General features: G+C 38.1%; 13 protein-coding genes across 28 annotated transcripts; 10 read left to right on the top strand and 3 right to left on the bottom strand.

Moving 5' to 3' along the window:
• Window positions 1-24,153: 24,153 nt before the first annotated feature.
• On the bottom strand, window positions 24,154-28,466 carry LOC122829397 (zinc finger protein 354A-like). Its single transcript, XM_044113924.1, has 4 exons — window positions 27,468-28,466; window positions 27,250-27,383; window positions 26,451-26,559; window positions 24,154-26,070 (listed from the first exon to the last, which is right to left on the bottom strand). The coding sequence occupies exons 1-4, from the start codon at window positions 27,751-27,753 to the stop codon at window positions 24,881-24,883; spliced, it is 1,719 nt and encodes a 572-aa protein (XP_043969859.1). The 5' UTR covers window positions 27,754-28,466; the 3' UTR covers window positions 24,154-24,880.
• Window positions 28,467-30,656: 2,190 nt separating this feature from the next.
• Window positions 30,657-36,837, bottom strand: si:ch73-109d9.2 (uncharacterized protein LOC565042 homolog). 2 transcript variants are annotated; one of them, XM_044114712.1, is made up of 5 exons: window positions 36,653-36,808; window positions 36,085-36,328; window positions 35,223-35,344; window positions 32,273-32,381; window positions 30,657-32,077 (listed from the first exon to the last, which is right to left on the bottom strand). In XM_044114712.1, the coding sequence occupies exons 1-5, from the start codon at window positions 36,659-36,661 to the stop codon at window positions 30,960-30,962; spliced, it is 1,602 nt and encodes a 533-aa protein (XP_043970647.1). In that variant the 5' UTR covers window positions 36,662-36,808; the 3' UTR covers window positions 30,657-30,959. The 2 variants fall into 2 exon arrangements, with proteins under 2 accessions (XP_043970647.1, XP_043970646.1); XM_044114711.1 differs by having other exon boundaries at window positions 36,085-36,837.
• Window positions 36,838-38,337: 1,500 nt separating this feature from the next.
• LOC122830084 lies at window positions 38,338-47,434 on the top strand. Its single transcript, XM_044115138.1, has 6 exons — window positions 38,338-38,447; window positions 38,660-38,977; window positions 41,695-41,873; window positions 41,978-42,020; window positions 42,130-44,219; window positions 44,304-47,434. Exons 2-6 carry the CDS (start codon window positions 38,707-38,709, stop codon window positions 46,113-46,115), a joined length of 4,395 nt encoding a protein of 1,464 aa, XP_043971073.1. The 5' UTR covers window positions 38,338-38,447; window positions 38,660-38,706; the 3' UTR covers window positions 46,116-47,434.
• Window positions 47,435-48,290: 856 nt separating this feature from the next.
• Window positions 48,291-140,812, bottom strand: vwa11 (von Willebrand factor A domain containing 11). 3 transcript variants are annotated; one of them, XM_044115139.1, is made up of 19 exons: window positions 140,675-140,812; window positions 57,101-57,290; window positions 55,488-55,624; window positions 55,255-55,399; window positions 54,872-54,965; window positions 54,472-54,600; window positions 53,846-54,029; window positions 53,134-53,303; window positions 52,934-53,046; window positions 52,291-52,407; window positions 52,019-52,192; window positions 51,806-51,935; window positions 51,549-51,701; window positions 51,340-51,432; window positions 50,882-51,153; window positions 50,552-50,685; window positions 50,037-50,196; window positions 48,633-48,998; window positions 48,291-48,464 (listed from the first exon to the last, which is right to left on the bottom strand). In XM_044115139.1, the coding sequence occupies exons 2-19, from the start codon at window positions 57,281-57,283 to the stop codon at window positions 48,453-48,455; spliced, it is 2,766 nt and encodes a 921-aa protein (XP_043971074.1). In that variant the 5' UTR covers window positions 57,284-57,290; window positions 140,675-140,812; the 3' UTR covers window positions 48,291-48,452. The 3 variants fall into 3 exon arrangements, with proteins under 3 accessions (XP_043971074.1, XP_043971075.1, XP_043971076.1); XM_044115140.1 differs by lacking the exon at window positions 140,675-140,812 and adding exons at window positions 58,419-58,452; window positions 58,745-58,821 and having other exon boundaries at window positions 48,291-48,998; XM_044115141.1 differs by lacking the exon at window positions 140,675-140,812 and adding an exon at window positions 58,745-58,821 and having other exon boundaries at window positions 48,291-48,998.
• On the top strand, window positions 58,746-62,194 carry LOC122830092 (prostaglandin D2 receptor 2-like). Its single transcript, XM_044115155.1, has 3 exons — window positions 58,746-58,845; window positions 59,121-59,170; window positions 60,670-62,194. Exons 2-3 carry the CDS (start codon window positions 59,160-59,162, stop codon window positions 61,961-61,963), a joined length of 1,305 nt encoding a protein of 434 aa, XP_043971090.1. The 5' UTR covers window positions 58,746-58,845; window positions 59,121-59,159; the 3' UTR covers window positions 61,964-62,194.
• Window positions 67,553-71,406, top strand: LOC122830093 (prostaglandin D2 receptor 2-like). 2 transcript variants are annotated; one of them, XM_044115157.1, is made up of 2 exons: window positions 67,553-67,660; window positions 69,884-71,406. In XM_044115157.1, exon 2 carries the CDS (start codon window positions 69,891-69,893, stop codon window positions 71,175-71,177), a length of 1,287 nt encoding a protein of 428 aa, XP_043971092.1. In that variant the 5' UTR covers window positions 67,553-67,660; window positions 69,884-69,890; the 3' UTR covers window positions 71,178-71,406. The 2 variants fall into 2 exon arrangements, with proteins under 2 accessions (XP_043971092.1, XP_043971091.1); XM_044115156.1 differs by lacking the exon at window positions 67,553-67,660 and adding an exon at window positions 67,902-67,983.
• Window positions 76,559-79,762, top strand: LOC122830090 (prostaglandin D2 receptor 2-like). Its single transcript, XM_044115154.1, has 2 exons — window positions 76,559-76,569; window positions 78,242-79,762. Exon 2 carries the CDS (start codon window positions 78,249-78,251, stop codon window positions 79,614-79,616), a length of 1,368 nt encoding a protein of 455 aa, XP_043971089.1. The 5' UTR covers window positions 76,559-76,569; window positions 78,242-78,248; the 3' UTR covers window positions 79,617-79,762.
• Window positions 88,938-92,555, top strand: LOC122830087 (prostaglandin D2 receptor 2-like). 3 transcript variants are annotated; one of them, XM_044115144.1, is made up of 3 exons: window positions 89,321-89,367; window positions 89,437-89,574; window positions 91,035-92,555. In XM_044115144.1, exon 3 carries the CDS (start codon window positions 91,042-91,044, stop codon window positions 92,407-92,409), a length of 1,368 nt encoding a protein of 455 aa, XP_043971079.1. In that variant the 5' UTR covers window positions 89,321-89,367; window positions 89,437-89,574; window positions 91,035-91,041; the 3' UTR covers window positions 92,410-92,555. The 3 variants fall into 3 exon arrangements, with proteins under 3 accessions (XP_043971078.1, XP_043971077.1, XP_043971079.1); XM_044115143.1 differs by lacking the exons at window positions 89,321-89,367; window positions 89,437-89,574 and adding an exon at window positions 88,938-89,047; XM_044115142.1 differs by lacking the exon at window positions 89,437-89,574 and having other exon boundaries at window positions 89,272-89,367.
• Window positions 98,009-101,267, top strand: LOC122830097. Its single transcript, XM_044115165.1, has 2 exons — window positions 98,009-98,024; window positions 98,578-101,267. Exon 2 carries the CDS (start codon window positions 98,941-98,943, stop codon window positions 99,868-99,870), a length of 930 nt encoding a protein of 309 aa, XP_043971100.1. The 5' UTR covers window positions 98,009-98,024; window positions 98,578-98,940; the 3' UTR covers window positions 99,871-101,267.
• LOC122830094 (prostaglandin D2 receptor 2-like) lies at window positions 108,158-128,481 on the top strand. 2 transcript variants are annotated; one of them, XM_044115160.1, is made up of 4 exons: window positions 108,158-108,299; window positions 108,569-108,618; window positions 110,113-111,416; window positions 128,421-128,481. In XM_044115160.1, exons 2-3 carry the CDS (start codon window positions 108,608-108,610, stop codon window positions 111,404-111,406), a joined length of 1,305 nt encoding a protein of 434 aa, XP_043971095.1. In that variant the 5' UTR covers window positions 108,158-108,299; window positions 108,569-108,607; the 3' UTR covers window positions 111,407-111,416; window positions 128,421-128,481. The 2 variants fall into 2 exon arrangements, with proteins under 2 accessions (XP_043971095.1, XP_043971093.1); XM_044115158.1 differs by lacking the exon at window positions 128,421-128,481 and having other exon boundaries at window positions 108,160-108,299; window positions 110,113-111,637.
• On the top strand, window positions 115,728-120,667 carry LOC122830088 (prostaglandin D2 receptor 2-like). 4 transcript variants are annotated; one of them, XM_044115149.1, is made up of 3 exons: window positions 116,086-116,166; window positions 116,236-116,373; window positions 119,143-120,667. In XM_044115149.1, exon 3 carries the CDS (start codon window positions 119,150-119,152, stop codon window positions 120,515-120,517), a length of 1,368 nt encoding a protein of 455 aa, XP_043971084.1. In that variant the 5' UTR covers window positions 116,086-116,166; window positions 116,236-116,373; window positions 119,143-119,149; the 3' UTR covers window positions 120,518-120,667. The 4 variants fall into 4 exon arrangements, with proteins under 4 accessions (XP_043971082.1, XP_043971081.1, XP_043971084.1 ...); XM_044115147.1 differs by lacking the exons at window positions 116,086-116,166; window positions 116,236-116,373 and adding an exon at window positions 115,728-115,842; XM_044115146.1 differs by lacking the exon at window positions 116,236-116,373 and having other exon boundaries at window positions 116,064-116,166.
• Window positions 124,870-128,631, top strand: LOC122830089 (prostaglandin D2 receptor 2-like). Of its 4 annotated transcripts, none has more exons than XM_044115152.1 (3): window positions 124,870-124,988; window positions 125,381-125,518; window positions 127,126-128,631. In XM_044115152.1, the coding sequence occupies exon 3, from the start codon at window positions 127,133-127,135 to the stop codon at window positions 128,489-128,491; it is 1,359 nt and encodes a 452-aa protein (XP_043971087.1). In that variant the 5' UTR covers window positions 124,870-124,988; window positions 125,381-125,518; window positions 127,126-127,132; the 3' UTR covers window positions 128,492-128,631. The 4 variants fall into 4 exon arrangements, with proteins under 4 accessions (XP_043971087.1, XP_043971086.1, XP_043971085.1 ...); XM_044115153.1 differs by lacking the exon at window positions 124,870-124,988 and adding an exon at window positions 125,224-125,311; XM_044115151.1 differs by lacking the exon at window positions 125,381-125,518 and having other exon boundaries at window positions 124,872-124,988.
• On the top strand, window positions 133,255-136,870 carry LOC122830095 (prostaglandin D2 receptor 2-like). 3 transcript variants are annotated; one of them, XM_044115163.1, is made up of 4 exons: window positions 133,255-133,360; window positions 133,635-133,684; window positions 133,754-133,891; window positions 135,349-136,870. In XM_044115163.1, exon 4 carries the CDS (start codon window positions 135,356-135,358, stop codon window positions 136,637-136,639), a length of 1,284 nt encoding a protein of 427 aa, XP_043971098.1. In that variant the 5' UTR covers window positions 133,255-133,360; window positions 133,635-133,684; window positions 133,754-133,891; window positions 135,349-135,355; the 3' UTR covers window positions 136,640-136,870. The 3 variants fall into 3 exon arrangements, with proteins under 3 accessions (XP_043971098.1, XP_043971096.1, XP_043971097.1); XM_044115161.1 differs by lacking the exon at window positions 133,754-133,891; XM_044115162.1 differs by lacking the exons at window positions 133,635-133,684; window positions 133,754-133,891.
• Window positions 140,813-142,823: the final 2,011 nt, after the last annotated feature.

The raw sequence follows: 142,823 nt of genomic DNA, 5'->3' as shown, positions 1-142,823 counted from the left end.
TCATTTTTTGTTTGTTAAAAAGGAAAAAAAAACATTTAATAGTAAGAGCATCAACACCCAAATTAAACAGTTTTTGGCAAGCAGGTGAGGTTGAACTGTCTGAAAAGCTGATCTAAAATCTGCTATAGAAGCCGTGCATAAGTTGTAGAGTTCTCCAAGTTCATGTTTATGAAGTGGGTTACACTGATATCAGCATCCTCTGTGCTTCGGTCATGACTGAAGGCAAACTGTAATGGGTCAAGAAGGTGTGTTATGTTTGCCTAAAGCCTGTTAACAGGAATTCTTTCAAAACATATGACAACCGAGTTTAGGGCCACTGATCTGAAGTCTTTGTTAAGCAAAGGACAAGACATTTTGGGAGCAGGAATAATAATATTCTTCTTTCCAAAGAGCAGGCACAATATGACTGTAGTAGGATTCTGATGGATAGGATACTAGGAAGACAACACACTTTTAAGTCTGAATCTGATACCTAAAAAAAATTCAAACATTTGTTCAACTGCGACTGAGGTCGGGTGGGGTCAGTTCCCCTCACACACTTGCAGCCTCCAGTCTTCATCCCATTTCCCTGTAACAGATTTTTGTGACAACTCTTCCTGTCAAGAGGCCACAATTAGTGAAAACTGATGCAGACGTTCCCCTTCTGGGAACTGGGTGAAATGGACAAAGATTATTCAGTGTGGCCACAGCTTTAGAGACACCAGATCCTGTAATATACTTTGAACTCTGACTTAATTTAAAAGCGAACAATGCACAACTCTGTTAATAATATCAATGTTAGACGTGCTGTGCCACATTATAGCTTTAAGCTAATTCACATCTGCAGCTCCTTTTACCACTGCTATCTAATTCATCCAGGTGCTGCTCATATGTTACAGCCTTACCCCGTTATTCACTACGGTATTGGTGAGCAGGTGCTCCATCTGCACCAATGTAGATTCATTCACCTCGGCAGGCAAAATGGTTGAAGTGGTCCAACCTTTTTGCTTTCTTTCTTTTTTTGATAAATCTGCTAGTAATAATGGGTTTACAGAAAACTCATTCATGCACACACCAAATAGCTTAGATAACAATCACACAAGTCGTGCCATCCTAGGAAGACCATCCTACGATCCCACCTTCACACTCATCCAAGAACGACTGAATTCATAAAAGGCACACACAGGCCATTAGGGCACAAATGCATTAGGGCATAGATGTAAGGTACTTGCTGATATTGATTTTTGTTTACTAGTAGAAAATAGAACATCTCCCCAGTGTAGACGCATAGACAAACCATCATGCCTACTTTTATTGAACAGTATCCAAAAGAAACATACACACACACACATGCAAACACTCGAACTAACTCTTGCTCTTACCGGAGATGAAGAATTCAAAGGTCCAGGGATCAATCTTGTAACAAGCAGAATACAAAAGCAAGTGGGGGGAAGGGAAAATAGAGGAAAAAGGTTTGATCGAGGAGCACAAAGGCACTTAAGCTGTACAATCATTCTGTCCATCGTTGATGATTAAGAGGAGAGGACAGTGAATGGGGCTAGTTCTGTGTTTTTTTCTGCCAAAGTGAAAAGAGAGCAGCACCAAACAGGAGCAAAGAGGGGAATAGTCCAAACATAAATCTACTTATTTATTTTTTGTGTCTGCCACTAACTTGCCAAACAAAGATTCTTGTCAAAGCAATGAGATTAAGCTTTTTTTGCCTGATGTGGGTAGTTGAATCACATTTTGAGCTCAGCGATGAAAATAAGTGGGTCCAGGGAAAGTTAGAGCCAAACTGTCTGTATTAGGTGATGGACAAAAACAGCTTGTGCTTTTCAGCTTGTTGTATGTCATATGTTGACTATTTTTGATCAGTTCAAAGAGCAGATGACTGGCAGGTGGTTGAAGTTTCTGAATATCTATAGTAATGTTTATTTATCCATAAATAAACATTTATGGATAAATGTCTCTTCAGGAAGCATAATAATTTTTTCTTTAATTTCTTTCACTGGTATTGTGATGTGGGCAGGCGGCTAAATGTAAAGTAAAAGCCTGCTACTTTTACATTTTTTGTTTATTTAGCAGCAGACAGCATTTAAAGAAGCTGCCTGATATTAAATAAATTAAAATCTATCTGATTTTCTTTTTTTTATGCTTTTTCCACTTCCAGTTTTGACACAGAGGTATCTTTGATGCTAGCGATTTGTGTTATAATGCCTAAATTTAAAAAGAACTCTTTCTTCTCAAATATTTTTGCATAAATGAAAAAAAACACATGATGAAATGGTGTGTGCATATTATGGCACTTGGCACTTGAAACCATTCAAGCTCTGTTGGTTGAATGGGGACCAGCTATGAACAGCTCAAATATGATTTTGACAGGGTCACGCCACAACATCCGCCAAATAAAAAAAGGCATCTGGCTAACTGTTAGCTGTTAGCAATTAGACTGTGCTTGCCTATTAAAACATTTCATTTTCAACAGATAATTAAAATATAAGAGAAATTACACTGTTTTAAACTTAAGCAATAAGCATATTAGTTTAACCGTAGTTTAATTAATAATCATTCAACTGACAGCAGCAGTGGACATGATTATTCTGGACTTGAATATTCTGCACTGATTACAGTTTTTCTTTTTACAGAGTAAAAACATCAACAACTGTTGATGTCCGACACCTTTACTCTGTAAAAACAAAAATTGTTATTATTTGTATATAATCAGCATTGTAAATACTGTAGATAACATGACATCGTTTTGTCATATTGTCACAGACCAAATGTTACCTGTCGTCTCATCTTATGAGTTGAATGTAACGTTAAACATATGTGAATAACATCTTGTTTAAAACGGGGCTGCACAGTGGCACAGTTGGTTCTGTTGCCTTGCAGCAAGAAGGTCCTGGGTTCGATTCCCGGCCTGGGGTCTTTCTGCATGGAGTTTGCATGTTCTCCCTGTGCATGCGTGGGTTCTCTCCGGGTTCTCCGGTTTCCTCCCACAGTCCAAAAACATGACTGTCAGGATAATTGGTCTCTCTAAATTCTCCCTAGGTGTGAGTGTGTGTGTGTGAATGGTTATGTGTTCTGTATGTCTCTGTGTTGCCCTGCGACAGACTGGCGACCTGTCCAGGGTGAACCCCGCCTCTCGCCCAGAACGTAGCTGGAGATAAACACCAGCAACCCTCCCAACTCCATTAGGGACAAGGGTGAACAGAAAATGTATGGATGGATGGATCTCATTTAAAACATGATGTTGAATTTTTATTAACTATTGTGGATGGTGAGATGCCGACTGTCTTCTCAAACAGAGTATCACAGAAAAAATATACATAGTACATATTTTTGTTTGTTTAAATTCAATGGTGTAAAATAGAATGGATCACAAAATGATTGAATACAAAAAAAATAAATAAAATCAGTAATATATTGACGACAGTTTGCCAAGACTGTCAGGGTTTTTATTTGAAATTCAGAAGCTACAGGCTTTAGACTTTCTGTTCCTGGAGAACAAATTGAGTGTTTAACGTGTCCATGAAGCTAATTTTGTTCATGCTTTTCTTAAATGAATTTCACTGAAACCCATTGCATGATATTCTGGTTTTACCATGAACTCTTGTCAGGGGAATTTGGTTGAAAATCATGTTTTGTATGGCTGCGAGCTATGAGAGAGCAAAATTTAAATATAATTGCATGTTCATGTACTATGTGTTAGATCAAACACTTACAAGACACATTTCTTGGAGGTTGAATCGAAGCGCACCAATTGGAGAGTATTTTGAATTTGTTCACTTTTAAAAGGTGCTCTGTTAAAATGTTCAAATGACCATTAAAATGTAGGTTAAAATGTATGTAAAAGTACTGCTCTTTAAATTGTTAATGGACATATAATAGATGTGAGTGATATTAGTCTTGTTGTACAAATTGCGATATTTGGAAGCAGCTAAATAATTGTGTATCCTTTCTAAGCAATTTTGTCTATGATTTCTCATAATCTGACAATCTGCTTGTGCTTGCAGAAAAAGACAGCTTTGTCTTTGAATGCAAACTCAAGAAACAATTACTTTTTGGAACTGATCCAACAACTAACTCAATATTCATTTGCAGTTTCTTTGTTGTGTCCAGTACAAAAATGTCTCTCCCCCATCAATCAGATTCTCACTGTGCTTCTTTCTTTCTCCCCTATTATATATAGTTTTTGCATAGTTAATTTGTTACTGATTTGCCAGTTTTTAGTGAATAAGTATGAATGTGAAAAGAAAGCAATGTGCCCAAAAGGAAACTTTCAAAGCATGCAAATCTGTCAAAAATATCTTAAGAAATTAATAAATTAAATACTTTTTATTTTTGTTTCTTTGGTTATTTGGTGTTAGCACACATATTTGTATGTGAGACTGTTTTACATATGATGCAGAGCTTGCATTTGAGCAGCATTACCATGGCTGAGAGGGCAAGACTGGTATCGGTGAAACAAGGACGCTCTCAAACACCGCTAAGTAAACGGTGTTGGGAACCACTGGTTTAGGACACTACCAAAAACTGTATTGACACACTGATACCATTTTGAATGTTCTTGTAGAAAAGAGTTAGGGGAGCGGGGAAAGTTTATCTGGCATTTCTTTCAAAGAAATTCGGCAGGCTAAAATATCTAATGGGCACTCTGATCAAAATGAGCCCCACTTTTATCTTTGCTTTTATGCCACCTCTGGCATAAAAGCAGCAGGTACCACATGACTGTATATCATCAGGGTATCGCGTGTACTGTACCCCACAGAGAGCTTGTGTTTTCGCAGTGAAGTCAGTTTGTTAGCGGACCCCCTTTCGTGTTCGGGTCACTGTGTTCCATTACTGCGCAGTATGCATGAAGCCAAAACAAACATAACACTGACAGACTACCCAAACAGTGGCTTGGCTCTCTGCTGCCATTTAAGGCACAGTATGGGGTCCAGACTGTGTTTTCCAGAGTGTGTAAGTCTAGGATAATCAAGGGGTTGCAGGATAATTTTTCCAATAACAGGATGAAGCTTACCAAATGGGACTGCATTGGTGTGTATTACAGCTGAGAGAGATTTCCTTTCTGAGAAAGATCTTTGTAAATATTATTTGTCATGCCAGGCATGCATTTCTGTGCATATTTGTGTGTGTGCTAGTTAAAAAGTGACCTTTTCAAGTGATTCAATGTCCTTCTCTCTTCGACTACATCAGACTCAGTCAGCCTGCTTCATTCTGTCCTCATAACACCCTTGTCTTGCGCTGATAATTATCTGCAAGACTGCACTTTGCTCTCCTCATATTTGAATGGGAATGACAAAGAGCACATTTGTAAAACAGCCCAGAAACTTTGTTAGCAAGCAAATTATGGGGGAAAGAGAACAAGTGGAAGGGGTGGGAAGCTTCAGGGGAAGGGGCAGGTGGTGTAGGCGAAGACGAAAGGAGAAATGATAATGATGAGTGTAGAGAGATGGGTAGAATTTAATCTTTTAATCTCCCAAAGTGGGAAGAAAGCGACCAGAGGCATTTGTGATTGGATTTCCTTTAGGTCCACAAATAGGTCAATATAACTACCACTGCTCATTAGCCAAGAGGGGGTAGAGTAAGGGAAAAGTTTTGTGTCGATATTGTCGGCATCATTCAGTTGCCCTTTCTTCAGCAAAAGAGGAGGGGAAAATAGATGGTGCAGAGAGAGTGGTTTTGGATGTGTGTCTATGAGACTTTGGTTGTCTGAACAGAGTAATACAGGCAATGTAATAAAGCACTGCAGTGGACACAAACACCTCAGATTTGACCTTTAATCTACAAGAACTGCTTCCCTTTCTGGACTTTAGATCTAAACAAAATAAGCTTCTCTTCCATACACCTGGGATCCTAATGTCTACAAAGTACAAGAAATGTAAGATGTAATATTATTGTGATATTGTGCAATCAACCAAATCAGAGGGAAGACTGATCAACCTGTTAAGGCCTGGTGCAATATGTCTGTTTGCACGTGTTTCCACTAGACCACCTCTAACCGGTATGATCCTGGTCCGCCCCAGCCAGATTTATTTTCCATCAGCAAATTTGGCTGGCTGTTCTCAGATTTTTAGTCCCTGCTTCAGGGGTAGAACTAGCCGGACCAAGTGAGGGTTGCTTTTGTGTACTGTTAAGTTGATAAAATTTTATGCAAACAGTTTTTGCTTTGCTTGTCGTCTATTATACAGTGGTAAACCCAGACACCTACAGATGTCCACCCAGTTTTACCACATTGGTACCACATTGGTAAAACTGATGAATTTAGTACCGAGTAAGATGCTTTTTATGGTTCTATTATGGTGGCTCTGTAGAATCAAGGTTTGCTCTATATCTTGGTCATCTACAATTTTTTGGCATTTAATACATAAAATAAGGTAAAAAGAAAGCAAAACTTTTTAGACTTTTGCAAGCACCTCAAATTTCTGCTAATTGATTTATTTTTATTTACTTTAAAACTGCAGTTTACAACTTTTATAAATAATTTGTTTTTAACGTATTTTTTAAAGCCATCACTATGTTATGTCAGTATAACATGAGACAGACATTTGGTGAAAAAAATCGAAATCCTCTGCTTTCTCCTACTGGTATCTAAAGAAATACAGAAATCAGAAACAACCAATCAGAAACAGGACAAAGGCCTTAATGCTGTCAGTCATACTCAGTTGCTCATATTGCTCATGCTCAGCCTCTCAATGTGCTAACGGCACTTCTCCCCTTCATCTCCTTCCTGCAATAAATCCTTACACTTATATTTTTGTGGCGTGGTCCTTCCTAGTGAAAATAACCATAATATATATGGTTGTATTATGAAACCATATATTATAGTTTCATATTATGGTTTGAGACAATGGCTTGACAGAAACTACTCTGTCAAGTCATTGTCTGAAAATGAGAAAACAATGATCATATGTCTGAACTGAACTTGGAATGGTAGTCCTGTGTGCAGTACAGTAAGACAAAGGTGCTCAAGTCCAATCCTCTATGGCTACCATCCTGCAACCTTTAGGAACTTCTGCTCCAACACAGCTAAATCAATTAGCCATTCAGCTCTGCAGAGGCCTGGTAATAAACCATTCATTTGACTCAGGTGTGCTAAAAAAAGAGAAGCATTTAAAAGTTGCAGGATGGTAGCTCTCAAGGGCTGGACTTGGGCCCCCTTGCTGTAGGATGTGCTGTGATCAACAGCAATCCTAGTTTGACCAGTCTATATAATGCACTTTTCACACTTAATCTAAAGTGGTCAAAATGCTTAAGCCACCTTTGACAAGATATCACTTTGAGCTGTGAGCTTTACAGGTAATTTAAAAACCACTGACTGCTAAATCCAGACAAAAAGCTGTCTTAAAATGTTTAGAGCGGAACAAGACGGTATTATTTTTCAAAGACTTGTTAAAAAATAAGGTAAAACAGCAACACATGCACACAGTCAATCGTTTTACTTTTTATCTGCACGCTCATGTGCATGTAATGCAAAAAGGGGCTGATGCTGATGAAGCAGTGGCAGCCTTTGGGCTGAGACAGATGATGGATGGAAGGAGGTAGATGACTGTGTTGGGTGGCTGCTCGCTCCTTTTCGGTTTCCCCTCTCAGCCATTCTCATACAACATTCCTCTCTTTGTCTTTTTTTCCTATTACTTTTTCTTACTCTCTCCATTCTGCTTTCACACCCACCCGAGTCTCCCTCACTTTCTCACCAGATGAGTGATGGAGGGATGATCTCCTTCTGTCCTGCTGCTAAGGGTGTCAACATCTCCTACATCCCCTGCTCTTTGGCCTTGTACATTTTACAATTACAGTTGGACAGAGATGGCTGGAGGAGGACAAGACAAGGAAAACAAGCAGGCATCCAGTTAGATGGATAAAAAGGTAAAAATATATGACGCATTGTGGTGGGACAGACTAAGAATGAAGGAGAAAAAAAAAACAGTTTTCATTATGAGCATTAACCCAATCCCGGCCAAACTGAACACTTCATGTCAAACCGGAGCAACTCTGCGGTCAGAAAGTAACAACCGATTACACTGAATGAGATGGTTATTAGGATTTGCAAAGAGTGATTAAATATTAATGATATAATGAATAATGAGTTTCCACTCTGTCTCATTAACAAATAGTTAATACCCATATAGAGAGAGCCACTATCAGCTGAAACGTGGAGGACAGAAAGGAGGGAGATTTGAAAAAAATAAATTTCTCATTTAAAAAAAAAAATGGAAGACACAGTCACAAGGGGCGTAATGCTACTTAATTGTGATTTTAAGATTAGTTCCCAAGATGGACATTTTAATCCAAAGTAAAACAGACTTGCCTCTGCACTTCATGACACTTTGCATGGAGCCTCAAAGCAGACTGTAGATCTTTGCAGCTGTTCGCAGAGCGCAAAACCTCTCCCATTTCCTCAAAAATGCCCAGAAATCGGAGACAGCACTGATAACAAAAGCAGTCTTCTCAAAAACAGGATTTTAATAAAGGGTTAGATCCTGTTTCTTACAAGCGCATACTTTTTTTTTCTTTGTGAATAACCTATTTATTTAATTTTTTTTTTTCTTTTTTTTTTTTCTCCATTTAGCAGCCCAGAGGACGTGGTTCATTTGGTGTAACAAGAGCGCCCCCATGAGTCAGGAAGCCATACCTATTGGCTGTCCAGAGGGATGAGCATCACTTCAGGGACCAGGCTGCAGCACGCCGGAGTAGATTAAGGAGGGAAATTATTTATAAATTCCCCCTCAATTATTTATCAAGCAATTCCTCCCAGTGTTTACTCAGGGGTTATTAAATATTATGCTGCAAAAGCAGCTCAAAAGACAGAATTGTCAGAGGACATGCTGGGATACTTTTAATTCCTGCACTCACAGAACTCGCAGCTCTTGGAACCAGCATTAAACAAGCAATTAAAGAAGAGGAGGCTAAATCAAACTTCACTTAAATATCTGCACATCTCTTTCCATCCCCTTCTTTCATTGCTCTTTAGGAAGAAAAACTTACAGCCTCAAGCTTAACACTAAGAAGGAATGTGTGTGTGCGTGTACTTTGAAACTTGTGTATGTGTGAGTAAAGGGGGGGTAATGGAATAACTGCACCCTGGATAATCCGATATTTCTCTCCTTCTCCATCTCAGGCCACGTCTTCCTCTCCAACACACAAGCCCAGTGCACAGAGTGGCAAACCTCTGTCTGTTGGCTCAGAGACCGCCAATAGTTTATCCATATAGTGGCAGCCAGCTTAGCCAGAAAGAGGAAATGTAACCTTGAGCCTTTTCTCCCCCGTTTTTTAGAGCACAAACTAACCTGACAGTGAGTGAATATTAATCTGCTGAAGCACGATCAAGATAAAGGATACACAGTTTAAAAGCGGTGTTACAAAGGTAAAACTGAAAAGTGTGACATGCTTTTGTATTCAGAATGAATACTTTTGAAAACCTTCTTTGGCTGTTCTTTTGGATGACACTACCTGAAATACATTTATATTTACAGTTACATTTTCTTTCATATTTTTGCTGTGTCCTTTACATGACTGTCTTCTTTCCACTCCATTTTTGACCCTCAACAAACTAACCTGACAGCAAATTAATATTACACCGCTGAAGCAAGCTCAATTATCCTGGCAGGCGCTGATAATTCATATGGAAATACAAACACGGAGGGGGTGGGGGGGGGGAGATCCCCACAAAAAAGGCTACAGTTTCATCCAATGGAGATATTCGTGTCAGACTTCTACAGTCTTTCTCCCAACTTGTTGCCCTTTCTCAGGATTCTCTCCATCTGTTCTGCTCCCCCCTGTGAGAAAAGAAGAAGAGAGCGGCGCGTGTCTTTGTGTGTGTTCGTTTGATCTGGTTCAAAGAGAGTAAAAGGGGTAGAAACACAAACCATGGCTATCACCCCTTGCCAGTCTCTTCCACACTCACAGTCTGTCTTCTTTGCTCTCTTCTGCCATGGAGAGCTTGTGTCTGACAGTGTGTGCAACAGGGACAACAATTCACCAAGCAGAAAAAGACCAGTAAGCTTGTCAAGAGAAAACAAGAAAAGACATCAAGACAAGAGTGAGGCAGAATATGCCATTTGCAGCACAGATGAAGAAATGTTCATAGGATGGCACATATGCATACATGTGCACAGCTTCTTACCACGTGATGGGTAAGGCAGGTGGTCTTACATGCTTCCATGGAGCAACACTGACCCCTACAGCCAGAACCTCTTGCATCAGATGCAATGTGATGCTCCAAATCACAGAGTTTCATACTTCGCCCCAGAACATCATGACTCACATACTCAGAAGACGGATTTAAAGAACAAAGTGATGCCAGAAATAGCAAAGTAATGAAGTGTAACAGCCAGGTTGGCCTTTGAAAAATAGGTGTAACGTCCATAAATCAGTCATTTGAGGGGAAATTTGGGAGAGTTTTTAATTTTCTGTAAGAACAAAGCACATTAGCGACACTTGCATATGCATCAAAATGATTTGCCTGCAACAATTAGGCCAGGTTAAAATGAAAAGCTCTGAATGCGAAGCGCTCTGAGGGATATGCTTTATTTTTCTTCACTTGCTCTTTTAAAGTTGACATTCATCATGCTTGACTTCTGAGGTATAAACTTTTAATCACCTCAATCTCAGCTTTCTTCAAAAGTAATGATTGTTCTGGAGGATGAGCCAATATTTCTCTCACGCTGCTTTCAAGGAGGTCTGACGACATTTTCAAATGGTAGTTTGGGGATCCAGCAGCAATCTCTCGGCTGATTGAACCACTATTGTCAGTCTGCTTTTGTCTGCCAAGTGAACACAAGTTTCAAATCTGACAGGAAGACGGGTTTGCTAAAATACCAACAAAGCCGATGCGTGAACAGAGCCAGCTTTACATAGCATCCCTTTTGAATCAATTAATCTTCTTGATTCCACTAATGCTGATTTTATATTCTACTGAAGGAAAGTTTTATGAGTAACTGAAAGCATAAGTAAAATTATAATTTTTTGCTCAAATTAAAGAAGAGCGAGTTTGTTCGGCTTCTTCTGAGTCACACAGGTTATCTCCTCAGGCTGCACAAAGCTCCAAGGATGAGTTAAAATATGAATTAAAATAACAGAGTTGTTGCTGTTTGTTGTATTGAATGTGCCGAGCAGATTGTAATATCCTAATTACTTAAGGTGGGTGACTTGGATATACTATTAATTTCTTTTCTCTTCTTCCCATGATGCGCTTACAGAAGAAAATGTCTGATAGGTAAATTACAATGCAAATTGAGTTTGTTCAAAAAGGCTATTTGTATCTGAAAAATGAATGAGGAAACAAAACGGAAAAAATAAAATAAAAATAAAGGATGAATTTCTTTCAACGTCCTGCGTCCCCTCAAAGCCATCCCACACACCACACAATATATTCACTGGTAACTAGCTCAATGATAAATCTATTGTTTAGCGTAACAGAAGCAATTTATAGAATAACACTGCTAAAAGCAAAAAAAAAACTAAGTCTGATGAAATATTATTGAAACAATAACTAAAGACACAAAACACAGTTTCTATAAAACTCTTGTTTCAGGAGTTGAGGATAATAAAATGGGGTTGACTGAGAGGTGAAGGAAGAGGAAGAGATTATTTTTTTTGGAAGGAGAAACACCTTCCATTATGACTTCATCCATTTTGCACAAGACTCATCATCCAACACAATGCAGCCAATTCTCACAGCACCGGTACCCTTCACATCACAGCCTTACAAGTTCTGACAGCATTTCTGCCACATCTCTAGCCTTACAATTTAGAAGAAATTGGACTATAGACACTTGAATACACCTGTGCTTCAAAATGTTTGAAAAAGTTCCTTAGCTTTATTTTCATTATTTCGGAACTCTGAGTGAAACAAAGGCTTTGTTCAGATTTTCTCTTTTCTCTACATAGCGTAGACCTTTTTGATGGCTCTGGAAGGTGACGACTGAACCTACACCATCACCAGGTTTGTTGTTAACAATGTGGCTTTCACAGGTAAAGCAGAGAAAACAACACAGAAGACATAGCCGACATGCAGCAGCAACACTTGCATTGCATTGACAAATCCAGGGCAAATCTGTCAAGAACAATAGCACATTTTTGAGATATAATGAATTGTAGGATGTGCAGTTGTCCTGTATATTCACCTGTTAAGAAAAAGTTATGTTTCAGACATTCCAACACCATTCGGGTTTGGGAAAAGTCTCCTATTCAGATTTCAGATTCTGTAAATTTGTATTTAAATTCATTTTTAAAGGTTCCACTGTATCTGTGTTACTTCCTTTAAGTGCGTGTGACTTTTTCACACCATCACATGCACAGAGTCTTTGTTCTGTGACACATCTCAAAACTGCCATCAATGGATAATGTTGAAGGCACAGGCAGAGTCATGATCGTGGGAAGTATAATAAAGCAAAACCAAAAGACTAGCAAAAAGCAACGGAGCAGAAACAAGCAAACAACAAACCTCAGGTGGAGCAGTAACAGAAGAAGTGACGACGCAATAATGGAAAAAAAAAAACAGAGAAGAAGGATGGCACAGCATGTGAATGAGAAAATTTAGAATAAACTATTTACAAAAAAGTAATGTTTTTGGTCTGTGGAAAGAAGCCGAACTATCAGCCGAGTAAGCATCCACAAACCCATGCCGAAAGGATTCAAACCCACAAACCTTTCACTGGTAACTACATTACCAACCTTTCTATCATGCAGCCAGTGAAAATACTCTGCATAAATAAAAGATTAAATAACAGAACACGACAAAACACTAAAGCAACCTGGAATGTGAAACATAAGAATTTTTAGAATGGCAAATAACACAAGACAACATAAAAGTAAGCACTGAAGTGACTCACTTCTCTTAAAATCCTTTAAACACGCAGTAGAAATTTCTGAGGAAATCATGGACTTGGATTAAACACTTGAGCAAACACACCTCAAAGGTCCCTGCCTCTTACTCTGCTGTGCTACAGTCCTCCATCCACAGCTCCTCCCCCACACGGATGCTCTCTGAGAAACCTCTGAGCACTTCACACAACTTCTAAAAGTAGTGTGAAGAGGTTGTTTTCATTTTAGTAAGTAATACCCATCATAATAAACCTGTTGCCAGGTTTCCCACACTGTTGAAATTATCTTCCTGTCAATTTGGGACAAGTATTACATCACAGAAACGTAACTATGTAAATAACAACACACGACTGCCAATTTAATCTTTATTTTATGGGGACACAGAAAGGGAATAGACTGCATAATAAAACTGCTGCACTGACTGAAGACAGTGGCAACCAGTATTTTCAGTGTGGGTGGGCATTTGCCTACAGCTAAGCAAGGAGAACTGACAAGTCAAAATGCGACTGTTAAATGTCGTGCGTCGTCTGCAACCAGTAGATGTTATTTCTGCCATCGCAACAATGCCTTGCCTGGCTGTGGGTGAAGGAACATGTGGAGGGGTGATGAGAGAGGAGGCGGGAGGTCGAGATGGGAAAATGAGGACAGTGGGAGGACTTCACTAATCACATGCTGGGAGAAAAAGATAGCCATGTAGCCTCTGAGTCTGAAAAGTGTAACCAGCGGGCAAGTTGCTTATTTTTTTATTGCCAGCAGGGGATTACTTTGACCTTGACTTTTTCCCAAAGTAAAAAATTCTCTTTCAGGTTTATGGACTCTAGATAACTAGTTTAAAGCCTGTACAAGTCTGCATAATTCATCAAAATGTGTTTCTAATTGGGTTCATTTTACAATAAAGTAGAATATGGCTTCGGGCTCAGTCGCTAAGTCACTAGAACCATTGCATGAGCAAGAAGACGGATCCACATTTCACTCATCGTGTCTGTTGTCAAAAATAATATAAAAATATAAAACATGCACAATCTGATGAACAAAAGTCAAAACGAAACTGCATTTCGCTGGAACACCTATCATTATGAGGGTATGAACAGACGCATTTTAGGCAGAGTTTTGATAAGAACTGGCAATCCCTGTCTGGACATGATGTCTTTGAGAAGCAACACAAGAAAAATGATGCAGCCGTGCAAAACAATAAACAATCAATGCTCATATTTCCAGGGAAGGATCTGTGAAATTGCAGAATCTTTTTTTTTTTTTTTGTCAGATGCCTAAAATGTGCAAATACAGTGTCCATGGCGACATGAAAGAATACACCTGGGCTAAACAACATAATGGCTAAAAAAGCAGACAAACTGAACAGAAATCAAATATATATATATATATATATATATATATATATATATATATATATATATATATATATATATATATTCTAGTGAGGTGACAGTTACGATTATATGTAGGATACAATGTCATCCACACAGATAAAATATATATGCAAGCCTTACCTCTGTATGGAAACCATAAGAAACTAAGTTTTTAACATTCTCTGACAACAAAATAACAGCTACGCTCTGTCACTATTAGTAGCAGCAGCAGGTACACCAGCCATCTACAGCAATATTCCACCCCATCAGGTCAAGCGTAGGCTAGCTTTGCAAGGTTCTTATCAGATGATAATGATGTAGCATGATGTGATTCCATTTTAGATTCTTGATGATTGTATTTTGTTATTCAGCTTAGTACTCCAAGTTGTGTTAAGGTGTTTTAAAATCTTGTTCCACTTGCCCCTTTTTAAATTTGAGGGCCCACCCCTCTAAGGTCTCTGCATGGACTTGGTTTTCACACAGACAGTTTTGAAGAGAGCTAAGCAGAGTTTGTACTTCCTGTAGCAACTAAAGAACCACAATCCTCCACAGGAGTCACTGGTCATCTTCTAAATGACTGTGTGGTTTAGCTCAGCCACAAAACAAAACAGATCAAGTTGCAATGAACAATCGGGTCTACAGGAAGGATCATGAGCGCGGACCTTCCCTCCATCCAGGACTTGTACAGGTCTAGTCAGAAAAATCTAACATATCTGCAGATCTCACACATCCTGGACACAAACTATTTAGACTTTCGCCGTCAGGTTGGCACGACGAAGAGGTTTTTTTTTGTTTGTTTGTTGCAAAAACTAGCCAACACAAAGACCTTAACATCTCCCATTGTGATGAACACAAAGAAACACTTTACACTTTACAGCCTGAGTAGTCAGTTAAGTTGATGATATACAGAATTATTGTTTCTTTATCTTTTCTTTCATTTCACCTCCAAAATGTATAAATTTACCTAATGTTTGTACACTGTGAGTGTGTGAAACTAAGTCAAGTTCCTTCCTTTTGCACCCTATCTTAGCCAATAAGTCCGATTCCGCTTTTAAGTGTGATGCTATCTGATAAAAACAACAAACCATTATAACTTAAAGCTTGCCTGTGGTGCCTCGGGTGTGTGCTTGTGTGTTTTTCTTCTTTTTGGGATGATTCACAGTCAAAACATGACTCTCTCCACTATTTTATTTGTACTGCTGGCAAATGTGTCAAACCGAGCCCATTCAACCTCCTTCACACCCACTCTACCTCCGAGTACACCCTCCACCTCATCTCTAACGCCCAGCCCACACAATCACATTCCATACGGATTCTTGCTACCAGGTGAGATAATGTGACCGCTTTTGTTTTCACCTTTTCAGTACCTGTGAGTGATGTCCCATGAATGCAGTAATGGATACTTTGGCAGGTGTTTATATGCTTCTATATAAGTGTGAACAGGTTTTCTGAACACATTTTTGTGAAGAGAAATAAAAAAAAAAAGCACCAATCACTTTCCAGCTTCTCTGTACCCTTAAACACAAAGAGAGACAGACATGAAAAGTCAATCCAAGCAAAATGCAATATGCAATTAAATTATCTTGTTCTTTAGACGATTTAAATCAGTTGACATTGCTTACTAAATTAGTAAGTAAATTTGAATATGTGTAAATAGTCATATTGATTGAATATATTTCTGCACAAAAAAATTATCTATTTGAACTGTAAAGTGTCTTGAGATTTACTTTTAATTTATTATATAAACTGAATTAAACATCGTAGAAGGGGTTGTAAAATATACAATAGCTTTCATAGTCACTGCTACATGCCATGTAAAAATTTTGGTTGCTGTAATCACTCGAAACAAATTTGTGAGGTCCAGTGCAGTCTTTTATCAATATTTACATACCCATTGAAAAAAAAACTATATTTCTAAAACATGTATTTATTTCAGCAACTCAATTCCAGTCCATCTCCACATGGCTTAAAAAAAACACAAAGATGTTTTGAAGTGGCCAAATTAAATCCGGATTAAAATTCAATTGAGATGCTAACCATGACTAATAGGTAATTTATGCTTGAATAACTCTCTAATGTGGTTTGATTAAAGCAACCATTTAAAGACCAAGGAGCCAGAATTCCCCCAAAGTTATGTTAAAGACTTGCCAATTATCATAAATGACTGGAAGCAGTTTTTGGGTGATACAACCAGTTGTTAGGCTGAGGGGACAATTTTTTGTAGAGTGAGCCAGATTGATTAATAAATTGAATCATCATTGCCCAGTTGGTTATTAAAATTTGTTTGATTTTAATTTAACTGATGAGAAGTGAAAACAGATCTTTGGAGGGAGAAATACTTTCTCCAAGGCCTCTAGTACCAGTAGGTCCTGTATGTTGCAGACACTGACAGTGAAGGTCTGTAGAACATGTTGGGCTTTTTTTGCCTGAAACTAAAAGACCTGTTTCAACATTTCAGTTTTTCATTGCTTGTAAGCAGAACTAACCTCTGTTCTGAACGAGTTTATGAAATCTCTTATGACTAATACGACAGTCAGATAAATGTGTAGCTCAATTTTGTGTTAATAATGATCCAAGGCTTGCTGTACTTGTAAATAAAGTTCCAGAATTGCCTCCCTGTACAATACTTTTCAATTTAGACTAAATTTATTTTTAAATTCTACTGGAGCTGCTATGTGACATGTATACAAAAGCAGCTTTCTAACTGCATTTAGAAAGCTGGTACACAAATGTAATTGCAAAGACCCAGTAATAGTACTAATACAACACTACGTAAACACTTTGTCTGCACTGATGAAAATGTTATCACTGGATACTGACACTGAAATTGATGATTAGCCTTACTTTTTAGACCCTTTGAGGGCACATTTAGTCACATAAGCCTTTTTTTTAAATAAAAATGAAAAACATGAGACAGAGACATCACAGCAAAAGTAATGTATCCTGTCCTGGTGCAGCAGTTGTGTGGAACAAACTAGCTCTAGTGCTTAAATAAGAAAGGCATTAGTTGAATCAACATGTTTCTTTCTTTCTCTATAGTTTATGAGACTGCTAATGTACCATATTCAAGGGACAAAAGAGACCAGGATATTAGTCAGACAAAACCTCCCTCTGCTCCTGTATTCATCTTAATGAGCATGTTACAAAGGATCTTGTTAATGAGAAGATCTGTCTCAGCTGTCGGTACAGTACTGGTAAGAAGTTTGCATATCTTTATAATTGGCCATGAATCTCTGACTCCTTTTGGGATTTTAATAATGCACTTAAGCTATTTTTTGGAGTGGAATTTTAATAAAAGGATTTGGATGCACAAAGTTGTTTTTCGTGTGAATATTTTTCTTCTACTGTATAAATATATATATATAGTTTGTCTATTTATCTGTCAGTTTGTCTATAAAGTAGACAAACTGACAGATTGTCTACTGTCAATCTGTAGATAGATAGATAGATAGATAGACAGAGAGAAAATGTTTGATGTATCATCATTTTACTCTGAAAGAGAGAAAAAAACAAAACGATTCCACTGAATTGTGTATGTATACTTTGGCAAAACAGAAAACAAAAATGATCACAAATAAAAATGCATTTCATTTGTTGTCCATTTATAAGTTCAAACAGTTCTTTTCATAAATTCTAAAGTACTCTGCAATAAGTGGATACACACACAGCAAGTCAACTTTTCTGACTGCAGAAGCTTCTACCCGCTTCAAGGACAAACATGTACCTAACTGTGAGACTGGCACAGGAACAAGGCCTTCAAAGATATTTTTAAATTTCACACATAGTGATGAAAGACAGTGACAGTGTGAGCCCCAATGACATGCATGACTCTCCCCCTTTGTAACAGAAAAAAAATTTAAAAACCAATTTCATAAGCAATTAACGCCCAGTGCCAGACTTTTTACAATAGGTATAGAAAAGGGCTTACTTGTAACCACATACAGCTCTGAAAAGGTGTTTTATCAAAACAAAAGAAGTTCTTAATTCTTCAAGCTACTGAAAGGTTTAAACAATTTTCATCAAATTGAAGGGGAAAAAAGTTCTGTGCATGACATTATGGAGATTATGAGGATGGGCATGATAAAACTATCTACAAAATTAACTTTATGACTTCTTTTCAACTAACGAACCAAAAGACTCCAGAGCTTAGAAAAACTGAGCCGGTGATTGTAATAGAAAGAAGTTTTTTTTCGTACATGGAAGGATTAATGGCATGATTGTGTTATTCCTCATCTACTGTAATGTTTTAGTTTTTAACTAAATAAACGACTCAAAAGCAAATACCTTAGAAACATTTTTGCTCAAGTGTCAGAAGCTAGAAACTTAGTTTCCTGGAGAGAGAGGAGAGACATTGTTTTTGCCAATTGTGTTAAACGTAATTGAAAAATATTATAATAATTTTTTTTTTTTTAAACATATTGTAATTGTGTCTGGTACAGCTATTAGACAGTTATATTTGCAACAGGACTGACAACTGCTTCAAATTCAAATTTAAATGGATGTCGAATGTGATTACATTATCTTGAAGAACAGATGAATGTCCTTTCATCAAACAACAATTACTATTCATTATAGATGGCATTGGAGGAGAAGTCTCCAAAGTCAACAGCATTACTCAGCTATGCAGCTAAAATTCCTGCACAAATGCTTTGCTCTATTCATTCTTGCTTAATCCTTGCAGTGTCATGGAGTGTTGAGATATTGGTGGACTCAATGGACTTTTGGTGATAGGTGCAGGATTCTCTTGACAAGTATAAACACCTTGTTTTAAAAAATGTTAAAACGAACCAATTATCTATCTAATTGGTTATTTAACATACTAACATGAGGCTTATTTAACTTTATCTAAACAACACAAATGACCACAGGGAATAATCATTTACCTTGCTTTAATCACAACTGAAGCAACCAAGCTAATTTATGTAAGCCATTTATTCCTTTTAATTAGATGTTCAGCTCTAATGAGTCATGAATATCTCTATTATAAATTTCTTAGAACCAACCAAACACTAATCATCAGGTCCTTCAGCGTCAATCAACAATTAATAATTTGTTGGTTTTTTGCCATTTGTTCCTTTCTGGTTCCTGAAAAGGCAAAATTATGGTGCATGTTTTTTTTATATGTATATAATTTTAAATTTGTCTTATTTGATGTACCAATACAATATGCATCAATATGATAAAGTGGGGAAAAAAAACAATTAAAATAAAGTGTTTTTGGTCTATGGTTACACATCTCTATGTGGCACCCTCCCTTTACTATTATCATTTTAATTTATTGATATACTACTGTTTTTCCCACTGTGGTTTTTACATGGTTAAATAGTAAAAAAAATTATTAAGGTTTATAGTTGTAATGGTTTAACAACTGCTCCCTGTTGTAAACAATGACAAAAGGGGTTATAAAAGGCAAGAAAAAGACAGATTTCCAAGTTGTAGAGGCATTTTAAGGCATTTCATAATTTTCCTTTACTGCTATTCTGCTTTGTAACTTGCATTAATTATGTTTATTTCCTGCAGACCACAAGTAAGAAAAGGTGTGAAAAAAAATTGCACAAGGGAGGCAAGAACACAGCCAGATAATTGTAAAATAGCAATAGCATGAAGCATGAATGTATTCTATAACACAATGCACACTAACATGAAAGTAGTGATATCAAACTTTCCACCTCAAATGTTCAAGGGACTATTTTATACTGCAATTTCAGAGATGTGAAGGAGGTCAGAAAATATGCTGTCTAAGAGCAGAAGCTCAGCGCTCCAACAGGTCAACATCCTAACCATTCAGTAGTACTCTGTGTCAAAACATTTCTGCCTGTAATTTGGAAGAATGACAAAAGTCCCTTTTGACAAAAAAAATAAATAAATAAATTTTGATTTTCAAATTCCTGCACCATTCAGGCAGACAGTATAATTTTTGCTCCAATTCTAGCCAGTTTTTACTCAGATATGCACAGGTGTTCACAAGTGAACCCATTTTTCTAAACAACTGTATCATCAAAATACAAGATATGGAGGAGTTGTGTGTAATAGAAGAAGTAAATAGAAGTAAATGTTAAATGTTATTTCAGAGAGATAACCTCTCACATCACTCAAACTCTGTAATAATTAGCCGCTACTGCTGCTTATCACCATTCTAAACCTGCAGAAGATAAATTTGAAGACAGCAATTATTGATTTAATTTGTTAATGCAATATGATAACCCCTGCCCTGCCAGGATATAGATGATTGATGAGGTGAATCCATCCAGGATGTTAACCCCAGCAGACGTTAAATGTCTCATATTTTACGTGATATGGGACACGTAAAATATAAAAGCTGTCATAAATATACACATCTTCTGACCTGAGATAGTTTTTGCTCACAGTGGGCTCAATAGACTGAATGCTAACTGCTTTGTTTAAGCTACGTGTCCATACCATGGCATGTGCTTGCCATAATTCCCTGAATTTTATAATATCACAATCACACCCACTGTTCTGTATCCAAAGTAAATGTAAAGTATACACTACAAATACACTACAGTATACACATACTGTTGTATGTTTCTCACATTTAAAATTTTTGATTTTATGAACCATAGCTCCCCATTACCATTATTAGCACTGTTTTTTTGGTAATTCACACCTGATGGGATGCCATGTGTCAATGTTAGCAGCAGGAATTATAGAAAAATATTTTTTACTTATTTCTTCCCAGGTAAAGCAAACTCTGAATTTCATTTTGGTTGGTGTGACAGAGAAGACTGTATGATAATGACAATGATAACTGTAGTCAGAGGTGCAGATTTATCTTTCTGGTGGTGGGTGGTCACGGTGTTTGCATGACTTGTTGATATTTTGAGGTGCACACATTATATCAACGAGCACACACAGCGCACACAGACTAGAGGAGTTGATGTCAATGCACCTAATGCAAACAACTCAGATGAAGACAAAGGAAAAGCAAAATCCACAATACAACATCACAGTGTAGATTGAATCTTATACGGTGACCGTATGGATCTACAAGTGTGACTGAAACTGTCCACTGTGCTGAATGTCAGTATCGGTGAAAATTAACATAACCCACCAACTCATCAGCAAGGCTATTTCATTACTTAGTCTCAACCTGATATTAAAGAGCACCACTGCAATGGCTTTTAATAAAGCAAGGTTCAATCAAAGGTTTTACTAACAAAGCAGGAAAGAATAACTATCAAAAATATAGCAAAAAGGCTCAAATAAAAGTAAATTGTGGACCAAATACAAATTCAAAAACATTCAGATACATTCTTTAAAACAATATCATAGTTGGCATCATCATAATAAATATTGAATTGTTTGTCACTCACCATTCTTGTTAATTCTTGATGAGGAGTGTGTTGCCTCTGGAAGCCTTGCGATTTTTTCCAAGTTTCTATTCATTGGCAATGTTTTGTGATTGTTCAGTATTACAACGTGGTTCAGTCTTGCTTGACACATTGTGGATTACAGAGAGCCAAAGGCCAGAAAATGACCTCTCTGAAATGCATGATGTAGCAGGGACAGTCAGGTCAAGTTTCACTAGTTTTGTGACCTCTGGCAACAGTGTTCTCAAATATCCTCCCTCATCCCCTTTGAGAAAGTTCACAAAATCCAAAAAAGCAACCAAGCAATCTCCTCGTTGTTTTGTTATTTCCATCCATACATCACAATGCAGTGTTTCATGAGTGCAACATGAGCATGTAAATTAAGTAACTGAGTCAGGAAAGATGGACTGAGGACAGAAAAGTCAACAAAGCAGTTCTTGCGTCTGACATCTGCTGATGTTTATGGCTGTTCATATTAATGCACCAACATTAACATTTTCAGTAGTAGCATTGATGCTAACTGCAGCTGCGTGAAGATTTTACATTTTATGAGTTTGAACTCTCTTCAGTGCTTTGGCCCAGCTGGTAAAAATATCCCGCACAAAAGCTCTCCATGACTCTTGGTCATGTCCTGAAGATAGTTGTCTTTGGCCGCGGTGCAGACCTCACATAATATCTTGGTTATTCCCGGCGTTGTAGTCTATAAATTGGCACTACCCTTTCCAGCTAGCTAGAAAAGTCCGCCCTTTTTTACGCCTCACATCTGTACTGTTACTTCCCGCAGTCGCTGATAGGGTAGAATTCTTCTTCCTCCTTTTATATCACGAATTTGACAATTTTGCTTATTTGTATTTTTTGCTTGTTTGTTTGTTTAAATAAACCATTATGCTAATCTTTCAGCAAGTTGTTGTCCAGTGTTTATAAATGGCTTATCTGACGTCACAACGTAATGCTTTGCTAGAGCAGGACTGGTCAGTAGCCAATCAATGACAAGTGTCGGCTGCTTGGCACAGGTGGGTGTTAATAACCTGAACTACCCAAGGAATCGCGGTCCATGATTGTCATCTGTTTTCAGAACTGCTTGGTTAGTTTTAATGCTGTTCAGTTAGATGTCTACTTATAAATCTTCAAACAGCAATGTAAGCTGGTGTGAGATGTATGTACGCACTGCCAGACTAGAACAATTTCACACAATTCTATACGTGCTATTTGAAACAGGTTAAATTGGCAAGACAATATATTTTTTATACTTGGTTCACTGTGTTCATTTAGCTGTGAGCAGACCGGAAAGAAGTTCTGCTGTTGCACAGCAAACATTCTTTCTCTGCAGACTGCTGATTCAGCTAAGTAGCTATTTCTCAATTCTTTACAGATAACTTCTCTTGTTATTGAGTTCCAACTTGAAAAGGGGAAGATAACATCCAGAACAGAAGCCCAGCTTTAATTCATTCTGCCCGCCCTCCCCCTTCAAACACGCCCACGCACTGAAAGAGTTTAGCCTCCGCTAGCTTTTTCCACATCTTGAAAACAAGATTAAAATGTTATCGTTTGTACCACCTGCACAGAGCTGATCCGACTCCCGCCACAGATAAACCATCAGGCTTAATCCTGAGCTCGAGCAATACACACTAGATCAGGCACAAAGATTGGCTAAAACAGCACCAAGAGATGCTTGTTACCACAATTTCTTTTCTTTGGTGGATTGTTTTTCTTTTTTTTTTTTCTTTTAATAGAGGCTCTGTATGAAGTTATACAAAGAGATAAGCGATCATCTGAAAAGCTCCATTAAGCGTTGTTGGGTGAAAGAAGCGGAAAGGGTGACATCTAGTGTCCAAAAAAGTACCGTGCAGTACAGCTATCGTCTTTTTTTAATACGTCTCACATTTGTGAATTCAACAAACAAATTTGTTTCATTTTGGCACAGAAAGCTGAAATTTTAACAGGGTATATATACTTTTGGGTGCCACTGCATAAATTTCCCTTCTTGAACTGATTAATGCAATAAACTAACTTTTGAATACTACTCTAAGTAATTGAACTGCACCTGCAAACCCAACTTAAAAGCATCTTTAGCATTGATACAACAGTGTGTCAAGCTCAGAAGTTCAAATCTCTGCAATACGTTTTGACTAACATGGCAAGCAGACTGCTCCTTGCACGTCAGCTGTTGAATTGATAAGAAATATTGTTAATATTGCGAGACCTGGTGCCTGGAACTCTTGTTTAAACACTAAATTGTACATATAACACATGCAGATATCTTTCATGTAAATTAGTGAAGAAACAATTGTTCTATGTTTATAATTTAATAAAATATTAAAAATATTACATATATGACTATATATATATATCAGAAGACAATTTTACATCATATAACAATGCTGGAATTTCAATTTAGGATTAAAACAAAGTTTTGAGCTAATAAAATTATCAATCAATGGTGATCATTCAGAATAACTTGTGTAAGAAACTCTGCTGTAGCTCATGAGTGCTATTGTTATTAATTCTATAGGAACTAATTTTAAATAGATGTTTTTAGGCCAACTCATTTTTCCTTACAGAAAAAAATTAAGTTGGAACCCTTTCTTTTTTTTCACTTTGATAAAAACAGGCCCCTTAGCAGTATGTTGAAATGCATCCGCTTTTCCTTTCTAGACACACTTTAATGTTTGAAATTAAACAAATGGAATACCAGACAACCATAACCAGAGAAAACACAAAAGGCAGCTTTCAAATTATGATTTTATGCATATAGAGAACAACGTAAAAGGCTGTGTCTTTGGGCATGTATGCTGCAGTATTTCAACCACATTTAAGTCTGAACTTTGACCTGAAGTTCCTGACAGCAAAGTTCAGACCTTGGGACCTTGATTGTTGATGTCTATCACTTATCAAAAACATAGCTAATTCCTAAGTTGGGACTATTCAATCAAATCAATCCAGGATAAGGTTGCTTTCGATTGGTTTTAGTCTGGTGTTAAAGTTGATTTGAAACATGAAACTGCTGCAGCATAGCAAAAAAATCTTTAAGGGGGCAAACACTTTTTCATGACACTGTACATTTATAAATAACGTGCAATCCACGTAAGAAATACCTCAAAACATTGAACTTCTGGTATGACTATTAGCTGGTTCTTGTAACAATATGAAACACACGCCATACACAGTGTTTGTCATCCTACAGTGAGTCCAGCACACCTGTAGAAGGTAGCAGGTGAGCTTCACAGGAATGCACAGAACTAATCAAATCTAGAAACGTAGTCTCGAGATGCAGCCCACCAACTGTGCTGCACCGCAACATGAGCCCTGACTGTCTTCACCTAAAACCCAAACACTCGTGAATTTTCTTTCTCCTTCAGATCTCTGAGGTCAAACGTCCAGATGGATCCTCTGGTGGCGTTTCAGGTTGCATTTCTGGGTGAAGCGTTTGCCACATGCCAAGCAGCAGTAAGGTCTCTCGCCCGTGTGGACGCGCCGGTGGGCTTTGAGGTTGCTGAGCTTGGTGAAGCTGCGGCCGCAGAGCGGGCAGCAAAAAGGCCGTTCGCCTGTGTGAATCTGCATGTGGGCTTTCAGGTTGCTGGGATGTGGAAAGCTCTTGTCACACTCCTCGCAGCGCAGGAAGGGCCTGTAAAGCGGAGAGTCAGGAAGGGAGACGGGGTTGCGGGGCGACTGATGGCAGTTTGCAGGGTGATTGTGGGATTTGATGTTGACCCACGAGGCACTGGCGCGGTGCAGAGCTACGGCCTGTTTGTCACCCAGGTGAACGCGCTGCTGCGGCTGCAAAGACGAAGCGGCTTTGGATGTGGGGGAAACCCTGTTAGGGTTATTTAAAGGTGCAACCTGAGAGCGAGGGTCGGAGAGTGCTGCTGCCGTTATGTTTGACAGTCTCTGTGGAGGCTTCTTCAGTGGTCGGTGGAGGTGTTGTATGGCTGCCTGTAGCCTGAGTCCTGAACCCCTGTGAGACTGGAGCTTCACTCCCTCCTGTGCTGAGGATCTGTGGTAAAAGTGGTTTGGTTTATGTGCAGAGTTCACCCTTTGTTCCTGTAACGAACCGGTGAATGATCGTGTCCCAGCTTTCTTTTCTGTACTGGCCCTTTCTGTAAACCCATCAGAATCGATAAGGACTTCTTCTTTAACAATCACGCTTGGCGTGTTGTTGGCTTGCAGTCTGGCTTTGGGAGATTCCGAACAGGAAACCTGATCTCTGACTGAGGTAAACTGAACATCTGCTCTGGCAGAGCCAGAAAGCTCATGCTCCAGATAATTCACTGAACCTTTAGGTGGGCCTGGAAACTCAGGTTCTGTGCCAAGCTTGTGATTCTGCTGGAGTCCAGCTGCTGTGGCCGCCAAGTCAGCCCACTTGGAATTAAGTTCAAAAGCCAGAACATCGGTCTGGTCCGCCGCAACTTCTGTTTCATCCTGGGTCTCGGGATACACACAATCAGTGGACATGTGTGGGTCTCTCTTAATGACGTTTCTCTGCAGCTCTTCACTGTATGTTTGGGCTGGTGTCGGCTGTGCCTCAACCAAGTCACCTGCATTCTCTGGTTCAGCTTCACCTGGAAGAATTTAAACAGATTTATAATAAACTGAACAACCAAAACTTTAAAATATTTTATTTGACTATTATGTGATAAACTGACATAAATTAGGGCATAATAGTGAGATGGATGGAAAATTCTATCTGAATGTTTTTCAAAAATTATTTCAAAAATCTGGAAAAAGTGTAGTGTCCTTGCTCAGGTGAGAGAATTTGTCGACATGACAAGTATGAGCTACGTACTCATAAATCTTTTTGTTACGATTCATATCTACGGTGGTGACAGCATTATTCTGTGGAGATATTTTTCTTGACCAGAATTAGAGAAGGTAGCCACAGTTCACCTGTAAAGAATTTATTTTTTTAAAATACTGTTCATTTTTTTAACCGGATACTTACGATCAGAAGTACTGCTCCACTCTCTCAAATGCAGAGAACAAGAGGCCAGTTTGTTTAGTTCTTCCTCTTTCATTTCCATAGATGCCATGATTTCTTTTTCTCCTGCGACCTGAACAAAGATTATTATGTGTGATGGAAACCAAGACACAGTACAAAATCATCTTAGTTAACGTTTTACGATCTGTACATTCTTCTCAAATTTATTCTGACTGAAACAAGTTTCGTAAATAATGGGTGCCAAACAAGTTCAACGTTCCACTACAGAAGTAAACACCAACCAAAAACAAATGTGCAGTGCTGCCTATATTTCAAGATGCCAGTTTTAGAGGCTATTCTGCTTCAACACAGCCGTACCAATATCGGCCAACACTGATATGGAGGCCAAGATATTTCATGTTAAAAATATGATCCACATAAGACCTGTGCTACTGCATAAAGCAAGTCCAGATTAAAATACCTGACTAATCTCATTTAACTTTTTGATTAATTGATTGATTACCAAATAAATATTAGCTGTAGCTTTGGAATGTGATGGTGTCCTTAATTTGTCTCTGTTGGAAGCAAGTTGAAAATCAAATTGGACGATTTTCAGCAGCACTGCTTTGCTGACCTCTATACAAGTCAGTAATTTCTTTGGTATCCACTGAAAGGGTTTTACGCTGTAGAAACTGTATGAGTGAATATTTTAGGAGTTCTATAGATGCTTTTCTTTAAAAAGGCTTCATATCTTTTTTTATTTTTATTTTTTAAGAAAAGCTGCCAACCTCCAGTCGGGCCAAGCGACAGTCATGTGACTCACCTTAGACTCTCTTCCCGGGCTCTGGATAGGTTCTGGATTGTCTGCTGACCCTATCTTGGATTCTTCCCTTCCATTTGACAACCAATGTTCTTCTGCATCATCTGGATTCTTCAACTCACAGTCACTCATTGTGTCTGCAATAAAAGAGAAACGTAATACATTAATGTAACACAGAGTAACCCATAACCTGCTTTGAAACTCTTCCTGTATGTTTTTACCATGCTCCTCTGCTTTTGCTTTTACCAGGACAGGACTCTGATCTGCTTCATTGTTCTCCAACTCAACAGACCCGTCGGTCCTTTCTGCCTCCCCGCCGTGTTTGCTCCCGGTCCACTGCAGCTGCAGCCTCAGAGAGTCCACCTCCAGTTTGCTGCGCCTCACCTCCATCATGAAGACATCCTCCACCAGCCTGGTCACCTCAAACATGGCTGTCTTCACTACAGCCTCCATCACATCGGAGAGCTGTCTCTGAAAGGTCACGATGAGGGTGTCCAGGTCCGACATGGTCCACTGTGTCCTGACACCCTGCGAGTCTGTCCTTTAGTGTCCACTTTCAAAACTGTTTGGGGAAAATCTTTAAGATTTTCTTTGCTTTTGGTTTGGATCAGCCAGACATCTATTTGTCGGTATCGGATTCCCTGGTTGGCAGGTGATAGCGTGACGTGATTTAACGCTAAATATTATTACTGATTACTGCTGACATCAGATATTCACCTCGTGATACTAGCATGACGCTAGCGTCCCGTAAGCTAAATCTCGTTAGTAAAATAAGCGAGAAGCAACAAACCATGGAGCGCATGCGCTACAACGCAAGCGATCCGAACGTTCCGCCGTGGATTTTTAATTTGGATAATCTCTAATTAGGAACAGATGTTAGAATGAAGAAGGCAATCAATACCCACTTTGTGAACCTTGTTTTTGCTAATGACATCACAGCTGACGCAGTACGGTGGCCTGAGGCTAGAAAATGATTGCGAAACGTTTTCGGAAATCTCTAGATACAATAAATTAAATTTAAAATACTCTTCAGGAGCTTAAACAAAAACTATGGTCCAGTTTATTTCTAGATCACCGTGGGGGTTTTGCTAAATAGGATGTGTATTGCCAAAAGCATTCATATGCCTTTAAACATATTGTCAAATTTTGATAAAATAAATTGAAAACTGAAAACGAGTAAAAATAAAAATAGTACGAATACATAGAATAAAAAAAATATTCTACATATTTCCACTGATTAGCAGTCTTATTACAGGAGGGATGAAGTTGCTTTTTCTTAATTTGAAGCTGCTGAATCTTTTGGCAGAGGTCAGCAAGGAGAACAAACAATGTTGAGGGCTGAAGGGGTCTCGCTGGTGAGGCAGTGACTGCGAGCTGTCAAAGATGGAAACCAGTCCTACTTATTCTCTCAGCTGTCCTCACCACTCTCTCTACATAATGCCAATCAGAAGCATCACACGTCCCAACCCAGATAGAGATGCTGTTGTCATGTTCTCTGTAGTGCCTGGGTAGAAAGTGGTGAGAATGGGAAGGGAGGGGTTTGCTCTTCTCATCCCAAATGTGCAGAAGTAGCTGTGCTCTCGTCACCTGACCAAAGGTATGGAGGGATTAGGTCAAAGTGTCTGTGATCCGTATCCCCAGGAATATAATCCTGCTGACCCGCTTGACAGCATTGATGAGGAGGGGGGAGTGACCTGGTTGATTTTTTTTCCAGAAATCGACAATTTCTTTTGTTTTGTTGACATTCAGGATTAGACTGTTTGCATCAAACTAGTCCATCTGGTGTCTCACCTCCTCTGAGTAAGCCAGTTCATTTTTGTCCTGGCATAGCAGTCATGGTTAATCAGGGTGAAGAGCAGTGGGCTCAGTACATAGAAGGAGTCAGTGCTGAGAGAGATGACCCGTGAGGTATTTTTGCCAACCCCCACAGACTGGGGTCTGTCTGTGAGGGAATCAGACAGCCAGTTACACAAAGGGGGGTGTTGAGTCCAAGGGGAGCTAGACCATGTCCTAGATCAGGGGTAGGCAACTGTAGGCCTCGAGGGCCGGTGTCCTGCAAACTTTAGATGTATCTCTACTTCAACACACCTGAGTCAAATAATGAGGTCATTAGCAGGACTCTGGAGAACTTAGGAGGTGATTCAGCCGTCGGATTCAAGTGTGTTGGACCAGGGAGACATCTAAGAGTTGCAGGACACCGGCGGCCCTTGAGGACCAAGATTGCCCACCCCTGTCCTAGATACTATGGACGTATCTATGCTGACACATAGATCCAGACCCTCACCTACTTCTAAATGGGGTTTCCTCTAGTAAGTACGGGCTTACATGCAGGAAATAAAATTACAGAATGATGGTCTGATAAACCAAGGCAAGGGCTGTCATGAAAGCTGCTTTGATATTTGTGAAGACTCTATCTAATGTTTTGTTGGTTTATATATAATCATATTTGTGTAGCAGAATGGCCTTCTCATACCTCAAATGACTTGCAGCAGTTAGTCCACCAAAATATATTTCTAGAATAATCAGGGAGGCTGAATTCAAATGCAACCTACAGTTTGGTATTTGGAAAATGTCTTGAAAACCAGATGTTCTTTCTTTCTTCTTCACAATAATGTGCAACTTTGTTCTGTTATATTCTATCCACCACAATAGAAGTTTGTGGTTCTAATGTGACAAAATGTAAAAATCTTCACTGTAAATGCAATGTAATTGTACAGAGCATTGTTTGACAGAATCAAGTAAAATCACGGTAATAGCATCAAAATGAAAAGAATTCCACAAATAAAAGATGTTGATCAGCATGTCAGAGTCAATTTCCTTCTTTAAGAAAATCAACTTACTATAAAGACAAATGAAAAACAAGTTGTGGAATACAAAACAACTAATCTTAAATGCACCAATAAATCTGTGATATATCAATTAGACAAAATACATAAACAGAATGAGATCTACTCATGCCTTAGTGATACTTTATGATCCATGATAGTGATTGATCTGCTCAATTTGAAATGCCTTGTTGCTGAAATGTGCTATACAAATAAAATTTTATTGATTGATTGACTTTACAAGCCACTTAAAAAAAAGATTGTTTATTCTGAGTCAAAAAAAGCTTAATTTATAAATACTTGATTAAAGCAGTTTTGTTTGCTACGGTTACTTAACCGTGGTCACTTTCTGCTGGATATGTTAAAAACCTCAGGTTCACGATACACAACACACCTAGCTGACGAAACAAGTTGAATTACGAAAACATTTGCCATAAGCTTCTCTTGAACTGGGAAGAAAGCATTCAGTTCAACTCAAAAATACTTTAATAATCCCAGAGGGAAATTAAATAAAATTCCATGACTGCCTGCCATATATCAGGTTGATTATTCTATTTGGGAAGCAAGAAGAAAATAACCAAGTAATGACATACAAAGCCAGTTTTATTTTTTTATGCGGTTGAGAATTCACATTGAGTACATTCGAATCAAATACAGTGAATTGAATATACAAAGTGTGCAGGTGTTAAGTTGAAGACATCAGTTTAAACATGAAAAATATTACATTTTGTTATTTATTTTCACAATAAAACATATTTAAATAATTGCATTAAATAAATGCAACCGACAGCTAAAGAGTTTGAAACTTAGCGGTGCAAACATTCATTTGTAGATTACCAGATTGAAAGAAAGAGAGCACCATTAAACCCAAACTCGCTCGCTTTAGTCCTATAGGTCTGTCACATGTTTGCGTTGATGTGACTTGAGGTGGTCCAGGCGTTTGAAGCTGTGGCCGCAGATGGCGCAGCAGTATGGTCTTTCCCCCGTGTGGGTCCGCTGGTGCACTTTCAGGATGTCTGCCCTAGTGAAGCTCTTATCACACATGGTGCACTGGTGAGGTTTTTCCTGCGTGTGAATCCTTTGGTGCAGCTTCAGGTTCCAAAGGCGGCTAAACTTGTTCCCACAAACAGCGCAGCAATAAGGTTTGTTGCCCGTTTGGCCACATTTGTGAGTTTTTAAGTTGGCAAAGGATGGGAATCCTTTTCCACAGTGGCTGCACAGATGGAGGCCCTGCCCTAAGTGGATCCTCTGGTGGACTTTCAGATTACAGGCTTGAGTGAAGGTCTTTCCACACTGGTTGCAGAAGTATGAGGATCCCTGTCCTGTACCTTTATGGGACTGTTTGTGGGACTTAAAAGAAACTGAACTAGGTAACGTAGTAAAACAATGGTTGTGGGTGCTGCTCCTTGCTTCATTTTCTGAATTTTGATGATGTAACCTTTGTTGCAAGTTTAAAGTGTCATTGTATGAAGCCGAGGATTCAAATGATGCAGTGGGGAACTGAACTTCCTGTCCTCGGAAGCTCATTCTGCTGCCCAAATCACCAGATATCTGATCGGAGTATCTGATATTTGGCTCCTGCAGATATCCTTCCTCATCAATAAGCAAGCCGCTGAATTCCCCGCTCACATCACTGTTAGTCCTAACAGGGGAGCTCTCCTCTGTTCCTCTATTCTGTGGAGACCCTGCTGTGTAACACTGGTGCTCTGCTCCCTCAGGATTTTTCCTGTTCTCGTTAAATTGATCCACATAACTAAGGCCGTCAGGTAGATGGGTAGGAGAACCCTGTAGTCCATCATAGTCATTTATCTCTCCATATCCAGGTTTGCCAAAGCTACCCAAGTCATTCAAGACGTATCTGTTCTGGAAATTTGATTCAGAGAGGACCTCCGATTGTCTGTCTTGGCTCAACTCCGGTCTCTGGTCAAAGCCAGGTTCCCAGTTCACATGGCAAGCTGGGTTATTCTGCTCACTGAAATGCTTACTTGGTCCTGGTAGACTGGTCTCTGAAGTAATATAAACAAACTGTCAAGCTGGTCACAATAACACACCTAGCATATGAATAATGCAGTTCGCTTCCAATGTGGATCACGTTAAATTTTCTAACACAAAGATTACAAGGCATGTTTTTTTTCCTCTGTACTTTGTAGTCTTTTCATAAATTAACACTGTTTTCATCACCAACTTGCATAGAAACTCACCTTCTTTGCTGACACTCCACCTGTGGGATCCCTCGTCTTCTGGCTGAATGCTCTGAGTGGTTTCTTCTTTGAGTTGTCTCCCACATGTATCCTGTTGTACACTTGCACCCTGGAAGATAAGCAAGAATACAAAAGTTGCATTTGGGGAATTTCAATTTATTTTGTTATCAGTGGCTGGAGTCTTAAAGGATATCTCTACTTGGGTTATTTGCCGAGTGAGATTCAGAAATTTGCCATTGCTTCAAAATGGTTCGACATCAACTCTTTTACTGATGTAATAAAATTTGTGTATTTTAATAAATAATAATTAATATTGTTTTTTTATTTATTTACGACTTTGATTATGACAGAAACAACTCAGTAAATCAGTCTGTTTTTGTTTTGCGATGCCCCCAACAGCTGTCCAGGTCAAGAGAGCACTTGTGTGCCCACATCCATATATTCACTGCAATTTACAAAAACAAAATCTCTCTAAATAATCATTCCTTTATGATTGTTATCATCATTGCAAGTCTAAAACCATTTTTGAGTTCTTCTGCTGCTCTGAATCAGCCTTAAAAGAAGAAGTTCATAATATCATATTTTGTGGGTCCTGAATCCAACGACTCTTCTGACAGCAAGACTCTGAATAAACAGCTACTGGAATGAGACTCAATTGTCCAGTAAATTAATTTATTTCTCAAATCATAATGCAAATCTGACTGATCTCTTTGACTGCGATAGGTAGATGTACCAAACCTGCTCCCCAATACACAAGCATGAATCCCCAAACCAAATGTACACATCACACCCATAATGACATTTCAGGTGCATTCATAAATAATATTGGAATCTGAATGCTGCATATGTAGATTGTTATGAGTGATAATAGGGATTAAGCAGTGGGAAGCAACATTTCAATAAAGAATGTGACTAAGACATTTACCTAAAAAGTAGCTACAATTAATGTTTTATATCCTTCTAATTCTAAAGCAGGATCTGATGCAATTTAGTTTCTTCTTGACTAATTTGAGTATAAAACACAACAGCCTTTTTTGGGAATTAGAAGTCTTACAATGAAGGCTGACTCCCAGTTGAGCTACAGCATATCTGTTGTACGCGCCCAAGAAAGTGTGTGACATAATTTTTAGGCTAACATTTGGTAGGACAAACTACATTAAAGACATCAAGTGTCTTGTGCATTATTAATCTTATGGTGTGATATTGTCACTTTAAAATCTGCCTAAAGTTTTTTGTTTTATCAATGATAAAGTAGCATCAGGTTGTAAACTATCTAAAATGCAGCTAGGCTGCGAAGGTTATTTATAGATGTCCATCTATTTGAATTCTGATTCTTTTAACAGTTTGATTTTGTGGGTTCCATTAAGTGATTTTGTACCTCATAGGATGATGTAATCAAATGGGGTGACCCTTATGAACGCCAGCAATAATCAGATCTAATATGAACACCTGAAAAATAACTACTGTCAGCAAGATTTAATGTTTTATTCCACTGGCTAATGCAGCAAGGTCATTTTGTTTGCGTTTTAATTGTAGCATGAGTCCATTCTAACTTATGTAGATACATTTGTATGTTTTCATAGCGATCCAGAAGATCCATTGTATCTGTGGTGATGGGAGATGTTGAAATAAACAAACTTTAAATCACCCGTCAAGGCTATGCTAAGCTTGGTCCAAGAGCTGGACAGCTGCTGAAAATTAGCTGTGGGTATATAAATAACTGTTTCCAGTTGTGTGAATTACCAACACCTATTGTTCATACTCTAGGATTAGCTACTATGTACACAGGGAACATGAGCTGCGATTATTACTGCTCCCAAAGCTACATTACTAAGCAAGTTTGTTGCGTTCAGAAAAGTATGAAATGGCATACAACAAACACAAACCAGTCATACAAGCCTAAGCATAACAAAAACTATCTTTGAAAAAATATCTTCAGTTGTGTTTTAAAAGTTTCCAGTCGTCTTTACAGATGAAGACGGTGCATTCCAGCCTGGATGCTACTGTTTGGAAACAGCAGTCTCCAAGTGGCTGTAAGGGAAAATTAAACAGCTCTGACTGTACAACAACAGACTGTAATAGAAGGTTCAAGCCTGAATCACATTAGCAATTCAAGAAGAAGGTAGTCCATGGAAAGAACTGAAGGATAAAACCGAAGAATATACAATAAATTCTGAAATTAAACGGTAGCTAAAGCTCTATTTGATCATGTCGGGAGTCTCCGTGTAGAGTCCTGGACTACCTGAAGACTAGTAAGGACCAGTTAACATCTGAAACCAGCAGTGCTAAGTGTGATCACCATGTGAAGATAAGTCAACTCAAAGGGGGACAAAGCAATGTCTAGCAGACTGGCATGAGGATTCCAACCTGAACTGTAACATCCACATAAAAACAAAAGGATTGTGGACATTTACTATTGTGCAAATGAGGGTTTTAGAATTTACATAAGTAGTTCAACTTTGGGAAGCTTTGAAAGACATTAACTCATCTCTCACTCAGAGAAGTTTTTTTCTACTGCGTAAAAACATAACTTGCGCCTGTAGCAAAGAGCAACTTATCTGCTGAACTGAATGCATTTAGATCAGCTGCTTTAACTCCACAATTAGTGAAGTACTTTGAATAAAATTTTGTTCTTTAACACCTGGGATGGTTTTAAATAACAAAGTCCCGACCCAGTGCAGTTTGCCTCTTGCCTAATTGGCACTAAGGAAGACGGCTCTACCTTGGGGGAAAAAAACAAATCTCTTTAAATTAGCTATTTAAGTTTTTATGTAAGCATCCTGAAAGCCCATTTACGACTATTCATGCTTGAATTAGGATCATTAATATTTCTCAAAGAGCAGCTCAGCATACTGTAATAAGTTTGATTAATGCCAAATTTATCAACTCACAAGCACAGATAAACTTTGCAGAGACAGCACACCAGTGTGAGTTCTTAAAAAAAACCCACCTGTGCCTCACTGCTCCTCTCTTGTGCCGTCTTTTCAGCGTTCTTACTTGGTCTCTTTCCAATAGTGCCTTGGTAACTCTGTGCCTCTTCTTGTGTCACTCTCTCCTGTTTCAGGCTTTTGTCTGTGTAGAAGACAGAAAAAATACACATCACTCAATGCGCAAAGGGTCAAATAGTTTTGATTATTAATTTTAGAATGATCTAATGATCTTAAAACACCTTTAAAACAATTATGAAGTTAGAAAGTTGTTTAATATTAAATAGGAAGAGATGCATATTTTTTACATACAGAACTGAATCTTTATGATTCTTTAGGTCCAATTCAGTTTCATTTGAATTGGACCTTGTCCACTTAAATTTAGCTTAGTTAAATTTAAGTGGACGAGGTGAAATGTTTAGTTTCGTGTGTCACATAGTTGCCAAAGTTCCTGCCAACGATGCAGTGCCATGTCGGATTGTATTTCTTTATTTTTTATTTTCTCCGAAGAGTTTTTGCGGCGCTAGTGGCTCGTATTTTTGCGACAGTAGGCAGACAGGAAAGAGAGTGAGGAGAGGGAGGAAGACATGCGGCAAAGGTCGCCGGGACCGGGAGTCGAACCCGCGACATCCGCGTCGAGGACTAAGGCCTCCAAACGTGATTCCCATGTTTGAATGAAAGGCAATGAAGGAGCAGCCAATTTAGCACATCCTATAATCACTTATTTTAAAGATTTTGGAGCATCTATGAAAATCTGTGAACGTTTCTACTTTTTGAGAAACTACAGCGGGGTGATTGGTTGGGTTTATTTACCATGATGCATCTGACCAAGTGATAAAATAACTAAGATGATGTAGTGTTAGAGGGACATGAGGCATCACCCACCTGTCAGACTTTTGTCTTCTCCAGTCGTTCTGGCTCTCCCGCAGTCAACACACATCTCCTTCCCGTTGTCTTGCCTATCTTTCCGGCGGCTCTCTGCCGACTTCAGCCTCTTCTCCAGGGATTCCACCTGCTCCCTACACCGCAGCACTTCCTCTACAAAGCTCTCCTCCACCAGCCGTGTGATCTCATAGATGGCAGCCTTGAACACCGTTTCCATCACTCCCGAAAGCTGGGACTGAAAAGACTGAATAGTCTCTGTCATTATGGCGACTGTGTGCTAAAATTTATAGTGGTTCTAACGCTGAACGAGAGGAAAATGTCCAAATTAAACTTCAAAACTCACTGTCAAAAATTGCTGATACCCAAGTAAAAAAAAGGGCGGAAACTACTACAAATTAGTTTATTAAGCCACACAAAAAGGCCGTATAGGTTTAATGTTCAGCTGCTTTCCATGTCAGTAAAGCACAGCTAAACAAATTATCAGGGTAAATATGAATTGTTAGCCACCTAGCTTTTTACACTAACTTTAGTTTACCGCAAACCCACCATTATCTGAAACATCTCTTACCCTTTTCATTCTTTATGCAGTCTACGTTCAACCAATACAGTGGTGGAAAGGGTTACCTAACAACTTAACAGCTAGCTTATCCCTTGATAGAAACTGTTTATAATCGCAATTGTTGTATTTCCCAGCAAAACAGCCTGACTTCCTGATTTAAAAAAAAAAAAATACGACTTCTTCTTCTATTTTATGGCGACTGGCAAACAACTTAATGTCCAATACCGCCACCTTCCAGATGGGAGTAAGGATCAGATTTTCTATTACTACTACACATGTACAAATTTACTACACTCTTTATTTTTACTTTTGTTTTACATTCAAATCAATAGTATTCTTTTTTGCAGCACTTTTAGCTAAATTGTCAGCCAACAAATTACGATTCCAACATGGGAAGTGATCCATCCTAATTTGAAAACTCAGTGAGTTACATCCAATATATTGCCTTGAGTACTTAATGTGGTACTTGAATCTGAGCAAATCGTAACCGTCTTTTCTCTAACTACTCCAATCCACTGGAAAATTAAATTGCCATTAATTTGTCTGTTATTATTTTATTTTTCATAATATTTAAATCTGAAATTACAAAACACATACCTAGTTTATTATTTATCATTTTAGAGGCACCAGTATAGATCTGTATTCTCTGAATATTTCCTTCCTACTTATATTTCCAGCCATTTCTTACTAATTATCTCCTTCGTTTCATTAAACCAATCAACTACAACCTGTCCAAGTATCCATGAAGGGACAATGGTAATACCGCAGGACTAATTTGAAAGTTACCTATTACTACATTTATTACTTTATTCGGAATTAGCTATCCATCCAAAACCAATAACTCGTTTTATTTCTCTTTTCCTCGACAAGGTTGGAGAGTAATATGTCGACGATGATGTTGACTATATCTAATACTAGCCCAGTAAGTTATGGCTTGTTGTGCTTAAAAATACGATTGTCGAATTGAGACCAATTTCAGTCTCTCTATCTAGAAGATGAAATAAATGCGAGCATTACCGCCCCCAACTGGTTGAGTGTGAATTAGATAGACTTCTAATTTTCATTCTATCCTTGAAATGAAATATATTTCCTATTCTTTGCTTTCCTTACATGTTATTATAACGGAAGATATAGATAAGATAGATGTTATTCCCCCTGGGTGATATGCAGGGTAAAAAAAATACGAAAAACCTTTTTAGCATGAAAGATGTCCTGCGGTTACGTCTTAAATTACTTCCTGGTGAATGCGTTGTAAATTAATGTGGTCATGTTCACACTTTTTAAACAGAAAAGTCCAATAAGTTATTGTGATCAACATGAAACTCTTCAAGACTAGATTTTTGGGGCAAGTTAAACAGTTTCACAAACGTCTTTGGTTTACAATTCTCTTGATAGTAATCAATGTTTTTTCTAAGGGTTGTTTCAAGTTTGACAATGATACATAAATAGATAAACAAACAAACAAGCAAATAAATAAATAAATAAATACTTATCTGACGTTTATTTTAATATTTATTTATCACTTTTGTCAACAAAATATGTTTTTATTGAAACTTTGTAATTTCCGGGCGTTTGTATTAATAGGCTTGATTGAAAAGAAAAAGAAAAAGAAAAGAAAATCTCGTTATTCTGATGTTTTTCACGGTCCCACACTAGTGTCCACTAGATGGCAAAAGACGCGATTATTTTAATTCACCGAAGAAGAAGGAAGAGGCGGAAGTAGACATGTTTTAGCCACATTGTGGCATTGTGTGTGTCACGGAATGGCGCGTCTGTAGTTTCGGAGGTTTATGTAAACTCAAAGGTAATTGGCTGCTAATATTGGTTTTAATTTATTCTGGTGTTTTAGATCATTTTAAATCACAAATTAGGATAAGAGTTCGTGACCGGATATTAGCTCAACTCCAACCGTCATTTGATGTGCGTCACACAAAGCAGAGTCCGCGTCCTGTGCGTGTGAAGGAGCCATATTGGGTCAGCCGTTAATACCCTGTTTTTAATGCTTTCGTTCCACAGCTGAACTCGTCTGGGCATTAACTGAGGGGCCTCTAGATTTTATCAAGATGTCGGCGGATGATTTTCAGTCGAAGTATGCCTCCGTCATGGAGAGTATGTTGAAGAGCGCCATCGCGGAGACGACGAAACTTTTTGAAAACATGGTGGATGAGCTGAAGGAAGAAATTTCCAAGATCAAGAAGGAGAACGAGGACCTGAAAACGAGATGTTACCAATATGAGACTGCCAAAAGCCAACCGGTTTCTCACACAGGAGAAAGTCACTCTGTTACAGAACCAGGCGATGCCTCTGAGAAATGCGACACCGCTATACAGTGTGGTGAGTAGTTATCTTTGTTACATTAAGCATAGCGCAGTACTACTATTATTGACTTTGTTTTGTCGTTTAGATTTTTATAATAAGGCTCGGCAGAATTTCCACGTTATTTTGCTGGGTAACCTAAGCTCACGGCCGTTACGTAATCGCGGCGTAATGCCAGTCTTATCCGGAGGGTGGGATACATAAAAGGAGGGAAACCGTACTGTGGTCTTTCGGTGTAAGGAACAGGTGAAAGCGAAAGGGATTCCGCAGCAGTTTTCTGGCGCTATGGCTACTTTTACTAATCACATGACAAATGTCCTCATACGTTACACATTAACATTTTCTCTCATTCTCAAATTTTTTATTTATTTATTTATTTTTTTGTCTGGAGCGTAAGGAGATGAACGAACTAAAGGGCCAAGAACAAATTGAAAAGTTGTTGGATGCAGTGTTAGATGCTGGTTGTTTCTCATTTTCCTACTTTTATTGTTGTTCGTTTTGTATCCGAACGCATCCAAGTACAAAAGTCAAAGCAAAGGAGCAGTCTGGTACAGGACGTTTTGTACCGTTTTCTTACCCGCCTCGAGGACGTTTGGTGCCCACAGTAACAACCACTAATTAAAGTAGTTTCTTAAAATTGGCTGTTAGTACGGAAGCGTTATGGGACTCAAATGTTTACATCTGCAAAGGGTTTCTCCTTTATTAACTGGCCCAAACCAGCATAAGAATCAAATGAAGTGAGTTGTATATAAAACCTTCAAAAATAATACAGGATTATATTAAATTGTATTACGTTATATCTTTGATTATTCCTTTGCAAGTTATTAAAGTACTTAACAGAGAAGATAAACTCACACATTGTTTTATTTTTCATGGGTACACGTTATAGTCTTAAAAAGGTGTATTATTATTATTGTTGTTATTATTATTATTATTTTTTAGCTTTATGTCATGGTATGTTATTCCTTCATCAAAAACAGTCACTTGATTGTGCTGTGAAATGGAAAAATACATAAATCCAGCCTTTAAAATTATATTTATATATTTTTGTCAATTATAACATTTCAAGTTTAACAGAAAAAGATTGCAAATACATTGCAATTAAATTCAATTTAAAATAGTCAGTCATTGATATATTACTGGATTAGACAGCACCTGACTGTCGCACATGTGCCATTGCTATGCACTGTGTCAGGAATATTGGTGATCAGGAAAATGTCACAATCATACAAAAAAATCTACATTTCATGTAAATGTTTTTTAGCTCTACAACATTTTGCCTAAAACTGTCTCACTGCTGCCCCTCTTTAGGTCAAATGATAATTAAGCTTGTAAATGTTTCTATTGGTTACAACAGTACGGCTTAGTACAACTTTGTCACAGAACAGGTTCTTGTATTAAAGCTTCTCACCCAGACACACCAGTGCTTGGTGGTAAATCCGTAGTTGCCACCAGGCAAGCTCCCCGCTGTGAATGCACAGGCTAGAAAGTACGGACACTGATGTTGATAGGTAAAAGGTTTCCCTATAATGTTAGGATGTTCTCCAGCATTAGCTTACATGTTGTGCAGAGAAGGCTGTGAGCAGGACATACATGAGTGCTAAGATCCTCCTCCTGTCTCTGATTGGTTGTTTCTAACCAGGAGCTGTGCATTTTCCACAGATAGTCGTAGAATTACTTCGGAAGAGGCACAGCAGAACGATTTTTATTTATTTATTTTTTAATGATCAACTATCTCAAAATTTAGTCAGGACATGTTAATAGTTGTAACAAGTATGTTTTTTTTTTTGTTTTTTTTTTTTAAAAAGGAAGTAGTTACTGTATTTAACTACAAAGTTTCACACTTGTTTTATATGAGAGTGAGAAACATACCCTCTTGTCAATACTAGACACTTTTAAACTATATACTTAAAATGCACACTATATTTCAACTGTCGGGTTAAGTGTAAAGGACCGCGTTCCTGCTGCTTTTATTTTTGCTTATTTTATATTGTTAAAATTTTATTTTCCTGCTGGAGAACCCTCTGTTCCCCTACTGGGACTTTTAAAGAGATGCTATTTTACTCTGACACCTCTCGTCTGTCATTTATTTTCCATTATTTATTTCTAAATTGCTCTCTCGCTTGTTATACATGGTTTAAAAGTCTCGTAAAAATGTGTCAGGCTTCTGCTGTCGATCTTGGATGGTGGAGTAGGGATATGACTCACTACATGTTTTATGTGGCTACACCAGTTAGTCATGTGCTGAATAAAACTTATGCAATACATGAGTTGTCTTTCTGTTTTATATACTAAGCACTTTTCTCTAAACACTAACAATTAATGGAAAGCGCTAAAGCAGCATGTTTGGTAGGCCAACATGCCCTCTGACTGTATTAACAAATCAAAACTACAGTATGAGGTTTCAGACATTTTTGCAACATGATTTGAATATCTTTTCTCTTCATAATTGAAAGCATCCTTTGTTACCTTCTGCACAGTTGGTCATAAAAACTCCTAAAAATATATACTATTGAATTTGTAATGAGAAAATATGAGCAAGTTTTGGGGCTTTAAATTATATTACTCATTTCTGCAAAAAAAAAAGGAAAAGTTATTCTAAAGGCAGCAATGTATATTAACTTTATTATTCAAAACATTCCCAATTTTGTTATTAACTTCAGTCTACCATGTCAAATTGTGTTTGTGTCTGAAACATAAATTATTTGTACTGATATTTTTATTCATATTTACAGATCTTGTTCCTTGCCGAACAATTCTGGTGGAGGAATGTGAACCATTAATGCGCACAGAACTGGAAAGGCACGGTCAGCAATGCAACCATAAGTGGAACAACTACAGTTTACAAGAGCACAACTATGTCAGTTATAGAGACAGAAATTCTCAGATGGAGTTTGTAGTTGTCAAGGAAGAGGTGTGTTTTTAAACTTGGTACTTAAAGTAATTCCTATATTTTTCTTGGAAAATGTATTATTTGTTAAATTCCTGCAATAATCTTACTGCCATTCTTCTCTGCAGTCCCAGTTCAAGCAAGAAGATGATGACCCTGAATTTGAATCAGGTGGGGTGTGATAATCGGAGCCTGCATTTTTTTTATGCCATATACTCAAATTTTTATGTTTGTTGTAAACTAAATTCTCTTTATCATTTATAATTTTTGTGTTAACCAGGTTCATTTGGGGCTTCTGTTGGTGGAGCTCCAATTGGAAGACCAAACTTAAACAATTCTTCAACTGCCCAAATAACAGTACCTCAGAAAATGAACAATCCGGTGGTTTTACATTTGCCCTGTTTAGAAACTGAAAGTTCACAGGTAACACGCAACCAGTCCACTGGCATGCAGCAGTCCTTGGTTATTTCACTTAAAGATGCCCTGAGGGACGATATTAAGGAAGAGTCGGAAATAGTGGAAGTGGCAAAACAAGGACTCGCAACATCTGAGGGCAAACAAATGGTTCCTCACACGGACAGTGGAATAACACATAATAAGCAAACCCATTTAGAGTCTGCATCAGTCAACGCAAACATGGCAGGTGAAGAATTAAACAAAGAAGTCCCTGAAGGGGAAGATAATTCCAAGCCCAAATCTTCTACAGGTCGCAAAAGAGGACGCCCACCAAAGAAAACTAGGCAAAAACAAGCTCTTCCTACTTCAACAGATAAAGATCCAAAACACCAGGTGGACTTAAAGACAAAGGAGATGACGCGTTCTTCACCATCATTGGTGACTTCATCTGTCATGAGTTCATCAATCAGAGAGAGTGCAGATACTTCTTTGAAAGACAACATCATAGATGTTGAATCTTTGAGTTGCAGCTTTTCCTCTGGAGAGCAACCCACATTTGAATTGCAAGAGCATTGCCCAGAAGTCAAAAAAGACATGACAGCAGATAAAACACCAACCACCTCATTGGCTGTACCACTACAAGCATCTTCAGGTTTGCTCAAAGCTTGCCAGACTTCGGTTAGCCTTCAGGATGCCTTGCTGCTCGTTGAAGCTATGAATCAGTCAACTTTGGAAAAGATTGATCTCCCATTAAAAGTCACATCACAGCCTCAGATCATGTCCAGTTCTGTTTCTTCTGTGAGTTCCTTCAAAGCAGTAGTTGAGACCCCAACAGTGCAACAGATGGCTCCTGTTGAAACTCTGTTCATGTCGACTAAGACATCATCTGCGTCTGCCGATTTAACAGCTCCCTCTTCATCAAAAGTAGACCTTCAAAATGCTGTCGTCACGCTACAACCATCACAGTTGCCTCCAAGTTGTACTACATCATCATCTTTGTCGTCGGCTTCTGCTACTCAGACTGTCATAAAGTCACTGCCGCTTCCTCTGATCCATAGGCCAGCACCCAATAAAGGGCCTCGTACAATAATTATTCTCCCAAGACCTTCTCTTACATCTGATATTACCAAAGCAGGGTCTCAAACCCCACGTTCTCCAGTTAAACCAGCAACTTTGAACAAAAGTTATCTACCTCCATTATCTACAGCAGCTACGCCTCCCCTTTCTTCAGTTTCCAAAAAAACTATTAAAGTTGTCTACAGGAAGCAGGATCCTGTCATGTCTTTACAGTCAAGCACCATCTTTACAGATCATCAGTATGTGGCACCTCAAACAATAACTATTGTTTCAAAAGCGATGCCATCTGGAGTCTCCAGAGAACCTGAGACGATTGCTCTTGCAGCAAGCCTGGATGACAAGGAATTTGTTGCTCCTGTTAATCCAGAATCATCAGAACGCTTGATGTCTGAGTTACAAGAATCAAGTTCATCTTATTCAGGTCATGCAACATTATCTAAAAAATTATACAGCACAACTGACAACCTCAACTCTTCTGGACAAATTAGCTCTAATGCTAAAAGTACAATAGCTTCCATTCAAGAACATTCAGGTTCAGAATTTCCAGCTGATGGAGTACCACCATCGGTATCTTCGGCTTTAACCCAAGCTACTGAGCGCAAACTCAGAGCAGTGGTCAGATTAACTCGACTCCCGTTGTCCATTTCCACCAAAGAATCGGTCTTAATCTCAACGTTGGTATCCAAAGGTATCGTACAAGAAAAGTCATCATATGCTCATGTCTCAGATGAGGCAGATCGACTAACTCCTGATTTGGAACAGGACATTTTATGCAGTGACATGGAGGACGAACAAGAATGTCCTTTCATAACACAGGAGGACACATCTGACCCACATGTTCAGATGAGTAAAGCTCAGTTTCTAGCCAAACTCTCTGTGTCACCTTTGGAAAATGAGGTAAGCTATGCAAATGGATAAATACAATGAAGTGTTTCTATTTTCTGTTTGGGTTGTACTAAATTCATATTTTCTTTTTTACAGTCCAACGTTAATGAAATTTCAAATGCCAAATCCATTGTTTCCCGTCTACGTAGTCATCTGCAGGCTCATGTGGAAGCAAAAAGAAGTTCGACAAAACAGGTTGCAGGAGAAGAAATGTGGACTGAGAACAAAAACAAGAAACCACAGTTAATTGTTCAAGACTCAACCAAAATACCAGCTCGAGCTCTTTATATTGTCTCTCCAAGTAAGATTGCTTGTATGCAGAGTTTAGGACTTCACAAGGGTGGTGGTGAACTAAGTGGTACTTCTAGAATGTCAGGATCTACAAAAGAATCACCTAATGTGGTTTTTAAGAAGCACTGCTCAGGTAGACGTAGTGTTATGAAGTCTATATCTGGAAGTCAAAGGCAGTTGAGCCCTCCAAAAGAAAGTACAAGCATAAATGTAACTAAATCAACTTCTGTGAGCCCAAAGAAGCCCCCTTCAAATGAAAATGATGCAATTTCACTAGTTAAAAGGTCCAGTTCTGTCAGTCCCAAGAGACCCACTTATATAAGTTTTAAAATAACAGGAAATGATTCTACCCCTATAAGTGCAAAATCCAATTCACTGAGTCCTAGGAGGTTAAGCAAAGTATCTTCTAGTCCCGAAAAAAGAAAATCTAGTGCAGATGAAAACAACTCAAGCCCCGAGATGTCGAGCACCCAAAGTTGTTCTACATCACCTAAATCCAACCCCAAGACAAAATCCATGAAAAGGGAATACAGTCCTTTCACTCCTAGGAGGTATATTGTAACTGCAGACAGTTCTATTACTGAGATAACTAAGAGTGAACCTGAATCCCCCAGTCCAAAGTGTCTTAAAATGGCAAAAAATGATCCTAGTCCCTCAATGACTGTAGAATCCAATCCTAAGAAACCCAGACAACTTCAAGGCCATTGTGGTCGGAAAACAAACCATAAAGTTGCAAGTGCCAAGAAATTGACCAATGCAGCTAAAGGTAGGAGAAGAGTTGGGAAGAAAAGAGGTAGCTATAAAAAGAAAAAGCTGGAGTTACCAGTGATTTCATCAGGGGTTGTGAAGAAGTGGCGAGCTAAAGTGTGGTATCCTCCTATGCTTCCGCCCAATGAAAAACCCATGACGGACATAATAAGGCCACCACCTCTAAAGGTAGAATACAGAATTCCAGATATACCCCTTAGTGCACCACCTATTGTGTCACCCTTACAGCCATTGGCTGTCATCGGCAGGCATCTGCTGAGGAATCAGTGTGGAGAATGCGGCCGTGTTTTTAGCAACAGCAATGCACTTGAGAGCCATGTCAGTCTCCATAGAATATACCGGCCTTTCTCCTGTAAACTCTGTGGGAAGTACTTCCCAGACTCCAAGACTTTTAAACGCCACGATCGGGTACATCGCAACGGCAGGATTCACGTCTGCCAACATTGCGGGAAGGGCTTTGTTTATCGTTTTGGTCTAAGCAAACACATCCAAATGGTCCATGGCAGGATAAGACCTTTTATCTGCCAGGTATGCGGCAACGGCTTCTACACCAAACGGGATGTAGAAATCCACATACGGATCCACACTGGAGAGAAACCTTTCCAATGCCACATCTGTGAAAGGAGATTTACAAGGAAAGTGGAGTTGAATGTGCATTTGCGGTGGCACAATGGAGAAAAGAGACACTGGTGTCAATATTGTGGTAAAGGATTTTTAGATTACAACAACCTGAAGAGACACAGATATACCCACACTGGGGAGAAACCATATTCCTGCCCACACTGCCCCAAGAACTTCACTCAGACTGGTCACCTGAAAAAGCACGTTAAAACTGTGCATAAAAAATAAAATGTTTTTTATGCACAAAATAAAATGTTTTTTATGCATGTAAAAACATTTTTTACATGCATCAAAAATGTTTTATGCATGTAAGGGTTTGGGAAAATAAAACAAAAATGGCAAAGTGTATAATGTGAACATAGATGCATTGACGAGCCCTTAAATTCCAATAGAATTTGCACAAAATAGATGCATCTTTTAGAAGATAGGTTGATATCTTATTTTTTTTAAAACTGTTATATCTGGCACAGTGTGCTTTTTATAGTGTAGCAAGAAAAAACTTGTTGGTATCTTTGCTGTTTAAAATAATTAATCTGGAATTTAAAGACAAAGTTATGCAAACTTGTGCTTTTTTATTTTGCGGTGGGAAAGTAGCTGGTTTTACTTAATTTGTGAGTAACAATTACCAGATTTGTGGTAACCCTTTTTTTTATTATTGCTTGCCATAGCTTTGAAGGAGTATGTCATAGGAAAATTATCTATTACATACTGAATGCTTTGTAAATTTCCAAGAGTCTGCAAGTTGTAGCTCTTAGATGATTGTTTTAAATTATCCAGTGACAAGTATTTGACTCGCTCTCCCGTAACCTCACACACACAATTAAAATATTTAACAAGACTTAATGCAACATTGGCATTTGAACCAGCAGTGAGTGCATTGTTTATCTAAATATAATTATTTTTATTTAAGAGAATTTTTTAATATTGTAATTTGTTTCATTATGTAGCTTTGTCAGGCTTAATGTTAGACTCTTGAATTGACTTGCTTTTACAGTAATTCAATACAAGTATGTAAGCACTTAATGTATCAACATCAGAAGAGCTGTAAATGTTTTTTTGCTTCATCTCCTGTTTACACTGCTCATGGCAATAATTTTTTTATAAACGGCTTTTAATTCATTTCGATATCAGGTTATGAACAGTTTGAGCAGAAAAAAAGTGTTGTGATATCAGTGTGTGATTTTGAGCATGCTTTAAGTTTATTTTGACTTCATTTCATGCCTTAGTTGAACTTTTTTGTTGAACAGGAAAAAGAAGCACTTCGGCAATGCTTCAGTGTCTGCTGATTGAGGCAAAGAAGAAAGCAGAAAAGTATTAAATTTAATCCTATGATTACTGTTGCATTGCAAAAGTAGTAATACTTTACTAATTGCCTAAGTTTTTTTTGTTTTGTTTTTTTCAGTGCACAAGATATTAAAATGTTTTAAAACATTCGATATGTAAGTTATGGAAGACTGCTGTATATATTGTAAAGTTACTGATTTCTGTCAATTTCAGATGGATATTTTGTTTGAAGAAATAATAAATGTCTTTTACAAAAGTCTAAGTGTCCTTTTATCCTGTAGACTTGGATTTATGCTACTACGTGATATAAAACTTGAAGTTGTGAAATGACTTCAGATAGCTTAGTAGGTATTTTGGATATGACTTACTAACAAGGTATTAGGGGAAGTCCAGAGCTGTCCCATACTGACCCCTTACCTGGAATGAGGTAAGAGGTGTAAGTGTCCCCAGAAAGATCTAGGTGTTGTTGCTGCTTTACCCATGTTTAGGGTCACCACCTAGACCTGCTTACTGCTGTTATTTGACTTTGGACAACCTTTAGGCAAAAATGTTTGTCCACATATGAAGCTATAGGACTGTGTAATGTAATCAGAATCTTAAAACCTATAATCAGGCCATTAGATTTTGTCTTTTCAAGACAAATGGAAACAGATTTTTAAATGAGAACTGTTAAAATGGCACGTAAAAATTATGCATTTGAAGAATGTAAAACTAGGTAGAGATTCCAAAAATCCAACCACTTAATCTGACGATCATAAACCTCTGAGGTTTGTCATTGTTTTTTTTAAGGGATGAGTATTTGGCATTTATGATCTCAAACAGTTTCCAGGGTAACAAAAATGCAAATGTTTAATGTTTATAATCCCTTCAAAGAAAAGCTGCAAGTCTAAGTTTCTTTGTTTGCTACACTTCAAATATTGCAAAACCCAACATGCAATGCATCATAACCTTTTTGAGATAAAAAGGAATTACTCTCAAGCTGTCTTTAATCCCATATGAAGAAGAGGTTTACTTGCAACCGCTGCAGTGTTTTTTTTTTTCAATATTCAATCGACTATTTTACATTGCGTCAGAAAGTGGTTCATACTTTTAGCACTGTAAATGACAAGGCAACTGAAGCATCTTCTAATGTGCTATTTAGTTAAAGGAGGTAAACTCCAAAACATCAGTAAAACATGTATGAATAAAACATCAAGTACAGTAATGGGGAAAAAGTATATAATAGCAATACATTTGTTGAGGTGTCTTCTTTCTGTCTCGGGGCTTGTCCTGCTAGGAAAGCTAGTACAGACACTGAAATAAACCCAAAAAGGAGAATGTTACAAGAACAATATCCATAGTTTAGTCTGTAATAAACACTCAAAAAACGGAAATAGTGAAATGCTCCATTTCATGTGGTAATACATCAATTATTTGATTAACATTTCTTATGATATCCTGTAAACTTATTTAAAGCCTTACCACAAAAACAGAAGCCAAAAAGCAAAGCCATAGTGGCAATGACAGAGTTGTAGTAGGAAAGCTGTGTGAACGAACGATCGAGTGGTAGCATTTGCCCACATTGCCAGCCTTATCCACAGCTGCAATCTCGACGATTTGAGAACAGCAGGAGGCGCTGTAGTGCGATTGGACGACGGAAGCATTCAGAGTGGTGTGTGAAAAATTCCCATTGCCTTGAATCAAGGAAATGCTTTGAATCCCAGTGCCGTTTTCATCAGTGAAGTTGGCAGAGAGCTCCCACTGAAAAGGTCCACATTCTGAGACATCACGAGGGCAATTTGCCACTACGGTCGTCACTTCACACTTTGGCGGAATAAAATCTGTGATCTGTGCAAAATGCAGAAAGAAAGTTGACTGTTACATACTGTGATTCTTTGTCATGTCCACAAAGCCCTAATAAAGTTGGGTTTTTATGATTAATCACTTTAATTTGGAATAAAATGCCACAGTGACAGTCTTAATCTTGGATTTAAAAAGGCACAGGTCAGTGATTGGTCCAGAGGAAACTTGTCCTATATGTCGTGAGCAAGAAAGCCCACCGTTTAATATTTAGTTATTGATATATTAAAAAATAACTCAGACTCAGTAACTTACCTCAGATATAAAAACTCAGTAACTCAGAAGTATAGGGTGGGGCAAAGCCAATAGAAGCTACTCTATTCTAAAATGGACTGGCAGCCAGTGGAGGGAGGTCATAACGAGATGTGCTCTCTCCTGGGAGTACCAGTTCAAGACCTGGATCAGTTGAAATTTTAACACTCTTGTGTGGACTTTTAAGAACTGAAGTGGCCTTTCAAATCAGTATGGTATTCTAAGAAAATATCACTTTTTGGTTAGGCTTAAAAGTCTATTTCTAGAGCTTATGCAAATGTTTGGTGCATTTGGTAATCCATTTAATGTAAGAGCAAAACTCAAGACAAACCAACTTGGCCTAAAGTGTTTCAGTTCAGTATTTTATAATGAAAAGTTCCCCAACATGAAATTTACTATAGAATGTGAAGAAACTCCCTCCAAACTGAGGAGATCCATGGGCCTCTTTCTCTGGTTATTTAAGATTTGCCAGTGCTTGACTTTATTTAGCAAAGATAAAATGTTGAAAATATGACTTTTTGGACTATAGTTCTGTCCAAATTTGATCTGAGCCTTGACTTAGAAAATCATGTTTTCAAAGTCAAGTTGCATTAGTTCAAAAGCAACTTTTGAACTAATGACATCAGTTGTCATTTTTAATGTGGACGTCTTTTCATTTTTTACTTATTAGCCACATTTTCAATTTGTATGAACGTTTTAGACAAATGTTCTTTGCAGATGTTATTTGTACATAAATCAGAATAATGTTTTCCTGATGAGCATATGTCATCTTACCTTGTTGACGACAGACAGTCTCAGAACAGCGTAATTGGAGTCAATGCCACTTGATGATTTGGCTTCAATAGTCAGAGTGACATCAGTGCCTGATTCTGTGTCAGCAGTTGGTGTAATAGTCAGCGTAGCATTAGCATATTCTCCACTTAGCAAAGTGAGCCTGTCAAAAGATGTAAAAATTTGTTTTAAAATTATGTTGAAAGAATTTGTGAACTTCAGTGTTAAGAAAGATTGTTCATCATAGCATTGACATACTTCAACTAAAAAGAGAATTTGCATTATTCTCATTTTTACAATTATCAGTTAAATTCTTAGTTTTTTTTTTAACTTGTATATTGCCTATTTTGCAATATGTAGGCCAAATTTAACTGCTCCTTAGTTTAGTAGATTCATATGAGTCTTACATAGATGCTTCATATCACATTGGAAATGTTTTCCTCCCACCCCAAACCTATCAAGTCAGTTTTATACAGGAACATTTTGGAAAGGAACCATGTAAAACAGATTTTTCTCACGTTTTTGGGTATGACATAGGAAAGTCTCTGTCATTTCGGGCGCTGATGGTGTATGTACCCCCTTCACTTTGGGTCATCACTTTGAAGGGAAGTTTGAAAGTTTCCCCTGGCTCAACACTGTTTTCAACTGCAGCCTTGAGAAAGAAGAATCACGGCACATTGTTAGGGAGGACCGGTTTCTATCTTTTCACACCAAAAATATATTTTAATGTTCTTACATACAATACGAGGCACAGAGTGTATGTTTTTTATTCAAACATATATATGTTTGACTGTCATCAGTCAAACATATGTATTTGGAGGATGTGAAGAGATACCGCAAGAACAGACCTGGATATTAACTTTGGAGACGGACATCTGGGTGGTAGATTGTCTCTGAAATGTGCTGTTAGACACTGTGTCCATTCCTTTCAGAATGAGCACAAACTCCCCATCAGGAACGGCATCAACCGTGACCAGGATCTCTCCATTCCCCATGTCAGTCATTGTGCCATTGGTTACAACCTCTGGACCAGACATTGTTACCAAGCCAACCTCTTCGATAGTTGTTGAAGTTGGACCTTTTCTTCCTATTACTGAGAGCATCAGGGTGGCAGGCTGATCTGTTTTTTTATTTGAAAAGAAATTTGTTTTAGTTTTGATTTACCTTTTTATTATTATTATTTCCTACAACATAAGATAGAGATTGCAATTTTTTCTCATGAAGAGCTCTAAACTTCAATAAATAAATTTCCATATTTCACTTTAGAATACTGTACATAGAAAAAATACAGAACCGTGCTGTGTACCTGCTCGTGGACGTCCACTGAGTACTGCATACCCTGAGTGAGGTCCTGTGAACTTTTCGACAAAGTCATAGATAAACGTAATTGTGCTCTGGCCTGGAAACAAGCAAACAAATAAAATTAGGATAAATTCAGAATAGATCAGATGCTACTGGTGCATTAACTTCATTTAGAGGTAACAATAAAAGTTTAACAAATATATTATATCTTACCTGTGACTTTGAGTGTGTATGGCTGACTGGATTTGATGTTGATCTGCCAGGTTCCTGACTGCTTGTCAGCATACAGACGGATTCTTCTGAGGTTACCGACTGTGTGGATGGTTCCCAGTTTACCACTCGCTTCAGTGTCAGTCTGGGTGACACCTACAAATGTGAAATATGCAACATTAGTCAGCGTGGTTGTTCTCAGAGAACAGACAGACATTCTGTCGGTTCTATCTGAAATTTTCTTTAAACCTATGAGTTACCAGCAGGATTGGTCAATGTAAAAGTTAGTGATGTTCCTGTGACGTAGATAGTGATGTTTTTCAGAGATTCATCCAACACAAAAGGGAAAGTCTCCTGCTCTGCAACAGCAGCTCTCTGAAGAACTGTTACCTGCCGGAAGGATGGATAATTCATCTCGTAGTTCTTTAAACCAGTTCAATAACTTCCAGACTAATACAGGTAAGTAATCTTACCAGAGCAGAAGTTGAGGTGTCAAGGATAATATCTGTAGCCTGAGGGAGTTGGGACTTGGAAACCTCGATAGCCTGGCCTCCAGATGCCAAAGCCAAGTCTTTATAGTCTTCGAAGGAGGAACTTGCTAGAGACCGCCGCCGCCTCCCGCTTCTCCCCGTCATAAAGAATGACACCTATAGAAAAGATATCATGGAAAGATTAGAACCTTAATATCCCTGATTTTGTAGACTTGCTATGCTTATGTCATTGTTTAGTGCTTTTTGATGTTTACCGTTGATTTGGTGCTCCTCATGAGAGCAATGATTGTGTCTTTCAGGGCAATGTCTTTGGCTATAGCATCAGTGAAAACATAGATGTTGGATGAGGAAGGGGCTCCAGTGAGAGCCAGCTGAAAGAATGAAAAGTTCAAAGTGATGATTACTTTGAATGAAAAGTTCAAAGTAATCGTCAGTTACTTTCAAAGTAACTGATGATTCGCATTAACTTTTAATGCTTCCAATAGGAATGCACCGATTGCAGTTTTCTGGCTGATAGCCAATTACCAATCTTTAAAAAGCCTAACCTGCTGATTCCTATTTTGGCCGATACTAATGAAATGTTGTTAAAATTAGCAAAAAAGTCACTGGGTTGGCAACAGTGGGGTCACTATTCTCAAGTGCAAACCTGCAGACATGACCTGGTGGGCTGGTCTGTCAGTCAAACTTCTCTCACAGGAGAGCAGAAGAGGATGGTGGCTGATTTTTGCTGAGGTAGATAAACTCGGAGGATGAGATTGGCTCTTCAGATGTAAGTATCAGACTATCACCGATCTCCCAAAATTAAGGAAATTGGTGCCAATAAATCAGCTGGTCAATAAATTGGTGCACGGCTAGTTTCCAGTTGAAATTTTAAAACATCACAGTCGGTTCATGTACCTGAAGTCCTGATAGGCACATCTCTGGTATGTCTCCACCACCTGTTGCTTTGAGCTTGGAGATTTCTCTTTTCATTTTCTCAGCATCAGTTGTCCTGATCATAGGTCCAAACTCTACAAATACATGCATAATTGAGCCAAGCACAAAGACTAACCTTTAAGCATCTCCATTTAGGATTAGTAAGGTAAAATTGTTCATACCTGGGTCATTAAAGGGCACGAGGATGTACTCAGATGGTTCATCTTGTGTTCCCTTTTTGCTGTCAATGATTTTATACATAACCGACCTAGCTGCTTCAATATCATCTGACATGCTCCCGGTGGTGTCAATGACAAAGCACACCACAGATGAACGATCAATCCCCATCATTCTATGAGAAAAAACAAGCACATTTTTTAATTGCAAAATTTACTTTCAGGCAGTTTTGTACGCTGACATACCATAATAACCACCTGCCTAATGTGTTCATTCACCATTTGCAGCCAAAACATCTCTAACCAGTCAAGGCATGGGTTCCACAAGAGCCCAGAGAGAGAGCTATGATATCAGGCTCCAAGATGTTAATAGCCAACCCTTCTATGTCCACCAAATCTGAAGATGAAACCTCCATGTATTGGACTTGTCTGTACAGTCAAACTCAGATGTTTTCTTTGGCTTGAAAGTATGTAGATAGGCAGTCAACTTTCAAGATTCCCAAAGCATTTCCAAACTATATTTACTCATCTTGAAGAATGGACCACATGGGCCGTCAATGTCCCTTGGCTGCCCATGACTCTGAATTTTTGTTTGGGTTCTGACATACCACACTGACTAATAGGTAGGATTAAGTGTTACTTCCTCAGTCGGTGATTCTAAGGTTATGTCTGTTTAGTGTATTATGTCTTTTTTAAAAATCTTTAAATCTTGTTATACCTCAAAAAGTCATGGTTGCCTGCAACCAAACGAATGTCTTCTAACAGTTGGAGGCTGGCGGCTACTGCTGCATTTACAGCAGCATCGTGAAACTCCTTATTAGAGCTGCGCTCATCTTTGCTGATGCCTCCTCGAGGAACTGTGGTGCTGGTGAGATCAGATTCACCTCCATGGCTACATTTGCCTGAAACAAGACAGGAGCAAGAAGATAAACTGGGTCATAATAGACACCTATCTGTGGAGTATTAAACTAACTTTTAAACATTAATACTGTCTTCAAGAATTTAGATACAATTGACTTGGAGAAAAGACTGCATGCTAGTTTTTCATGCTAAGTAATGGAAAGTATTTGAAGAAAGAAATAAAATTATGTGCTGCCTAAGATTTCTCAAAATACATTCCTCTGTTTTTTTGCAGGACCATGTCAAAAATGACAACATTTAGACTTCTCCTATAAGATTTTGCATGGTTGCATTCAGACAGAGTACTTAACAGTGGACAATAGATGTTCCACATTTTCCTGGAGTTACTTAACAACAAACTTTCAGAATTTTTTAACTTCCTTACGACTCTGGGACTGGATGATTGTGTTGTTTTAGATTTTTTGTAAATATGAGATAATATACCTTTAGGTTTCTGAGAAGAAAGGATTCCCATATAGCCTGATGTGAGTTTCTTCTCATTCAGGATGTTGGAGAGAATTTGATTAGGACATTTTCTATTGGCACAGTCTCTGCAGGTCGGAGTGTTCACATCTGCACAAAAGAAAAAAACAAAGATGGCAGTGGAATTCCACAATTTTAAAATTCTATTTTGTCAGGTGAGAAACTGTAAAAACACTTGCTAATTTATTTCATTGGCTAAATGTTTCTGAAGACTTCCTTAGCCAAAAGGAAGCAATCTTTGCACTTTGGACACCTGAGTGTTTTACAGGAAAGGATGACATAAGTTGACCTCATTAAGACACTTCACCCAACCCACAGAAAATGTCCTCCTCTATGGAAAGCTGTATTTCAACACTTTTACCTGCCAGGTTTTCCAGAGGCAGGTCTGGTCTTAAGAGATTGAAATATGGTTCTGTGTATCCCAGTTCCACCCAGTTACTGTGGCTGTAGAAATCCTGAGAATCAACAGAAACATTCGTGCCATGACAAATCAGTTAGTTCATAAAAAGTGCAATTGCCACCTCTACATCTCATTTGCACTCATATTATAGCATCCTTTTTAGCTGTCTACAAGGCATTTAAATTTTTTTCCTCTTTTGTCTATAGTTTTTTTATACGATACATATGAAACAATTGAAAACAAGTACTATAAACATTAGACATACAGTATATGTACTAGCTTGTCTTATGTTATCATTTCTAGCTATTTATTTTTAAGATTTTGTGTCATTTGACCCCTCTCACCTGTACTGTATGCAGGACTCTGCCCAATGTTTCCCTGGCAGCCTTGAAGTTCTCCTTCTGAATGTTAGCCTTGATGGCCGCTACGCCCTCAGTGATTAGTCCACGTCCCTCTAAGAAGGCTTCGGAGTTGAAGTGATGTGGCGGACTGGAGTTTGGAGAAATTTTCAGTGCAAAACATTTTACTGGATGTGTACATTTGAATTCCAACTTCAGTATTTTTCTTCCCACTTTACCTGTTTACAAAGTCACGGTCCACCAGGCCGTTCTGGGTGTAGATCTCTTGAAGAGCAGAGTGGAACTTGGCACCGGAGACATCTCCTGGTGCGGTGGGACCCAGACAGGCCTGGACTAACTCTCCTGGAGAAGAACCCTAAAGTTCAGAAGGAGAAGTCAAAAGATAGTAATTAAGAGAGTGGATAAAAGCAACGAAAGAAGAGAAATGGTCATTTCTATCCTTCCTCATTGCAAAATGTTCATAATCTAAAAATTTTACTTTTGGGGAGAAGCATAGGAACAGCCTGTTACACTAACTCATGTTAATGTAACATTAGTTACAATGCAATGCTATTTTCATTGTAATTAGTCATGATATGAGTCAGGTTTCTCTTTAGTGTCAAATGCGAAGCAATATTCTGAGAAGTCATAAATGTGACAAAGACAGTTTGGCATTAACTGCTGTGACTGAAATGAACTTTGGATATTTTTATAACGCTTTATGCTGTGTTACTTGTGGCTGTGGTTGAGTAAAATATACACATTTATCTGAATCTTTCTTTTACAAGATGATAAACAGTCAAGTAGCACTTACAGAGTGCTAGTTTGAAACAAGTAGTTGGTATCTTGATTTTGTCTTTACCAAGTCAGGCACAAATATTGTATCCATCCTCTTAACTGCTCAGTGAGATTTTAAGAATCTTTTCAAGTCTAAACTGTGAAGTCCAATGAAACAGCTAAAGATCTTAGAGAAAAAGTAGAGATTTTTATTGAAGCAGTGAAGAGGATATTTGTTGTTTTCATGACTGGTATCAACACTGGTGGGGAAAAAATAGTGAAAATTATAAAGTGTGCATGTTTAAAGTGAAGGATAAATTAATAAAAAGTTGTTAAAGAAAATAACAAACAAGAGAACTGTGACTAAACTAAAATAAGGTTATTTTATTGAGAAAAATACAAGCGCTTTTTGATGAATTTGAATATCACAAACAACCTTAATTTACTTAAGAAATTCAGTCCAAATAATGAAACTTACTACATGCAGTTCCACACATAGTGGTATTCATGATTAAAACATAAAGTTTTGATTTGATATTTATAGTTTTCAGAAATTGAATTTTGGATTTGGGTGATTATTAATAAAGATAAATAGTTAAAATATCTTAGGATCCAATACATAATATAAGCTTAACGTTTTGAATAGAAACAATGAAAATGATTAATGCCATGTTTGCTGGTTTAATTAACAGTCTTTTAAAACCAAAGCAGCACATGAGCTAATTTCATAGAAGCTCTCTAATGCTCTTCTAGGAAATAAGTTAGCAAAACCTTCCTATCAGAACAATGAGTGTTATTGAGATTATTGAGAAGAAAAAAGAGATTAGAAATTATTTATATACTCTTGTATTTCTTTTTATATTATAAACTAAGAGTTAAAAGGCTGCTTGTGCACTTCTCATATGTCGATACCAAGGTAATTTGGAACTGAATAAAGCAAAATGTGAGTCAGTGTGTACGTGTGTTGTCTGATTTTTACTGTCTATAAAATGGACAGTAAAATGTGATGTCAGAGTCCTCGGTTTCTATACCAACTGTTTTAGTGTTATTGCATGTGCTTTTTCTTCCTGCCTACCGTAGGTTCGAACTCATGACCGGCTGCATCAGCCACCGCCCGGCACGTCTCTGCAACCTTTTGCAGCAGGGCTGTCCCAGTAATGTTGACATGACTGGATGCCCCTCCCCCGATTGGAACAAAGGCCAAGGCAGGGGACATCAGAGTCAAAGTCAGCAAGGCTGCACCCAGCAATGAAGTCATGACGACTCTAGAGAGATAAATAGAAACCAATTCATTATTAAATTTGAGAAGAGTTTGTCTGAATTTTGTAAGTCTGAATAATAGTTCCTCATGTTGAATCTAGAGAAAGTGATATTTTTCAGAAAAGTAAATGCAACAGTTCAATATAATTAAGCAAGAAACTGTGTCAGGAAAATAAGATCTTCATGAATATTGTCTCAATAACACGTATTGCTTAATGGCAATTTGTCCCAGAATTTATTGCAATAAACGATGTTGTTGATTTGAGACCATTTTCAAGTAATATATTGGTAATGGCATTATAATGAAATATCAAATATCAATAAACTTTAAATTTTATTGAACATTAGAATTTAATGTTCTAACTCATTTAGAACATTAAATTCTAATTTAATTCTAAATCTAAATTGATTTGAGATATCCAAATCCTTTTAGATTTGGATATCTAAAATGAACTGGAAGACATTTTAGATATCCAAAATAAACAAAACAACAGAAAAAGCAAATAAAATGAATTATGAAGTCGTTGTCCTTCAATAAAAGGCCTAGTTGGGCTCAACGCATTAGACTTAAGGCTTTTGTTTGCGAGAGAAAAGAGGAAAACAATAAATCAATCAAATGAAAATTATTGAGTTTGTTTTAATTTGTCATGCAATTAATTGATTTATTGCTTATTGTGGCAGGCCAAAATATATAATTTATTTCCACAACACTCTGTTCAGTTCAGAAATGTGAGATAAAAAAGATACAGACACAGAAAATCATTCATCCAGTTTCGACTCACAGCCAACCTGGTATCCTGGTCCTTCAAGTCACACAGACAAAGTGATTATAATTACTCTAAATTTTGCAAATAGATATGAAAAACCAAAATTTAAAATACATATATGATTGATTGAAATACTCCATCCTTCATACCTTAAAGTGAAAAAAGTTACCGTATAAGACTCAAAGGTAAATTAAATGCTGTTCCTGTAGACTTATGACTTAGATGAAGGCAAATTATACACTCTAAAATATTATACACTCTAAAACTTCACATTAATAAAATAACTTTGGTTAGTATTATTGAGAAAAATCAGGAGGCTCTGAAAAGACAAATATTATTACAGAATCAATCAATTTTAGCCCATACCTGAATTATTTCCAACAGCAATGACCCTAGTTTCCTCCCCCACCAAAAAAAAGTAAAGCAGAGTTTCACTTTTGACAGCTTTATCTACACAGAATTTTGCAATGACGGGGTGGAGACTGGCTCACACCTACATGACTAAAGTCAGACTTAACAGGAAGCTTCCTGTAATGTTTAAATTACATAACATTAACAAAACATAATTACAAATTCAAAAACACAACATTAACCAGCACTACAACATTAACGGAAAGGGTATCCAATCAGCGACCTGAGAGATCGCTGATTGGACAATAGGCATGAATGCCTATACTATGAGTCCTACTTACGTCACCGCCAACTTGAAAGTGGCGGTGGAGAAAACGTGCTGCGTGGGGTAGTTTCAAAGGTTTACAGTCCAAAGTGGACCCACTGCCTTTTCCTTTCACAGGTAAGAATTAAAGATAATAATGACGTAAATCTATGAGCAGAATTTCTTGACTTTGTGGCCAGTAGCTACTGTGCATTTCCGTGGTGAAACAAACTTCTAAACAATAGAGAAATATTTCCTTTGTAACTAAATTGCCCCAGTTAACTACTCTGACTATTTTCTTAGCTTAGCCAACTTTTTTTTTATACTGTGTAGTTTTTCTAAAGTGGGAGAGGCAAAGAGAAAACTGTAACGACGGCTTTTGCCGTTTGTTTATTGTTGCCATGGTTACCTAGAAGCTCGCAAGCCAAGTCGCTGTTCGTCTGTGGTCAAACATGGTTACTAGGTAGGTCAGTTGTCTGTAAGGTGTTTCTTATAATTTATGTAGCTTAAAATAATTAGTTTGATATAACAGCGAACCTGAAGTGGACTGAAAGTACATTAATCTAGCGAGCAGCGCGGAGACCGGGGGACGTATCGCTACAACGGGCCGACCTGCTCAAGCGAAAACTTCCGTTTCAAAAGCACTGTCGTCCAATCAGCAATCTCTCAGGTCTCCAACTGGGACATAACCCTTTCCGTTCTGTTAATGTTGTAGTGCTTCATTAATGTTGTGTTTTTGAATTTGTAATTGTGCTTCCTTAATGAACCTTACCGTAGGGGCCGCTTTCATTGGCTGATGCCCATTCTACTTGGTGCGTGGAAGGTTCACAAACACCCACTGATTTCAAAATTAAACCTACAAAACAACTTCTTAGTTCCTCTGTCCATTGTAGTAGCTGATATATTGTGAAAATCCGGTAGAAATGATGCACTAATGGAGTCAGAAATACACTGCAGAGAATCAGTAGAAGTGGAAGACGCCATGTTTACATAGAAACAATGCGCCATGAGGCTTTGTTTGTGAGACTTGTGGCCACTTGGGATTTTCTAGGTCGGTTGTGGGCGGAGCTTGGAAAAGTCCATGTTGTGCTTCCTTAATGTTGTGTATTTGTAATTTGTAATTGTGCTTCATTAATGTTGAAGTGGTTTGCACCTCAGGGCCACCATACTTTTAGATCTTTTAATGCTAACTTAATTTCATGCAATAGGGGGGTTTACAGTGCAGTAGGGTTGTAATTTCTCTTTAAAAAGTGTAGACTAATTAATCTATAAAAGTGTTTCACCGAGGAAAAACAACAATAATTAGTCAGTTGTCTTCATGAAACATTTTCTACCGTTTACATGTATTATTTCTTGAATCTAATTAGCTCTTTCTGATAATGTTAGTCCTAAAACAAAGTTAATCAGATTTTCAACAAATGTGCTTATAATTATCTGAACTATTCATATTTCTTGAATTTGTCTCTAATTTTAATATTAATACTACATGCATTAATATATTTTACAGAGATTTTCTGCGATAGATCAACATAAAGTAGTGCATAATTGTTAAGTAGAAAGAATAATAATTTATGGTTTTCCATTTGTTTGAAATCATAAAATTATCAAAATGAGCAGCAGACTCCCTCTATAGTAACAGTAAACAGCGTCTTATTATATCTAACCTCAGCTGTTCTTTAAAGGCCTTAGAGATTTTTTTTTTTTTATAGAGAATATTAAATAGCATCATGAAGACCCATGCACAAAGCAGGTCAGGGTCAAATTTTGTTGAAATTTAAGAAAAGAGTTACTGGTTGGTTCTAAAATAAAATCTCAAATTTTGGACTCCTCACAGAGCTCTGTTCAAACCATTATTTGAAATGAAAAGTGTACGGCTGAGATGCAAACCTGGCAATCAACTTTCTAATTATAACATACAATGATTTTAAATATTTCATAAATCTGTCTAATTTCTTGTTTCAGCCGTCTGATGTTCAACATGGTGTTCACATCCAATGTCTCTGAGGGTCCATTATTCTGCCCACTGCTGAAGCGGATGAGAGAAGACAATATAAACAACGACACACAGGCCAACATGGTTGTGATTTCCATCCAAGGCATCTTCTCCTGCTTGGGAATTTTGGAAAATGCCTTGATCATTTGGGTTTTGGGATTTCGCCTCAGGTGTCGAACCGTGTCCTCCATTTGGATGCTTAACCTGGCCATGTCTGACTTCCTGGCCACCCTGGCTCTACCGCTCTACACTTTCTACTTTCATTACTCCCAAAGCTGGGAGTTAGGACAACCACTCTGCGTAGTACAAGTTTCCATTCTTTCCATCAACATGTTTGTTTCAGCCTTCCTGCTGGCAGCCATTTCATTGGACCGTCTGCTTCTAGTTTCCAAGCCAGTGTGGAGTAAGAATCACAGGTCGGTGGCGGGAGCTTGGAAGGTGTGCGCACTTGGCTGGCTGTGGGCATCGATAAATACCATACCTTACTCCATATTTCGTTCAGTGACTGTGATGACTGATGGGAGGAAGATATGCTACCATAATTTTGCTTTGCATTTATCCAGTAAAGATTCTTTAGAAATGGACTGTAATCTGAGGCAGGGGGCAGCAGCCATCTCCAAGTTACTGTTAGCTTTCGTCTTCCCTCTAGTCATCATTGCAGGGAGCTACATCAAAATTGCCCTAAGCCTGAGAAACAGATGCAGAAGGACAAAGCAGAGTACCGGCAGACTGGCTGATATGGTGTCTCTGCGTAGCTATGGTGAACATTCAGGAATGGTTAAAACAAATGGCGTCAAGTCTTTGACTTCTGGTTCCTCATTTGAGTCCACATTAAACAACCCGTCTTCCGTCATCTCCAGTCCATCATGTCAGAGGCTGTTGTCTCAAAGTTTTACCAAAATGGTGACGTTTGTGATTGCAGCATTTGTGCTCTGCTGGGCTCCTTATCACATCTTCTGCATCGTAGAAATGAAAGCCCAGTATAATGAAAAATTATACAAATTATCGCAAGATGGCCTTACAGTGTCTGCAACGTTTGCTTTTCTGAATCCAGTTTTGAACCCTGTCCTGTACGTCTTCAGCTGCCCCGACTTCTGCGTGAGAATACGACAGAGTCTGGGAGCAGTGTTTGATGGACTTGTGGAGGAGGGTGGACTGACGACTCCGGGTAGGAACCTGCAGGCTTACATGAGGCGGAGTAGTAGCAGAGATTTGAGCTTTGCACAACCAGGGTCACCAAAGTCACCAAAGTCTTCATCCTAACAGTCTCCTGGTGCACAACTACCATTTCCTCTACTATCTAAAGACCTTGGAGGCAGTCAAACAGATCAAACAGGACAATAAGTTGAAAATGGGATGGTGTCTAGCTAAAACATCACTCTCTTCTTTGAGATTATACTTTTGTCATACATATCATACTGTCCTCATTGTGATACTAAGGATGAATCCAATTTTACACCTTATCTGCAAAGAATAAAAAGCTTGCTTAACATGTTTCTTTTTTTGTTTGCATGATGGCCTATGTCCTATTACTGAATTAGCATAAAAATATAAAAAATGAAATATTTAACTATCTAAAAAATATTTTATTTGTGTTTTTGGTGGACTAAGAGGGATTTTTTTCATTTGATTGTAACAAAAATAATACATGTAAATGTTGGTATGATGAATGCAAATGGGGTAAAATTGCATAATTCAAGCTACTAGGTTGTGGAAAAGTGCCTTAAATATGATAAATGACAACAAGCATTATACACAGACCATATGTTGCTTGATGACTTGAAGGCAAATTTGTGACAATAGTCTACAAGAGGCTATATAGTCAGTTTTTTTTTGTTATTGTTTCTAACAAATGTTTAATATTTGTTATAACTCCTCTAATGACTCTCATCTACTCTGATAGCCTGATCGACTGTATTATATGTTATGAACATCCATTATTTATGCACACTTATCCCTATAGGGTCACAGGGGATCTGGTGCCCAATACTAGCAGCCATTAGGCAAGAGAGAAAATGGGTACACACTGGACAGTTTGCTAGTCCATCACAGAGCAATACAGAGACACACAGGACAAACAACCATGCACACACATGGCAGTTTAACCAATTAATTTGCATGCTTTTGGACTGTGAGAGAGAAGGTAGAGAACCAAAGTACACATGAAGAGAACATGCAAATTTCATCTAGAAAGAGCCCAGACCAGGATTGCAATGCTGTTTACCACTGTTACTTCCAGCCACCAGAGGGCAGGATAGGACTGATATTACAGAGTGAAGATTCAGAGAATAAACACAAACCGGGATTAGGCCTGGGTCAGTTTCTACATTCCCATGAGCCATTCCCTTCCAACAAACTGTTGTTCTCTTCCTTCTTTCTGGATTCATATTTCCTTCGATAAGTTCATATTGATGTTTGTTGGACTCATAATTACAGTGTAGTGGCTTTTTGTAAATATGGTCAGTATTAACCAAGAGAAAACTTTCACAATTTTCTTTTTCTTTAGTTTGAGGCTATGGTGATTTGACTCAATCTTTAGTTAGAATGTTTAGGTGACAGGTTGCGTTAGGCAACCTTCACACTTATTGGTTCTCCTGGTGAAAAAAGATTCAAAATAAAAGCATATCTTAAACAATTAGAATTTAACCTTTAATTTAAATTCAAGGCTGCCTACAGGTGTCGCACTAATGTGCCATTTATTATTTTCTTTTCCTCAGTTTGCAACAGCACTCAAAATGACATGTTGGGATTTCTAAATCTCCTAAGATTCTGGTACTGCTGATTTGAACTTTTATTTTTCAGGCATTTTGCAATTTTCACCAGAGGCTTCACTAACTGAGAAGGCTGCTGTATGAACCAAGATTCAATCCATAATTTTACATCCAGATCAATGGTCTGAGCATGCATTTGAATAAAAAAAAAAATAATTCACAGAGAGCTCATGATTGGAGTAACACAGATGGAATAAGATGCCTAACTGCATGTTTCAGGTGGAATAGGGAACAATAATTAAACAGCAGAAGAAAAGCAAGAATGTCTGAATGGAGAAGATGCTTAAACTGATTCAACCAGAGAGAAAAAGAGCGATAGATTATGTAAAGAGCTGTAAAAACAGCTGGAACAGATGAGATATGAGAAAAGAAGGAAAGAGCGGTTAGGGAGGAGGAGTGTTGCTTTTAAAGGGTTTAGAGCTCAGCTGCCGTACTTATAGCTGGCAGATGCTGACAAGAGTATTAGAGCTGAATTACATGGACGCTATTTATCTTAATCATCATGTATTTAAGAATATGCTCTTCCACACACACACACATCCACACCTGCGCCCGCGCACACACACCTGCACACACGCTCATACATTCAAAAGAGTGAAGTGGCATTGTTGGAAGACATCTGTGAATTAAAGTCCTGAGAGGAAGGTTATGATACGTTTCCATTTAAGGTGAGAGCTTCCATACCTGAATATTCATATTCCCCTCTAGATTTTTTCTCTGAGCATAATGAAATTCTTACAGCATGATTCAGCTCTACTCAAATCCATTTAAGAGAAAGTCTTAATGTAATGGCTTGTTATTCATTTTCAAAATGCCTTATACGGAGCAGAATTTAGTGCTCCAACACAGACAGTGGTTTTTCCCATGGATGCCATTTTTTCTCAGTATCTTGTTATAGAATGGTAAACACTGACCTTAAATGAGACTATTGAATCCTACTCTTTTGTTGTTTAGGAGTATTTTCATTCTGAATAAGTCACTGATAGACTTTTTGAGTAATTAATAATCCTGGGAAAGTTTCCCACTGCATTTTATTTGTGGATAACAATCTCGTTGCAGTTTGTTGGAGTCCCAAAGCAGTGAAAATTTGTTTATAGCACATTCCTGACTGATAGATGCAAATTACTTTGTTTTATTTATTCTACATAGCTGGCAGTAATTAGCTGTGAACTGGAACACAACATTAAAAATCTACAAAGGGGAATTTTCATGGTTAAACATATAACCATGTGACTTTTAAAGCAATTATAAAGAATTTTAATATCAAAGTGAAAGGTAATAAAAGGTAAAAGATTTCTTTACTACTATGCAAACTTTAGAAAATACTTGGATCTCTCAATTTTTGTAGGTAAACTTTCTTTATAGCTACAGAAAGTTTAGTCAAAACTTTACATTGTCGCAGCCATGCTTTTTTTGCATAATAATAATAATAATAATAATAATAATAATAATAATAATAATAATAATAAAGGAAAATGTACTTTTCCCAAGCTGATCTAAAAAAAACAAACAAACAAAAAATTGCTGGAGCAGAGTGTCATCACAACAAAAATACAATTGTATGGTGAGTCATGTTCACACAAGCCTTGCATTGTTGAGAGACTCTATGATGTCAGACTGACAGTAAAACAGTGCAGATATTATATTTCAGTTTTTTCCCCTTTTAGCAGTTTTACATGAGCTTTTTGGTTTGTTTACATCCCTCCCCACCAGTTGCTGCCTGCGTTAAAATTTCAGTGTAATTTGCATCTGTGCTGTTTCGCTTCTGTTGGGAGGAGCCGGCTGAAGTATGTGCATCTGCGTGAATCAGAGGGTGGGTGTCTCCAGCACAGGAGGGCATCAGAAGGCAATAGAGTTGGAGAAATGAGTGTATGTGGGGGACAAAAAGAAGAAGCACAGGAGAGGATCCAGTGCCTTACCCTCTTATAAGTGAGTGTAACCAACAGCTTGGTGAGTTTTGAGTTTATAAAGATTAGTTTATCTTATAGGATGAGATGCTAAGCTGTTAATTTAGTATAATAATAGTAGATTGATGTTCATATTAATGTGGTATCATATGCTTCTGATGGAATTCTCTTTTGAGAAAGATTTCTGATATTCTGTTCATATAATACACTTTAAGCTTTTATGGTTTGGAGCACTTTTGAAACATACATATTACATGGATGTCGCTTTTAAATTACATAAACATCATATAATCATAGTCAGTTCAGCTAATATATAAAAACCTTATCATGTGATCTTGTTTAAATTAGACTGAATACTGAAATAAATCACCTTTTAATATCTTGACACTCTTGTTAGCCGGTGAAAAATGGTTCCAGTTTTACAGTCAGTGTAGTGGTTCTATTGTGTGGAACTATGGAACTGTGAGGAATCCAAAATATTTCTTTCATAAATCTACTCAATAGTTATTTGTCCATATTATGTATTAGAAATCAAGGAAGTGAGTGTGAGAGACATTTTATTTATAATTTTCTATTGTTAAAGACATTTAAACTCAATTAGTCACATCTGCTCTTATTGAATGTCTGATGAATGTTTACTCAAGTCTTTTCATGTGCTAACTTGGAAAAATAATTTATGTACGTCTCCTCCAGTCGGCAGGATGTGACTGAGTGTGTGTGTTTGGTTGTGAGGAATATTCAAACCATGAAACGCTAAAGCGTTCATGTTCAAACTTTAATTTGAAAAGTATAATAGAGGAGTTAATCAGTACTAGCTTGTATATGTACAGTTATCCCAAAATCATGCATACCTGTAGCTTCTAATAAATTGGTTCACAAAAGGAAATGACAGGCGTCTTTCAAATGATAACAAAACAAAAACAAGCAGCTGTTTTTTATTTACATTTTGTTGAAAACTTTTAAAATGAATTTATATCTTTGACAATCATTATTGTAATATCTTAACTGGCATCATACCAATCAAACATTTTCCTAAACCTGCTGAGCAGCTATTTCTACATATATTTCCACTGGCTGTGATCTTCATGTAAAAAATGTTGCATCACGGTTGATTCAACAATTAAATATAAGTTTATTTTATTTTGAAGCAAGAAAACAACATATTCCCTATGGCGCGAGGTAAAACTTGCAAATAGGGCTTTAAATGCTCATTGTTGTTCTCACATATTTGTTAACAGGTAAATCTAAATTAGTAACTCACTTATAGCAGTAACTCAACTCTTAAGAGATGATAACCCCATAACAATTCATAAAGATTTTACAGAGATTACTTCACCTGTCCTGTAAGATTTAAGGTAGTTTTAAATGTTTCACTAGAATTGTGTCACAAAATGGCGAGGAGCAGGTCCCAAATACAGAGAAAAGGCAGAAGGTACAGTAAGACTATTAACTTAGAAAAATGAGGAATAAAAACTACTTAAAATCATAACATAACAATCACAAGGTCTAGGAGACATGTAACAGTGTGATATTAAAACTAAAATAAAGCTAAGCTGAAGAGTTGACACAAGGGACAGGTCGTTGATTAGAAACCATGTTGCTTTGAAAAAAAGCGAGTGGCTGAAGCTTAACTAATATGTAATGGGTGAAAATATTTATAGACAGGGAACATGGAAGCGTAACATAAACACCAAAATTAACCAAAACACACAATCAAAGTCCCAAAGATCAAGACGAATTGTAGTCCAAAGACAACTTCTTCATCTTTCAGGGCTATAACCAGCTGAAAGGGTCATTGTTTCTGTACAGATTGTAATCAATCCCCAGAGATTGTTGATGGAAACAAGTCAGAACATAGCACTGAAGATGTCTGCTTTCAAGAATACTGTTGTAAAAATTTCATCTCCTGCAGTCTCTGTCACATTGTTTATTTTATACGGTGGCCCTGAGGTGCAAACCACTTCATCAAAAACACAACAACATTAACTAAGCACAATTACAAATTCAAAAACACAACATTAACTAAGCACAATTACAAATTTTAAAACATAACATTAACAAAACACAATTACAAAATCAAAAACACATTAACCAGCACTACAACATTAACGGAAAGGGTATCCAATCAGCGACCTGAGAGATCGCTGATTGGACAATAGGCATGAATGCGTATACTATGAGTCACCCCCAGCTTGAAAGTGGCGGTGGAGAAAACGTGCTGCGTGTGGTAGTTTCAAAGGTTTTACAGTCCAAAGTTGACCCACTGCCTTTTACTTTCACAGGTAAGAATTTAAGATAATAATGACGTAAATCTATGAGCAGAATTTCTTCACTTTGTGGCCAGTACTGTGCATTTCCGGGGTGAAACAAACTTCTAAACAATAGAGAAATATTTCCTTTGTAACTAAATTGCCCCAGTTAACTACTCTGACTATTTTCTTAGCTTAGCCAACTTTTTTTTATACTGTGTAGTTTTTCTAAAGAGGGAGAGGCAAAGAGAAACCTATAACGACAACTTTTGCCGTTTGTTTATTGTTACCTCCATGGTTACCTAGAAGCTCGCAAGCCAAGTCGCTGTTCGTCTGTGGTCAAACATGGTTACTAGATACGTCAGTTGTCTGTAAGGTGTTTCTTATAATTTATGTAGCTTAAAATAATTTGTTTGATATAACAGCGAACCTGAAGTGGACTGAAAGTACATTAATCTAGCGAGCAGCGCGGAGACCGGGGGACATATCGCTACAACGGGCCGACCTGCTCAAGCGAAAACTTCCGTTTCAAAAGCACTGTCGTCCAATCAGCAATCTCTCAGGTCTCCAACTGGGACATAACCCTTTCCGTTCTGTTAATGTTGTAGTGCTTCATTAATGTTGTATTTTTTAATTTGTAAATGTGCTTCCTTAATGAACCTTACCGCTTTTCATTGGCTGATGCCCATTCTACTTGGTGCATGGAAGGTTCACAAACACCCACTGATTTCAAAATTAAACCTACAAAACAACGAATGCCTGACTTACCCAGCCTTGCAAGAACAATAGGCATCGGTGATCTTGTCCACAGCTATATTGATGTAGAGGGTGTGTGTATCTGCCGTTTTACTCGAAATCAGGTGGTCATCACAATGTTGGGCTCAAACACCTTGATCTCATCCAAAAAAGATGACATGAACTTCTTAGTTCTTCTGTCCATTGTAGTAGCTGATATATTGTGAAAATCCAGTAGAAATGATGCACTAATGGAGTCAGAAATACACTGCAGAGAATCAATCGAAGTGGAAGACGCCATGTTTACATAGAAACAATGCGCCATGAGGCTTTGTTTGTGAGACTTGTGGCCACTTGGGATTTTCTAGGTCGGTTGTGGGCGGAGCTTGGAAAAGTCCATGTTGTGCTTCGTTAATGTTGTGCATCTGTAATTTGTAATTGTGCTTCACTAAAGTTAGGGTGACCAGACGTCCTCTTTTTCCCGGACATGTCCTACTTTTCAGACCTAAAAAAATATCTGGGGGGAATTTCAAAATCGTCCGGGATTCTGGTGAACTGCCTCAAAACACATTACATAGCGTTACCCCCCCCCCTCCCCCCCTCCGCCAACAAAAAAAATCGGCCGGGATTCGTCCGCCAACAAAGAAAGAAGTGTCCTCCTTTTCAGAAACCCAAATTTGGTCACCCTAACTAAAGTTGATGTGGTTTGCACCTCAGGGCCACCGTACTTTTAGATCTTTTAATGCTAACTTAATTTCATGCAATAGGGGGGTTTACAGTGCAGTAGGGTTGTAATTTGTCTTTAAAAAGTGTAGACTAAGTAATCTATAAAAGTGTTTCACCCAGGAAAAACAACAATAATTAGTCAGTTGTCTTCATGAAACATTTTCTACCGTTTACATGTATTATTTCTTGAATCTAATTAGCTCTTTCTGATAATGTTAGTCCTAAAACAAAATTAATCAGTTTTGCAACAAATGTGCTTATAATTATCTGAACTATTCATATTTCTTGAATTTGTCTCTAATTTTAATATTAATACTACATGCATTAATATATTTTACATATATTTTATGCGATAGACCAACGTAAAGTAGTGCATAATTGTTAAGTGGAAAGAATAATAATTTATGGTTTTCCATTTGTTTAAAATCATAAAATTATCAAAATGAGCAGCAGACTCCCTCTATAGTAACAGTAAACAGCGTCTTATTATATCTAACCTCAGCTGTTCTTTAAAGGCCTTAGAGATTTTTTTTTTTTTTAAGAGAATATTAAATAGCATCATGAAGACCCATGCACAAAGCAGGTCAGGGTCAAATTTTGGTGAAATTTAAGAAAAGAGTTACTGGTTGGTTCTAAAATAAAATCTCAAATTTTGGACTCCTCACAGAGCTCTGTTCAAACCATCATTTGAAATGAAAAGTGTACGGCTGAGCTGCAAATCTGGCAATCAACTTTCTAATTATAACATACAATGAGTTTAAATATTTCATAAATCTGTCTAATTTCTTGTTTCAGCCGTCTGATGTTCAACATGGTGTTCACATCCAATGTCTCTGAGGGTCCGTTATTCTGCCCACTGCTGAAGCGGTTGAGAGAAGGCAGTATAAACAACGACACACAGGTCAACACGGTTGTGATTTCCATCCATGGCATCTTCTCCTCCCTGGGAATTTTGGAAAATGCCTTGATCATTTGGGTTTTGGGATTTCGCCTCAGGCATCGAACCGTGGCCTCCATTTGGATGCTTAACCTGGCCATGTCTGACTTCCTGGCCACCCTGACTCTACCGCTCTACACTTTCTACTTTTATTACTCCCGAAGCTGGGAGTTAGGACAACCACTCTGCATAGTACAAACTTCCATATTTTTCTTCAACATGTTTGTTTCAGCCTTCCTGCTGGCAGCCATTTCATTGGACCGTCTGCTTCTAGTTTCCAAGCCAGCTTGGAGTATGAATCACAGGTCGGCGGCGGGAGCTTGGAAGGTGTGCGGACTTGGCTGGCTGTGGGCAGCGATAAATACCATACCTTACTCCGTATTTCGTTCAGTGACTGTGAGGACTGATGGGAGGAAGATATGCTACTATAATTTTGCTTTGTATTTATCCAGTAAAGATTCATTAGAAATGGACTGTAATCTGAGGCAGGGGGCAATAGCCATCTCCAAGTTACTGTTAGCTTTCGTCTTCCCTCTAGTCATCATTGCAGGGAGCTACATCAAAATTGCCCTGAGCCTGAGAATCATACTCAGAAGGAGAAAGCAGAGTACCGGCAGACTGGCTGATATGGTGTCTCTGCGTAGCTATGGTGAACATTCAGGAATGGTTAAAACAAATGGCGTCAAGTCTTTGACTTCTGGTTCCTCATTTGAGTCCACATCAAACAACCCGTCTCCCATCATCTCCAGTCCGTCATGTCAGAGGTTGTTGTCTCAAAGTTTTACCAAAATGGTGACGTTTGTGATTGCAGCATTTGTGCTCTGCTGGGCTCCTTATCACATCTTCTGCATCCTAGAAATGACAGCCCAGTATAATGAAAAAATCTACAAATTAGTGCAAGAGGGCGTTACAGTGTCTGCAACGTTTGCTTTTCTGAATCCAATTTTGAACCCTGTCCTGTACGTCTTCAGCTGCCCCGACTTCTGCGTGAGAATACGACAGAGTCTGGGAGCAGTGTTTGATGGACTCGTGGAGGAGGGTGGACTGATAACTCCGGGTAGGAACCTGCAAGCTTACATTAGGCGGAGTAGTACCAGAGATGTGAGCTGTGCACAACCAGGGTCACCAAAGTCACCAAAGTCTTCATCCTAACAGTCTTCTGGTGCACAACTACCATTTCCTCTACTCTCTAAAGACCTTGGAGGCAGTCAGACAGATCAAACAGGACAATAAGTTGAAAATGGGATGGTGTCTAGCTAAAACATCACTCTCTTCTTTGAGATTATACTTTTGTCATACATATCATACTGTCCTCATTGTGATACTACGGATGAATCCAATTTTACACCTTATCTGCAAAGAATAAAAAGCTTGCTTAACATGTTTCTATTTTTGTTTGCATGATGGCCTATGTCCTATTACTAAATTAGCATAAAAATATCAAAAATGAAATATTTAACTATCTAAAAAATTATTTTATTTGTGTTTTTGGTGGACTAAGAGGGATTTTTTTCATTTGATTGTAACAAAAATAATACAAGTAAATTTTGATATGATGAATGCAAATGGGGTAAAATTGCATAATTCAAGCTACTAGGTTGTGGAAAAGTGCCTTTAATATGATAAATGACAACAAGCATTAAACACAGACTATATGTTGCTTGATGACTTGAAGGCAAATTTGTGACAATAGTCTACAAGAGGCTACATAGTCAGTTTTTTAGTTATTGTTTCAAACAAATGTTTAATATTTGTTTTAAAGTCCTCTAATGACACTCATCTACTCTGATAGCCTGATTGACTGTGTTATATGTTATGAACATCCATTATTTATGCACACTTATCCCTATAGGGTCACAGGGGATCTGGTGCCCAATACTAGCAGCCATTAGGCAAGAGAGAAAATGGGTACACACTGGACAGGTTGCTAGTCCATCACAGGGCAATACAGAGACACACAGGACAAACAACCATGCACACACATGGCAGTTTAACCAATTAATTTGCATGCTTTTGGACTGTGAGAGAGAAGGTAGAGAACCCAAGTACACATGAAGAGAACATGCAAATTTCATCTAGAAAGAGCCCAGACCAGGATCACAATGCTGCTTACCACTGTTACTTCCAGCCACCAGAGGGCAGGATAGGACTGATGACATGAATAGCAGTGAAGTGAGAAAGTAGGATTATGCTCTTCAGGTCCTGTTTTCCAGGATCACTTCAAATCTGAACCTCTGAACATCTGACCTGCTCTCTGAGTGATCGCATTTCATTACACCTGATATAAATTTTGATTAACCATCTCATCACCACCATTGCAGTTATGTGGCTTTTTCACACTCTGGTGGACACAGAGGCTTTTGCATAATGTAGGTCACTGCATGGGATTATCACAAAGGTAGTTCTAATTTAGATAGAATATTACAGAGTGAAGATTCAGAAAATAAACACAAACCGGGATTAGGCCTGGGTCAGTTTCTACATTCCCATGAGCCATTCCCTTCCAACAAACTGTTGTTCTCTTCCTCCTTTCTGGATTCATATTTCCTTCGATAAGTTCATATTGATGTTTGTTGGACTCATAATTACAGTGTAGTGGCTTTTTGTAAATACGGTCAGTGTTAACTAAGAGAAAACTTTCACAATTTTCTTTTTCTTTAGTTTGAGGCTATGGTGATTTGACTCAATCTTTAGTTAGAATGTTTAGGTAACAGGTTGCGTTAGGCAACCTTCACACTTATTGGTTCTCCTGGTGAAAAAAGATTCAAAATAAAAGCATATCTTAAACAATTAGAATTTAACCTTTAATTTAAATATATTTAGTCAGAGGAGAAATCATTAAAAAGTTGAAAACAACAGGAAGCGGGACAAACAACCTGGGTGCCACCACATTGACATCACAGAGGATAGGCTATCCTAAATCAAAATCTCATGAAAATCATTTGGTCTTCTGTATTTATCTAAAACAGATAAATAAGTCCCCCTGAAAGAGATGAGCTGAAGAGAAGAGAGTAAGTGATACAGCGAGAATCTTCAAGGCTGCCTACAGGTGTCGCACTAATGTGCCATTCATTATTTTCTTTTCCTCACTTTGCAAAAGCGCTCAAAATAACATGTTGGGATTTCTAAATCTCCTAGTGTAAGATTCTGGTACTGCTGATTTGAACTTTTATTTTTCAGGCATTTTGCAATTTTCACCAGAGGCTCCACTAACTGAGAAGGCTGCTGTATGAACCAAGATTCAAATCCATAATTTTACATCCAGATCAATGGTCTGAGCATGCATTTGAATAAAAAAAAATTTCAGAGAGGTCATGATTGGAGTAACACAGATGGAGTAAGATGCCTAACTGCATGTTTCAGGTGGAATAGGAAACAATAATTAAACAGTAGGAGAAAAGCAAGAATGTCTGAATGGAGAAGATGCTTAAACTGATTCAACCAGAGAGAGAAAGAGCGATAGATTATGTAAAGAGCTGTAAAAACAGCTGGTACAGATGAGATATGAGAAAAGAAGGAAAGAGCGGTTAGGGAGGAGGAGTGTTGCTTTTAAAGTGTTTAGAGCTCAGCTGCCGTACTTATAGCTGGCAGATGCTGACAAGAGTATTAGAGCTGAATTACATGGACGCTATTTATCTTAATCATCATGTATTTAAGAATATGCTCTTCCACACCTACACACAAACACACATCAACACCTGCGCACGCGAATCAGAGGGTGGGTGTCTCCAGCACAGGAGGGCACCAGAAGGCAATAGAGTTGGAGAAATGAGTGTATGTGGGGGACAAAAAGAAGAAGCACGGGAGAAGATCTAGTGCCTTACCCTCTTATAAGTGAGTGTAACCAACAGCTCGGTGAGTTTTGAGCTTATAAAGATTAGATTATCTTATAAAATGAGATGCTAAGCTGTTAATTTAGTATAATAATAGTAGATTGATGTACATATTAATGTGGTATCATATGCTTCTGATGGAATTCTCTTTTGAGAAAGATTTCTGATATTCTGTTCATATAATACACTTTAAGCTTTTATGGTTTGGAGCACTTTTCTAACATACATATTACATGGATGTTGCTTTTAAATTACATAAACATCATATAATCATAGTCAGTTCAGCTAATATATAAAAACCTTATCATGTGATCTTGTTTAAATTAGACTGAATACTGAAAAAAATCACCTTTTAATATCTTGACACTCTTGTTAGCCGGTGAAAAATGGTTCCAGTTTTACAGTCAGTGTAGTGGTTCTATTGTGTGGAACTATGGAACTGTGAGGAATCCAAAATATTTCTTTCATAAATCTACTCAATAGTTATTTGTCCATATTATGTCTTAGAAATCAAGGAAGTGAGTGTGAGAGACATTTTATTTCTAATTTTCTATTGTTAAAGACATTTAAACTCAATTAGTCACATCTGCTCTTATTGAATGTCTGATGAATGTTTACTCAAGTCTTTTCATGTACTAACTTGGAAAAATAATTTATGTACGTCTCCTCCAGTCGGCAGGATATGACTGAGTGTGTGTGTTTGGTTGTGAGGAATATTCAAACCATGAAACGCTAAAGCGTTCATGTTCAAACTTTAATTTGAAAAGTATAATAGAGGAGTTAATCAGTACTAGCTTGTATATGTACAGTTATCCCAAAATCATGCATACCTGTAGCTTCTAATAAATTGATTCACAAAAGGAAATGACAGGCGTCTTTCAAATGATAACAAAACAAAAACAAGCAGCTGTTTTTTATGTACATTTTGTTGAAAACTTTTAAAATGAATTTATATCTTTGACAATAATCATTGTAATATCTTAACTGGCATCATACCAATCAAACATTTTCCTAAACCTGCTGAGCAGCTATTTCTACATATATTTCCACTGGCTGTGATCTGCATGTAAAAAATGTTGCATCACGGTTGATTCAACAATTAAATATAAGTTTATTTTATTTTGAAGCAAGAAAACAACATATTCCCTATGGCGCGAGGTAAAACTTGCAAATAGGGCTTTAAATGCTCATTGTTGTTCTCACATATTTGTTACCAGGTAAATGTAAATTAGTAACTCAATTATAGCAGTAACTCAACTCTTAAGACTTAAGAGATGTTAACCCCATAACAGTTCATAAAGATTTTACAGAGATTACTTCACCTGTCCTGTAAAATTTAAGGTAGTTTTAAATGTTTCACTAGAATTGTGTCACAAAATGGCGAGGAGCAGGTCCCAAATACAGAGAAAAGGCAGAAGGTACAGTAAGACTATTAATTTAGAAATATGAGGAATAAAAACTCCTTAAAATCATAACATAACAATCACAATGTCTAGGAGACATGCAACAGTGTGATATTACAAACTAAAATAAAGCTAAGCTGAAGAGTTGACACAAGGGACAGGTCGTTGATTAGAAACCATGTTGCTTTGAAAAAAAGCGAGTGGCTGAAGGTTAAGTAATATGTAATGGGTGAAAATATTTATACACAGGGAACATGGAAGCATAAAATAAACACCAAAATTAACCAAAACACACAATCAAAGTCCCAAAGATCAAGACAAATTGTAGTCAAAAGACAACTTCTTCATCTTTCAGGGCTATAACCAGCTGAAAGGGTCATTGTTTCTGTACAGATTGTAATCAATCGCCAGAGATTGTTGATGGAAACAAGTCAGAACATAGCACTGAAGGTGTCTGCTTTCAAGAATACTGTTGTAAAAATTTCATCTCCTGCAGTCTCTGTCAGGTTGTTTATTTTATATGGTGGCCCTGAGGTGCAAACCACTTCATCAAAAACACAACAACATTAACTAAGCACAATTACAAATTCTAAAACATCCATACATCCATCCATTATCTGTACACCCTTCTTCCCTTATGGGGTCGGGAGGGTTGCTGGTGCCTATCTCCAGCAGCGTACCGGGCGAGAGGCGGGGTTCACCCTGGACAGGTCGCCAGTCTGTCGCAGATTCTAAAACATAACATTAACTAAGCACAATTACAAATTCAAAAACACAACATTAACGAGCACTACAACATTAACGGAAAGGGTATCCAATCAGCGACCTGTGAGATCGCTGATTGGACAATAGGCATGAATGCGTAAACTATGAGTCCTACTTAAGTCACCGCCAGCTTGAAAGTGGCGGTGGAGAAAACGTGCTGCGTGTGGTAGTTTCAAAGGTTTACAGTCCAAAGTGGACCCACTGACTTTTCCTTTCACAGGTAAGAATTAAAGATAATAATCACGTAAATCTATGAGCAGAATTTCTTGACTTTGTGGCCAGTACTGTGCATTTCCGTGGTGAAACAAACTTCTAAACAATAGAGAAATATTTCCTTTGTAACTAAATTGCCCCAGTTAACTACTTTGACTATTTTCTTAGCTTAGCCAACTTTTTTTTATACTGTGTAGTTTTTCTAAAGAGGGAGAGGCAAAGAGAAAACTGTAACGACTTTTGCTTTTGCCGTTTGTTTATTGTTGCCATGGTTACCTAGAAGCTCGCAAGCCAAGTCGCTGTTCGTCTGTGGTCAAACGTGGTTACTAGGTACGTCAGTTGTCTGTAAGGTGTTTCTTATAATTTATGTAGCTTAAAATAATTTGTTTGATATAACAGCGAACCTGAAGTGGACTGAAAGTACATTAATCTAGCGAGCAGCTCGGAGACCGGGGGACGTATCGCTACAACGGGCCGACCTGCTCAAGCGAAAACTTCCGTTTCAAAAGTACTGTCGTCCAATCAGCAATCTCTCAGGTCTCCAACTGGGACATACCTTTCCGTTCTGTTAATGTTGTAGTGCTTCATTAATGTTGTGTTTTTGAATTTGTAATTGTGCTTCCTTCATGAACCTTACCGTAGGGGTCGCTTTCATTGGCTGATGCCCATTCTACTTGGTGCGTGGAAGGTTCACAAACACCCACTGATTTCAAAATTAAACCTACAAAACAACGAATGCCTGACTTACCCAGCCTTGCAAGAACAATAGGCATCACTGATCTTGTCCACAGCTATATTGATGTAGAGGGTGTGTGTATCTGCCGTTTTACTCATCAAGCGAAAGCAGGTGGTCATCACAATGTTGGGCTGAAACACCTTGATCTCATCCAAAAAAGATGACATGAACTTCTTAGTTCCTCTGTCCATTGTAGTAGCTGATATATTGTGAAAATGCGGTAGAAATGATGCACTAATCGAGTCAGAAATACACTGCAGAGAATCAGTCGAAGTGGAAGACGCCATGTTTACATAGAAACAATGCGCCATGAGGCTTTGTTTGTGAGACTTGTGGCCACTTGGGATTTTCTAGGTCGGTTGTGGGCGGAGCTTGGAAAAGTCCATTTTGTGCTTCGTTAATGTTGTGTATTTGTAATTTGTAATTGTGCTTCATTAAAGTTGAAGTGGTTTGCACCTCAGGGCTACCGTACTTTTGGATCTTTTAATGCTAACTTAATTTCATGCAATAAGGGGGTTTACAGTGCAGTAGGGTTGTAATTTGTCTTTAAAAAGTGTAGACTAAGTAATCTATAAAAGTGTTTCACCCAGGAAAAACAACAATAATTAGTCAGTTGTCTTCATGAAACATTTTCTACCGTTTACATGTATTATTTCTTGAATCTAATTAGCTCTTTCTGATAATGTTAGTCCTAAAACAAAATTAATCAGTTTTGCAACAAATGTGCTTATAATTATCTGAACTATTCATATTTCTTGAATTTGTCTCTAATTTTAATATTAATACTACATGCATTAATATATTTTACAGAGATTTTCTGCGATAGATCAACATGAAGTAGTGCATAATTGTTAAGTGGAAAGAATAATAATTTATGGTTTTCCATTTGTTTAAAATCATAAAATTATCAAAATGAGCAGCAGACTCCCTCTATAGTAACAGTAAACAGCGTCTTGTTATATCTAACCTCAGCTGTTCTTTAAAGGCCTTAGAGATTTTTTTTTTTTTTTTAGAGAATATTAAATAGCATCATGAAGACCCTTGCACAAAGCAGGTCAGGGTCAAATTTTGGTGAAATTTAAGAAAAGAATTACCGGTAGGTTATAAAATAAAATCTCAAATTTTGGACTCCTCACAGAGCTCTGTTCAAACCATCATTTGAAATGAAAAGTGTACGGCTGAGCTGCAAATCTGGCAATCAACTTTCTAATTATAACATACATTGAGTTTAAATTTTTCATAAATCTGTCTAATTTCTTGTTTCAGCCGTCTGATGTTCAACATGGTGTTCACATCCAATGTCTCTGAGGGTCCGTTATTCTGCCCACTGCTGAAGCGGATGAGAGAAGCCAATATACACAACAACACACAGGTCAACATGGTGTTGATTTCCATCCATGGCATCTTCTCCTCCCTGGGAATTTTGGAAAATGCCTTGATCATTTGGGTTTTGGGATTTCGCCTCAGGCGTCGAACCGTGTCCTCCATTTGGATGCTTAACCTGGCCATGTCTGACTTCCTGGCCACCCTGACTCTACCGCTCTACACTTTCTACTTTCATTACTTCCAAAGCTGGGAGTTCGGACAACCACTCTGCATTGTACAAACTTGCATGTTTGCCATCAACATGTTTGTTTCAGCCTTCCTGCTGGCAGCCATTTCATTGGACCGTCTGCTTCTAGTTTCCAAGCCAGTGTGGAGTAAGAATCACAGGTCGGTGGCGGGAGCTTGGAAGGTGTGCGCACTTGGCTGGCTGTGGGCAGCGATAAATACCATACCTTACTCCATATTTCGTTCAGTGACTGTGAAGACTGATGGGAGGAAGTTATGCTACTATAATTTTGCTTTGCATTTATCCAGTAAAGATTCATTAGAAATGGACTGTTATCTGAGGCAGGGGGCAATAGCCATCTCCAAGTTACTGTTAGCTTTCGTCTTCCCTCTAGTCATCATTGCAGGGAGCTACATCAAAATTGCCCTAAGCCTGAGAAACACACTCAGAAGGAGAAAGCAGAGTACCGGCAGACTGGCTGATATGCTGTCTCTGCGTAGCTATGATGCACATTCAAGAAGGGTTAAAACAAGTGGCGTCAAGTCTTTGACTTCTGGTTCCTCATTTGAGTCCACATCAAACAACCCGTCTTCCGTCATCTCCAGTCCACCATGTCAGAGGTTGTTGTCTCAAAGTTTTACCAAAATGGTGACATTTGTGGTTGCAGCATTTGTGCTCTGCTGGGCTCCTTATCACATCTTCTGCATCCTAGAAATGAAAGCCCAGTATAATGAAAAAATATACAAATTAGTGCATGTGGGCCTTCCAGTGTCTGCAACGTTTACTTTTCTGAATCCAGTTTTGAACCCTGTCCTGTACGTCTTCAGCTGCCCCGACTTCTGCGTGAGAATACAACAGAGTCTGGGAGCAGTGTTTGATGGACTCGTGGAGGAGGGTGGACTGACGACTCCGGGTAGGAACCTGCAAGCTTACATGAGGCGGAGTAGTACCAGAGATGTGAGCTGTGCACAACCAGGGTCACCAAAGTCACCAAAGTCTTCATCCTACCAGTCTTCTGGTGCACAACTACCATTTCCTCTACTCTCTAAAGACCTTGGAGGCAGTCAAACAGATCAAACAGGACAATAAGTTGAAAATGGGATGGTGTCTAGTTAAAACATCACTCTCTTCTTTGAGATTATACTTTTGTCATACATATCATACTGTCCTCATTGTGATATTAAGGATGAATCCAATTTTACACCTTATCTGCAAAGAATAAAAAGCTTGCTTAACATGTTTCTTTTTTTGTTTGCATGATGGCCTATGTCCTATTACTAAATTAGCATAAAAATATCAAAAATGAAATATTTAACTATCTAAAAAAAATTATTTGTGTTTTTGGTGGACTAAGAGGGATTTGTTTCATTTTATTGTAACAAAAATAATACATGTAAATGTTGGTATGATGAATGCAAATGGGGTAAAATTGCATAATTCAAGCTACTAGGTTGTGGAAAAGTGCTTTAAATATGATAAATGACAACAAGCATTAAACACAGACCATATGTTGCTTGATGGCTTGAAGGCAAATTTGTGACAATAGTCTACAAGAGGCTATATAGTCAATTTTTTAGTTATTGTTTCAAACAAATGTTTAATATTTGTTTTAAAGTCCTCTAATGACACTCATCTACTCTGATAGCCTGATCGACTGTGTTATATGTTATGAACATCCATTATTGATGCACACTTATCCCTATAGGGTCACAGGGGATCTGGTGCCCAACACTAGCAGCCATTAGGCAAGAGAGAAAATGGGTACACACTGGACAGGTTGCTAGTCCATCACAGGGCAATACAGAGACACACAGGACAAACAGCCATGCACACACATGGCAGTTTAACCAATTAATTTGCATGCTTTTGGACTGTGAGAGAGAAGGTAGAGAACCCAAGTACACATGAAGAGAACATGCAAATTCCATCTAGAAAGAGCCCAGACCAGGATCACAATGCTGCTTACCACTGTTACTTCCAGCCACCAGAGGGCAGGATAGGACTGATGACATGAATAGCAGTGAAGTGAGAAAGTAGGATTATGCTCTTCAGGTCCTGTTTTCCAGGATCACTTCAAATCTGAACCTCTGAACATCTGACCTGCTCTCTGAGTGATCGCATTTCATTACACCTGATATAAATTTTGATTAACCATCTCATCACCACCACTGCAGTTATGTGGCTTTTTCACACTGTGGTGGACACAGAGGGTTTTGCATAATGTAGGTCACTGCATGGGATTATCACAAAGGTAGTTCTAATTTAGATAGAATATTTCAGAGTGAAGATTCAGAGAATAAACACAAACCGGGATTAGGCCTGGGTCAGTTTCTACATTCCCTTGAGCCATTCCCTACCAACAAACTGTTGTTCTCTTCCTCCTTTCTGGATTCATATTTCCTTCGATAAGTTCATATTGATATTTGTTGGACTCATAATTACAGTGTAGTGGCTTTTTTGTAAATACGGTCAGTGTTAACTAAGAGAAAACTTTCACAATTTTCTTTTTCTTTAGTTTGAGGCTATGGTGATTTGACTCAATCTTTAGTTAGAATGTTTAGGTAACAGGTTGCGTTAGGAAACCTTCACACTTATTGGTTCTCTTGGTGAAAAAAGATTCAAAATAAAAGCATATTTTAAACAATTAGAATTTAACCTTTAATTTAAATATATTTAGTCAGAGGAGAAATCATTAAAAAGTTGAAAACAACAGGAACCGTGACAAACAACCTGGGTGCCACCACATTGACATCACAGAGGATAGGCTATCCTAAATCAAAATCTCATGAAAATCATTTGGTCTTCTGTATTTATCTAAAACAGATAAATAAGTCCCCCTGAAAGAGATGAGCTGAAGAGAAGAGAGTAAGTGATACAGCGAGAATCTTCAAGGCTGCCTACAGGTGTCGCACTAATGTGCCATTTATTATTTTCTTTTCCTCACTTTGCAAAAGCGCTCAAAATAACATGTTGGGATTTCTAAATCTCCTAGTGTAAGATTCTGGTACTGTTGATGTGAACTTTTATTTTTCAGGCATTTTGTAATTTTCACCAGAGGCTCCACTAACTGAGAAGGCTGCTGTATGAACCAAGATTCAATCCATAATTTTACATCCAGATAAATGGTCTGAGCATTCATCTGAATAAAAAAAAATAATTCACAGAGAGCTCATGATTGGAGTAACACAGATGGAATAAGATGCCTAACTGCATGTTTCAGGTGGAATAGGGAACAATAATTAAACAGCAGAAGAAAAGCAAGAATGTCTGAATGGAGAAGATGCTTAAACTGATTCAACCAGAGAGAGAAAGAGCGATAGATTATGTAAAGAGCTGTAAAAACAGCTGGTACAGATGAGATATGAGAAAAAAAGGAAAGAGCGTTTAGGGAGGAGGAGTGTTGCTTTTAAAGTGTTTAGAGCTCAGCTGCCGTACTTATAGCTGGCAGATGCTGACAAGAGTATTAGAGCTGAATTACATGGTCGCTATTTATCTTAATCATCATGTATTTAAGAATATGCTCTTCCACACACACACACACACACACATCCACACCTGAGCCCGCGCACACACACCTGCACACACACTCATACATTCAAAAGAGTGAAGTGGCATTGTTGGAAGACATCTGTGAATTAAAATCCTGAGAGGAAGGTTATGATACGTTTCCATTTAAGGTGAGAGCTTCCATACCTGAATATTCATATCCCCCTCTAGATTTTTTCTCTGAGCATAATGAAATTCTTACAGCATGATTCAGCTCTACTCAAATCCATTTAAGAGAAAGTCTTAATGTAATGACTTGTTATTCCTTTTCAAAATGCCTTATACGGAGCAGAATTTAGTGCTCCAACACAGACAGTGGTTTTTCCCATGGATGCCATTTTTTCTCAGTATCTTGTTATAGAATGGTAAACACTGACCTAGAATGAGACTATTGAATCCTACTCTTTTGTTGTTTGGGGGTATTTTCATTCTGAATAAGTCACTGATAGATTTTTTGAGTAATTAATAATCCTGAGAAAGTTTCCCACTGCATTTTATTTGTGGATAACAATCTCGTTGCAGTTTGTTGGAGTCCCAAAGCAGTGAAAATGTGTTTATAACACATTCCTGACTGATAGATGCAAATTACTTTGTTTTATTTATTCTACATAGCTGGCAGTAATTAGCTGTGAACTGGAACACAACTTTCCCAAAATATGGTTAGCTTAGCAACAATCAACTCATGATTTAACAAGGAGTGTAAATATCTTTGGACATAGCTAGTTTTGATTGCTTTATCTACTCAAAATAACAAGTTGTTTGTATCCACTAAGGTTACATTTGTCTTATGGTAAAAAGTATTTGTGATTCTTGAACAAAAACAGAAAATTCTTTTTTACAGCACCATATGATAGAGCAGACACATACACCATTAAAAAAACTACAAAGGGGAATTTTCATGGTTAAACATATAACCATGTGACTTTTAAAGCAATTATAAAGAATTTTAATATCAAATTGAAAGGTAATTTGTATGGTGAGTCATGTTCACACAAGCCTTGCATTGTTGAGAGACTCTATGATGTCAGACTGACAGTAAAACAGTGCAGATATTATATTTCAGTTTTTTCCCCTTTTAGCAGTTTTACATGAGCTTTTTGGTTTGTTTACATCCCTCCTCACCAGTTGCTGCCTGCATTAAAATTTCAGTGTAATTTGCATCTGTACTGTTCAGCTTCTGTTGGGAGGAGCCAGCTGAAGTATGTGCATCTGCGTGAATCAGAGGGTGGGTGTCTCCAGCACAGGAGGGCATCAGAAGGCAATAGAGTTGGAGAAATGAGTGTATGTGGGGGACAAAAAGAAGAAGCACAGGAGAGGATCCAGTGCCTTACCCTCTTATAAGTGAGTGTAACCAACAGCTTGGTGAGTTTTGAGCTTATAAAGATTAGTTTATCTTATAGAATGAGATGCTAAGCTGTTAATTTAGTATAATAATAGTAGATTGATGTTCATATTAATGTGGTATCATATGCTTCTGCTGGAATTCTCTTTTGAGAAAGATTTCTGATATTCTGTTCATATAATACATTTAAGCTTTTATGGTTTGGAGCACTTTTGAAACATACATATTACATGGATGTCGCTTTTAAATTACATAAACGTCATATAATCATAGTCAGTTCATCTAACATATAAAAACTTATCATGTGATCTTGTTCAAATCAGACTGAATACTGAAATAAATCACCTTTTAATATCTTGACACTCTTGTTAGCCGGTGAAAAATGGTTCCAGTTTTACAGTCAGTGTAGTGGTTCTATTGTGTGGAACTATGGAACTGTGAGGAATCCAAAATATTTCTTTCATAAATCTTCTCAATAGTTATTGTCCATATTATGTATTAGAAATCAAGGAAGTGAGTGTGAGAGACATTTTATTTCTAATTTTCCATTGTTAAAGACATTTAAACTCAATTAGTCACATCTGCTCTTATTGAATGTCTGATGAATGTTTGCTCAAGTCTTTTCATGTACTAACTTGGAAAAATAATTTATGTACGTCTCCTCCAGTCGGCAGGATGTGACTGAGTGTGTGTGTTTGGTTGTGAGGAATATTCAAACTATGAAACGCTAAAGCGTTCATGTTCAAACTTTAATTTGAAAAGTATAATAGAGGAGTTAATCAGTACTAGCTTGTATATGTACAGTTATCCCAAAATCATGCATACCTGTAGCTTCTAATAAATTGGTTCACAAAAGGAAATGACAGGCGTCTTTCAAATGATAACAAAACAAAAACAAGCAGCTGTTTTTTATTTACATTTTGTTGAAAACTTTTAAAATGCTAGTCAGTCACTGTAGGCTATGAGGTTCAAGTCTTCATTGTTTTTCTTGAAACATAGTTCATAGTCACAAGTACCTTTCAGATACCTCAAAACATGTTTAGCATTCACTAAATCCTCTGTCATAGGTTTAGCTAAAGTCTGGGAAAGTTTGCTCACTATCCAACTGATGTCTGGTCTGGTGCAGGTCATGGCATAAATCAGACTACCTACTATCTCGCGATAGTCTATAGGATTCATTACTTTTGTTTCATCGCACTCACAATTTTCTTTGTGATCAAGTTTTAGTTCGCATGGGGTGGATCTTGGTTTGCAGTCCAACATTCCATATTTTTCCAACATTTTTAGGATGTACTTCTTTTAGCTCATTTTTATTTCAGCTTTTTTTGTTCAAAATGTATTCCTAAAAAATGCTTTTTTATTTTGCCTAAGTCCTTCATGTGGAACTTTGATTTCATTGTTTCTTTGAAACTGTCCAAAACATCAGTGCTGTTAGCAGCAATGATCAAGTCATCCACCCAAATGAGCACAATAAGCGTGTCATTTTCTGTTTGTTTTCTATACACACAATGATCAACTAGGTTCCTTTCAAAGTTGTTTTGTTCAAGATGATCATTCAGGAGTTTGTACCAATTTCTTCCAGATTGTTTTAATCCATACAGAGATTTCTTTAATTTATACACACATTTCTGTCCTGTTTTTGTTTGTTGTTCAAACCCCTCAGGCTGTTCCAAGTAAATTTCTTCGTCAATTGGGGCATGCAAATAAGCTGTTTTGACATCCATCTGATGTACTTTAAGATTGTTCTGAACTGCTATCTGCATTAATGCTCGCACTAATGTTATGTTAGCTGCTGGAGCAAAAGTTTCATGGTAGTCTATACCTTCTGTTTGGCTGTAGCCTTTTGCTACATACCTAGCTTTGAAAATCTCTTTTCCTTCCTTTTCTTTGAGTGTATATACCCACTTCCCTCCAACTGTGTTCCTACCCTATGGTAGAACGCTCAGTTCAAATGTTTCGTTTTCTTTAAGAGAGTCAATTTCGTCCCTCATTGCCTGTCTCCATCTGTCTGCCTGTGGTGACTTCTGAGCCTCACTGAATGTTTGAGGGATACCAAGCACAGCCCTGTAACAATGACCAATAGTTATTTGTGTTGCATCTTTAGTGTTAGGATCTAATTGGTAATCTTCAAGGTATTTTGGGGGTCTTTTCTCTCTTTTTGGATAACGATCTCTTTGCTTCGTTTGAGTTTGATCACCATCAATTTCACTCCCAGTGAGATCATCTGAAAATTCTGCATTTTGAATTTCTTGAAGAGTAAGTTCCTCTTTGTCACTTGGGGTAACATCCTGGGTTAAGGGTGTTACATCATGTCTGTCTGCCTGCATCGGGTGATCCTGGATCCCTTCATCCCAAATATCTGTCTGTGTCTGTTGGTCAACACCATTTTCTTTGATGAACCTTACTAGCCTGTGTCTGGAAACTTTTCTCGCCTGTGGGTGGTACACCAAATAAGCTGGGCTGTTCTTGCTGTACCCTAAAAACAGTCCCTTTTCCCCTCTTGAGTCTAATTTCTTGAGGTGGTTGTTGTATGAGTAACACTCTGATCCAAATACCCACATGTTTGAAAGATTGGGCTTTCTTCCTGTCATCAAGAAATATGGGGTGTTTTTGGTACTGTTACTATAACATCTGTTGCGAATGTGGGCAGCACCTTGAACAGCATATGGCCACAGTTCTTTAGGTAAGCCCTTTTCTGATAACATACACCTGCCCATTTCAAAGAGCGTTCTCTACTGTCTCTCTGCTTTTCCGTTTTGGTGTGGGGAGTATGGTGATGACGTTTCATGTCTAATGCCTTTATCTCTGAGTAGTGTTTGAAAATCATTACATGTGTACTCGGTACCATTGTCTGACCTAAGACACTTAACATTACCATAGGGTGCACAGTCTGCCAGAAACTGCTTTGTTGCTTTAGTCACATCACTTTTGTTTTTCAGAAAATAGACTGCAATAGCTCCTGAGAAGTCATCAGTAAAGGAAATCACATATCTGTGTCCTTCTAAGCCTGTAGGGTCAATAGGTCCTGATAGGTCAGTATGAACCAACTCTAGTGGCTTGCTCGTTTTAACATCTGACTCTTTGTTTCTGCTGTTGATAAATTTCCCTTCTTTACAGATGTTACACTCCATTTTACTGTTGTCAGTGACTTTCATTCCCTCCACCACATTTTGTAATTTCATAACATCAGCCATGTTACAATGTCCTAATATTTCATGCCATGTTTTCAGATCACAAGCTAGCTTCACTTTGTCTCTGCTCATCATGTCATTTAAGTTTTCCTCAATGCATCCTTCATTATTGCTTTTCATCCTGAGGTCATACAGTTTCTCATGTGCCTCAATAGGGAACACAGTACCATCTTTACTCAACAGTTCATTCTGCCCATTTGTGAATGTTACACTGGCTCCACTGGCTGTAGCTGATATCACAGAAAATATGCTCTGTGGGTAGGATGGGATGAGTAAAGCATTTTTCAGAGTAACTTTAACATACCTCCCCTTTGAGTTCAACAGTTCAATCTGTGCATCACCACGCTTCAGTGCAACATTGTTCATCTTCTTTCCATCTGCCAGTTCCATGTAGTGTCTACTTGGGTCAAAAGTCTTGTCAATTCTTGTGAACAGTTCTTCATCAGTGATAATGTGTGATGTGGCTCCACAGTCCACCATTATTCCATTAAGTCTGAAGTTGTCAGACAGAAGATTCCGGCTGACTTTGAATACCATGGTCTGGTCCTCCTCATGGTTGTCCTGCATGTATGAAGTCTGCTTGGCATCATCTTTCCGTTTCGATCTTCTTCTGCATGTCTAGTCACTGTGGGTTGTGCTTCTGTGGTAGCTGCACCATTTTGGCGCGGTCTTTTGGCGGCGGTCTCTCGCCATGTGCCCGCGCTGTCCACAGTTGTAGCAGTTTATTGTTGTCACGTCCACTTTCATTACATTATCTGACTTCGGTTTGCTTTCAAACTTTTCTGTCTCTTCATAGCTTCGAAGTCTGCTCTTAAACTGAGTGAACGTCAAATCTTCACTGCTCTATGTTGTGTCAATAGCAAAAGGCTTGTATGATTCTGGGAGTCCCTTCAGAATCATTGCTATTATTAGTCCGTCACTAATAACCTCCATTGCATTTCTCAGAGACGTTATTGCTTTTTCAGGACGTAAAACATAATCTGTCACTGTTTCGCCGGGTACCTTTAGTAGGGACGTGAGCTCTGTGTAAAGGGCGATGATCCTGGGCTTACACTGACTGGCGTAATGTCCGCGTAGTATCTGCAGAGCTTTCTTCCCATCGTCGGCGGCATCTCTCATCACTAACGACAGGCTCTTATCATCGAGGACCAGGATTAGTTCCGCGTAACGTTCCGCGTTTTTCTCTTCGTCTGGGTCCGCGGTAGATAGGATGGTGTCTTTTAGGCCTAGCGTTCTTAAGTAAGCGAGGAACTTTACCTCCCAAAGTTCGTAGTTGTTTTCGTCTCCGTTGAAAACTAGTCTGTCCCATCGTCGTCCCGTGCGGTGCCTGGGCCCATAACCTGTTGCGTTTTCTTGTTCAGTACTCATGTTTGACAAAGAACCACACTTCTTTGATTAGATAGCTGTGTTCACTTTATTGCCAGGGTTCCGGTTAACAACGTCATCACTTATTTGTTTATTAGAACAATGCTGCCTACACACACGAACTTGCTCTCACTGCCCCCAGTGGACAACAGCAGTACAACGTGCACATAAACAGAAAGTGACAGGTTACAGAACTTACAACTGTACCTTTCAAGGTAAATTAGAATACATGAACATATAACACAAAATAACTCAAAGACAAGTTAAGATGAGAACATATTCTAACAAGGAGACATGTAACAGTGTGATATTACAAACTAAAATAAAGCTAAGCTGAAGAGTTGACACAAGGGACAGGTCATTGATTAGAAACCATGTTGCTTTGAAAAAGACCGAGTGGCTGAAGCTTAACTTATATGTAATGGGTGACAATATTTATACACAGGGAACATGGAAGCATAACATAAACACCAAAATTAACCAAAACACACAATCAAAGTCCCAAAGATCAAGACGAATTGTAGTCCAAAGACAACTTCTTCATCTTTCAGGGCTATAACCAGCTGAAAGGGTCATTGTTTCTGTACAGATTGTAATCAATCCTCAGAGATTGTTGATGGAAACAAGTCAGAACATAGCACTGAAGGTGTCTGCTTTCAAGAATACTGTTGTAAAAATTTCATCTCCTGCAGTCTCTGTCACATTGTTTATTTTATATGGTGGCCCTGAGGTGCAAACCACTTCATCAAAAACACAACAACATTAACAGAGGACAATTACAAATTCAAAAACACAACATTAACTACGCACAATTACAAATTCTAAAACATAACATTAACAAAACACAATTACAAATTCAAAAACACAACATTAACCAGCACTACAACATTAACGGAAAGGGTATCCAATCAGCGACCTGAGATATCGCTGATTGGACAATAGGCATGAATGCGTATACTATGAGTCCTAATTACGTCATCGCCAGCTTGAAAGTGGCGGTGGAGAAAACGTGCTGCGTGTGGTAGTTTCAAAGGTTTTACAGTCCAAAGTTGACCCACTGCCTTTTCCTTTCACAGGTAAGAATTAAAGATAATAATGACGTAAATCTATGAGCAGAATTTCTTGACTTTGTGGCCAGTACTGTGCATTTCCGTGGTGAAACAAACTTCTAAACAATAGAGAAATATTTCCTTTGTAACTAAATTGCCCCAGTTAACTATTCTGACTATTTTCTTAGCTTAGCCAACTTTTTTTTATACTGTGTAGTTTTTCTAAAGAGGGAGAGGCAAAGAGAAACCTGTAACAACGGCATTTGCCGTTTGTTTATTGTTGCCATGGTTACCTAGAAGCTCGCAAGCCAAGTCGCTGTTTGTCTGTGGTCAAACATGGTTACTAGGTACGTCAGTTGTCTGTAAGGTGTTTCTTATAATTTATGTAGCTTAAAATAATTTGTTTGATGTAACAGCGAACCTGAAGTGGACTGAAAGTACATTAATCTAGCGAGCAGCGCGGAGACCGGGGGACGTATCGCTACAACGGGCCGACCTGCTCAAGCGAAAACTTCCGTTTCAAAAGCACTGTCGTCCAATCAGCAATCTCTCAGGTCTCCAACTGGGACATACCTTTTCCGTTCTGTTAATGTTGTAGTGCTTCATTAATGTTGTGTTTTTGAATTTGTAAATGTGCTTCCTTAATGAACCTTACCGTAGGGGCCGCTTTTCATTGGCTGATGCCCATTCTACTTGGTGCGTGGAAGGTTCACAAACACCCACTGATTTCAAAATTAAACCTACAAAACAACGAATGCCTGACTTACCCAGCCTTGCAAGAACAATAGGCATCGGTGATCTTGTCCACAGCTATATTGATGTAGAGGGTGTGTGTATCTGCCGTTTTACTCGAAAGCAGGTGGTCATCACAATGTTGGGCTCAAACACCTTGATCTCATCCAAAAAAGATGACATGAACTTCTTAGTTCTTCTGTTCATTGTAGTAGCTGATATATTGTGAAAATCCGGTAGAAATGATGCACTAATGGAGTCAGAAATACACTGCAGAGAATCAGTCGAAGTGGAAGACGCCATGTTTACATAGAAACAATGCGCCATGAGGCTTTGTTTGTGAGTCTTGTGGCCGCTTGGGATTTTCTAGGTCGGTTGTGGGCGGAGCTTGGAAAAGTCCATGTTGTGCTTCGTTAATATTGTGTATTTGTAATTTGTAATTGTGCTTCACTAAAGTTGATGTGGTTTACACCTTAGGGCCACCGTACTTTTAGATTTTTTAATGCTAACTTAATTTCATGCAATAGGGGGGTTTACAGTGCAGTAGGGTTGTAATTTGTCTTTAAAAAATGTAGACTAAGTAATCTATAAAAGTGTTTCACCCAGGAAAAACAACAATAATTAGTCAGTTGTCTTCATGAAACATTTTCTACCGTTTACATGTATTATTTCTTGAATCTAATTAGCTCTTTCTGATAATGTTAGTCCTAAAACAAAATTAATCAGTTTTGCAACAAATGTGCTTATAATTGTCTGAACTATTCATATTTCTTGAATTTGTCTCTAATTTTAATATTAATACTACATGCATTAATATATATTACAGAGATTTTCTGCGATAGACCAACGTAAAGTAGTGCATAATTGTTAAGTGGAAAGAATAATAATTTATGGTTTTCCATTTGTTTGAAATCATAAAATTATCAAAATGAGCAGCAGACTCCCTCTATAGTAACAGTAAACAGCGTCTTATTATATCTAACCTCAGCTGTTCTTTAAAGGCCTTAGAGATTTTTTTTTTTTTTTAAGAGAATATTAAATAGCATCATGAAGACCCATGCACAAAGCAGGTCAGGGTCAAATTTTGTTGAAATTTAAGAAAAGAGTTACTGGTAGGTTATAAAATAAAATCTCAAATTTTGGACTCCTCACAGAGCTCTGTTCAAACCATCATTTGAAATGAAAAGTGTACGGTTGAGCTGCAAACCTGGCAATCAACTTTCTAATTATAACATACAATGAGTTTAAATTTTTCATAAATCTGTCTAATTTCTTGTTTCAGCCGTCTGATGTTCAACATGGTGTTCACATCCAATGTCTCTGAGGGTCCGTTATTCTGCCCATTGCTGAAGCGGATGAGAGAAGACAATATAAACAACCACACACAGGTCAACATAGTTGTGATTTCCATCCATGGCATCTTCTCCTCTCTGGGAATTTTGGAAAATGCCTTGATCATTTGGGTTTTGGGATTTCGGCTCAGGCATCGAACCGTGGCCTCCATTTGGATGCTTAACCTGGCCATGTCTGACTTCCTGGCCACCCTGACTCTACCGTTCTTCACTTTCTACTTTTATTACTCCCAAAGCTGGGAGTTAGGACAACCACTCTGCGTAGTACAAAGTTCCATATTTTTCTTCAACATGTTTGTTTCAGCCTTCCTGCTGGCAGCCATTTCATTGGACCGTCTGCTTCTAGTTTCCAAGCCAGCTTGGAGTAAGAATCACAGGTCGGCGGCGGGAGCTTGGAAGGTGTGCGCACTTGGCTGGCTGTGGGCAGTGATAAATACCATACCTTACTCCATATTTCGTTCAGTGACTGTGAGGACTGATGGGAGGAAGATGTGCTACCATAATTTTGCTTTATATTTATCCAGTAAAGATTCATTAAAAAGGGACTGTAATCTGAGGCAGGGGGCAACAGCCATCTCCAAGTTACTGTTAGCTTTCGTCTTCCCTCTAGTCATCATTGCAGGGAGCTACATCAAAATTGCCCTAAGCTTGAGAAATACACTCAGAAGGAGAAAGCAGAGTACCGGCAGACTGGCTGATATGGTGTCTCTGCGTAGCTATGGTGCACATTCAGGAATGGTTAAAACAAATGGCGTCAAGTCTTTGACTTCTGGTTCCTCATTTGAGTCCACATCAAACAACCCGTCTTCCGTCATCTCCAGTCCATCATGTCAGAGGCTGTTGTCTCAAAGTTTTACCAAAATGGTGACATTTGTGATTGCAGCATTTGTGCTCTGCTGGGCTCCTTATCACATCTTCTGCATCCTAGAAATGAAAGCCCAGTATAATGAAAAAATCTACAAATTAGTGCAAGAGGGCCTTTCAGTGTCTGCAACGCTTTCTTTTCTGAATCCAGTTTTGAACCCTGTCCTGTACGTCTTCAGCTGCCCCGACTTCTGCGTGAGAATACAACAGAGTCTGGGAGCAGTGTTTGATGGACTTGTGGAGGAGGGTGGACTGATGACTCCGGGTAGGAACCTGCAAGCTTACATGAGGCGGAGTAGTACCAGAGATGTGAGCTTTGCACCACCAGGGTCACCAAAGTCACCAAAGTCTTCATCCTACCAGTCTTCTGGTGCACAACTACCATTTCCTCTACTATCTAAAGACCTTGGAGGCAGTCAAACAGGTCAAACAGGACAATAAGTTGAAAATGGGATGGTGTCTAGCTAAAACATCACTCTCTTCTTTGAGATTATACTTTTGTCATACATATTATACTGTCCTCATTGTGATACTAAGGATGAATCAGATTTTACACCTTATCTGCAAAGAATAAAAAGCTTGCTTAACATGTTTCTTTTTTTGTTTGCATGATGGCCTATGTCCTATTTCTGAATTAGCATAAAAATATCAAAAATGAAATATTTAACTATCTAAAAAATATATTATTTGTGTTTTTGGTGGACTAAGAGGGATTTGTTTCATTTGATTGTAACAAAAATAATACATGTAAATGTTGGTATGATGAATACAAATGGGGTAAAACTGCATAATTCAAGCTACTAGGTTGTGGAAAAGTGCCTTAAATATGATAAATAATAACAAGCATTAAACACAGACCATATGTTGCTTGATGGCTTGAAGGCAAATTTGTGACAATAGTCTACAAGATACTATATAGTCAGTTTTTTAGTTATTGTTTAAAACAAATGTTTAATATTTGTTTTAAAGTCCTCTAATGACACTCATCTACTCTGATAGCCTTATCGAAATGTGTTATATGTTATGAACATCCATTATTTATGCACACTTATCCCTATAGGGTCACAGGGGATCTGGTGCCCAATACTAGCAGCCATTAGGCAAGAGAGAAAATGGGTACACACTGGACAGGTTGCTAGTCCATCACAGGGCAATACAGAGACACACAGGTCAAACAGCCATGCACACACATGGCAGTTTAACCAATTAATTTGCATGCTTTTGGACTGTGAGAGAGAAGGTAGAGAACCCAAGTACACATGAAGAGAACATGCAAATTCCATCTAGAAAGAACCCAGACCAGGATTGCAATGCTGCTTACCACTGTTACTTCCAGCCACCAGAGGGCAGGATAGGACTGATGACATGAATAGCAGTGATGTGAGAAAGTAGGATTATGCTCTTCAGGTCCTGTTTTCCAGGATCACTTCAAATCTGAACCTCTGAACATCTGACCTGCTCTCTGAGTGATCGCATTTCATTACACCTGATATAAATTTTGATTAACCATCTCATCACCACCACTGCAGTTATGTGGCTTTTTCACACTATGGTGGACACAGAGGCTTTTGCATAATGTAGGTCACTGCATGGGATTATCACAAAGGTAGTTCTAATTTAGATAGAATATTACAGAGTGAAGATTCAGAGAATAAACACAAACCAGGATTAGGCCTGGGTCAGTTTCTACATTCCCATGAGCCATTCCCTTCCAACAAACTGTTGTTCTCTTCCTCCTTTCTGGATTCATATTTCCTTCGATAAGTTCATATTGATATTTGTTGGACTCATAATTACAGTGTAGTGGCTTTTTTGTAAATACGGTCAGTGTTAACTAAGAGAAAACTTTCACAATTTTCTTTTTCTTTAGTTTGAGGCTATGGTGATTTGACTCAATCTTTAGTTAGAATGTTTAGGTAACAGGTTGCGTTAGGCAACCTTCACACTTATTGGTTCTCCTGGTGAAAAAAGATTTAAAATAAAAGCATATCTTAAACAATTAGAATTTAACCTTTAATTTAAATATATTTAGTCAGAGGAGAAATCATTAAAAAGTTGAAAACAACAGGAACCGGGACAAACAACCTGGGTGCCACCACATTGACATCACAGAGGATAGGCTATCCTAAATCAAAATCTCATGAAAATCATTTGGTCTTCTGTATTTATCTAAAACAGATAAATAAGTCCCCCTGAAAGAGATGAGCTGAAGAGAAGAGAGTAAGTGATACAGCGAGAATCTTCAAGGCTGCCTACAGGTGTCGCACTAATGTGCCATTTATTATTTTCTTTTCCTCACTTTGCAAAAGCGCTCAAAATGACATGTTGGGATTTCTAAATCTCCTAGTGTAAGATTCTGGTACTGTTGATTTGAACTTTTATTTTTCAGGCATTTTGCAATTTTCACCAGAGGCTCCACTAACTGAGAAGGCTGCTTTATGAACCAAGATTCAATCCATAATTTTACATCCAGATAAATGGTCTGAGCATTCATCTGAATAAAAAAAAAATAATTCACAGAGAGGTCATGATTGGAGTAACACAGATGGAATAAGATGCCTAACTGCATGTTTCAGGTGGAATAGGGAACAATAATTAAACAGCAGAAGAAAAGCAAGAATGTCTGAATGGAGAAGATGCTTAAACTGATTCAACCAGAGAGAGAAAGAGCGATAGATTATGTAAAGAGCTGTAAAAACAGCTGGTACAGATGAGATATGAGAAAAGAAGGAAAGAGCGGTTAGGGAGGAGGAGTGTTGCTTTTAAAGGGTTTAGAGCTCAGCTGCCGTACTTATAGCTGGCAGATGCTGACAAGAGTATTAGAGCTGAATTACATGGTCGCTATTTATCTTAATCATCATGTATTTAAGAATATGCTCTTCCACACCCACACACACACACACATCCACACCTGAGCCCGCGCACACACACCTGCACACACGCTCATACATTCAAAAGAGTGAAGTGGCATTGTTGGAAGACATCTGTGAATTAAAATCCTGAGAGGAAGGTTATGATACATTTCCATTTAAGGTGAGAGCTTCCATACCTGAATATTCACATCCCCCTCTAGATTTTTTCTCTGAGCATAATGAAATTCTTACAGCATGAGTCAGCTCTACTCAAATCCATTTAAGAGAAAGTCTTAATGTAATGACTTGTTATTCCTTTTCAAAATGCCTTATCAGAATTTAGTGCTCCAACACAGACAGTGGTTTTTCCCATGGATGCCATTTTTTCTCAGTATCTTGTTATAGAATGGTAAACACTGACCTAGAATGAGACTATTGAATCCTACTCTTTTGTTGTTTGGGGGTATTTTCATTCTGAATAAGTCACTGATAGACTTTTTGAGTAATTAATAATCCTGAGAAAGTTTCCCACTGCATTTTATTTGTGGATAACAATCTCGTTGCAGTTTGTTGGAGTCCCAAAGCAGTGAAAATGTGTTTATAACACATTCCTGACTGATAGATGCAAATTACTTTGTTTTATTTATTCTACATAGCTGGCAGTAATTAGCTGTGAACTGGAACACAACTTTCCCAAAATATGGTTAGCTTAGCAACAATCAACTCATGATTTAACAAGGAGTGTAAATATCTTTGGACATAGCTAGTTTTGATTGCTTTATCTACTCAAAATAACAAGTTGTTTGTATCGACTAAGGTTACATTTGTTTTATGGTAAAAAGTATTTGTGATTCTTGAACAAAAACAGAAAATACTTTTTCACAATACTTTTTCTAGTGCCTTACCCTCTTATAAGTGAGTGTAACCAACAGCTTGGTGAGTATTGAGTTTATAAAGATTAGTTCATCTTATAGAATGAGATGCTAAGCTGTTAATTTAGTATAATAATAGTAGATTGATGTTCATATTAATGTGGTATCATATGCTTCTGCTGGAATTCTCTTTTGAGAAAGATTTCTGATATTCTGTTCATATAATACATTTAAGCTTTTATGGTTTGGAGCACTTTTGAAGCATACATATTACATGGATGTTGCTTTTAAATTACATAAACATCATATAATCATAGTCAGTACAGCTAATATATAAAAACCTTATCATGTGAGCTTGTTTAAATTAGACTGAATACTGAAATATATCACTGTTGGGTAAATTGTATTATTGGTATTATCAATTATTTGTTGTTCATGTAGCCTTATAGTTATATCTTTATAATGTCTTACTTATATGCCTTTACTTCATTTTACTTCATTTTAATCTTAGTATAAAGAGTGTTGTGCTGAATAACTTTGATTCCTTCCTGAGGCCTTACTGAGAGAAAGCAGTGACAACCGCTTCCTGCAGAGCTTGCGGCCCGGCCGGGAACTCTGCTCTCCTTGACTTGTTAGATAGCAACAAAGCCGTCGCCGTGAAGACATACAACTTGTCTGCTCGACGCCGTGTCTGGAACAGAAGAATCTAATGTGTAGATAACATGTGTCTAGATAGTGATTGTCATTAGCGCTGCAACTATGTGATGATTTGCTTTCCCCGCCCTTTGAGAGTTGCAGCGTCCAATGTGAGAGGGATCCTAAATGCAATAAAAAGAGAGGAGCAGGCATATGTGATTTCAGAGCGGTAGGAGATTGTAACTGAAAGCACATCTCTGTCTGTTCTCCTCGCGAATATTCAGAATCCATCTCTCTTGTCTTTCTTGTATTTAATAAATTTTGTCTTTGATAGGTGTTTGAACCTGACATTAACTTGGTCCTTCGAGAGCCGGAGGTCAATATACCGGAAGGATTCCAGCAGGTGTGGTGGACCCCAGTAAAGACCGTGCGCACGGCAGGTTTCCTAGTGGAAACTTATCAGAACCTGTTCAAGGGCTGGCGCTCGGCCTGCCTGCTGGGACCTGAAGGTTGAAGACTCCGAGGGAAAGACGGAGGGTGAGTGGATTCTTGGTTAAAAAGTGTGGCGAATGACTGGGGGTCATTGCGCGAATAGAAAACCCTGTAAATTCTAGACTCTAACAGGTAAAAAGATAGTGCACAAAATCCGTAAAGGAACGTCCGAAGTCCTTGCGCAAAAAATTTCGTGGAAATAGGTGGATGGAGCCTGGTGCGGTCCTGTTGTAAACAAAAAATTAATCGATTAGGTAATAAATAATAATAAATAAAATTGATCAATCAAATTTTATTTGGATAATACATTTCAGAGAAAGAAAATTACTCAGTAAATCAAATTTTATTTGTTAAAACACAATTCAACATAGAATTGAAAATTAAAATAAAAAAAAAAATCAACAATCAAAAAATAATATTAAATTGGGTTCTCACTAAATTTGTAATTGGAAAGGACGGCGGAGTCCTGCGAGAAGCTTAAATTCCGTAAAAAGTGTGACTGTGTGTGTGATTGGAGGTATAAATACCACTTGGTGTTTTATCTCATATAAAACAGTAGGATTGTAACCAGCAAACCTGTCTTGGATGCAGAGGCAAAGAACCTCCCACTTGAAAGAGTAGAAGTGGAGGTTACCACTACAGGTATTTTTAATTGCTGGCCTACTGATAAGATCTCCAGTTTATAGGATTCCCTAGGAGTCGACAAACTGGACCAGATTTTGTAAAAATGGGGAAAGGTATAATCAAAAATAAGTCAACAGACAGTTTAAAAACAAATGACTGGAAACATGTCGAAAATCGGGATCCGCATAGAATAAAACACTTAGATAAGTGGATAACAAACTATAATTTTGACGGCCGTCTAAACTCACAAAAACTAACTGTACTGCAGGATAAAATAAAACAAAAAACAAAGTCAAACCCAAAGAAAATGCGCAAAGAAGGGTATGATGATGTCAAATTTTGGTTAGAATTAGCATTTAAAAGAGAAGAAGAGGTCCAATTAAATCTTCGGGATTTTTTATCTATGGACAGTGTAAGACCAGAAATAACTCTTTTCATAAATGGAAAACCTGTAGTTTTCCTTTGCGACACTGGTGCATGCAGAACAACATGTAGAAAAAAACATTCCCGGGAACACGTAACTCTTTGGTTTAAGAATGTGCCTGGGCCTGATAAGAACTATGAAGACAGACTCAACAAGGTCACTCCAGCTAAGATCACAGTGACTTATATATACTCAGACACAAAACACACCGCCGTTGCAGCTGTCGCTCTCCCTGATGAATTAAAATCTTTAGACAGAACGTGGACCTCCCGCATGTGTCTCTGTTTAAACAAAAAGGTGAACAGTGGAAGCAATTAGGTAATCTTGTTGAGGAAGGAGAAGAAGCTACCGATTGGGTGGCAACTTCCTCAAACATAGAAACTAGTGCTTCCACTGGGTTAACTGGAAAAGCATTGCTATGGACAGCATGGGAGCAAAAGGGGCAACATTTACACCCCAAACAACACTGACAAATGCTACTTACAGAAGAAGAGGAAGTTCTCTTAAAGGACGTTCCTGATAAACTATGGTCAAATGGGCCCACGGACGTGGGTCTTGTAAAGGGAGCCTTAATTTTTATCCAAAATTAGACCCAAAACAGAGTTTAGACCAAAGGTCAAGCAATACCCTTTAAAAACCAGATGCACAGGAGGGTATAAAACCAGTAATTATAGCACTTCTAAAACATCTAGCTGAGGAAGGTCATAAGGTCAATAAAAATAAACTCCAACTGTGTAAAGAACAAGTGAAATATTTGGGTCATAATTTAAGTGCAGGAGGGCGGACCATAATGGAGGATAGAAAAACAACAATTCTCCAAGCACCTAAACCACAAACAAAAGAAACCAGATGATGTCTTTTCTGGGGTTAACTAACTATTGTCGAAACTGGGTGCCTAATTATGCAGAAATTGTGGCTCCTTTAAACAAACTAATGTATGAAAAAGATCTGAAAATGTCTTCCTCTGTGGAATGGACAGAGGAAGCAGAAATAGCATTTTTGTGAAATAAAGCAGGCCCTTGTGTCAAGTGCTGCGCTTGCTTTACCGGACTATACAAAACCTTTTGTCCAGATGGTGGATTGTAAAGGTCATTTTATGACCTCGGTACTAGTTCAACAACATGGTGATAAAATGAGACCGGTAGCATATTTCTCTCCCAAGCTCGATAGTGTGGCGTGTGCCTTGCCTCACTGTGTGAGAGCTGTGATTGCTGCCTCTATGGCAGTAGAAGTTAGTGCTCCTATTGTACTGTTTCATCCGTTAACATTAAAAGTACCACATGCAGTTTCAGCACTATTATTGCAGACAAATATGACTTTCTTATCACCTGCTAGGCATCTTTCATGTATGTCCACACTTTTATCTCAACCTCATCTGACTATTGAAAGATGCACAGTTTTAAATCCTGCAACTTTGTTACCTCTTTCAGATGATGGTACAAAGCATGATTGTCAGGAAATGGCAGAACAAACAGCAAAGAGTAGAAATTATTTAAAAGATCTACCATTAGATCAAGGTGAAATACTTTTTGTTGATGGTTCCTCAAAGAAAAATGAACAAGGAAAAACTCAAACCGGGTATGCAGTAATAACTGACAAAATAGTGTTGAAAGCTGAAAAACTTCCCTCACACTACTCAGCTCAGGCTGCAGAATTGATAGCACTAACCACGGCTTGCAAACTAATGAAAGATAAAAAAGTGACAATTTACACCAATAGTCAATATGCATTTGCAACAGTCCACACGTTTGCACAGTACTGGAAAAATGGAGGTATGATAACTTCTACAGGAAAACCAGTAACTCATGCAGAACTATTAAAAGATTTACTACAAGCTGTGCAGCTACCAAAACAACTAGCAATCTGTAAATGTGCTGCACACACCACAGGGAAAGATAAAGTGTCTGGAATGCCTTCGCTGACAAAATGGAAAAAAAAAAAAAAAAAGGCAGTGGAGGGACAAATAAATGTCTTACATATGGAAGAAAAATCAAACTTATGAAAAAAGATCCTAAAAGACATGCAAAAATTAAGTCCTAAAAATGAAAAACATTCTTGGATAAAAAGTGGAGCAAAAATAGAAGATGAAATCTATAAGTGACCTGCAAACAAGATCCTACCAAAAAACTTGTATAACTGGGCTGCAATATTGAGCCATGGCGTTTTGCATGTCTCAACAGGGGGATGGTAGGACAGATACATCAACATTACACTACTTATGGATTTACTTCTTATTAAAAAAAAAAGAAAAAAATTGTAGAGCCTGTTTAATTTGCACTAAACACAACCATAATTAATAAAAAATAAAAAAAGGGTACATTTAATACATTGCAAAAAGGTCATTTCATTTCAAAAGTAGCTAAAAGAAAAAAAAAGAAAAAAGAAAAAAAGAAGACAAGCTTGGGACGCTCGCCGACCTGCAGGGCAAAGCCCAGGTAAACAGGGGACTAAACTAAATAGAGGTTTAGCCGTCTGAAACTGGTGAAGATTGTCCACAACCCTGTCATGTCTTTAGGAGCTGAACAATTTAGCAAAATGACAAATTAATGTATTGTTTTTGTTTTTATTGTTTTTGGTTTTTGCTATGTTTTCATGTGGAGAAACTTTATGCAAGGAAGAACTCTTGTAGCACTACTCATGGAATGAGAGTAGGGATTCAAGTGTGTATTCCATCTCGTTCTACTTTCAAGAATACTGTTGTAAAAATTTAATCTCCTGCAGTCTGTCAGATTGTTTACTTTATACGGTGGCCCTGAGGTGCAAAACACTTCATCAAAAACACAACAACATTAACAAAGGACAATTACAAATTCAAAAACACAACATTAACTAAGTACAATTACAAATTCTAAAACATAACATTTATAAGTGCCAGTTTAATACTGCACTTGTTAAGCCTTGATCCGTTGCTGCTTTGTTATGACGCGCTGAGCGGCTAACGTTGTACCTGTTGACAGCGTGTAAAGTCAATCCGATTCTTGTTGTCCAAATTTGTTCCAATCAGATGAACCATTTGTGAACAAATTCCATTTATTCCACAATACACGAGAACAGTGTTAACAAAGACTCCGCCACAGCGGTCAAAAACTTGTATGCCCTTCCGGGTTCAACACCTGTCGACTACCTGTGATCTCTTGGTTCATATACTGGAGCCGACAGCGCCATCTAGTGACCAAATCCAAAAATACACATATTTGGCTCCAACACACCGGCCCCTAATTGGCACAATAAACAAATATGCCAATTCCCAAAACAATAATACAGGAGACAATATGTGACATTAACATTAATTTAAACACCATACACCATGCAAAGTTTGGAAATCGGTCTCTCAATAATATTGGACTTAGTTTTCAACTTCACTGACCTCACAAAACCATGATTATCTGGAAACACTTCCAAAACCTTCCCAAGATGCCAGGATCCTCGAGGTGCAGAAGGATCCATTATGACCACAATATCTCCAATAGCAAGATTTTTCTTCTTCTCGTTCCATTTCTGCCTTTCTTGAAGCAAAGGTAAATATTCTCGAACAAATCTCTTACAAAACAGGTCAGCCAGGTTTTGTATCTGTTTACATCTTCTTCTTCCATTCTGATCCTCCGTATTAAATGTTCCAGGTTGAAGTGAAGGCTTTCCTCTGAGCTAGAGAAGATGATTGGGGTAAGTGGCTCCAAATCATTCGGATCGCCTGAGAGGGTCGTAATAGGGCGATCATTCAAGATGGCTTCTTCACACATCACTGTACTCAACCCTTCATCATCAAGAATTTGCTGACGCAGCACTGAATTAAGTACTCTTCTCACTAGATCGAATCATTCGCTCCCAAACACCAACAAAATGGGAAGCAGCAGGTGGATTAAAATCCAATTAAGTTCCACCTGTATCAAAAATGTCTTCTTTTTGTCCTGGTTTAGCTTAACAAAAGCTTCTTTCAGTTCTCTCAGCACCAACAAAGTTTGTTCCATTATCAGATCATAAATGTTTAATTTGTCCTCTTCAGCTGATAAATCTCCTCAATGCATTGATGCAGGAATCTGTATCAAGTGTAGCAGCAACCTCCAAATGAATGGCTCGACTTGCCAAGCAGGTAAACAAAACGCCATATCTTTTGCAGCGTGTTCTTCCTCTTTTAACTTCAAATGGCCCGAAATAGTCAACCCCAGTATTAAAAAAGGGGTGGTCTGGGAGAATTCTTGCAATGGGTAAGTCAGCCATTTTTGCATTAAGGGTCGACTATTATACATGCAGATGTTACACTCACCAATAACCTTTCTCACAGCAGAATTTGCCTTTGTAATCCAGAACCTTTTCCTTACAGCCGACAGTGTGTGTGCCGTCCTGCATGTCCAAGAACTTGATGAAAATGCCTGAGGATTAACTTGGAGATGTGTTGTTCTTTGGCCAGAATTATTGGATGTTTTACTTCCTCTGGCATTGCACTTCTATGAAGCCGGCCTCCAACTCTTAAAATTTTATCTTCCAAAACAGGATCCAGTACATAGATAGAACTCGCGGCTCACTTTAGAGTTGTGTGACAGAGCTTCAATCTCATGCTGGAATCTTTGCTGCTGACAGTACAAAATGATGAAGAACTCTGCACTTTGGAGCTCTGCCAATGACAAATTTCCACCCTTTGAGTGATTGGTGGTCCTTTGGCGCCCTCTTGTGTTCATCTGATGCACAACTGGGTTCTTGTCCATTAAAGGATCCAGCTGTTTTCTCCTAATACATTTCTCCTTTAAGACACACTTCAGCCTTAGGTACCAGGCCACTGCTCTTTTAAGTCTTCTCCAATCTGAAAAATATGCAATAAGCTGGTCTGTAGGTGCAGGAGTGTCAAGGCCAATGATGTTAACTGCAGCCTCCTTCTTAATCTCTTTGTCACCGACATCCAATGCTACATCAATCACCCCTTTAGGCCACCTTTCTTCATCTTTCCATAAGAATTCTGGTCCATCCAGCCACGTCCTGGTTTTCAGGAAGTCTGAAACTTTCAGTCCACGAGACACATAATCAGCTGGGTTTTCTTTTGTGCTGACATGATTCCACTGAGTAGGTTCCGACAAATTTCTGATGGTTGCAATTCTATTCGCCACAAACGTGTGAAAACGTCTGTCTTCATTATTGATGTATTTTAACACAGATGTGCTATCAGTCCAGAACACTGATTTTTCCAGATGTATATTCAGCTCTGCTTTGACCATGGCATCCACCTTCACAGCTAAGACAGCAGCTGAAAGTTCAAGCCTGGGAATGGTGATGACTTTCAATGGTGTTACTCTGGCCTTCCCCATAAGGAAAGCAACATGAATGATGTTTTCATTACCATCGAATGTACACAACAGTTCCATATCCAGTTTCACTAGCATCTGAAAAATTGTGTAATTGTGCATGCTTTATGGCTCCAAACCCCACAGGTTTTATGCAGCGGTCAACACTAAATGTAGACAGTAGCGCAAGCTCCTCCAGCCATCTTCTCCATTTGTGTAAAATGTCTTGTGGCAGTGCATCATCCAGCTACAGCCTCTTTTACACAGTTCTTGCTGCATCAATTTTGCTTGCAATGTCACTGGCGCCAGGAAACCCAAAGGGTCATACACAGAACTGTTCACAGATAACATTCCACGCCTGGTCAGGGCTTGCTGTTTCAACTTCATCTTAAACTGGAAGGCATCGGTCTCCACACACCACTGCAGACCCAAAGCTCTTTCCATTGGAAGTTTATCGATGGCCAGATCCAACATCTTCAAATCTTTAGCTCTCTGCTCCTCTGAGATGGCCTGCAGAACAACACGACTGTTGCTTATCCATTTTTCCAATGTGAAGCCTCCTTTTCCACACAGAGCAACAAGATTCTTTATCAAATGAATAGCTTCCTCCTCTGTAGCTGCACTTTTAAGACAATCATCGACATAAAAGTTTTGTCTTACAGTTTCTATGACCTCTGATGGAAATTCATTCAAATTGTCTTGGGCAGTTCTTTTTAAAGCATAGGCAGCACAGCTGGGGGATGAAACAGCTCCAAATAGATGGACCATCATTCTATAAGGTACTGGTTCGAGTGTCATATCCCCATTTGGCCACCAGAAAGCGGAGAAAGTCTCGATCTCCTTCTGGCACCTGCACTTGATGAAACATAGCTTTAATGTCTCCCATTATGGCTATTGACTCTTCTCTAAACTTCATAAGGACCCCCAGTAGAGTGTTGGTGAGGTTGGGGCCTGGCAGCAACTCACTATTCAAAGAAACTCCTTTAAATACTGCAGCACAGTCAAACACCACACGTAAAGCTCTCTTCTTTGGATGGTAAATCCCATGATGGGGAATGTACCAAATTCTTCCATTATCACAATGCAAAAGATGCTCAGGTACACGTTCTGCATATCTGCATGAAATTATGTTATTCATATACTCCACATACTCCTGGTGAAATGTCTGATTAAATCTGAATCTTTTCCTGAGACTTTGTATTCTCTGTTTGGCCACTGCAAAATTGTTTGGTAAACAAACATCCTTTCTTTTAAATGGCAGATTCAAGCAATACTTTCCATCCTGTATTAATGCAGATGTTTCCATAATATTGAGAAACTTTTGATCTTCTCTGGACATTTCTTGTTTGTCAACTGATCCTTCACAGAAATCATAGTTGTACTGGCTCCTGAGCAGTTCCTCCAGCTTACTTACTGAGATTCTGTTCACTGTTACAGATGAGACTTCTTGAACACCACTGCTATCCAAGGGCCCATTGACAACCCAGCCAAGTACAGTTCTGACAGCATATGGACCATTATCTTGACTGTTAATGACTTCCCAAGGTTCTAATAACCTTGGAGCGTTGGTACCAATTAACAGATCAACCTCAGCATTTATGGATGGCATGTGAACTCTTGACAAATATGGCCACTTTATTAAATCTTCAGATGTTATCATGTCATCTTTAGTTACAGGCATTTGTCTTTGTGTAATAACTTCTGGCAAAGGATAAAATGTATTGCTCTCCAGCCCAGACAACTCAAGGTTACACAGAGAAAATGCTGAACTTATTTTAGTTTGGCCCATTGTTCGAAGAAGAACTTGTGTTCGCTTTCCAGTGAGGTTCAATTGATGCATCAGCCTTTCAGAGCAAAATGTTCCAGTACTGCCTGGATCCAAGAAAGCGTAAGTTTGGATGACACATTGTCCTTTCATGGCTTTAACCTTTACAGGGAGCACAGATAGTATTCCACGATCCTTACGGCCCCTGTATGGCCACATGTTGCATTCACAATTGATGGGGGTTCTGATATTCCTGTTTCAGACTCAGCAGAAATTGTCTCTCTTCTTATATGTAGCACAGTTGGATGACTTTCATTACAAATTTCACAAGTTAATCGTGCTTCACAATTCCTGCTGATGTGGCCCCACTGTAGACACCCAAAACATAATCCTTTTCTTCTCAACAGAAAGACTTTGTCCTTGTGAAGTTTTCTTTTAAATTGTTTACATTCTTCTAGTGGGTGAGCTTCTGAACAACAAGCACAACATCCATCATTTCTTTTAGCTGCAGCATGTTGCTGATCAACTTCTCCTGAAGCACTCCCAGATGTCACAGTGCTGGCCACTACATTCCCTTTGGTCTTAATCCCAGGTTGCCGTTGACGACTGATGGATGATGTACTGAAGTTAGAATCTTGTAATTCTCCGAAAAAAGGATCTGACAGAATCTTGACATGTCGTTCGATGAATGCAACCATATCACCAAATCCTGCCCGGTATCCAGTTGTCTCCATTATATCAAAAGCTTTACTTCTCCAACACTCTCGTAACTTGTATGGCATCTTAGCAAGTATTGCTCTCATATTTACAGGCATGTCCAACTCATGCTGCAGCTCTTCCATTACATTACAGCAGCCACGCAAAAATAAAGAATAACTCTGTAATGCTCTAATGTCCTCAGTTCTTATTGTTGGCCAAGACAAAGCCTTGTTAATATATGCAGTTGCAACTTTATAAGGGTTTCCGAAATGTTCCTGTAATAAAGACTTTGCTACAGTGTAGCCATAATCTGGATTCAAATGCTGACAACTGCGCACCAGCTCCTGAGGTTGACCTTTAGTAAATTGTTCCAAGTAATACAAACAGTCCGCATTATTTGTTTTGATTTCAACCCCTTGTTCGAAGGCTTTAATAAAGGCTCTGTACTGAAGAGGATCACCATTAAAAACAGGAATGTTACGTGGCGGGAGAGTCATACTCTGTTGCTGCTTTACCAAGGCTGCTGTGATTTCACTTTGTCTGTTCATGATGGTAAGAAGTTCTCCAGGTAATTGAGCACTGTTTGATGATTGGATCATTTTCTCATTATGTTTGAAATGCTCTTCCGATTGTATTTGGGATCCACCAGCTTTATGTTGACCACACACAGGGTGCTGGTTTGTTGCTACCGTTCTCTTTGGTCTCACATCCATAGATTTATTTTCCTTTGATGTCAACTTTAATTCATTTCTTTGTTTAGTATGGTCTATACCATCTTGTTGAGTTGTTGGATTATCAATTTCATTTCTAGGAAGAAACTCCTTCACAAAGGGGTCCAAACTTTGCTTTAATCCCTTTTCTTTTGTTTTCTTTTTATAGTGTGAGCTCACTGAGTTTGACGTTTGTGAGGAACACTGCAGCTTTAAATTATACATTTCCATCTGCAAGTCAGATTCAGCCAATTCAGTTTCCAGAGCAAGCATCTCTTTTCTTTTCCTCAGTTTCTCCTCCTCTTCTTCAATTGCGTGTCTTTCTTTTACAGCCTTCACACACGGGCCAAAACTGAGGCCCTGTTTGCTGCTACCTTTAACTTTACAGATGAAGTGATACTGGAACTAACACTCCTTTGTGAATGTCCACTAACATTTGACACACTGTCAGTGGGATTGACACCATCATCATCATTATTGTTGCCAACTGCAGTTTGAGAGAGCCACTTATTCACTCTAGAAATACATTCATTATTAGGAATCATTTTTGCTTTAAACCATACTTCATGATTTTCTTTTTCATCATGTGGCAAAAACCCCAGAAAAGATTCATGCAAACATTTGGCATCATCACACAACTTAGTCAACCTATCAAAAGCACTTAAAACCTTTGTTTTTTCACCTTTTGACATTAAATCATGAATTTCATATCTTATATTACCCGTTTTGTTTAATTTAGATTTTTCGTTCCTTTTGTAATGTTTCAAGTTTTTCAGCCAAGGCCTTTTCTGTTAATTTAACAGTACGTTTTTGAGTTTCCCCACCAGTAGCCATTAGTTCAGTCTCAGAGTTTTTGTCCATTTCCATAGTCCAAAGGTTCAATTCGAAGACAAACGCGCACAAAAGAGCTACTAAATGAGCCTCAACGCAAAGAGGTCCAATATTATTTAAAGCGGCAGTTACCAATGCATTGGTTTTAATGTGTGCACACAAAAACAAAAATGAAATAAAATAAAATAATGGCCATCAAAGGTGTAGCGCTACACGCATTCGTTGGCGCCTGTTGACATTCCATGATTTAATCCACGATCTTCAAAGATCCAGGTAGTTCATCCGGCTGTCCGATCCTCCTCAATCACTGACTGCCACCGTCCATCAGATCCATTGCTGCCGCGGTCTATTCCAATAAGTTACGACAATTCAATAACAAATTGTCTGCCACCGCGTTCATCCTTTTCTGCCACGGCCGCAGCCTGATGCTACTTTAGCTCTGTCCATTTAGCAAACACCAGCACATCGCATCCCAAACGGTCCCAGTCTGCTCCACATGGTCTCCATCGCTTTGTTCAAAGACATCGGAGTTCATCAAAGTCCAAAAAGGGCAAGTTTTTGACAGTATAAGTGCCAGTTTAATACTGCACTTGTTAAGCGTTGATCCGTTGCTGCTTTGTTATGACGCGCTGAGCGGCTAACGTTGTACCTGTTGACAGCGTGTAAAGTCAATCCGATTCTTGTTGTCCAAATTTGTTCCAATCAGATGAACCATTTGTGAACAAATTCCATTTATTCCACAATACACGAGAACAGTGTTAACAAAGACTCCGCCACAGCGGTCAAAAACTTGTATGCCCTTCCGGGTTCAACACCTGTCGACTACCTGTGATCTCTTGGTTCATATACTGGAGCCGACAGCGCCATCTAGTGACCAAATCCAAAAATACACATATTTGGCTCCAACAACATTAACAAAACACAATTACAAATTCAAAAACACAACATTAACCAGCACAACAACATTAACGGAAAGGGTATCCAATCAGCGACCTGAGAGATTGCTGATTGGACAATAGGCATGAATGGGTAATCTATGAGTCCTACTTACGTCACCCCCAGCTTGAAAGTGGCGGTGGAGAAAACGTGCTGCGTGTGGTAGTTTCAAAGGTTTTACAGTCCAAAGTGGACCCACTGCCTTTTCCTTTCACAGGTAAGAATTAAAGATAATAATATCGTAAATCTATGAGCAGAATTTCTTGACTTTGTGGACAGTACTGTGCATTTCCGTGGTGAAACAAACTTCTAAACAATAGAGAAATATTTCCTTTGTAACTAAATTGCCCCAGTTAACTACTCTGACTATTTTCTTAGCTTAGCCAACTTTTTTTATACTGTGTAGTTTTTCTAAAGCGGGAGAGGCAAAGAGAAACCTGTAAAGACGGCTTTTGCCGTTTGTTTATTGTTGCCATGGTTACCTAGAAGCTCGCAAGCCAAGTCGCTGTTCGTCTGTGGTCAAACATGGTTACTAGGTACGTCAGTTGTCTGTAAAGTGTTTCTTATAATTTATGTAGCTGAAAATAATTTGTTTGATATAACAGCGAACCTGAAGTGGACTGAAAGTACATTAATCTAGCGAGCAGCGCGGAGACCGGGGGACGTATCGCTACAACGGGCCGACCTGCTCAAGCGAAAACTTCCGTTTCAAAAGCACCGTCGTCCAATCAGCAATCTCTCAGGTCTCCAACTGGGACATACCCTTTCCGTTCTGTTAATGTTGTAGTGCTTCATTAATGTTGTGTTTTTGGATTTGTAATTGTGCTTCCTTAATGAACCTTACCGTAGGGGCCGCTTTCATTGGCTGATGCCCATTCTACTTGGTGCGTGGAAGGTTCACAAACACCCACTGATTTCAAAATTAAACCTACAAAACAACTTCTTAGTTCTTCTGTCCATTGTAGTAGCTGATATATTGTGAAAATCCGGTAGAAATGATGCACTAATGGAGTCAGAAATACACTGCAGAGAATTAGTCGAAGTGGAAGACGCCATGTTTACATAGAAACAATGCGCCATGAGGCTTTGTTTGTGAGACTTGTGACCACTTGGGATTTTCTAGGTCGGTTGTGGGCGGAGCTTGGAAAAGTCCATGTTGTGCTTCCTTAATGTTGTGTATTTGTAATTTGTAATTGTGCTTCATTAATGTTGAAGTGGTTTGCACCTCAGGGCCACCATACTTTTAAATCTTTTAATGCTAACTTAATTTCATGCAATAGGGGGGTTTACAGAGCAGTAGGGTTGTAATTTGTCTTTAAAAAGTGTAGACTAAGTAATCTATAAAAATGTTTCACCCAGGAAAAACAACAATAATTAGTCAGTTGTCTTCATGAAACATTTTCTACCGTTTACATGTATTATTTCTTGAATCTAATTAGCTCTTTCTGATAATGTTAGTCCTAAAACAAAGTTAATCAGATTTTCAACAAATGTGCTTATAATTATCTGAACTATTCATATTTCTTGAATTTGTCTCTAATTTTAATATTAATACTACATGCATTAATATATTTTACAGAGATTTTCTGCAATAGATCAACATAAAGTAGTGCATAATTGTTAAGTGGAAAGAATAATAATTTATGGTTTTCCATTTGTTTAAAATCATTAAATTATCAAAATGAGCAGCAGACTCCCTCTATAGTAACAGTAAACAGCATCTTATTATATCTAACCTCAGCTGTTCTTTAAAGGCCTTAGAGATTTTTTTTTTTAGAGAATATTAAATAGCATCATGAAGACCCATGCACAAAGCAGGTCAGGGTCAAATTTTGTTGAAATTTAAGAAAAGAGTTACTGGTAGGTTATAAAATAAAATCTCAAATTTTGGACTCCTCACAGAGCTCTGTTCAAACCATCATTTGAAATGAAAAGTGTACGGCTGAGATGCAAACCTGGCAATCAACTTTCTAATTATAACATACAATGATTTTAAATATTTCATAAATCTGTCTAATTTCTTGTTTCAGCCGTCTGATGTTCAACATGGTGTTCACATCCAATGTCTCTGAGGGTCCATTATTCTGCCCACTGCTGAAACGGATGAGAGAAGACAATATAAACAACGACACACAGGCCAACATGGTTGTGATTTCCATCCAAGGCATCTTCTCCTTCCTGGGAATTTTGGAAAATGCCTTGATCATTTGGGTTTTGGGATTTCGCCTCAGGTGTCGAACCGTGTCCTCCATTTGGATGCTTAACCTGGCCATGTCTGACTTCCTGGCCACCCTGGCTCTACCGCTCTACACTTTCTACTTTCATTACTCCCAAAGCTGGGAGTTAGGACAACCACTCTGCGTAGTACAAGTTTCCATTCTTTCCATCAACATGTTTGTTTCAGCCTTCCTGCTGGCAGCCATTTCATTGGACCGTCTGCTTCTAGTTTCCAAGCCAGTGTGGAGTAAGAATCACAGGTCGGTGGCGGGAGCTTGGAAGGTGTGCGCACTTGGCTGGCTGTGGGCATCGATAAATACCATACCTTACTCCATATTTCGTTCAGTGACTGTGATGACTGATGGGAGGAAGATATGCTACCATAATTTTGCTTTGCATTTATCCAGTAAAGATTCTTTAGAAATGGACTGTAATCTGAGGCAGGGGGCAACAGCCATCTCCAAGTTACTGTTAGCTTTCGTCTTCCCTCTAGTCATCATTGCAGGGAGCTACATCAAAATTGCCCTAAGCCTGAGAAACAGATGCAGAAGGACAAAGCAGAGTACCGGCAGACTGGCTGATATGGTGTCTCTGCGTAGCTATGGTGAACATTCAGGAATGGTTAAAACAAATGGCGTCAAGTCTTTGACTTCTGGTTCCTCATTTGAGTCCACATTAAACAAACCGTCTCCCGTCATCTCCAGTCCATCATGTCAGAGGCTGTTGTCTCAAAGTTTTACCAAAATGGTGACGTTTGTGATTGCAGCATTTGTGCTCTGCTGGGCTCCTTATCACATCTTCTGCATCGTAGAAATGAAAGCCCAGTATAATGAAAAATTATACAAATTATCGCAAGATGGCCTTACAGTGTCTGCAACGTTTGCTTTTCTGAATCCAGTTTTGAACCCTGTCCTGTACGTCTTCAGCTGCCCCGACTTCTGCGTGAGAATACGACAGAGTCTGGGAGCAGTGTTTGATGGACTCGTGGAGGAGGGTGGACTGACGACTCCGGGTAGGAACCTGCAGGCTTACATGAGGCGGAGTAGTAGCAGAGATTTGAGCTTTGCACAACCAGGGTCACCAAAGTCACCAAAGTCTTCATCCTAACAGTCTCCTGGTGCACAACTACCATTTCCTCTACTATCTAAAGACCTTGGAGGCAGTCAAACAGATCAAACAGGACAATAAGTTGAAAATGGGATGGTGTCTAGCTAAAACATCACTCTCTTCTTTGAGATTATACTTTTGTCATACATATCATACTGTCCTCATTGTGATACTAAGGATGAATCCAATTTTACACCTTATCTGCAAAGAATAAAAAGCTTGCTTAACATGTTTCTTTTTTTGTTTGCATGATGGCCTATGTCCTATTACTGAATTAGCATAAAAATATAAAAAATGAAATATTTAACTATCTAAAAATATATTATTTGTGTTTTTGGTGGACTAAGAGGGATTTTTTTCATTTGATTGTAACAAAAATAATACATGTAAATGTTGGTATGATGAATGCAAATGGGGTAAAATTGCATAATTCAAGCTACTAGGTTGTGGAAAAGTGCCTTAAATATGATAAATGACAACAAGCATTATACACAGACCATATGTTGCTTGATGACTTGAAGGCAAATTTGTGACAATAGTCTACAAGAGGCTATATAGTCAGTTTTTTTTGTTATTGTTTCTAACAAATGTTTAATATTTGTTATAACTCCTCTAATGACTCTCATCTACTCTGATAGCCTGATCGACTGTATTATATGTTATGAACATCCATTATTTATGCACACTTATCCCTATAGGGTCACAGGGGATCTGGTGCCCAATACTAGCAGCCATTAGGCAAGAGAGAAAATGGGTACACACTGGACAGGTTGCTAGTCCATCACAGGGCAATACAGAGACACACAGGACAAACAACCATGCACACACATGGCAGTTTAACCAATTAATTTGCATGCTTTTGGACTGTGAGAGAGAAGGTAGAGAACCAAAGTACACATGAAGAGAACATGCAAATTTCATCTAGAAAGAGCCCAGACCAGGATTGCAATGCTGTTTACCACTGTTACTTCCAGCCACCAGAGGGCAGGATAGGACTGATATTACAGAGTGAATTCAGAGAATAAACACAAACCGGGATTAGGCCTGGGTCCTGTTACATTCCATGAGCCATTCCCTTCAACAAACTGTTGTTCTCTTCCTTCTTTCTGGATTCATATTTCATTCTGATAGTTCATAATGTTTGATTGGACTCATAATTACAGTGTAGTGGCTTTTTAAATCTGGTACACAGAGGGTTTTCATAATTTCACTGCTTTATCACAAAGGTAGTTCTAATTTAGTTAGAATATTTAGAGTGAAGATTCAGAGAATAAACCCAAACCGGGATTAGGCCTGGGCAGATTCAAAATGAGCATTCCTTCCAACAAACTGTTGTTCTCTTCATCCTTTCTGGATTCATATTTCCTTATAAGTTCATATTGATATTTGTTACTCATAATTACATTAGCACTTTTTTGTAAGTACAGTGAGTATTAACTAAGAGAAAAGTTTCATTTTTCTTTTCTAGTTTGAGGCATGGTGATTTGACTCAATCTTTAATAGAATGTTTAGGTAACAGGTTGCTAGCAATTCTCACATAATGGTTCTCCTGGTGAAAAAGATTTAAAATAAAAAGCATATCACACAATTAGAATTTAACCTTTAATTTAAATATATTTAGTCAAAGGAGAAATCATTAAAAGTTGAAAACAACTGGAACCGGACAAACAAGTGCTCATTGACATCACAGAGGATAGGCTATCCAAATCAAATCTCATGAAAATCATTTGGTCTTCTGTATTTATCTAAAGCAGATAAATAAGCTAAAAGAGATGAGCTGAAGAGAAGAGAGTAAGTGATACAGCGAGAATCTTCAAGGTTGGAGACAGGTGGATAAGATGCCATTTATTTTCTTTTCCTCACTTTGCAAAAGCGCTCAAAATAACAGCATGTTGGGAAAATCTCCTAGATTCTGGTACTGGATTTGAACATTTCTTTTCAGGTATTTTGCATTCACCAGAGGCTTCACTAACTGAGAAGGCTGCTGTATGAACCAGAGATTCAAATCCATAAACATCCAGATCAGTGGTCTGAGCATGCATTTGAATAAAAAAAGAATTAGAGAGAGGTCATGATTGGAGTAACACAGATGGAGTAAGATGCCTAACTGCATGTTTCAGGTGGAATAGGGAACAATAATTAAACAGCAGAAGAAAAGCAAGAATGTCTGAATGGAGAAGATGCTTAAACTGATTCAACCAGAGAGAGAAAGAGCGATAGATTATGTAAAGAGCTGTAGCTGGTACAGATGAGATATGAGAAAAGAAGGAAAGAGCGTTAGGGAGGAGGAGTGTTGCTTTTAAAGTGTTTAGAGCTCAGCTGCCGTACTTATAGCTGGCAGATGCTGACAAGAGTATTAGAGCTGAATTACATGGTCGCTATTTATCTTAATCATCTTGTATTTAAGAATATGCTCTTCCACACACACACACACATCCACACCTGTCGCTTTTAAATTACATAAACATCATATAATCATAGTCAGTTCAGCTAATAAATAAAAACCTTATCATGTGAGCTTGTTTAAATTAGACTGAATAATAAATCAATTTTTAATATCTTGACACTCTTGTTAGCCGTGAAAAATGGTTCCAGTTTTACAGTCAGTGTAGTGGTTCTATTGTGTGGAACTATGGAACTGTGAGAAATCCAAAATATTTCTTTCATAAATCTTCTCAATAGTTCTTTGTCCATATTATGTATTAGAAATCAAGGAAGTGAGTGTGAGAGACATTTTATTTATAATTTTCTATTGGTAAAGACATTTAAATTCAATTAGTCACATCTGCTCTTATTGAATGTCTGATGAATGTTTACTCAAGTCTTTTCATGTGCTAACTTGGAAAAATAATTTATGTACGTCTCCTCCAGTCGGCAGGATATGACTGAGTGTGTGTGTTTGGTTGTGAGGAATATTCAAACCATGAAACGCTAAAGCGTTCATGTTCAAACTTTAATTTGAAAAGTATAATAGAGGAGTTAATCAGTACTAGCTTGTATATGTACAGTTATCCCAAAATCATGCATACCTGTAGCTTCTAATAAATTGGTTCACAAAAGGAAATGACAGGCGTCTTTCAAATGATAACAAAACAAAAACAAGCAGCTGTTTTTTATTTACATTTTGTTGAAAACATTTAAAATGAATTTATATCTTTGACAATAATTATTGTAATATCTTAACTGGCATCATACCAATCAAACATTTTCCTAAACCTGCTGAGCAGCTATTTCTACATATATTTCCACTGGCTGTGATCTGCATGTAAAAAATGTTGCATCATGGTTGATTCAACAATTAAATATAAGTTTATTGTATTTTGAAGAGAGAAAACAACATATTCCCTATGGCGCAAGGTAAAACATGCAAATAGGGCTTTAAATGCTCATTGTTGTTCTCACATATTTGTTAACAGGTAAATGTAAATTAGTAACTCAATTATAGCAGTAACTCAACTCTTAAGAGATGATAACCCCATAACAGTTCATAAAGATTTTACAGAGATTACTTCACCTGTCCTGTAAGATTTAAGGTAGTTTTAAATGTTTCACTAGAATTGTGTCACAAAATGGCGAGGAGCAGGTCCCAAATACAGAGAAAAGGCAGAAGGTACAGTAAGACTATTAACTTAGAAATTTGAGGAATAAAAACTATTTAAAATCATAACATAACAATCACAAGGTCTAGGAGACATGTAACAGTGTGATATTACAAACTACAATAAAGCTAAGCTGAAGAGTTGACACAAGGGACAGGTCGTTGATTAGAAACCATGTTGCTTTGAAAAAAAGCAAGTGGCTGAAGCTTAACTAATATGTAATGGGTGAAAATATTTATACACAGGGAACATGGAAGCATAACATAAACACCAAAATTAACCAAATCACACAATCAAAGTCCCAAAGATCAAGACAAATTGTAGTCAAAAGACAACTTCTTCATCTTTCAGGGCTATAACCAGCTGAAAGGGTCATTGTTTTTGTACAGATTGTAATCAATCCCCAGAGATTGTTGATGGAAACAAGTCAGAACATAGCACTGAAGATGTCTGCTTTCAAGAATGTTGTAAAAATTTAATCTCCTGCAGTCTCTGTCACATTGTTTATTTTATATGGTGGCCCTGAGGTGCAAACCACTTCATCAAAAACACAACAACATTAACAAAGGACAATTACAAATTCAAAAACACAACATTAACTAAGCACAATTACAAATTCACAAACACAACATTAACCAGCACCACAACATTAACGGAAAGGGTATCCAATCAGCGACCTGTGAGATCGCTGATTGGACAATAGGGATGAATGCGCATACTATGAGTCCTACTTACGTCACCCCCAGCTTGAAAGTGGCGGTGGAGAAAACGTGCTGCGTGTGGTAGTTTCAAAGGTTTTACAGTCCAAAGTGGACCCACTGCCTTTTCCTTTCACAGGTAAGAATTTAAGATAATAATGACGTAAATCTATGAGCAGAATTTCTTGACTTTGTGGCCAGTAGCTACTGTGCATTTCCGTGGTGAAACAAACTTCTAAACAATAGAGAAATATTTCCTTTGTAACTAAATTGCCCCAGTTAACTACTCTGACTATTTTCTTCGCTTAGCCAACTTCTTTTTATACTGTGTAGTTTTTCTAAAGAGGGAGAGGCAAAGAGAAACCTGTAAAGACGGCTTTTGCCGTTTGTTTATTGTTGCCATGGTTACCTAGAAGCTCGCAACCCAAGTCGCTGTTCGTCTGTGGTCAAACATGGTTACTAGGTACGTCAGTTGTCTGTAACGTGTTTCTTATAATTTATGTAGCTTAAAATAATTTGTTTGATATAATAGCGAACCTGAAGTGGACTGAAAGTACATTAATCTAGCGAGCAGCGCGGAGACCGGGGGACGTATCGCTACAACGGGCCGACCTGCTCAAGCGAAAACTTCCGTTTCAAAAGCACTGTCGTCCAATCAGCAATCTCTCAGGTCTCCAACTGGGACATACCCTTTCCGTTCTGTTAATGTTGTAGTGCTTCATTAATGTTGTGTTTTTGAATTTGTAATTGTGCTTCCTTAATGAACCTTACCGTAGGGGCCGCTTTCATTGGCTGATGCCCATTCTACTTGGTGCGTGGAAGGTTCACAAACACCCACTGATTTCAAAATTAAACCTACAAAATAACTAATGCCTGACTTACCCAGCCTTGCAAGAACAATAGGCATCGGTGATCTTGACCACAGCTATATTGATGTAGAGGGTGTGTGTATCTGCCGTTTTACTCATCAAGCGAAAGCAGGTGGTCTTCACAATGTTGGGCTCAAACACCTTGATCTCATCCAAAAAAGATGACATGAACTTCTTAGTTCTTCTGTTCATTGTAGTAGCTGATATATTGTGAAAATGCGGTAGAAATGATGCACTAATGGAGTCAGAAATACACTGCAGAGAATCAGTCGAAGTGGAAGACGCCATGTTTACATAGAAACAATGCGCCATGAGGCTTTGTTTGTGAGACTTGTGACCACTTGGGATTTTCTAGGTCGGTTGTGGGCGGAGCTTGGAAAAGTCCATGTTGTGTTTCGTTAATGTTGTGTATTTGTAATTTGTAATTGTGCTTCGTTAAAGTTGAAGTGTTTTGCACCTCAGGGCCACCGTACTTTTAGATCTTTTAATGCTAACTTAATTTCATGCAATAGGGGGGTTTACAGTGCAGTAGGGTTGTAATTTGTCTTTAAAAAGTGTAGACTAAGTAATCTATATAAGTGTTTCACCCAGGAAAAACAACAATAATTAGTCAGTTGTCTTCATGAAACATTTTCTACCGTTTACATGTATTATTTCTTGAATCTAATTAGCTCTTTCTGATAATGTTAGTCCTAAAACAAAATTAATCAGTTTTGCAACAAATGTGCTTATAATTATCTGAACTATTCATATTTCTTGAATTTGTCTCTAATTTTAATATTAATACTACATGCATTAATATATTTTACAGAGATTTTCTGCGATAGATCAACATAAAGTAGTGCATAATTGTTAAGTGTAAAGAATAATAACATGGTAACATGGTCAAACATGGTTACTAGGTACGTCAGTTGTCTGTAACGTGTTTCTTATAATTTATGTAGCTTAAAATAATTTGTTTGATATAACAGCGAACCTGAAGTGGACTGAAAGTACATTAATCTAGCGAGCAGCGCGGAGACCGGGGGACGTATCGCTACAACGGGCCGACCTGCTCAAGCGAAAACTTCCGTTTCAAAAGCACTGTCGTCCAATCAGCAATCTCTCAGGTCTCCAACTGGGACATACCCTTTCCGTTCTGTTAATGTTGTAGTGCTTCATTAATGTTGTGTTTTTGAATTTGTAATTGTGCTTCCTTAATGAACCTTACCGTAGGGGCCGCTTTCATTGGCTGATGCCCATTCTACTTGGTGCGTGGAAGGTTCACAAACACCCACTGATTTCAAAATTAAACCTACAAAATAACTAATGCCTGACTTACCCAGCCTTGCAAGAACAATAGGCATCGGTGATCTTGACCACAGCTATATTGATGTAGAGGGTGTGTGTATCTGCCGTTTTACTCATCAAGCGAAAGCAGGTGGTCTTCACAATGTTGGGCTCAAACACCTTGATCTCATCCAAAAAAGATGACATGAACTTCTTAGTTCTTCTGTCCATTGTAGTAGCTGATATATTGTGAAAATCCGGTAGAAATGATGCACTAATGGAGTCAGAAATACACTGCAGAGAATCAGTCGAAGTGGAAGACGCCATGTTTACATAGAAACAATGCGCCATGAGGCTTTGTTTGTGAGACTTGTGACCACTTGGGATTTTCTAGGTCGGTTGTGGGCGGAGCTTGGAAAAGTCCATGTTGTGCTTCGTTAATGTTGTGTATTTGTAATTTGTAATTGTGCTTCATTAAAGTTGATTTGGTTTGCACCTCAGGGCCACCGTACTTTTAGATCTTTTAATGCTAACTTAATTTCATGCAATAGGGGGGTTTACAGAGCAGTAGGGTTGTAATTTGTCTTTAAAAAGTGTAGACTAAGTAATCTATAAAAGTGTTTCACCCAGGAAAAACAACAATAATTAGTCAGTTGTCTTCATGAAACATTTTCTACCGTTTACATGTATTATTTCTTGAATCTAATTAGCTCTTTCTGATAATGTTAGTCCTAAAACAAAATTAATCAGTTTTGCAACAAATGTGCTTATAATTATCTGAACTATTCATATTTCTTGAATTTGTCTCTAATTTTAATATTAATACTACATGCATTAATATATTTTACAGAGATTTTCTGCAATAGATCAACATAAAGTAGTGCATAATTGTTAAGTGGAAAGAATAATAATTTATGGTTTTCCATTTGTTTAAAATCATAAAATTATCAAAATGAGCAGCAGACTCCCTCTATAGTAACAGTAAACAGCGTCTTATTATATCTAACCTCAGCTGTTCTTTAAAGGCCTTAGAGATTTTTTTTTTTAGAGAATATTAAATAGCATCATGAAGACCCATGCACAAAGCAGGTCAGGGTCAAATTTTGTTGAAATATAAGAAAAGAATTACCGGTAGGTTATAAAATAAAATCTCAAATTTTGGACTCCTCACAGAGCTCTGTTCAAACCATCATTTGAAATGAAAAGTGTACGGCTGAGCTGCAAACCTGGCAATCAACTTTCTAATTATAACATACAATGAGTTTAAATTTTTCATAAATCTGTCTAATTTCTTGTTTCAGCCGTCTGATGTTCAACATGGTGTTCACATCCAATGTCTCTGAGGGTCCGTTATTCTGCCCACTGCTGAAACGGATGAGAGAAGACAGCATAAACAACAACACACAGGCCAACATGGTTGTGATTTCCATCCATGGCATCTTCTCCTCCCTGGGAATTTTGGAAAATGCCTTGATCATTTGGGTTTTGGGATTTCGCCTCAGGCATCGAACCGTGGCCTCCATTTGGATGCTTAACCTGGCCATGTCTGACTTCCTGGCCACCCTGACTCTACCGCTCTACACTTTCTACTTTTATTACTCCCAAAGCTGGGAGTTCGGACAACCACTCTGCATAGTACAATCTTCCATCATTTACTTCAACATGTTTGTTTCAGCCTTCCTGCTGGCAGCCATTTCATTGGACCGTCTGCTTCTAGTTTCCAAGCCAGTGTGGAGTATGAATCACAGGTCGGTGGCGGGAGCTTGGAAGGTGTGCGGACTTGGCTGGCTGTGGGCATCGATAAATACCATGCCTTACTCCGTATTTCGTTCAGTGACTGTGAGGACTGATGGGAGGAAGATGTGCTACCATAATTTTGCTTTGTATTTATCCAGTAAAGATTCATTAGAAATGGACTGTAATCTGAGGCAGGGGGCAACAGCCATCTCCAAGTTACTGTTAGCTTTCGTCTTCCCTCTAGTCATCATTGCAGGGAGCTACATCACAATTGCCCTAAGCCTGAGAAATACACTCAGAAGGAGAAAGCAGAGTACCGGCAGACTGGCTGGTATGGTGTCTCTGCGTAGCTATGGTGCACATTCAGGAAGGGTTAAAACAAATGGCGTCAAGCCTTTGACTTCTGGTTCCTCATTTGAGTCCACATTAAACAAACCGTCTCCCGTCATCTCCAGTCCATCATGTCAGAGGCTGTTGTCTCAAAGTTTTACCAAAATGGTGACATTTGTGATTGCAGCATTTGTGCTCTGCTGGGCTCCTTATCACATCTTCAGCATCATAGATTTGACATCCCAGTATAATGAAAAAATATACAAATTAATGAGAAAGGGCCTTCCATTGTCTGCATCGTTTGCTAGTCTGAATCTAGTTTTGAACCCTGTCCTGTACGTCTTCAGCTGCCCCAACTTCTGCGTGAGAATACGACAGAGTCTGGGAGCAGTGTTTGAAGGACTTGTGGAGGAGGGTGGACTGATGACTCCGGGTAGGAACCTGCAGGCTTACATTAGGCGGAGTAGTACCAGAGATGTGAGCTTTGCACCACCAGGGTCACCAAAGTCACCAAAGTCTTCATCCTACCAGTCTTCTGGTGCACAACTACCATTTCCTCTACTATCTAAAGACCTTGGAGGCAGTCAAACAGATCAAACAGGACAATAAGTTGAAAATGGGATGGTGTCTAGCTAAAACATCACTCTCTTCTTTGAGATTATACTTTTGTCGTACATATCATACTGTCCTCATTGTGATACTAAGGATGAATCCAATTTTACACCTTATCTGCAAAGAATAAAAAGCTTGCTTAACATGTTTCTTTTTTTGTTTGCATGATGGCCTATGTCCTATTTCTGAATTAGCATAAAAATATCAAAAATGAAATATTTAACTATCTAAAACATATATTATTTGTGTTTTTGGTGGACTAAGAGGGATTTTTTTTCATTTGATTGTAACAAAAATAATACATGTAAATGTTGGTATGATGAATGCAAATGGGGTAAAATTGCATAATTCAAGCTACTAGGTTGTGGAAAAGTGCCTTAAATATGATAAATGACAACAAGCATTATACACAGACCATATGTTGCTTGATGGCTTGAAGGCAAATTTGTGACAATAGTCTACAAGAGGCTATATAGTCAATTTTTAGTTATTGTTTCAAACAAATGTTTAATATTTGTTTTAAAGTCCTCTAATGACACTCATCTACTCTGATAGCCTTATCGACTGTATTATATGTTATGAACATCCATTATTTATGCACTCTTATCCCTATAGGGTCACAGGGGATCTGGTGCCCAACACTAGCAGCCATTAGGCAAGAGAGAAAATGGGTACACACTGGACAGGTTGCTAGTCCATCACAGGGCAATACAGAGACACACAGGACAAACAGCCATGCACACACATGGCAGTTTAACCAATTAATTTGCATGCTTTTGGACTGTGAGAGAGAAGGTAGAGAACCCAAGTACACATGAAGAGAACATGCAAATTCCATCTAGAAAGAGCCCAGACCAGGATCGCAATGCTGCTTACCACTCTTACTTCCAGCCACCAGAGGGCAGGATAGGACTGATGACATGAATAGCAGTGAAGTGAGAAAGTAGGATTATGCTCTTCAGGTCCTGTTTTCCAGGATCACTTCAAATCTGAACCTCTGAACATCTGACCTGCTCTCTGAGTGATCGCATTTCATTACACCTGATATAAATTTTGATTAACCATCTCATCACCACCACTGCAGTTATGTGGCTTTTTCACACTCTGGTGGACACAGAGGGTTTTGCATAATGTAGGTCACTGCATGGGATTATCACAAAGGTAGTTCTAATTTAGATAGAATATTATAGAGTGAAGATTCAGAGAATAAACCCAAACCGGGATTAGGCCTGGGTCAGTTTCTACATTCCCATGAGCCATTCCCTTCCAACAAACTGTTGTTCTCTTCATCCTTTCTGGATTCATATTTCCTTCGATAAGTTCATATTGATATTTGTTGGACTCATAATTACAGTGTAGCGACTTTTTTGTAAGTACAGTGAGTATTAACTAAGAGAAAAGTTTCACAATTTTCTTTTTCTTTAGTTTGAGGCTATGGTGATTTGACTCAATCTTTAGTTAGAATGTTTAGGTAACAGGTTGCGTTAGGCAACCTTCACACTTATTGGTTCTCCTGGTGAAAAAAGATTTAAAATAAAAGCATATCTTACACAATTAGAATTTAACCTTTAATTTAAATATATTTAGTCAAAGGAGAAATCATTAAAAAGTTGAAAACAACTGGAACCGGGACAAACAACCTGGGTGCCACCACATTGACATCACAGAGGATAGGCTATCCTAAATCAAAGTCTCATGAAAATCATTTGGTCTTCTGTATTTATCTAAAGCAGATAAATAAGTCCCCCTGAAAGAGATGAGCTGAAGAGAAGAGAGTAAGTGATACAGCGAGAATCTTCAAGGCTGCCTACAGGTGTCGCACTAATGTGCCATTTATTATTTTCTTTTCCTCACTTTGCAAAAGCGCTCAAAATAACATGTTGGGATTTCTAAAGCTCCTAGTGTAAGATTCTGGTACTGCTGATTTGAACATATCTTTTTCAGGTATTTTGCAATTTTCACCAGAGGCTTCACTAACTGAGAAGGCTGCTGTATGAACCAAGATTCAAATCCATAATTTTACATCCAGATCAGTGGTCTGAGCATGCATTTGAATAAAAAAAAGAATTCAGAGAGAGGTCATGATTGGAGTAACACAGATGGAGTAAGATGCCTAACTGCATGTTTCAGGTGGAATAAGGAACAATAATTAAACAGCAGAAGAAAAGCAAGAATGTCTGAATGGAGAAGATGCTTAAACTGATTCAACCAGAGAGAGAAAGAGCGATAGATTATGTAAAGAGCTGTAAAAACAGCTGGTACAGATGAGATATGAGAAAAGAAGGAAAGAGCGGTTAGGGAGGAGGAGTGTTGCTTTTAAAGTGTTTAGAGCTCAGCTGCCGTACTTATAGCTGGCAGATGCTGACAAGAGTATTAGAGCTGAATTACATGGTCGCTATTTATCTTAATCATCTTGTATTTAAGAATATGCTCTTCCACACCCACACACACACACACATCCACACCTGTCGCTTTTAAATTACATAAACATCATATAATCATAGTCAGTTCTGCTAATATATAAAAACCTTATCATGTGATCTTGTTTAAATTAGACTGAATACTGAAATAAATCACCTTTTAATATCTTGACACTCTTGTTAGCCGGTGAAAAATGGTTCCAGTTTTACAGTCAGTGTAGTGGTTCTATTGTGTGGAACTATGGAACTGTGAGGAATCCAAAATATTTCTTTCATAAATCTTCTCAATAGTTATTTGTCCATATTATGTATTAGAAATCAAGGAAGTGAGTGTGAGAGACATTTTATTTATAATTTTCTATTGTTAAAGACATTTAAATTGAATTAGTCACATCTGCTCTTATTGAATGTCTGATGAATGTTTACTCAAGTCTTTTCATGTGCTAACTTGGAAAAATAATTTATGTACGTCTCCTCCAGTCGGCAGGATATGACTGAGTGTGTGTGTTTGGTTGTGAGGAATATTCAAACCATGAAACGCTAAAGCGTTCATGTTCAAACGTTAATTTGAAAAGTATAATAGAGGAGTTAATCAGTACTAGCTTGTATATGTACAGTTATCCCAAAATCATGCATACCTGTAGCTTCTAATAAATTGGTTCACAAAAGGAAATGACAGGCGTCTTTCAAATGATAACAAAACAAAAACAAGCAGCTGTTTTTTATTTACATTTTGTTGAAAACTTTTAAAATGAATTTATATCTTTGACAATAATCATTGTAATATCTTAACTGGCATCATACCAATCAAACATTTTCCTAAACCTGCTGAGCAGCTATTTCTACATATATTTCCACTGGCTATGATCTGCATGTAAAAAATGTTGCATCACGGTTGATTCAACAATTAAATATAAGTTTATTGTATTTTGAAGCAAGAAAACAACATATTCCCTATGGCGCAAGGTAAAACATGCAAATAGGGCTTTAAATGCTCATTGTTGTTCTCACATATTTGTTAACAGGTAAATCTAAATTAGTAACTCAATTATAGCAGTAACTCAACTCTTAAGAGATGATAACCCCATAACAGTTCATAAAGATTTTACAGAGATTACTTCACCTGTCCTGTAATATTTAAGGTAGTTTTAAATGTTTCACTAGAATTGTGTCACAAAATGGCGAGGAGCAGGTCCCAAATACAGAGAAAAGGCAGAAGGTACAGTAAGACTATTAACTTAGAAATTTGAGGAATAAAAACTACTTAAAATCATAACATAACAATCACAAGGTCTAGGAGACATGCAACAGTGTGATATTACAAACTACAATAAAGCTAAGCTGAAGAGTTGACACAAGGGACAGGTCGTTGATTAGAAACCATGTTGCTTTGAAAAAAAGCGAGTGGCTGAAGGTTAAGTAATATGTAATGGGTGAAAATATTTATACACAGGGAACATGGAAGCATAAAATAAACACCAAAATTAACCAAAACACACAATCAAAGTCCCAAAGATCAAGACAAATTGTAGTCAAAAGACAACTTCTTCATCTTTCAGGGCTATAACCAGCTGAAAGGGTCATTGTTTTTGTACAGATTGTAATCAATCCCCAGAGATTGTTGATGGAAACAAGTCAGAACATAGCACTGAAGATGTCTGCTTTCAAGAATACTGTTGTAAAAATTTCATCTCCTGCAGTCTCTGTCACATTGTTTATTTTATATGGTGGCCCTGAGGTGCAAACCACTTCATCAAAAACACAACAACATTAACAAAGGACAATTACAAATTCAAAAACACAACATTAACTAAGCACAATTACAAATTCTAAAACACAACATTAACCAGCACCACAACATTAACGGAAAGGGTATCCAATCAGCGACCTGTGAGATCGCTGATTGGACAATAGGGATGAATGCGCATACTATGAGTCCTACTTACGTCACCCCCAGCTTGAAAGTGGCGGTGGAGAAAACGTGCTGCGTGTGGTAGTTTCAAAGGTTTTACAGTCCAAAGTGGACCCACTGCCTTTTCCTTTCACAGGTAAGAATTTAAGATAATAATGACGTAAATCTATGAGCAGAATTTCTTGACTTTGTGGCCAGTAGCTACTGTGCATTTCCGTGGTGAAACAAACTTCTAAACAATAGAGAAATATTTCCTTTGTAACTAAATTGCCCCAGTTAACTACTCTGACTATTTTCTTAGCTTAGCCAACTTTTTTTATACTGTGTAGTTTTTCTAAAGAGGGAGAGGCAAAGAGAAACCTGTAAAGACGGCTTTTGCCGTTTGTTTATTGTTGCCATGGTTACCTAGAAGCTCGCAACCCAAGTCGCTGTTCGTCTGTGGTCAAACATGGTTACTAGGTACGTCAGTTGTCTGTAACGTGTTTCTTATAATTTATGTAGCTTAAAATAATTTGTTTGATATAATAGCGAACCTGAAGTGGACTGAAAGTACATTAATCTAGCGAGCAGCGCGGAGACCGGGGGACGTATCGCTACAACGGGCCGACCTGCTCAAGCGAAAACTTCCGTTTCAAAAGCACTGTCGTCCAATCAGCAATCTCTCAGGTCTCCAACTGGGACATACCCTTTCCGTTCTGTTAATGTTGTAGTGCTTCATTAATGTTGTGTTTTTGAATTTGTAATTGTGCTTCCTTAATGAACCTTACCGTAGGGGCCGCTTTCATTGGCTGATGCCCATTCTACTTGGTGCGTGGAAGGTTCACAAACACCCACTGATTTCAAAATTAAACCTACAAAATAACTAATGCCTGAATTACCCAGCCTTGCAAGAACAATAGGCATCGGTGATCTTGACCACAGCTATATTGATGTAGAGGGTGTGTGTATCTGCCGTTTTACTCATCAAGCGAAAGCAGGTGGTCTTCACAATGTTGGGCTCAAACACCTTGATCTCATCCAAAAAAGATGACATGAACTTCTTAGTTCTTCTGTTCATTGTAGTAGCTGATATATTGTGAAAATCCGGTAGAAATGATGCACTAATGGAGTCAGAAATACACTGCAGAGAATCAGTCGAAGTGGAAGACGCCATGTTTACATAGAAACAATGCGCCATGAGGCTTTGTAGCTTGGAAAATCCATGTTGTGCTTCGTTAATGTTGTGCATCTGTAATTTGTGTGCTTCACTAAAGTTAGGGTGACCAGACGCCCTCTTTGGACATGTCCTACTTTTCAGACCTAAAAAAATATCTGGGGAATTTCAAAAATGGGATTCTGGTGAACTGCCTCAAAACATTACATAGCGTTACCGCCAAAAAAATGACCGGGATTCGTTCAACAAAGAAAGAAGTGTCCTCCTTTTCAGAAACCCAAATTTGGTCATAACTAAAGTTGATTTGGTTTGCACCTCAGGGCCACCGTACTTTTAGATCTTTTAATGCTAACTTAATTTCATGCAATAGGGGGGTTTACAGAGCAGTAGGGTTGTAATTTGTCTTTAAAAAGTGTAGCCTAAGTAATCTATAAAAGTGTTTCACCCAGGAAAAACAACAATAATTAGTCAGTTGTCTTCATGAAACATTTTCTACCGTTTACATGTATTATTTCTTGAATCTAATTAGCTCTTTCTGATATTGTTAGTCCTAAAACAAAATTAATCAGTTTTGCAACAAATGTGCTTATAATTATCTGAACTATTCATATTTCTTGAATTTGTCTCTAATTTTAATATTAATACTACATGCATTAATATATTTTACAGAGATTTTCTGCGATAGACCAAGGTAAAGTAGTGCATAATTGTTAAGTGGAAAGAATAATAATTTATGGTTTTCCATTTGTTTAAAATCATAAAATTATCAAAATGAGCAGCAGACTCCCTCTATAGTAACAGTAAACAGCGTCTTATTATATCTAACCTCAGCTGTTCTTTAAAGGCCTTAGAGATTTTTTTTTTTAGAGAATATTAAATAGCATCATGAAGACCCTTGCACAAAGCAGGTCAGGGTCAGATTTTGGTGAAATTTAAGAAAAGAATTACCGGTAGGTTATAAAATAAAATCTCAAATTTTGGACTCCTCACAGAGCTCTGTTCAAACCATCATTTGAAATGAAAAGTGTACGGCTGAGCTGCAAACCTGGCAATCAACTTTCTAATTATAACATACATTGAGTTTAAATTTTTCATAAATCTGTCTAATTTCTTGTTTCAGCCGTCTGATGTTCAACATGGTGTTCACATCCAATGTCTCTGAGGGTCCGTTATTCTGTCCACTGCTGAAGCGGATGAGCGAAGACACTATAAACAATGACACACAGGTCAACATGGTTGTGATTTCCATCCATGGCATCTTCTCCTGCTTGGGAATTTTGGAAAATGCCTTGATCATTTGGGTTTTGGGATTTCGCCTCAGGCATCGAACCGTGGCCTCCATTTGGATGCTTAACCTGGCCATGTCTGACTTCCTGGCTTCCCTGACTCTACCGCTCTACACTTTGTACTTTCATTACTCCAAAAGCTGGGACTTCGGACAACCAATGTGCTTAGTACAAGCTTCCATATTTTTCTTCAACATGTTTGTTTCAGCCTTCCTGCTGGCAGCCATTTCATTGGACCGTCTGCTTCTAGTTTCCAAGCCAGTGTGGAGTATGAATCACAGGTCGGTGGCGGGAGCTTGGAAGGTGTGCGCACTTGGCTGGCTGTGGGCAGCGATAAATACCATACCTTACTCCGTATTTCGTTCAGTGACTGTGAGGACTGATGGGAGGAAGATGTGCTACCATAATTTTGCTTTGTATTTATCCAGTAAAGATTCAGTAGAAATGGACTGTAATCTGAGGCAGGGGGCAGCAGCCATCTCCAAGTTACTGTTAGCTTTCGTCTTCCCTCTAGTCATCATTGCAGGGAGCTACATCACAATTGCCCTAAGCCTGAGAAACATACTCAGGAGGAGAAAGCAGAGTACCGGCAGACTGGCTGGTATGGTGTCTCTGCGTAGCTATGGTGAACATTCAGGAATGGTTAAAACAAATGACGTCAAGTCTTTGACTTCTGGTTCCTCATTTGAGTCCACATTAAACAACCCGTCTTCCGTCATCTCCAGTCCATCATGTCAGAGGCTGTTGTCTCAAAGTTTTACCAAAATGGTGACATTTGTGATTGCAGCATTTGTGCTCTGCTGGGCTCCTTATCACATCGTCTGCATCCTAGAAATGCCAGCCCAGTATAATGAAAAAATATACAAATTAGTGAAAAAGGGCCTTCCAGTGTCTGCAACGTTTGCTTTTCTGAATCCAGTTTTCAACCCTGTCCTGTACGTCTTCAGCTGCCCCGACTTCTGCGTGAGAATACAACAGAGTCTGGGAGCAGTGTTTGAAGGACTTGTGGAGGAGGGTGGACTGATGACTCCGGGTAGGAACCTGCAAGCTTACATTAGCCGGAGTAGTACCAGAGATGTGAGCTTTGCACCACCAGGATCACCAAAGTCTTCATCCTACCAGTCTTCTGGTGCACAACTACCATTTCCTCTACTATCTAAAGACCTTGGAGGCAGTCAAACAGATCAAACAGGACAATAAGTTGAAAATGGGATGGTGTCTAGCTAAAACATCACTCTCTTCTTTGAGATCATACTTTTGTCATACATATCATACTGTCCTCATTGTGATACCAAGGATGAATCCAATTTTACACCTTATCTGCAAAGAATAAAAAGCTTGCTTAACATGTTTCTTTTTTTGTTTGCATGATGGCCTATGTCCTATTTCTGAATTAGCATAAAAATATCAAAAATGAAATATTTAACTATCTAAAAAATATTTTATTTGTGTTTTTGGTGGACTATGAGGGATTTTTTTCATTTGATTGTAACAAAAATAATACATGTAAATGTTGGTATGATGAATGCAAATGGGGTAAAATTGCATAATTCAAGCTACTAGGTTGTGGAAAAGTGCTTTAAATATGATAAATGACAACAAGCATTAAACACAGACTATATGTTGCTTGATGACTTGAAGGCAAATTTGTGACAATAATCTACAAGAGGCTATATAGTCAATTTTTAGTTATTGTTTCAAACAAATGTTTAATATTTGTTTTAAAGTCCTCTAATGACACTCATCTACTCTGATAGCCTTATCGTAATGTGTTATATGTTATGAACATCCATTATTTATGCACACTTATCCCTATAGGGTCACAGGGGATCTGGTGCCCAACACTAGCAGCCATTAGGCAAGAGAGACAATGGGTACACACTGGACAGTTTGCTAGTCCATCACAGGGCAATACAGAGACACACAGGACAAACAACCATGCACACACATGGCAGTTTAACCAATTAATTTGCATGCTTTTGGACTGTGAGAGAGAAGGTAGAGAACCCAAGTACACATGAAGAGAACATGCAAATTCCATCTAGAAAGAGCCCAGACCAGGATCGCAATGCTGCTTACCACTGTTACTTCCAGCCACCAGAGGGCAGGATAGGACTGATGACATGAATAGCAGTGATGTGAGAAAGTAGGATTATGCTCTTCAGGTCCTGATTTCCAGGATCACTTCAAATCTGAACCTCTGAACATCTGACCTGCTCTCTGAGTGATTGCATTTCATTACACCTGATATAAATTTTGATTAACCATCTCATCACCACCACTGCAGTTATGTGGCTTTTTCACACTGTGGTGGACACAGAGGGTTTTGCATAATGTAGGTCACTGCATGGGATTATCACAAAGGTGGTTCTAATTTAGATATAATATTACAGAGTGAAGATTCAGAGAATAAACACAAACCGGGATTAGGCCTGGGTCAGTTTCTACATTCCCATGGTCCATTCCCTTCCAACAAACTGTTGTTCTCTTCATCCTTTCTGGATTCATATTTCCTTTGATAAGTTCATATTGATATTTGTTGGACTCATAATTACAGTGTAGTGGCTTTTTTGTAAATACGGTCAGTATTAACTAAGAGAAAACTTTCACAATTTTCTTTTTCTTTAGTTTGAGGCTATGGTGATTTGACTCAATCTTTAGTTAGAATGTTTAGGTAACAGGTTGCGTTAGGAAACCTTCACACTTATTGGTTCTCCTGGTGAAAAAATATTTAAAATAAAAGCATATCTTAAACAATTAGAATTTAACCTTTAATTTAAATATATTTAGTCTAAGGAGAAATCATTAAAAAGTTGAAAACAACAGGAACCGTGACAAACAACCTGGGTGCCACCACATTGACATCACAGAGGATAGGCTATCCTAAATCAAAGTCTCATGAAAATCATTTGGTCTTCTGTATTTATCTAAAACAGATAAATAAGTCCCCCTGAAAGAGATGAGCTGAAGAGAAGAGAGTAAGTGATACAGCGAGAATCTTCAAGGCTGCCTACAGGTGTCGCACTAATGTGCCATTTATTATTTTCTTTTCCTCACTTTGCAAAAGCGCTCAAAATAACATGTTGGGATTTCTAAAGCTCCTAGTGTAAGATTGTGGTACTGCTGATTTGAACTTTTATTTTTCAGGCATTTTGCAATTTTCACCAGAGGCTCCACTAACTGAGAAGGCTGCTTTATGAACCAAGATTCAATCCATAATTTTATATCCAGATCAATGGTCTTAGCATGCATTTGAATAAAAAAAAAATTTCAGAGAGCTCAAGATTGTAGTAACACAGATGGAGTAAGATGCCTAACTGCATGTTTCAGGTGGAATAGGGAACAATAATTAAACAGCAGAAGAAAAGCAAGAATGTGGAGAAGATGCTTAAACTGATTCAACCAGAGAGAGAAAGAACGATAGATTATGTAAAGAGCTGTAAAAACAGCTGGTACAGATGAGATATGAGAAAAGAAGGAAAGAGCGGTTAGGGAGGGGGAGTGTTGCTTTAAAAGGGTTTAGAGCTCAGCTGCCGTACTTATAGCTGGCAGATGCTGACAAGAGTATTAGAACCGAATTACATGGTCGCTATTTATCTTAATCATCATGTATTTAAGAATATGCTCTTCCACACACACACACACACACACATCAACACCTGCGCACGCGAATCAGAGGGTGGGTGTCTCCAGCACAGGAGGGCACCAGAAGGCAATAGAGTTGGAGAAATGAGTGTATGTGGGGGACAAAAAGAAGAAGCACAGGAGAGGATCCAGTGCCTTACGCTCTTATAAGTGAGTGTAACAAACAGCTTAGTGAGTTTTGAGTTTATAAAGATTAGTTCATTTTATAGAATGAGATGCTAAGCTGTTAATTTAGTATAATAATAGTAGATTGATGTACATATTAATGTGGTATCATATGCTTCTGCTGGAATTCTCTTTTGAGAAAGATTTCTGATATTCTGTTCATATAATACATTTAAGCTTTTATGGTTTGGAGCACTTTTGAAACATACATATTACATGGATGTCGCTTTTAAATTACATAAACGTCATATAATCATAGTCAGTTCATCTAACATATAAAAACCTTATCATGTGATCTTGTTTAAATTAGACTGAATACTGAAATAAATCACCTTTTAATATCTTGACACTCTTGTTAGCCGGTGAAAAATGGTTCCAGTTTTACAGTCAGTGTAGTGGTTCTATTGTGTGGAACTATGGAACTGTGAGGAATCCAAAATATTTCTTTCATAAATCTTCTCAATAGTTATTTGTCCATATTATGTATTAGAAATCAAGGAAGTGAGTGTGAGAGACACTTTATTTCTAATTTTCTATTGTTAAAGAGATTTAAATTCAATTAGTCACATCTGCTCTTATTGAATGTCTGATGAATGTTTACTCAAGTCTTTTCATGTGCTAACTTGGAAAAATAATTTATGTACGTCTCCTCCAGTCGGCAGGATGTGACTGAGTGTGTGAGTTTGGTTGTGAGGAATATTCAAACCATGAAACGCTAAAGCGTTCATGTTCAAACTTTAATTTGAAAAGTATAATAGAGGAGTTAATCAGTACTAGCTTGTATATGTACAGTTATCCCAAAGTCATGCATACCTGTAGCTTCTAATAAATTGGTTCACAAAAGGAAATGACAGGCGTCTTTCAAATGATAACAAAACAAAAACAAGCAGCTGTTTTTTATTTACATTTTGTTGAAAACTTTTAAAATGAATTTATATCTTTGACAATAATCATTGTAATATCTTAACTGGCATCATACCAATCAAACATTTTCCTAAACCTGCTGAGCAGCTATTTCTACATATATTTCCACTGGCTGTGATCTGCATGTAAAAAATGTTGCATCATGGTTGATTCAACAATTAAATATAAGTTTATTGTATTTTGAAGCAAGAAAACAACATATTCCCTATGGCGCAAGGTAAAACATGCAAATAGGGCTTTAAATGCTCATTGTTGTTCTCACATATTTGTTACCAGGTAAATGTAAATTAGTAACTCACTTATAGCAGTAACTCAACTCTTAAGAGATGATAACCACATAACAGTTCATAAAGGTTTTACAGAGATTACTTCACCTGTCCTGTAATATTTAAGGTAGTTTTAAATGTTTCACTAGAATTGTGTCACAAAATGGCGAGGAGCAGGTCCCAAATACAGAGAAAAGGCAGAAGGTACAGTAAGACTATTAACTTAGAAAAATGAGGAAAAAAAAACTACTTAAAATCATAACATAACAATCACAAGGTCTAGGAGACATGCAACAGTGTGATATTACAAACTACAATAAAGCTAAGCTGAAGAGTTGACACAAGGGACAGGTCGTTGATTAGAAACCATGTTGCTTTGAAAAAAAGCGAGTGGCTGAAAGTTAACTAATATGTAATGGGTGAAAATATTTATACACAGGGAACATGGAAGCATAACATAAACACCAAAATTAACCAAAACACACAATCAAAGTCCCACAGATCAAGACGAATTGTAGTCCAAAGACAACTTCTTCATCTTTCAGTGCTATAACCAGCTGAAAGGGTCATTGTTTCTGTACAGATTGTAATTAATCCCCAGAGATTGTTGATGGAAACAAGTCAGAACATAGCACTGAAGATGTCTGCTTTCAAGAATACTGTTGTAAAAATTTCATCTCCTGCAGTCTCTGTCACATTGTTTATTTTATATGGTGGCCCTGAGGTGCAAACCACTTCATCAAAAACACAACAACATTAACAAAGGACAATTACAAATTCAAAAACACAACATTAACTAAGCACAATTACAAATTCACAAACACAACATTAACTAAGCACAATTACAAATTCTAAAACACAACATTAACCAGCACTACAACATTAACGGAAAGGGTATCCAATCAGCGACCTGTGAGATCGCTGATTGGACAATAGGCATGAATGCGTAAACTATGAGTCCTACTTACGTCACCCCCAGCTTGAAAGTGGCGCTGGAGAAAACGTGCTGCGTGGGGTAGTTTCAACGGTTTACAGTCCAAAGTTGACCCACTGCCTTTTCCTTTCACAGGTAAGAATTAAAGATAATAATGACGTAAATCTATGAGCAGAATTTCTTGACTTTGTGGCCAGTAGCTACTGTGCATTTCCGTGGTGAAACAAACTTCTAAACAATAGAGAAATATTTCCTTTGTAACTAAATTGCCCCAGTTAACTACTCTGACTATTTTCTTAGCTTAGCCAACTTTTTTTTATACTGTGTAGTTTTTCGAAAGCGGGAGAGGCAAAGAGAAACCTGTAACGATGGCTTTTGCCGTTTGTTTATTGTTGCCATGGTTACCTAGAAGCTCGCAAGCCAAGTCGCTGTTCGTCTGTGGTCAAACATGGTTACTAGGTACGTCAGTTGTCTGTACTGTGTTTCTTATAATTTATGTAGCTGAAAATAATTTGTTTGATATAACAGCGAACCTGAAGTGGACTGAAAGTACATTAATCTAGCGAGCAGCGCGGAGACCGGGGGACGTATCGCTACAACGGGCCGACCTGCTCAAGCGAAAACTTCCGTTTCAAAAGCACTGTCGTCCAATCAGCAATCTCTCAGGTCTCCAACTGGGACATACCCTTTCCGTTCTGTTAATGTTGTAGTGCTTCATTAATGTTGTGTTTTTGGATTTGTAATTGTGCTTCCTTAATGAACCCTACCGTAGGGGCCGCTTTCATTGGCTGATGCCCATTCTACTTGGTGCGTGGAAGGTTCACAAACACCCACTGATTTCAAAATTAAACCTACAAAATAACTAATGCCTGAATTACCCAGCCTTGCAAGAACAATAGGCATCGGTGATCTTGTCCACAGCTATATTGATGTAGAGGGTGTGTGTATCTGCCTTTTACTCATGGAAAGCAGGTGGTCATCACAATGTTGGGCTGAAACACCTTGATCTCATCCAAAAAAGATGACATGAACTTCTTAGTTCCTCTTTCCATTGTAGTAGCTGATATATTGTGAAAATGCGGTAGAAATGATGCACTAATGGAGTCAGAAATACACTGCAGAGAATCAGTCGAAGTGGAAGACGCCATGTTTACATAGAAACAATGCGCCATGAGGCTTTGTTTGTGAGACTTGTGGCCACTTGGGATTTTCTAGGTCAATTGTGGGCGGAGCTTGGAAAAGTCCATATTGTGCTTCGTTAATGTTGTGTATTTGTAATTTGTAATTGTGCTTCATTAAAGTTGAAGTGGTTTGCACCTCAGGGCCACCGTACGTTTAGATCTTTTAATGCTAACTTAATTTCATGCAATAGGGGGGTTTACAGTGCAGTAGGGTTGTAATTTGTCTTTAAAAAGTGTAGACTAAGTAATCTATAAAAGTGTTTCACCCAGGAAAAACAACAATAATTAGTCAGTTGTCTTCATGAAACATTTTCTACCGTTTACATGTATTATTTCTTGAATCTAATTAGCTCTTTCTGATAATGTTAGTCCTAAAACAAAATTAATCAGTTTTGCAACAAATGTGCTTATAATTATCTGAACTATTCATATTTCTTGAATTTGTCTCTAATTTTAATATTAATACTACATGCATTAATATATTTTACAGAGATTTTCTGCGATAGACCAACGTAAAGTAGTGCATAATTGTTAAGTGTAAAGAATAATAATTTATGGTTTTCCATTTGTTTGAAATCATAAAATTATCAAAATGAGCAGCAGACTCCCTCTATAGTAACAGTAAACAGCGTCTTATTATATCTAACCTCAGCTGTTCTTTAAAGGCCTTTGAGATTTTTTTTTTTTAGAGAATATTAAATAGCATCATGAAGACCCATGCACAAAGCAGGTCAGGGTCAAATTTTGGTGAAATTTAAGATAAGAGTTACCGGTAGGTTATAAAATAAAATCTCAAATTTTGGACTCCTCACAGAGCTCTGTTCAAACCATCATTTGAAATGAAAAGTGTACGGCTGAGCTGCAAACCTGGCAATCAACTTTCTAATTATAACATACAATGAGTTTAAATATTTCATAAATCTGTCTAATTTCTTGTTTCAGCCGTCTGATGTTCAACATGGTGTTCACATCCAATGTCTCTGAGGGTCCGTTATTCTGCCCACTGCTGAAGCGGATGAGAGAAGACAATATAAACAACACACAAGTCAACATGGTTGTGATTTCCATCCATGGCATCTTCTCCTTCCTGGGAATTTTGGAAAATGCCTTGATCATTTGGGTTTTGGGATTTCGCCTCAGGCATCGAACCGTGGCCTCCATTTGGATGCTTAACCTGGCCCTGTCTGACTTCCTGGCCACCCTGACCCTACCGTTCTTCACTTTCTACTTTTTTTACTCCCAAAGCTGGGAGTTCGGACAACCACTCTGCATAGTACAAACTTCCATATTTTTCTTCAACATGTTTGTTTCAGCCTTCCTGCTGGCAGCCATTTCATTGGACCGTCTGCTTCTAGTTTCCAACCCAGTGTGGAGTATGAATCACAGGTCGGCAGAGGGAGCTTGGAAGGTGTGCGCACTTGGCTGGCTGTGGGCAGCGATAAATACCATACCTTACTCCGTATTCTTTTCAGTGATTGTGAAGACTGATGGGAGGAAGTTATGCTACCATAATTTTGCTTTGTATTTATCCAGTAAAGATTCATTAGAAATGGACTGTAATCTGAGGCAGGGGGCAACAGCCATCTCCAAGTTACTGTTAGCTTTCTTCTTCCCTCTAGTCATCATTGCAGGGAGCTACATCACAATTGCCCTAAGCCTGAGAAACAGATTCAGAAGGACAAAGCAGAGTACCGGCAGACTGGCTAATATGCTGTCTCTGCGTAGCTATGATGCACATTCAAGAAGGGTTAAAACAAATGGCGTCAAGTCTTTGACTTCTGGTTCCTCATCTAACTCCACATTAAACAACTCGTCTCCTGTCATCTGCAGTCCATCATGTCAGAGGCTGTTGTCTCAAAGTTTTACCAAAATGGTGACATCTGTGATTGCAGCATTTGTGCTCTGCTGGGCTCCTTATCACATCTTCTGCATCCTAGAAATGACAGCCCAGTATAATGGAAAAATATACAAATTAGTGCAAGAGGGCCTTCCAGTGTCTGCAACGTTTGCTTTTCTGAATCCAGTTTTCAACCCCGTCTTGTACGCCTTCAGCTGCCCCGACTTCTGCGTGAGAATACGACAGAGTCTGGGAGCAGTGTTTGATGGACTCGTGGAGGAGGGTGGACTGATGACTCCGGGTAGGAACCTGCAAGCTTACATGAGGCGGAGTAGTACCAGAGATGTGAGCTGTGCACAACCAGGGTCACCAAAGTCACCAAAGTCTTCATCCTAACAGTCTCCTGGTGCACAACTACCATTTCCTCTACTCTCTAAAGACCTTGGAGGCAGTCAAACAGATCAAACAGGACAATAAGTTGAAAATGGGATGGTGTCTAGCTAAAACATCACTCTCTTCTTTGAGATTATACTTTTGTCGTACATATCATACTGTCCTCATTGTGATACTAAGGATGAATCCAATTTTACACCTTATCTGCAAAGAATAAAAAGCTTGCTTAACATGTTTCTTTTTTTGTTTGCATGATGGCCTATGTCCTATTACTAAATTAGCATAAAAATATCAAAAATGAAATATTTAACTATCTAAAAAATATATTATTTGTGTTTTTGGTGGACTAAGAGGGATTTGCTTCATTTGATTGTAACAAAAATAATACATGTAAATGTTGGTATGATGAATGCAAATGGGGTAAAATTGCATAATTCAAGCTACTAGGTTGTGGAAAAGTGCCTTAAATATGATAAATGACAACAAGCATTATACACAGACCATATGTTGCTTGATGACTTGAAGGCAAATTTGTGACAATAATCTACAAGAGGCTATATAGTCTATTTTTTAGTTATTGTGTCAAACAAATGTTTAATATTTGTTTTAAAGTCCTCTAATGACACTCATCTACTCTGATAGCCTTATCGACTGTGTTATATGTTATGAACATCCATTATTGATGCACACTTATCCCTATAGGGTCACAGGGGATCTGGTGCCCAATACTAGCAGCCATTAGGCAAGAGAGAAAATGGGTACACACTGGACAGGTTGCTAGTCCATCACAGGGCAATACAGAGACACACAGGACAAACAACCATGCACACACATGGCAGTTTAACCAATTAATTTGCATGCTTTTGGACTGTGAGAGAGAAGGTAGAGAACCCAAGTACACATGAAGAGAACATGCAAATTCCATCTAGAAAGAGCCCAGACCAGGATCGCAATGCTGCTTACCACTGTTACTTCCAGCCACCAGAGGGCAGGATAGGACTGATGACATGAATAGCAGTGAAGTGAGAAAGTAGGATTATGCTCTTCAGGTCCTGTTTTCTAGGATCACTTCAAATCTGAACCTCTGAACATCTGACCTGCTCTCTGAGTGATCGCATTTCATTACACCTGATATAAATTTTGATTAACCATCTCATCACCACCACTGCAGTTATGTGTCTTTTTCACACTCTGGTGGACACAGAGGCTTTTGCATAATGTAGGTCACTGCATGGGATTATCACAAAGGTAGTTCTAATTTAGATAGAATATTACAGAGTGAAGATTCAGAGAATAAACACAAACCAGGATTAGGCCTGGGTCAGTTTCTACATTCCCATGAGCCATTCCCTTCCAACAAACTGTTGTTCTCTTCCTCCTTTCTGGATTCATATTTCCTTCGATAAGTTCATATTGATATTTGTTGGACTCATAATTACAGTGTAGTGGCTTTTTTGTAAATACGGTCAGTATTAACTAAGAGAAAACTTTCACAATTTTCTTTTTCTTTAGTTTGAGGCTATGGTGATTTGACTCAATCTTTAGTTAGAATGTTTAGGTAACAGGTTGCGTTAGGAAACCTTCACACTTATTGGTTCTCCTGGTGAAAAAATATTTAAAATAAAAGCATATCTTAAACAATTAGAATTTAACCTTTAATTTAAATATATTTAGTCAAAGGAGAAATCATTAAAAAGTTGAAAACAACAGGAACTGTGACAAACAACCTGGGTGCCACCACATTGACATCACAGAGGATAGGCTATCCTAAATCAAAATCTCATGAAAATCATTTGGTCTTCTGTATTTATCTAAAACAGATAAATAAGTCCCCCTAAAAGAGATGAGCTGAAGAGAAGAGAGTAAGTGATACAGCGAGAATCTTCAAGGCTGCCTACAGGTGTCGCACTAATGTGCCATTTATTATTTTCTTTTCCTCACTTTGCAAAAGCGCTCAAAATAACATGTTGGGATTTCTAAATCTCCTAGATTCTGGTACTGTTGATGTGAACTTTTCTTTTTCAGGCATTTTGCAATTTTCACCAGAGGCTCCACTAACTGAGAAGGCTGCTTTATGAACCAAGATTCAATCCATAATTTTACATCCAGATCAGTGGTCTGAGCATGCATTTGAATAAAAAATAATTCACAGAGAGGTCATGATTGGAGTAACACAGATGGAGTAAGATGCCTAACTGCATGTTTCAGGTGGAATAGGGAACAATAATTAAACAGCAGAAGAAAAGCAAGAATGTCTGAATGGAGAAGATGCTTAAACTGATTCAAACAGAGAGAGAAAGAGCGATAGATTATGTAAAGAGCTGTAAAAACAGCTGGAACAGATGAGATATGAGAAAAGAAGGAAAGAGCGGTTAGGGAGGAGGAGTGTTGCTTTTAAAGGGTTTAGAGCTCAGCTGCCGTACTTATAGCTGGCAGATGCTGACAAGAGTATTAGAGCTGAATTACATGGACGCTATTTATCTTAATCATCATGTATTTAAGAATATGCTCTTCCACACCCACACACACACATCCACACCTGCGCCCGCGCACACACCTGCACACACACTAATATATTCCAAAGAGTGAAGTGGCATTGTTGTAAGTCATCTGTGAATTAAATTCCCGAGAGGAAGGTTATGATACATTTCCATTTAAGGTGAGAGCTTCCATACCTGAATATTCACATCCCCCTCTAGATTTTTTCTCTGAGCATAATGACATTCTTACAGCAGGAGTCAGCTCTACTGTAAAGCAAATAAGGACTGCTCTAGTGTTACAACAGTGCTTTCCTTTCTTTAGATAATGGCTGCCAAAGCATTTACTCATTGTTAATTCATCCTTATTTTATGTAATAGACTATATTACAACAATATATCGGTATATGGTGGTTGCATGGCAAAATGTACTACATGCAAGGTGTCTGAAAACTTTGGAAAGAGACTGAAACAGCAGGTGTTTACCCAGTTCTTATTTTGGATATGGCTTTATTTATAATTTAGATATTAATTGTTGCATATTTACTGTTATTTGTTGTTATATCATTACTAAGTGATATTTTCGTGTCATTTTCAAATTTGATCACTGTTACACAATACATCTTGTATCTGAACAAGTCAATAGCATAACATATGCTATTGATTTGCTATAATAGGTCATCCATGAACTGTCTATCAGGGCTATTTGCTTTACACACTGAGATTTGGGCAGAAGAAATCATCTAACAGCAGAAGCTTTACCTACACAAACTCATACCTCCTTTGTGCTAAAAAAATGACTATTTATGATGAAGTATTACAGCTGACTGACATTTCCTAATAGTTTTTCATTTTTTGCAGAGTGAGAGGGACTTTTTGACTGCACCTTTTAAAATTTGGACAGATTTATTGTCCAAGTTCCTGGAGGTTGCACAGTTAAGGTCAGAGTTAAAACAGTTCAAGAAGTTCTTCAGTTGATCTGTATTGCAAATGTGCTGCATTTGTGAACTCAACATTTTCCTCAACACTTAGATTTTATTTTAAAAACTTTCAAAACAATCTGTCTCACTTGATAAATTATAGCATGTTTGCAGAAAGTTCAACTAAAAAGTCAATCTCATCAAGTCATGTGGCAAAACTATTGTTTTCTGACATTTCAGAGGAACTAACATAATGTAAAGCACGCAATGATATACATATGCACATATGTATTAATTCAATTCATTAATACATTTACATTAATATGCATTAATATGAAATATGTGATATCTTATATGATGTGTTTTGTAAAGAGAAGAGGTCTAATGTGTCATCTGACAGTTAAGATGAAACAGCATGTCCTTAATAATGAAATCTTGAATCTTATTACAAATTTGTAACAACCATATATCTTCACAGCATAATTCATTTATACAGGTAAACCCAAAATTTTCTTATCCCTGACAGTAACAATCTAAAATCTGATTTTGGTAGAAATATGAATAATTTAAGGTTTAAGTGTATATTACTTAAAGAATAATAACCCACAATAAAACTGGAGAGAAGTCAGACTTGTACTCACAATTTTGGTCCGCAACTGAGTTACAATTTCAGGTCCTTTTTTCCCAAGTTTCTAAAGTAGCAGCAATGTAAATTGAAAAAATTATTTCTGGAGACTGTTAAATACAAAAGCTCCCTCTCCTTCCGGTGGTTCCTCCTTTATGAACTCTAAAAAGGGAAAGAGCAGTTTTTCATAAGTGGTTTTCTAAACTGCCATGTTTCACAACAAGCTGCTGCAAGAAAAAAAAATCTCGCTGTTGTGACTTGCTCAGTTTTTAAAAGTGGGTGTTTTGCTTCAAGACTTCCTGTCTCTTTGAATGAAGCACCACAATAAGCCTCTTTCAGTTCTTTCACTACAACAGAAAGTGCAAGTATGAAGATGGAAGGTGGGGACAGTTCCAAATGATAAATTAATACATTCACATGTGTTCAGTTGTTAGAACATCAGCTGTGTTGTGACATTTCTCTTTTCAGACATTTACATCAATACATGTTTCCACATACATCAACACAACAGTACTGTATCCCTTTTAAAACCAAAACCAGTGTCCCATTATTCTACCTCTTTGTTTAAAAGAAAGCCAGTCTTCATCAGTGCAGTAGCCTTTTTGTCTACCTGAGTCACCATATGCTTTGGGTTGCATATTCTACAGAATGGATTCTTGGAGGTGAGCAACCACTCTGACTATCCCAAACAGATACATTTGACAGCAGTGTGAGTCATTTGAGTCAGAAATTTAAGGATTTTAATATGATGAAATTACAAAATATTTGTACCTTTATTTGGACCTTCACACCAATGACCAATGACTTCACTAGATGGATGATGTTCAAAATAGAATGTTAAGGCTATTTTGGTTACATATTTGTTTTAAGGAGCGACTAAATGTTGAACCCAGAGCACTTAAACCCATTATTATGCTGCCTGACTTGACATTTGAACAACATAAAGGATTGTTGTTGATACGAATTGAACATGACAAATTTAGTAAAGCCCAACCGGAGATAGAACAAGCTATTATTATTGAGTGTAATAAGTTGAATTTACAAAGTTGACTCAAATGATTAAAGCATGCCATCAAGTTTGGCAGAGGCCTTGTAAAGAAGCTATTCATCTGAATCAGGTGTATTGGAGAAGGGTTCCATCTAAAACTTGCACGACAGTGAATCTCAAGGACTACAGCAGTATAGATTCCTCACCCATACTCCAGTATGGGCTAGCAGGGGTCTCAAACTCCAGTCCTCGAGGGCCGCAGTCCTGCAGTTTTTAGATGTGTCACAGGTACAAAACACTGGAATGAAATGGTTTAATTACCTTCACCTTGTGTAGATCAGTTCTCCAGAGCCTTAATTATTCTATTCAGGTGTGGTGCAGCAGAGGCACATCTAAAAGTTGCAGGACTGCGGCCCTCGAGGACTGGAGTTTGAGACTCCTGGGCTAGGGGTTCTGTTTGTTTCTCGTCTGGGAGTCTCTTTGGTATGTGAGTGGCAATGACGGCGATGGCCGTGCACCTGGTGTCACCGGTTGGAATTGTGTCTGTGATTTGGGTAATGTTCTTTTAGTTACTGTTGGGGAAATTGTATATATTATTATCAAATATTTGTTGTTCCATGTAGCTTTATAGTTTTACCTATATAATGTTCTTGTCTTATATACCTTTATTGTTTTATTTCATCTTAGCCTAAAGAATGTTTCTGTTTTGTTGTATTACTCTGTTTCTTTCTTCAAGAGGGCCTCTCTGAAGAAAAGCAGTGACAACCAGGTCAAACAGGGTTTATCGCTCAGCAGAAACCTCGGCCTTCTTGACCTGTTAGATAGCTATGAAACTGTCGTCATGAAGACGCACAACTTGCTCTGTTATATCCTGTGTCTGGAACAAAATAATTTAGTGTTTAGATACCATGTGTCTAGATAGTGATTGACGCTGCAACTATGTGATTGAAGTGTTTTCCCCACCCCTTTGAGAGTTGCAACGCTCTATGTGACAGGGATCCTAAAAGCAATAAAAAGAGAGAACGGACACATGCGTTTTCAGAGCGGTAAGAGATGTGTAACTGAAAACACATCTCTGTCTGTTTCTCCTCGCAAGTACAAAAGAATCTAACTCTCTTGTCTTCCCTGTGTTTGTTTAATTTGTCCTTAATAGGGGTTTAAACCTGACAGTTACACA

Source organism: Gambusia affinis, linkage group LG04 (genome assembly GCF_019740435.1).
Source record: "Gambusia affinis linkage group LG04, SWU_Gaff_1.0, whole genome shotgun sequence".
NCBI classification, from domain to species: Eukaryota; Metazoa; Chordata; class Actinopteri; order Cyprinodontiformes; family Poeciliidae; genus Gambusia; species Gambusia affinis.
Note: the sequence above shows the minus strand (reverse complement) of the source record. Positions and strands in the feature narration are given on the sequence as shown.

Coding starts and splice junctions, on each gene's coding strand:
- LOC122830090 (XM_044115154.1), top strand. CDS start 78,249: ATGTTCAACATGGTGTTCACATCCAATGTCTCTGAGGGTCCGTTATTC.
- LOC122830084 (XM_044115138.1), top strand. CDS start 38,707: ATGTCGGCGGATGATTTTCAGTCGAAGTATGCCTCCGTCATGGAGAGT. Junction 38,978..41,694: donor CGACACCGCTATACAGTGTG/GTGAGTAGTTAT, acceptor TCATATTTACAG/ATCTTGTTCCTTGCCGAACA. Junction 44,220..44,303: donor TGTCACCTTTGGAAAATGAG/GTAAGCTATGCA, acceptor TCTTTTTTACAG/TCCAACGTTAATGAAATTTC.
- vwa11 (XM_044115139.1), bottom strand. CDS start 57,283: ATGACTTCATTGCTGGGTGCAGCCTTGCTGACTTTGACTCTGATGTCC. Junction 54,030..54,471: donor TTCTTCTCAGAAACCTAAAG/GTATATTATCTC, acceptor GTCTTGTTTCAG/GCAAATGTAGCCATGGAGGT. Junction 51,154..51,339: donor CAGTGGACGTCCACGAGCAG/GTACACAGCACG, acceptor ATAAAAAAACAG/ATCAGCCTGCCACCCTGATG.
- si:ch73-109d9.2 (XM_044114711.1), bottom strand. CDS start 36,346: ATGACAGAGACTATTCAGTCTTTTCAGTCCCAGCTTTCGGGAGTGATG. Junction 35,345..36,084: donor AGAAGACAAAAGTCTGACAG/GTGGGTGATGCC, acceptor TCTTCTACACAG/ACAAAAGCCTGAAACAGGAG. Junction 32,382..35,222: donor AGAGGAGCAGTGAGGCACAG/GTGGGTTTTTTT, acceptor CTTATCTTCCAG/GGTGCAAGTGTACAACAGGA.
- LOC122829397 (XM_044113924.1), bottom strand. CDS start 27,753: ATGTCGGACCTGGACACCCTCATCGTGACCTTTCAGAGACAGCTCTCC. Junction 26,560..27,249: donor GCCCGGGAAGAGAGTCTAAG/GTGAGTCACATG, acceptor ATCTTTGTTCAG/GTCGCAGGAGAAAAAGAAAT. Junction 26,071..26,450: donor GTGGAGCAGTACTTCTGATC/GTAAGTATCCGG, acceptor AAATTCTTCCAG/GTGAAGCTGAACCAGAGAAT.
- LOC122830097 (XM_044115165.1), top strand. CDS start 98,941: ATGGTGGATTGTAAAGGTCATTTTATGACCTCGGTACTAGTTCAACAA.